The sequence below is a fragment of the Zalophus californianus genome, chromosome 17 (genome assembly GCF_009762305.2).
Source record: "Zalophus californianus isolate mZalCal1 chromosome 17, mZalCal1.pri.v2, whole genome shotgun sequence".
NCBI lineage: Eukaryota > Metazoa > Chordata > Mammalia > Carnivora > Otariidae > Zalophus > Zalophus californianus.
This window is the reverse complement of record NC_045611.1, coordinates 52,201,483-52,311,475: the sequence shown is the minus strand read 5'-3', so window position 1 is coordinate 52,311,475 and position 109,993 is coordinate 52,201,483. Positions and strand designations below refer to the sequence as shown.

At 52.5% G+C, this 109,993-nt stretch overlaps 6 protein-coding genes across 22 annotated transcripts; 3 read left to right on the top strand and 3 right to left on the bottom strand.

Moving 5' to 3' along the window:
- Positions 1-5,890: 5,890 nt before the first annotated feature.
- On the top strand, positions 5,891-13,653 carry KDELR1 (KDEL endoplasmic reticulum protein retention receptor 1). The gene is made up of 5 exons (XM_027619838.2): positions 5,891-6,173; positions 6,830-6,930; positions 7,285-7,443; positions 11,413-11,665; positions 12,877-13,653. Exons 1-5 carry the CDS (start codon positions 6,083-6,085, stop codon positions 12,909-12,911), a joined length of 639 nt encoding a protein of 212 aa, XP_027475639.1. The 5' UTR covers positions 5,891-6,082; the 3' UTR covers positions 12,912-13,653.
- A 2,668-nt stretch (positions 13,654-16,321) lies between these two features.
- Positions 16,322-25,664, bottom strand: SYNGR4 (synaptogyrin 4). 5 transcript variants are annotated; one of them, XM_027620229.1, is made up of 5 exons: positions 25,640-25,664; positions 23,439-23,634; positions 18,254-18,491; positions 16,927-17,066; positions 16,322-16,608 (listed from the first exon to the last, which is right to left on the bottom strand). In XM_027620229.1, exons 1-5 carry the CDS (start codon positions 25,651-25,653, stop codon positions 16,375-16,377), a joined length of 822 nt encoding a protein of 273 aa, XP_027476030.1. In that variant the 5' UTR covers positions 25,654-25,664; the 3' UTR covers positions 16,322-16,374. The 5 variants fall into 5 exon arrangements, with proteins under 5 accessions (XP_027476030.1, XP_027476031.1, XP_027476034.1 ...); XM_027620230.1 differs by lacking the exon at positions 25,640-25,664 and adding an exon at positions 24,576-24,708 and having other exon boundaries at positions 23,439-23,637; XM_027620233.1 differs by lacking the exon at positions 25,640-25,664 and adding an exon at positions 24,576-24,695.
- On the top strand, positions 24,975-45,963 carry TMEM143 (transmembrane protein 143). 2 transcript variants are annotated; one of them, XM_027620227.2, is made up of 8 exons: positions 25,078-25,100; positions 25,453-25,693; positions 27,203-27,307; positions 36,501-36,695; positions 37,543-37,673; positions 38,857-39,136; positions 44,005-44,194; positions 44,867-45,963. In XM_027620227.2, exons 1-8 carry the CDS (start codon positions 25,078-25,080, stop codon positions 45,079-45,081), a joined length of 1,380 nt encoding a protein of 459 aa, XP_027476028.1. In that variant the 3' UTR covers positions 45,082-45,963. The 2 variants fall into 2 exon arrangements, with proteins under 2 accessions (XP_027476029.1, XP_027476028.1); XM_027620228.2 differs by lacking the exon at positions 27,203-27,307 and having other exon boundaries at positions 24,975-25,100.
- A 924-nt stretch (positions 45,964-46,887) lies between these two features.
- On the bottom strand, positions 46,888-50,912 carry EMP3 (epithelial membrane protein 3). Of its 3 annotated transcripts, none has more exons than XM_027619013.1 (5): positions 50,786-50,912; positions 49,335-49,504; positions 49,030-49,132; positions 48,015-48,155; positions 46,888-47,163 (listed from the first exon to the last, which is right to left on the bottom strand). In XM_027619013.1, exons 2-5 carry the CDS (start codon positions 49,410-49,412, stop codon positions 46,994-46,996), a joined length of 492 nt encoding a protein of 163 aa, XP_027474814.1. In that variant the 5' UTR covers positions 49,413-49,504; positions 50,786-50,912; the 3' UTR covers positions 46,888-46,993. The 3 variants fall into 3 exon arrangements, with proteins under 3 accessions (XP_027474814.1, XP_027474812.1, XP_027474813.1); XM_027619011.1 differs by lacking the exon at positions 50,786-50,912 and adding an exon at positions 50,472-50,627 and having other exon boundaries at positions 49,335-49,534; XM_027619012.1 differs by lacking the exon at positions 50,786-50,912 and adding an exon at positions 50,472-50,613.
- Positions 50,913-53,617: 2,705 nt separating this feature from the next.
- On the top strand, positions 53,618-77,686 carry CCDC114 (coiled-coil domain containing 114). Of its 5 annotated transcripts, none has more exons than XM_027620184.2 (16): positions 53,618-53,652; positions 54,495-54,551; positions 54,893-54,985; positions 56,201-56,300; positions 56,474-56,663; positions 66,936-67,058; positions 67,417-67,530; positions 69,732-69,799; positions 72,202-72,389; positions 72,541-72,675; positions 73,426-73,508; positions 73,620-73,788; positions 75,672-75,835; positions 75,937-76,040; positions 76,321-76,399; positions 76,473-77,681. In XM_027620184.2, exons 3-16 carry the CDS (start codon positions 54,916-54,918, stop codon positions 77,001-77,003), a joined length of 2,118 nt encoding a protein of 705 aa, XP_027475985.2. In that variant the 5' UTR covers positions 53,618-53,652; positions 54,495-54,551; positions 54,893-54,915; the 3' UTR covers positions 77,004-77,681. The 5 variants fall into 5 exon arrangements, with proteins under 5 accessions (XP_027475985.2, XP_027475986.2, XP_027475984.2 ...); XM_027620185.2 differs by lacking the exon at positions 53,618-53,652 and adding an exon at positions 53,726-54,019; XM_027620183.2 differs by lacking the exon at positions 53,618-53,652 and adding an exon at positions 53,726-54,044.
- Positions 77,687-77,909: 223 nt separating this feature from the next.
- Positions 77,910-98,980, bottom strand: ZNF114 (zinc finger protein 114). 6 transcript variants are annotated; one of them, XM_027619166.2, is made up of 6 exons: positions 98,692-98,980; positions 97,960-98,046; positions 92,391-92,517; positions 89,949-90,191; positions 89,487-89,548; positions 77,910-78,281 (listed from the first exon to the last, which is right to left on the bottom strand). In XM_027619166.2, exons 2-6 carry the CDS (start codon positions 97,960-97,962, stop codon positions 78,240-78,242), a joined length of 477 nt encoding a protein of 158 aa, XP_027474967.2. In that variant the 5' UTR covers positions 97,963-98,046; positions 98,692-98,980; the 3' UTR covers positions 77,910-78,239. The 6 variants fall into 6 exon arrangements, with proteins under 6 accessions (XP_027474967.2, XP_027474966.2, XP_027474968.2 ...); XM_027619165.2 differs by having other exon boundaries at positions 89,487-90,191; XM_027619167.2 differs by lacking the exon at positions 89,487-89,548.
- Between the last annotated feature and the right edge of the window lie 11,013 nt (positions 98,981-109,993).

Below are 109,993 nucleotides of genomic sequence, written 5' to 3'. Positions count from 1 at the left end.
AAGAGATAGACAAGGCAGGAATGGGTAACAGACCCGCAGAGATGAGATCAGAACAGGAGCCCAGAGAGAAAGGGGGAGATGGCAAGAGAGATGAACACAGCCACAGAGAGATGGTCAGAGAGAGACAGGGACAGGAATAAGGAGAGAGATGGAAGGAGAAACAGAGGCGAGGATGGAGAGGCTCAGAGTGACAGAGACAGGGAGAGGAAGGAGGCAGAGAGAGAGAAGACCGAGTGACAGAAATAGGGAGGGAATGATAGGGAGGCAGGGAGAGATGAAGAGACAGAGAAAGACAAGGAAGGCGGGAGAGATAAGAGAGACGAGAAAGTTGGACAGAGATAGGAAGACGGAAAGAAGCCAGAAAGATGGAGACGGACCCCACGGCCACCAAGAGACATGGACACACAAGAGACGGAGAAACAGGCAGAACAGATTGAGGGAGGAGGCAGGCAGAGCAGACAGAAAACATAGGAAGACAGAAATAGCGAACCAAGGCAAAGATCAAGACCCCCACCAGGGAGGTGCCCGGCACAGACATGAAAGGGAGGCGGGTGGCAGGAGGGATCAAAAATAAAAGGAAGAAAAAGTGAGGGAAAAAAATGAGAAAGGGAAAAGGGGTCAGGTGTGTGGGGGGGAGAGAAAGAAGAGAGAAAAAGAAATGAGCGGGGCATCCCAAGGAGAGAAAACACCCCCAGGACCTTACCTCCCACCTGACCACAACCCCCAACCTGTTTTTGTCCCCTTACTCTGTCCCTACCCCTGCCCCCCCCTTCTCAATGAGAGCTAGAAAGAGAGTCATGGCCCAGGCTGGGTTGCAGGGTTGGGGGGCACAGCTGTGGAGAGCTGGGGGGCGGGGGTCCCTGGCTCTCAGCCCAGAGCAATTTAGTAAATTAGAGGAAATACAGCATCTCTTCCTGTGCCCCCTGTTGAATACTAGCTGCCTGGGGTGGTCGGGCTGGGAGCCCAGACTCCTGGCTCCCGGGTCTGAAGGAGGAGGGCACTGGGGGCCTGGACTCCTGGTTCCCAGAGAGAGATTAGAGCCTGCACTAGGGGCTTCCTAAAGGGGTGAAGGTCCAGATGGGGAAGACTTCTCTCTTGGCTGTCAATCAGGCTTCTGTCCGGTTGCCATGGTAGCGCAGGCCTCCTCTACCCCACAAATAGCCAGGGTGGGGGAAAGGCCCACACCCCTTCCCCTGCCTAGAGGCCTCGCTCCCCTCCCTGCAACACAACACCTGCCTTCCCAGGGATCCTGGGCCACTGTCTCCCCAGGGATGGGGGTGGGGACTCCTAGTGTGCCTGTCCCTCCCAAATCTTGGCTCCCCTGGCCCCTCCTCTCCTCTGCCCTTCCCCAAGCAGCTGGCTCAATCAGCGCTCAGAATAGCCCCCCCCACCCCAAAATAACCCACAGCTGTGGCCTGGCCCCTGCGGGGTTAACACTCACTCACTCCTCCCTTCCCGGTGGCTTCGCATCCCTCAGACCCTCCTCTGCCTCTCTCAGACCCACCCCTGCTTGGCCTCCGTCCTTGGGGACCCCAGGGTCCTACTCCCTGCTGAGGCCCAGGAGGGCAACTCCAGCCCCACCCTTCTTAGGAAGCTGGATGCCCAGTCCTCTCGTGGGAAGGGCGGTCTCCCACCCCTCCAGGGTCTGAGTAGTGGCATCCCCAGCCGCCGGGAGATTCTGGAGGCCCAATTCCCAGAACCTATGCCCTCAGGGATTACATTGCCCAGGCCCCCAATCTCCACCTCATAAGTCTCAGTCCCCAGATCCATTCCCATGGGGCCCAAGAGCTGGACCCCCCTCGTCCCCTGCCCTGTCAGAGACTCAGGAGACTGGGCCCCCAGCCCCTTCTTCCCTTAGACACAGAAGCTCTAACTTCTCCCATGAAGACTCAAGAATCTTGGCTCTCAGCACCCTTCTCCCCCCAGGACCCAGGAGTCCAGATGCTCAGTTCTGTTCTGTCTTTTCCCAGGACCCAGGGGTCTTGGCCCCCTCCGGCCCCCTAAACTGGGTGCCCAGCCTCCTCTATGCCCAGAAACCAGGAATCCAGGCCCATAGCCATTTCTTCCCTTAAGAACCCCCTTTTCACCTCAAACCCCATCAGTCCCAACATCCTGGGAGCCCCCCCATTCCCCGCCAGCTTCAGCCTCCTGTTCACCCCACTCAGGTCCTTTATACAGCACAGGCTGTCCCCCAGCTAAGAAGGAGGAGGATGCCAGAGATTCCTGGGGTGTCCCTGTCTCCATCACTCCCCCCCAATCCATCACAGAAGAGAGGAGAGGCCACTCTGATCAACAGTCCGCCCCCCCCCTCGCATCGTGCTGCAGACGGCATCCCGTTCTACCCACCCCCCAACACCGTTCTCTCCCCACCCTAATCCTGGTGCTCAGAACAGGCTGGAAGGGTATTCCAGAACCTTGAGGAAGGGGTGGTAGCTTGAGGCGAGGGGTGCTTGGGGCCTGGATGCCCTCAAGGTCCTTGGCAGGGGTATTAATAGCAGACTCATAGCTCTGAGAAGGGAGGGGAGAGTGAGAGGAGAGAGGGAGAGGAACGGCCAGCGAGGGGGGAGACCAATGCGGGCAGGGGGACGCAGAGGGAAGATGGGATGGAGAGATGGGGGATAGAGAGAGAGATGGGGTGTCAGGTATGCGGGGCTGGGGAGAGGGTGCAGAGTGTCAGAGAAATGGGGGTTAGGAGGTCTGAGGAGTAGAGACCCAGGAAAAAGGGGCTCAGAGAGGGAGAAAGAGAGGGGGTGGAGGAGAGTCTCCAGGAGACAAGGGAGCTGGCGAGGGGCAAAGACCCCCGCTCACCATGCAATCCCCCTCCTTCCCTGGGGCCCCTGGCCAACTTTCCCTGTCCTAGATCTGGGGGTCCACATTCCCACCCCCACCCCCGCATCCCCTACCCCGGCCTTACCTTTTCATGACCCTGTTCTGTGGGGGGTACTGCGGGGGGGCAGGACCGGAACCCAGAGTCCAGAGACCCGAAGATTCGGCGGAGGGCTCAGGGAACCGCTGGGGGGGCCAAGCCCCGGGGCGGCGGCGGGGGGGGGCCTCCTGCCAGTCCCCGGCTCCGGCTCTCCCTCCTCGTCTTCGGTCCGTCCTGCCTGCCCTGTCTGTCCCCCAAGGTTGCGGCCACCCCAACTAGGCGAGGGCGCTGCTACACATGTTGCGCTGGAAGTTGGGCCCCGGACATTGCGGAGGCTGTCGGGGTGTCCTCTCGCCGCCCCGACCCCGTGGGGATCCCCCCTCCGCCCACCTGGGGTGCCCCCCTCTGCCGCTTCAGCCCCGGCTCCTCCCCCCAGTCCATGTGTCCGGTCCCGCCTCTCCCTGGCTCATTCGCACCCCCACCCTTTGTGCCCTCAGCGGCCCCCCCCTCCAGCGTCTGTGTCTGTCTGTCTGTCTGGGTCACCTCTGAAGCCGGTGGCTGGTGTGTGTGTGTGTGTGTGTGTGTGTGTGTGTGTGTGTGTGTGAGAGAGAGAGGGGCGGGAGGCTGCCTGTCTGGGGAACTGCTTGCCCCTTCCTCGCTTGGCCACCTCCAGAACCCCCCCCAGCACCCCCACACTCAAACCCAGGCAGAAACACACACATACACACACGCACACACGCACGACCTCACTTCCCTGGGATTCCCCCTCAACACCCCCGGAGCTTGAGGAGGGAGCCACACACACACACACAGGGGGGTCCAATGGGGGCCGGGCTGCCACTGCCGTCCGCGGCTGTTCGGACAGACAGGAGGACACAGGCAGCTGGGGACGCCAGACGCCTGGCCGGACGCAGGCAGGAGGCACAGAGTCCAGGTACACACCATCCATCCGGGTTTGGGGGGCTGGGGCGGGGGGAGGAAACCGGGGGGGGGGACCCACGACACCCAGGCAGGAAGCTCAGAGTCGGTACAGACAGACAGACCCCTCCCTCCCTCCCTCCTTCCCTCCGCCGCCGCAGCCCTTACAGACACACCCCCCCTTCACCAGCCCAGCCTCAGACACCCTGACACACAGATCCTCACCGGGCAGATGGCAGACGCTCGAGAGACCCCTGGGGGCCGGGCGGACCCACCCGGGGCCGACACCCCCCAGCTGGGCACTGGTGGCCGAGGGCGGCTGTGGGTGGAGGGTGGCGGCGGCAGCCGCTGCTTGGAGGACCTGGAGCGGGAGGGACTCGCACACTCGCTCTGTTCTCGCACACACACACTCACTCGGGATGCGATTAACATTCAGTCCCCGTCCGCCCCTGCCGGGAGACCCACAGCCCCCCCTCCTGGCCTCCCTGGGGACCCCTCCTCCTGCCGGGGCTGGGGGAGGGGGGCGCCCCCCACCCCCAGCTCCCAGCCTCTGCCTCCCTCCTGGGACAAGAGAATGAGGGGTCCGCAAATAAAAAGGGAGGAAGTGTGTGTTGAGTGGTGGGGCGGGGGGGGGGGGGGGGGTTGGAGAGAGGCAGGGACTCAGAACCCAGCCTTGACATAGCAGCTTCCGCCCTGGACTCCAGGGCCTGGGGGCTGCTGACTTCTGCCCCCTCCCCACTTTGAGGCTTGAGAAGCAGGAGGCCATTCCTAGACTTCAGTCTCCGCCGCACTAGGACCCATCTTTTGGTTTCTCTTGCCCCAGAAGGCCAGGCATGCAAACTAGGTCTCCATCATGAAGCCAAGAGTCCAGGCTCCCAGCCCCCTCCTCTCTCAGATCCAGCAATTCAAGTCCCCAGCCCCCTCCTCCCTCAGATCCTAAAGTCCAGGCCCCAGTGCCTCCTGCCTCAGGTCCCCTCCTCCAGGCCCCGTCCCTCTTTGGGCACTCAGACAACCTGACCCCCCAGCACAAACCCCCCTCAGGGGCCCACGAGTCCGAGACTCATGGATATCACCCTCAGGCGCCCAGTCCATCCAGGCCTCTGAGAAAACCAATACCACTTCTGTTCCTGAGGCACCCTGGCCTCCGTCACCCATGGGTACTCAAACGTCCAAGAGGAAAGCAGCCGTCTGCTTCCTCCTAGACACAGCCTGACCCCGGAGGGGCCCTCAGGCCAGCTGCCCAGCCCGTGCCCCTCATGCCCCAGAGGCTGGGCCCAGCATTCTCTAAAGTGTGGGGGTGGGGTGGGGTGCAGGACACCTGGGCCCCTGCGGGCAGAGCCCAGGAGAGAGAGTGTGTGTGTGTGTGTGCGCGCGCGCGCGCGCCTGTGAGGAAGCAGGGCTGTGGGGGGCTGACTCCAGAGTCTGGGAAAGCAGGGGTGAAGACTCACATTCCCGAAAAAGAAGAGGCTGGGGACCTGAATCTGTGGGTTCCAGAGGGAGGAAGGGATTGTGCATCTAGGTTCCCGGGCCAGGATGCAGGAGACACAAGTTGGTGGAGGGGGGACCCTAAGTCTCAAGGAAGGGGGGGCACACTCTTGGGTCTGAGGGAAGAAGGGGGCTGAGTCCCCTTCCAGAATGGCTCAGACCCAGAAGGGCTCCTGGGTCCTCGGGGATGATGGTGCTGAGGCGCCAGACTCCTGGGCCTGAGGGAGGGGCTGGGGGCTGCTTTCTGGTCTTTTGGGTGGACTGGAGCTGGAGGCCCCTGAAAGGCCAGCGTCTGGGGCCCTGTCTAGGATTTTTTTAAAAAAGTTCGCAGCCCAGCCTCCCGAGTCCCTGACAACGGCAGAGCCTGGGAGGCTGAGCCGCCACCCTCGCAAAGGCACAGGCCGCCTGGAGGAGCAGGTGCCGGACTTGGACTTGGGAGTTTCAGATCCCATCGACCCCACAAACTCCTAGCAGGCAGCCTTGGGGTGCCTTTAGCGCCGATTCCCCGCAAGCCGGGAGGTGCGGGCATAGGGGGCGCCGGAGAGCCGGAACTCCGCCCTCGGGGGCGGAGCCTCCTGCCGGACTCCTCCCCCCTCCCGCCCTCCTCCCTCTTCCCAGCTCCTGCTCGGCCACCAGCTCCGGCTTCGGTTCCCCCTCCCAGAGCCCCTTCCCCGGAGCGGAGCCCACCCGAGGGCCCCTCTCCCGCCCCCCCCCCAGCCCAGCCACCCGGCCAGAACATCAGCCCCGGGGGGCAGACCCCCTCCAGCCTGCCTCCCGCCAGCCCAGCCCTGCCAGAGCCCCCCCCCACAAAGCATGAATCTCTTCCGATTCCTGGGAGACCTCTCCCACCTCCTAGCCATCATCTTGCTACTGCTCAAAATCTGGAAGTCCCGCTCTTGTGCCGGTGAGACGCCCAGCGGGGCGGGAGAAGGGGGGAGAGCGCAGGGGACATCGCAGGACTCGGGGAAGGGTTTGTAGGCACGAGGGGGACGGGTCTCCCCACCCAGTCCTCCGCTGCTTGCTGGGGATCCCCCTTCCAGTCCGGGGTCACCGGGGGGTCAGTTCCCTTCCCCAGACTAGGGGTGCATACAGTTTGGTGGGGGTGGCTCCAGGCACCCAATTCAGCTACCCCCGGACCCTTCTCTGGTGGCCCCGGGAACCGTGGCAGGCAGGGAGGTGGCCGGGAGTTGGTGACGTGGACCGTGGCGGCCAGGAAGGGAGCGGGAGAGCGGCGACCGGTTCCAGGGGGCTGAGGTCAAGTGGGGTCCTTCCGAGGCCCCACCTTGTGTCCGGACTGTGGAAGGACCCGGAGGGGGCCGGGAGTGGCCGTGAGGCCTAGCCTGGGACAGAGCCTCGGGCTGGAGTAGCTTCGGGGCCGGGCTGCCCCCTGGCTGCGGGCCGTGGGAAAGGGCCCTGCTCAGGCGGGGAGGGCTGGGGAGGCCTCCAGGGACAGCTGCACTCTGGAGCCGACTCTGGGCTGGTCCCAGGCGCTGGGCCTTGCTTTATTCCCCAGGCAGCCCACTCCCAGCCTACCCCCCACTCTCTCTCCTGGGACTGCAGGGATTTCAGGGAAGAGCCAGGTCCTGTTTGCTGTGGTGTTCACCGCCCGATACCTGGACCTCTTCACCAACTACATCTCACTGTACAACACCTGCATGAAGGTAAAGCCTCTACCCCACCTGCTGGCCCCTCCTGAGGGGGGAGCCAAGTGAGGGTCCTAGGGAGGAGGGAGTATGGAGCCCAGACCTCCTGGGCCCAGGGGAGGAAGGGGCCGGGGTTCCAAACTCCTCTGAGTCCAAGGGAGAGGGGGGCTGGAGGTGAGGACTCCTGGATGTAAGGGAGGAGGGACTGGGGGTAAGGACTCCTGGGTCTGAGGGAGGAGGCTGGGGTCCTGGACTCCTGGTTCTGAGGGAGGAAGTGGCCGGGGTTGCAGACTCCTCTAAGTTCCAATCTCTTGGAGGCTCAGGCCCTGCACTTCGAGCTGAAGTGCCCTCCTCGTCATATCCCCTTGGCAGGTGGTCTACATTGCCTGTTCCTTCACCACAGTCTGGATGATTTACAGCAAGTTCAAAGCCACTTACGATGGGAACCACGATACATTCCGGGTGGAGTTCCTTGTTGTTCCCACGGCCATCCTGGCGTTCCTGGTCAACCATGATTTTACCCCTCTAGAGGTAGGCTACCTGGCAGGGTCCTGGTAGTGGTGGGTGACAGAACAGCTATTGACAGTGGACCCTCTCAAGGGCTTCCTTGCTCAGGGTTTGCTTAGACTTCCTTATTTTATTTTATTTTTAAAGATTTTATTTATTTATTTGAGAGAGAGAGAGAGAGAGAGAGAGAGGGAGCATAAGCAGGGGGCGGGGCAGAGGGAGAAGCAGACTCCCCGCTGAGCAGGGAGCCCGATGCGGGACTCGATCCCAGGATCCTGGGATCATGACCTGAGCCTTAGGCCGACACTTAATGACTGAGCCCCCCAGGCACCCCCAGACTTCTTTATTTTAGGACATACAAGTTCAGCACACAGGTTTGGGAGTTGGATGGTATTAATGCAATAATAGCGGCACTCAGTGCGCTCCAGGTGCTGCTCTAAGCATTTCTTTGTACAGCAGCCCCATTTTACAGATGAGGCAACTGAGGCTTAGGGAGTCTAAATGACTTGTCCAAGGTCATTGGCTTAATGAGTAGCTCAGGAATTGGGAACAGGGGCTCTGGAGCCAGGCTACTTGGATTTGAATCCCACATCAGCTACTTTCTATTAGCGTGACCTTGGGCATGTGACTTGACCTCTCCGTGCCTCAGTTTCCCTATCTGTAAGGTCCCGATCAGGTCATTGTGAGGATTTACTGATTATGTGGCATGGTCTCATGGTTAAACACAGAGACTGTGGAACCAGAGAGCAGGGGTGATTCAAAAGCCAGCTTCTACTACTCAGCAGCTGTGGGACTTTGGGCAAGTCTCTTATTTTTCTGGGCCTCAGTCTCCTTGTCTGTGAAATGGGGATAATCAATTCCCTCTTCATAGGGTTCTCATGAGAGGTTCATAGTGGTAAATCACAGCGTCTGGCCCTAGGTAGCAAGTCCTGTGTCAGTGTTAGTTTAATGACTGAAGTTTAATACCGTGCTGATACTTCTCCTAAAAGTCGTGGTTTTTATTCCGTGGCATTTTGATAACGCCTGTACAAATTCCTGGGAAGAATTTTGAGAGGGCCTGTGCTAAGTTTGTGATCTCATACCTCTTGAGGCCCAGCGGGAATCAGAAAATCAGAGCGGCCTTCCCTCCCCAGGTCTTGCAGGAAGCTGGCCCTGAGTGGCCAGATGTGCTGATGTTTTCAACAGAGGCCCCAATTCAGGAGTTTTCCTGAAAGATCGAGCTTTACAAATTTGGCCACATATTCAAACTATATTTCTTTTTTTATTTTTAAGTTTCTTTTTTTTAGTAATCTCTACACGCAGTTTGAGGCTTGATCTCATGACCTGGAAATCAAGGGTCGCAGGCTCTTCGGACTGAGCCAGCCAGGCGCCCCTCAAAATATATTTCCAAAAGCACTGTGCAGGCCAGACAAATTTGACTAAGGGCGATGTCGGCTCACGGGTCCCAGGAATGTCAGAGGAAGGCTGCACCACGCCGTGGCGGGAACCCTGGACTTGGCTGTAGGCCCTGGTCTTTGCAAACATACTGTCCTCACCCCTTTCCTGGAGCACTTACCCATTTTGCAGATGAGGAAACAGAGGCAGGGGGAAAGTACTGGGGCTTGCTTTAGGTGGAGGTGGCCAGACCAGAACCCAGGACACTTGACTCCAGCTTTTGCAGTTCCCTCATTCAGAGGAGGGAGGTCACTTGTGCAAAGTATTGGCACCAACTGTGTGTCCAGCTCTGCGCTGGCTATTCTACATAGGTCATCATCCTGTCTGACCCTTGGCCACCCGGGACGCAGACATCCTCATCCCCATTTCTTGGAGCACTAAGGTGAGGCTCAGAGGGGAGAGCTCACAGCATTTGAACCCAGGTCCACCTGCTTGCAAAGCCCATGGTATTAACTGGTGCATGCTAAAAAAATTATTAGTATTTTTTTAAGATGTTATTTATTGGGGCGCCTGGGTGGCTCAGTCGTTAAGCGTCTGCCTTTGGCTCAGGTCATGATCCCAGGGTCCTGGGATCGAGCCCCGCATCGGGCTCCCTGCTCCGCGGGGAGCCTGCTTCTCCCTCTCCCACTCCCCGTGCCTGTCCTGGAATGCTCCATGCGGGGCTCGATCCCAGGACCCTGGGATCATGACCTGAGCCGAAGGCAGACGCTTAAAGACTGAGCCACCTAGGCGCCCCTTTTTTTGAATCATGGAAGAAAATTATTCTTTAAGAATTCAGACATCACAGGCGCCCGTTTCTCCCTCTCCCACTCCCCCTGCTTGTGTTCCCTCTCTCGCTGTCTCTCTGTCAAATAAATAAATAAAACCTTAAAAAAAAAAATTCAGACATCACGAATAGAGAAATGAACACAATGAAAATGTGACCTTCCGTCTCCTCTTCTGTCATAAGTCTCTTCTCCAAGGGTGACCCCAGGGGTAGCAGCTGGGTGTGCATCAATTTAATGGGTATGTTTTTTGAGAGCCTCAATACACCTGACTTGCTAAGAGCTGTGCTGGAGGATCCTGAGTGATTATGGGAGTGAGTGCTGGAGTCCAGTGCCTGGGTAGGAGTCTATTTCTACCCATATTGTGGCTGTGTGACCTTGGGCCTCAGTCTTCTTCTCTGTATAATGGGGATAACAACAGGCTTCCCCTCCTGGGATTAAGACATAAGCCAGTTAATACCCATAAGGTGGTAGAGCAGTGCCTTGGATATGGTAAATGCTATGTAAGCGTGAATTGTTACGAATGCACTCTTGATGTTCCCCCCTTTTCTCCCACAAAACCAAAACAACTGAGGAGGAGCCCCACCTGCCACCTGGCCTCGTTCTCTGAGGGGAGGTTTCGGTGCGTCTGCAGGCCAAAAGTCACCCCAGCTGGGACTTTCAGGTTGCTGAGGGCTGAGAAGGAGCTGACAGATGTCTGCAGTCTCTCCTTCCCCCTCCCACGATGCCCTGTCCTGCCCACAAGTGATGATTGTCACTGCTTTCTAAATGGTGGCCGGCAACAGACAAGCACACGGGGGGCTTGCTCCCATTCACTCACTCATTCATTCAGGCATCGAATATGTGCCTGGCTCCGTGGCCACAGAGTGAACAAGGTGTAGGATCCTGGGCCTCGTGGAGCTCGCTCTTGTTCTGCTGAGAGCTGCCAGGAAGGAGAACAGAGGGGATGATGTGACAGTCCTGGGGGTAGGACTGGTCAGGGGAGGCCTCTCTCAGAGGTGATGGATGAACGAGGCTGCAAGGAGGTGGAAGAGGCCAAATGTGACAGTCTGGGGGGAGAGCTGTGGGAACGGCGAGTGCAAAGGCCCTGGGGCAGGAAGGAGTGTGGCGTGTTGGGAGTACCGGCTAGGAGGCTGCATCCTGGAGCGCAAAGGAGGGAGTGAGGGACGAGGCTGGAATGGGCCTTGAAGGCCGCCATTAGGAATTTGGCATTTATTCTGGTTGTGATAAGAAGCAGTGACTGGAGGACTTCAAGCCGGGGAGTGACAGAGCCTGATTTATGTCTCTAAAGGTTACACACTGAATAGCGCCCCAGCAAGGGTGGAAAAATCAGCCCCATTTTAGAAATAAGGAGGTAGAGGCTCAGAGAATCTGGGTCTCTTGCCCAAGGTCTCAGAGAAGGGAAATCTCAGAGCCAAGATTCCAGCCTGGCCTGCCTCTTGGAGGGGCATGACTGCAGAGTGCTCATGAGCACTGCCTCCAGAGACCCTTGCTTCGTGTCCCAGCTGCGCTGCTTCCTAGCTACGTGCTCCTGGGCAAATCTCTGGGCCTCAGTTTCTTCATGCATAGAATGGGGATGCCAGTGACAGGCTCTCCCTGAAGGGGTGGTGGCGAGGACTAAGTGGGAGAGTCCGGGACGTGGGTGGAGCGGTGTCTGGTGTCACTGTTGGGCCCGCTCAGCATCTCGGTCCCCGTTCTCCCTCCACCATCCCTGCGCCGGTGACCGCGAGGCCGCCCGCCGCCTGCCCTCCCGCCTCACCCTGCTCTCTGCCCCTGCTTCTTCGGTTCCCCACAGATCCTCTGGACCTTCTCCATCTACCTGGAGTCAGTAGCCATCCTGCCCCAGCTGTTCATGGTGAGCAAGACGGGGGAGGCCGAGACGATCACCAGCCACTACTTGTTCGCGCTGGGCGTCTACCGCACGCTCTATCTCTTCAACTGGATCTGGCGCTACCACTTCGAGGGCTTCTTCGACCTCATCGCCATTGTGGCGGGTCTAGTCCAGACTGTCCTCTACTGCGATTTCTTCTACCTCTACATCACCAAAGGTAGCCAGCGTGGAGGGCCGGCTGCGGGGCATCCTGCCCCGACCCCGGCTCCCCGCCTCCCTGGGGCCCAGGCTCCGCCTCCCCAGCCCTGGAGCCCTCGAGGGAGGGCAGGCTTCCTCTCCCAGCTTCTGGGGTCCCAGGCTCACCGCCCGCCTAGGCATTCGGACCTCCAGCCCCTGCCTCCCTAAGAATCAAGGCATCATTCTCCTAGCCCCTGTGCCCCTGAGGAAAGAGCAGCGAGGCATCGGAGGTGTAGGGGGCGGGGCGGGGGGGGCGGTGCGCCTGCTGGCAGAGCGGCGTCCTCCCTTGACCCCACAAAGAGCGGGCATCCCTCTCCCCAGCCCCTGGGCCTTTGGAGGATGAAGAGACAGGACAAAGAGCGGGCAGGAGTGGCCTCTGACTTTTCCTCTCTCAGAATCTGTCCTAGGGCCCTCCTCCCACCCCGAGGTTCCAGGTCCCATAAAAGATCAGAATTCCTACCTCCCGAACCCCAGCAGCGCTCAGAGAAGGGAGAGGCTCCTCTCTGTTGCTTGGTCTCTGTCCTCACCCTCAGGGACTCAGGCCCGCCAAGATTCATTCATTCATTCATTCATTCATTCATTCAACCATCCAACAAGAGCACAGAGCACCCTCTGTGTCCCTGGCCGGGGCTAGGCTCTGGACGTGCAGCAGAAGGAAAAAAGGTGGCCCTCCCCTCCCCTGTGTCCTAGTCTGGGGGTGATGGTGAATGAACGAGAGAGAGATGGTGGCAAACAGCAAGAGAGAAAGAAGCCAGGGATGTGTCAGTGAGCAACCGGGGAGGCTGAGGAGGCTGCTTTATATGGGGGGGTGGTCTGAGGAGGTGGCGACGGGAGCAGGGAGCTGAGAAATGAGGAGGGAAAGAGGGGACAGTAAGGGCAGAGCGTGGAGGCAGCCCGCGGCCCCTCCGGATTGAGGCTGGGCGGGGAGGGGGGCGGGCAGGAGGGGGGCGGTGGCACCTGGCCAGCCCTACCAGGCCCTTGGACCCTGTCCTTTTGAGACCCCTAGGTGCCTCTTGCCTGCATCACTCAGCCCACCGCTGGGCAGTTCAGGCCTGTCCTCCCAGCTTATGATGCAGGGCCCTGCGGCTGACCCTCCCGGCCGCTCCACCGGCTGAGCATCCAAGCGGGCGTGGGAGGGTGTCCCCTCCGCAGGGCCCCCCGGTAATGCCTGCCCGCTCTGTCTCCTCACAGTCCTGAAGGGGAAGAAGCTGAGTTTGCCGGCATAGCCCTGGGCCCGGCCATCCCTCTCCTCGGCGGCCCGCGAGAGGTGGAGGAAGGCAGCAAACAACGAAGAGCCTTCCCGTCCAGGGGTGACTTTTTAAAGAACCAACCTCTCCGCACTCCCTGGCCCCCCTCCTGCCGGGTTTCAGGGGGGCGGTGGAGGACCCAAGTCTTGGGGAGCTCAGGACCTGGGGTGTTTGTAGTTTTTTGCCTTTTAGAGAAGAAAAAAAAAAAATCTTTCCACTATTTAGTTTTTGATTCTGATGACTCCTTTCTCTTCTACTCTCTGGCCCCTGATTTTTATAAACCGTTTTTGAGTGTCCTGTGGGGTGGGGCAGGGTCGGAGATCTTTTCCCTCCCCCAAAGCCCCTCGGCTCCCTTGCAGACCCTAACCCCCAGGCCTGCCCGTTGCCAAACACTAAACCTGCACACACCCACCTGTCTGACCTCCCATCGTGGCCAAGAACGCAGCCTCCCCACCAAACCCCCCAAAGTTCAGGATTGGGGAGAGGGAGGAGGGGAGGGACGGTCTCCCTGACTTTTCAACATAATTTTTTTCCAGAGTTTGGGGTTTTTTGGTCTTGTCCTCATTTTTTGACAATTTAGCGGGGGACGAGGGGGCCAGACGTGGCAAAGGGGGTTGGCCTGAGGGTCACTGTGGCTCAACAGCCACATTTTTGTACAGAATTGATGGTTGATTCTTTGTTCTCTTGAAATAAACCGAGGAAAATGATGCCTCTTTCGCTACTCCTTGCCCTCTCTCTGGTGTTTGTGGGGTCCCTCCCGGCCCCCCTCTCTGCTTCTCCTTTATCCCATTGACAGCCTGCAGGCGACCGAGGCCTGGGAGGAGCAGACAGGTGACAAACTGGGTTCCCCGAGTTTGCTCTGAGCAAACCTCTGAGCTGCACCCTCACTCCTCACAGCTGTGATGGGGACGAGGTTTCGGGGTGCAGGGTGGTGGGGAAGAAAAGAAAATCTTGAAGATTCTCTTTATCTTGCCACAGAACTTTCCTGGCAGTTCTCCCGAATCCCAGGGCTGCAGAGGACCTTCAAGAGCATGTGTTGTAGAGATCACCAGTGGGCAGCCCCTGTCCTGCCCTCATTTGGCATTTTGTTGAGCCACTCTGTTTCCTTTAAAAAGAAAAATAAATAAATAAATGGAATCTGTTGCCAGCCTTTAGAAATCAGATTTCCACATTGAAATCTGGATTTCTGGCTTCTCTTGAAAAAAAATCCATCAACCTGACAATGCTGGGTCCTCGCTTCCGGGTGGCAACAGATGGCTGGAGCTGAATGGAAGAGATGTGAGCCTTCCATCACCATCCCCAGGACTTGGCTGAGGGGTTGCTACCATTTATTATCGGGCTGACACGGGTGTTTTTTGTTTTTGTTTCATGGAGTTAAAAGAAAAGCCAACTATTTCCCACGTCTCCCTCCCAATCGGCTTCACACCTGGCCTATTATTTACTTCACTTGTGTTAGCTGCCTGGACCTTGTCAGGCTTTTGGAGTTTTGCCCCCTGGTTCAGGCTGACTCCCTAGATGTCCACCAAGACCTTCCCGAGCCATGTTCAGTTCTGTCGGATGGCTCTGGAAGCTTCGGCAGGTGGGTAGCTGAAGTTTCCCAAGCCTGAGTGCCTGGCAGTGTGCTTTGCACGGATGAAGCCGCTGGACCCCAACAGCACCCCTGACGGGGGGTACTTTGAGTAGGAGGAGGAAACCAGGGCATAGGGGCAAGGGGCAGAGCTGGCGTTTGTCCCTGAGCTTCCCGATGCCGCAGCCTGTGCATTTAGCCACCTCTGTGTAGTTTTTCAACGGTTTTTGCTTCTTTCTTGTAAGCCAAGTCACCTTCTGTTTACAGGAATTTTACCCAGAAGCCTGAGTGGGAAAACGGAGGGACAGGGCCGCTTGGGCTGATTCGGGGGGGGTGGGGGGGTGGCACCTCTCTGTGTGCAGTCTGAACACCATCAATCGAGATCTGGTCTGACTCTTTAGTTTTCCAGCCAAGACAGCTTGGCCCGGAGAAATGAAGGGCCACATCCCAGCTTATCCGGCTAGCGATAGAGCTGGGACTAGTGCTCAGAGACTTCCTGTTTTGAACCTCAGAACACTGCCTACTCCGCGGCCCAGCTGCTGTTTTCCCAAGATGCCCACAGGGACCACGTCCTACTTATTTTGGTACCTTAAGGAGCAAGCATGGGGACTGCCACACAGGAAACCTCAAAAAAAAAAGAAAAAGAAAAGGGACCATAGAACCCCCGTGTGACCCCTGCCCCCACGACTGGTATCCCTTTGTCCAGTTTGTAAATGAATGTCCTGCAGGCCACAGTGGCCCTCGTGTGCGCTGGTTTTGTTTGGCCTGCATAACGTTAACAGTTTTTCTTTCTATTCGTTGCCAACAAACTCCACATAAAAAGAAGTGGATTTCTGATTGTTCTAGAAAAAAACAGAAGGTTCTAGAACTTCGCTGTCCAATACAGTAGCCATTGGCTCCATGCAACCATTAGCACTTGAAATGTGATGGGTCCAGATCAAGATGGGCTGTCTGCGGATTTCAGAAATTTTGTAGGAAAGAATGTAAGAGACCGCCATTTTTATACTGAGGACGTGTTGAAATAAAATGAATGATAATATTTTGGATATATTGGGTTAAATAAAATATATGAAAGTTAATTTCACTTGTTTCATCCTACTTTCCTCAATGTGGCTACTAGACAGTTTAATATTCTGCCCCCCCCCACGGCCCCCTGGCTTGCATGACATATTAATCGGACAGTGCTGCCCTAGACACCCCAGGCGCGTGGTGCTGAATGGTGGATGCTGAGTGAAGGCTGCCACTCCGAGACACGGCCCCTGTCCCTGCTACTCCCTTAATGAGTGCTTCACTCACTGGGGTCACCTGCTCATCTTGTGCCCGAGTCCCCAGTTGCCTTCTGGGTTCTAGAATAAAATCCCTTCCTCTTTGCCAAGACTTGCAAATGTTTGCAGACAAGGCTCTGCCCTGATCTCATTCACGGACTCACCGTCCCCTGTTCCTTGGTTTTGAGTTGGGTCTCTTGTCACTGGGGTGAGTGGAAGGGCTGCCCCCAGTGTTGGCCCTGCTTCTTCCTAGTGCTCCCTCCATGGGCAGAAGCGTTTTCTCTCTGCACGTGAGCTTGCCCGACCTCGCATCAGGGTGCCTCGTGCCTCTTTCCTCTGGCCAGGGTGAGGATTGAAGGTGCCAAAAGGGATGTCCCCTTCCTGTCACCAGGGTGTGCTGCCATCCCAGTGGCACCCAGATGGAGAGTCTGGGAGGTGGTATGGGAAATTTGGCCCCGTGCTGAGACCCCTGAAGTGACCTCATAGGATTTCTCCCCACCTCTGGCCACTCAAAAGACCAGAGAGGAACAGACATGAGAAGGACAGAGGGCTGTTTTCAGAAACCCTTCGGGAGGGAGGATTATCTCTTTACTGATGTGGAGGAGGATATTCAGTTGTCGGGCATCATAGCGAGGCGGGGGGCCTTCGGAGTGGTCAGAGAGGGGGACAGGGCAGAACTGGCATAACTCAGGTTGTTGGGGCCAGTGGTGGGCGTGTTAACAGGGCTGGCGGCAGAAGGCAGGGAGAGGGTGGTCAGCACCATGCCACCCTCATCCAGGGAGCGCTTGTAAGGGACTGGAGTATCATTCCGGAGATCCTGGAGGGCCAGGTAGGCCTGGAACATCTGTGGGCAGGAAAGGGCATGCCAGAGGCTGGCTTGGGTTAGGCCGGGGAGGAGAGGGACCGGGTCTGGGGACTGGCCTGGGACGGAGACCAGGGTACGGTTGTCCTCACTGCTCACTGCACAAGGGCACACAGCACGATGCCTAATGTTGGCCTGCATCTGCACGGGGTAAGGTGAGGCCTCTTTCCAATTTGCCCAGTCACAGAAAAGACTAGCAGAGGCCCTGGGAGGAGCCCTCCCCCACTCCCAGGGGAGCTGAGTGAGCACGGGAATGTTCTAGCCCCCCAGCCCCACCCTCCAGAGGGGGCCCATCCTCACCCAGATGAGGATGGAGAAGAAAACGAAGGCGATGGCGGCCTTGGCGCTGCTGCTTCCCAGGAGGAACACTTTGGGTGGTGAATGCTGCCACTGATTGGCCAGGAAGCAGAAACCCACGAACCAGATGCCTGTCCACAGGACTGGGGGGTCGCAGGAGAGAAGAAGGGCAGGGGGAGCCTGGCTCAGGGAGGGTGGGGCTGGGGTCTGGCTGGGTGGCCTCTCCCCCCAAGCCCTCCATAAAGTGCACCGCCGCGCCGTCCGCTACCGGAGCCACTGGCCACGTGTGGCTGTCTGCATTTCAATTAAAATAGGATTTAAAAACACAGCTCTTCTGGTGCACTGGCCACACTTCAAGTGCTCAGTGGCCACATGTGGCCAGTGGCTCCCCTACTGGGGAATGCAGGTATGGGACAGTCCCATCTGCACAGAAAGTTCTCTTGGACGGCCCTGGATTCAGTAACCTTGAGGGCCCTCCCGGCCCTGAGACGCTGGGATCGGCCTGGTGCGGAGGGGGGAGGAGGAGGTGGGGAGGAGGTTGAGGCCGGATTGAGAGGAGGAAACCCCAGGGCCTGAGGGAAAGGAACTCATTTATTTGGCGCTTCCTGTGTGCCAGGCTCTATCAAGAGTACTCGGCAGTGGTTAGGAGGCAAGACTTTGCTTTGAGGCCTGGAACTGCCCCTCAGCTGCTGTGTGCCCAATTACATAATCTCCTCAAGCCTCAGTTTCCTCCTCTGCAAAATGGGGGTAGGAGCAGGACTTCCCTCCTCAGGTGGGTCTGAGGAGTCCATGAGACGAGGCACGTGGGGCCTCTGGCTCTGTGCCTGACATGTGGGAGGTGCCCAGAAAAGGTCAACATTACTCCGGGCCTCCTTTCTCTCCTTTCATGCTCCGAAAAAGCCCTGCATTGGGGGGGTTTTCATCCCTGCGTCTACTGAAGCTCAGAGAGGGGAAGAGAGCCGCTTGAACCCACAGGGCGCCCAGGCGCCCGAGTTGAGATTTCAAACTCAGGTCTGCCTGGCTCCGTGCTGGAACCCCACCTCCTGCCCCCGGGGGGCTTTTCAAGAAATGTTCTGTGAAGAAGGGAGGTGAATGCGAGGAAAAAGCAGGGCAGAAGGGAGGCTTCTAGAATTAGCCTGGGGGTCAGAAGAGGTGACCCTTACACTGAGTCTAAAGGATGAGTAATAATTCCCTGGGGGGAAACAGCAGGTGCGGAAGAGCTTCCAGAAGGGAGGGGTGAGGCCTCGGGTCACGTGTGAAGGACAGTGGACGGGCTGGGTGGGGAAGGGAGGTGTCCTGGGGGCCCTGGGAGCAGTCCCAGGGGGCTCACCAGCCAGGATGAAGTCTAGGAGCTGGAAGGCCGTCTTGAAGCGGGTGTTGCCGATGTGGCTCTCGTGGGCGTCCAGGGCCAGGAAGGTCAGGCAGCTGAGGAAGGCCAGGAGGCCGGCGCCCACAGCGAAGCTGCAGGCCACATTGTTGCTATTGAGGACGCAGTGGAGCTTCGAAGACTCGGTCTTGTTCTGGTAGCCGTCGGTCAGCAGGGAAGAGAAGACGATGAGGGAGAAGACCTGTGGGTGCAGGAGGGGGGTTCCCAGCGGGCCGAGCGGAGCTCAGCATTCACCAAAACCGTGCATCCTCCAGGGTCCCTGTCTGGGAATGGTGGGCCCCGCTCCTCTCCCTGTCACATCCTCAGGGCTTCCAAGACTATCCCTATTGCTCCTTACACCTCTTCTCTTCATCCGAGTTCGGGCCTCATCCTCTCCCCCCGTAGAACCTCACCCCAGCCTCCTTCCTGGCCCCCCTGCCTCCAGTCTCGGCCCCTCTGCCTGTCTCCCGCAAGCCCCCCCCCCCCCCAGAGGTCCTTCCACACCCTGCCTTCCTGCGTGGTCTGTACTGGTCTTGCTCTTCCAGTTTCATCTTTCTCTCCCCACTCCCTCGCCCTCTCCCCACCTCCCCCATGCTCCCTTCCTGCCACCCCAACCAGGTACGTGCCACCAAACCCGGGTGCCAATACAAAATGCGTAGCGCAGCGCCTGGGACACGTGAGGAGCTCCGGAAGCATTTTCTACCCGTGATTATCCTCTGCCTGCGGGCCCTGCCCTCAGCCAGCAACTTCTTCCTCCTCCCTCCCTGCTCACCTCGTTCCTCTTAATTTGTTAAAATAAATTTGTGAAGTACTCCAAACACACACACAAAAGTACAGGGAGAGATGTAACATTCAGTATCTAACAAACGTTACCATTTTTCTTTTTTTTATCTTTCCTTCCTTCCTTCCTTTTTTTTTTGCTTCAGGACTTTTTTAAAAAGCCAACATAGCTCCACTGATCCGGCGGCGTCTTGCCTGTAGTTACAACAGTCTGCATCTGCGCTTGTCTTCTGTGGCGTTTACGTATTAAATGCCACTGAAGTACCCCAGGAGCGCAAGCCCGAGCCTGAGCCAGCCTCAAGCCACCCTAAGGTGTGGGTACTACTAACAGCCCCATCGCTTTAGATAATGGAACCAAGGCACCGAGAGGCTGAGGAGTTGCCCAAAGCCAATTGGCCGGCAGGTGTCGGTGCCTCGGTTTGAATGGGAGCTGCCCAGCTCTGGAGCCTGCTTTAAGGCCCTGCTGTACTGCCTCAAGCTGAAATCAGCCATTTGGAGGGCGGGGTTCCTAGCAGTGTTAACTCAGTGAAAAGTTTAAGCTCCAGTGACTTGCCCCCAGATGTCACCATGCCATGGGGTAAGGTCCACGCCAGATGTGGAAGGAAGTGGTGTGTGTATGGTGGGTGGTAGGAGTTGCTCCAGGGAGGCTTTCTGGAGGAGGTGATGGCTGTATGGAGTGACGCAGGATGAGAAAAGTTGTCTGGAGGGCAATAAGGAGCCACAGCAGAGTGGTGAGCAGGGGAGGGCAGGGGCGGATCTGAGGCCTGGGTAGAGACAGACTGGAGGGGGTAAGACTGGAGATTGGGAGGCCAGAGAGCAGGCTGTGGCCTGGGTCAAGGTTTGAGCCAGTTCGGAAGCCGTGGGGTTGAATTTAGGAGGAAATAAGGTGAGGTCTGACTTGCACATTAAAGAATGAGATTTTCAGGCAGATGGGGAGGAAGGGCATTCCAGGGGGGCAAACTGTGTGTGCGAAAGCCAGATGCTGCAGAATGGGGCTCCTTCAGCGACTGGAGAGAAACCTCACTGGAGGGATGGAGGCTGAGATGGGGCTGAAAAGTGGGCTGGAGCCGGAGCCTCAGAGGCCTTGAATACCAGAGGAAGGGGCCCGGACTTGGGAGCCACGGAAAGTGAAATTTCTTACTTGGATTTAACTTCAGGCGTGGAAGGGTTCTGAGCACAGGGTGGCCGGGGTCAGACTTGGCCCTGGAGTCAGAGAAAAATCTCCAGGTTTGCGATGGATTGGAGGGGGCAAGATGAGAGAGAGGAGAGAGAGAGAGAGAGAGAGAGAGAGAGAGAGAGAGAGAGAGAGAGAGAGGCCGACAGACCATAAAGGGGATCGGTGGGAAGGCCCAGGCAGAAATGCTGAGGCCTGAGCTGAGGTCAGAGCTCTGGGGAGTCCAGGGATATTCAGGACGTAAAATTGGACTTGGTGATTGATTGGATGTGGCGGTGTTGGGAACGGGAGTGGGGGAGTAGGTGAGGGGAAGGAATTCACTAGAATTTGAACTCCTCCTGGATAGGGGACCCTTCTTTCTATCCCCACTACCAGCTTGGACCTCAGCCAATGTGTTTTGTGAAGGAGTCACTTTGGACCCTTCTTTGCTCCTGCCCTGCCCTTCAGATAGGGATGGAGGAGGCAAAGGATCGGCCCCTAAACTCCTCAGCTTCTGTCCATCCTCCTCTCTCCTTTCCCTTAATTGCCTTCTCTGAATAAAAATCATAATATAACAATGACAACCAGTCCCTCTTTTGTCTGGCACTTTAGCATTATCCAAGGCTGTTCACATCCATTCCCGGTTTTGGAGCTAGGAGTCAACAGAAGGGGAGCATCTCGCTCTGCTGCTTGGGGACAGAGCCAGGTCGAGGCCTGGAAGGCCCATCGATCACTCGAGCCCGTATCCAATTCACCTGCACTACCTCCCTCGCACCAGCCCCACGTGGTAGACGTCACTGAGTCATTTCTGTTTCACAGGTGATAAATCGAAGCCATTATGGTGGAGTGGAAAGAGCCAGACGCTTCCGGCTCTGCCAGCTGTGTGGCCTTGGGCAAATCATTCACCTCTCGGAGCCTCAGTTTCCCAGTGTGTCTCGGTGCTGTGAAGAGGGGGTGGGGGCCTAGGCCTGATGATGGTTCTCATGATTGGCCCAGAGACGGGAAGTGCCCTCTCAAGGTCAGTCAGCGAAGCAGAGGGTACTGGGATCCGGCTCTCCTGACTTCCGAGCCTGTGGGCTCTTCGTCCACTGACCCCGAAAACCTTGGGCTGCGATGTGAGCGCCGGGCACTGGAGACTCAGGGCGGGGGCTCAGCTGGGCAGGGCGGGGGGGACCCAACCCCCTGAAGCCAGAGTCCAATTTCCTTCCATGACCTCCTTGGCCTGTCCCCGGGGAAGGAGCAAAGATTCATCAGTTAAGGCACCAGCAGGCAGGTGGCAGTGAGAAGGACAAGAGCACCAGCTGCCCAGAGACTCCCTACCGAGGAGCCAGGCCAGGGGAGCAGGAGGAGAGGGCGGGAGGGAGGGAGGGAGGATGGAGGCGGCGGGCAAAGTCCGTGACCAAAACGTCTGGCATGGTCCGTGGCCTGCCCTCCCCCTTCCCCACGCCTGTCCACGCCAGCTGGGCCTCCTCCCTTGCCACCGGCTTTTCCTTCAGAAGCTTTGGAGGTGCGAGAATCCTTTGACTTGCTCGCCAGCTGGGTGATGACCTTGGGCAAGCCACTCAACCTCCGTGAGCCTCAGTTTCCCCTTGGGTTGAACAGGGGTAGTTAACGGCCATGTCATCGGGTCATGGTGAGGAGTGGAAGAGCTAATGCCCATGAGGGACTCGGAACTGGGACGCGGAATTCCTAATTCCCCTCTTCCCCTGGGGAGGAATGGCAATGTACACGAGTCCCTGTCACCCTCGGCCCCCCAAGCCCATCCCTCTCCTTGCTCACAGAAGTGACGTGTCAATAATAATCGCTATTTAAAGCATGATTAATACTTTCCAGGCCCATGCTTATCAGTTTAGGGACACAAACTGGTTTCACTTTCAGAACAGTCTTTCCTACGAGCAGGGTATCAGGGGCCTTTTCTTACACAGGAGGGTATGAGAGGTTCAGAGAAGTCAAGTCACTTTCTCAAGGTCACACAGACATAGGGTGACTGGATACATTATCCACCAAAACAGGGCACTTTTGGGAATGAAGGGTGACACTAGAGCTGATTCAACCAGGCGCGGCCCAGGCAAAGCAGGGAGTGTGCCACCTCACGTGGGCAGCATGTGGCCGAGCCAGGATTCTAAGCCAGGCCCTTTGGATCCTTCTCCAGGTTCCAGAAGGGGTAGGAAGGAGAAGCTCTGGGTTAGGACCCTGGATTTGATCCACCTGCTCCCATGACCCCAGTCAAGTCTCATCATCTCCCTGGGCCTCAGTTTCCAGCTCTGTCAAAGGAGAGCAGGGGAGCTGGCCAGGCGCAAAGCCCAGATCCACAGCTCTAACCCCCTCAGGGACTGAGGGACGGAGAGGGGCCGTGATTGGCTCCAGGTCACACAGCCGAGTCGAGGCTGAATGAAGATTTGAGCCCGGGTGCCTTGACTCTGGGAATGTGGTAATTCATGGTCAAACAAACACCTATAAGGCCCTCGCCTGGCACAGTGCCTGGCCCACAGTGACCCCCCCCAATGCCTGGTATCCTAGCTCTACATGACGTACTCTCGTCCCGCACTGCGTACCTCTTCCTTCCCAGAGGGCCTGGCCCCTGCTCCTGTCCTGGGCCCTTGTCTGAGAGGTGCAAAATGAATGGGCTCTGGCGTTTCACAGATCCCGGTTTGAATCCTGGCCCTGCCTCTTACTGTGTGCGCTTAGCCAACACTTGTCCAGTGGAACTTTCCTCCATGGCGGAAATGCTCTAGATCCACACTGTCCACGTGTGGCTGGTGGGCATCTGAAAGGTGGCCACTATGACCACCTTTCGAAATGAAATCTTTTATTTTAATTAGTTTAAATTGCAATAGCCACATGAGGCTTGTGGCGACCCCAATGGACAGTGCAGCCTTTAAACAACGATTTCTAAAAAATATAAAATAAACAGTGATTTAACTTTCTCTGATGCTCAATTTTCTTATCTCAAAAATGGGACGCACAGCACGTACTTGGAAGTGTTGTTTCTTCCTCTGAGAGTTAATAAGCGCTCAGAGTAGCACAGGGCCTGGAGGGAGGTGCTCCGTAAAAGGTGACTTCAATGATTAACTCCCTTTTGTTTTGTTCTCCCAATCTGGCCGCTTCCTCCCCCTACACCAACCCCCCCACACACTCCCTCTACACTGTGTCTGAGAGGTGAGAACTCCTGTTTCCTGTCACCCGTGGGGCAGTCGGGCCACAGGAGAGCCTCACCCCTGCAATGATCCGGGTGATCGTCTTTGGCCTCTTCAGAAACTGCACGGCTTCACTGTCAGCCAGGTCCTGGAGGCTTTCAGGGATGTGCATGGCAGCTGCTCTGCTTCTGCCGTCCCGGGGGGTGTGAGTAGGGATGCCAGGTGCTGCCTGCTGGGTGCTGCCGTCAGGGGCTGCAGGCCCGCCCTGGGCTCGGCTGCTGCAAGACAAGATGGATGGTGAGAGGTCAGAGTCAGAGGTGTGGGGTGAAGGGGCTGCCAGGGGTCCCAGGAATAGGGGCATGGGGTAGAGGGTTTTGGGAGGGGGTCCCAGGAATGGGGTTGTGTGGGGTGATGGGTCTACAAGGGCTTGAGGAGTTGGGGCTTGGGGGTGAAGGGGCTGCTGGGGGTCCCAGAGGTGGACGTGCAGGGCGAGAGGGTGGCTGGGGGTCCCATGAGTGGGGTGCAGGGTAAGGGAGCTCCTGAGAATTCCAGACATGGGGGTACAATGTGAAGGGGTTGCTGGGGGCCCCGGAATGGGGGTCCCAGGGGTCAGGAATGCAGGCCGAGGAGGCTGTCGGGTGAGGGGGCTGCCCGGGGTCCCAGAGGTGGAGGTGCAGGGTGAGGAGTGGGGAAGCGGGCCGGGAGACCGGGGTCACATTCCTGACCCAGGAGCCAGGGGGTTCATTCTAAGGACGGTGTTCTCTGGGTGAGAAGCGGCGGGTAGGATTTCCCAGGGACTAGGGGGTGCCAGAATGTAGATCAGAACCCCTGGGAGGTCTGAGCCAGAGGAATCCCTTTCAAGGTTTGGGGTGACAGCACCCATAACGGAGAATCCAGGCATCTCAGGGTGTATCTCAGGCCGGCCTCATGATTTGGGGTTATTTTCTTAGGATAAGGGCCTCCCCTTAGAATTGAAGTCCATCTTCCTAGGAGTGCATTTCCTCAAGTTGGGGGGGCCTGGACCTTAGATGTGTGGGGAACATGGGCTCAGAACTGAGCTCTCCCCTCAGAATTAGGAGGTCATGCCCCAGGCACCGGGCTACCTTCTTAGAATCGGAGTCTTCCCTTTAAGGACCTGGAATGGGGGTGGTGGGGCTTGGGCGTGATGCTGCCTGACAAAGGGCCACCCCTACTCTGGAGGCCCGGTCTTCGTCACCTGGAGGCCGGCTCTTCCTTCTGCCCACCCTCCCCTTCTGGTTTCTGGCGCCACCTCAGCCTTCTTTTGGTTCCGCTTTTTCCCGCCTTTTCGCTCCTCCACAGCTGATTGGCTGCGTTCAAGTCCCGCCCCCGCCCTCTTCCCGCCTACTCAGGAGCTGACACGAGCGGGGGCGTGGCCCCAGTGGACGTTGGGCCGCCCGCCGTTGGCTGGCAGCGCGCGGGAGCCCTGCCCCGCCCCAGTCCTCCCCGGAGTCTCGCGCCCGCTCCGCCCTCTTCCCTTTGAAGCGCGCAGACAAGGAGACACTTCCGCAGCGCATGCGCTGCACTCAAGGCGAGCGAGAAGAAAGGCGGGCAGATTGCGCACGCGCAATTGAAAAGGGGCGGCAGGGAAAGATGGACAGCTTTCCCGATGACCCAGGCTTTGCGCATGCGTCTTACTGCAGTCTGAAGCCGAACTTTGGGAACCCAGGACGCCTTCCTACACATGCGCAGGAGGCTCAATGACAGTCGAGCGTTGGCTAAGGTGAGGGAGAAGGCGGGGGATTGCATGGCCGGGGGAGGGCCGCCCTGCACCCCCTATGTAGCCTTTCCGAGCATCTCCCATGCTCCTAAGATCCACCTGCTGCCTAGACCCCGCAGAAATCCGTTGTGCCACTACAGGGTCTCTGGGCCCGAAAAACGCCCCGGACTCAAGACTTCTGACCCCTGCCTGGGGCGCGGGCCACATGAGCAGTGTGGGAGGGCACGGGCAAGACGCGCTTGCAAGACGGGCAGATGGGCTCTGCGCCCTGCCTGGGGTACGGACGGCCCCTGGAGGTGGGGAGGGTGCGTCTCCTCTAGTTGACCTTTGACCCCTGTCCATTTCCCTCTTTCAGGCTCCAGGGAAAGGGTCTGGCCATGCTGCATGTGACCCGGGGGGTCTGGGGATCCAGGGTCCGAGTATGGTCCCTGTTGCCCACGCTCCTCGGGCCCCCCCGGGCCCTGTCGTCGCTGGCGGCCAAGATGGGGGAGTACCGCAAGATGTGGAACCCCACGGAGCCCCGCGACTGGGCCCAGCAGTACCGCGAGCGGTTCATCCCGTTCTCCAAGGAGCAGCTGCTCCGCCTCCTGACACAGGTACCACCCGTCCCGGGTCCGAGAGCCTGGGGACTGCGACTCCCGGCAGGCATCGCGGCGGCCCAGCCCCACGTGCCATAGAGGGCTGTCCTGGCGCCTCCTGGGAGTTGTAGTTCCCGTCCCCTTTCTACTCCCAGGTGGGCGTGGCGTTGGAATGCAGGGACAGACCTGTGAGATGCTGATGTAGCAGCAATTCCGGACTCTAGCTTGTGCTGGGGGCTTGAATAAGCCCTCTCCGGGAAATGGTTTTCCCTCTGCAAAATGGGTATAATAATCATCCTCATCATTACTATTACTACTACCTAATAATACTTACTATACTAGCGAAGCTGTAATCCTAATCATTATCACACTGTTTGAGCTCTTTACTGTATGGCACAGTGCCAGGCATTTCCACGTCTTGTTGAATCATCAGAACAACCCAGTAAGAGAGAGACTACCATGGTCTCTCTTTTACAAATGAGGTGACTGAAACAGGAGAGGAGAGAAAGTGACCTAGTCAAGGCTATGTCAGTTGTGGCCCAGGTGAGAACCAAAGTGGTCTGACTCCAGAGCAGGGACTGTGGTCTCTCGTGAGGCATTAGGCACCTGCTCCACTGAGAGTCCAGCTCCAGAGAGGAGAGAAAGTGACTTAGTCAAGGCTATGTCGTTGTGGCCCAGGTTAGAACAAAAGTGGTCTGACTCCAGAGCAGGGACTGTGGCCTCTCGTAAGGCATTAGGCACCTGCTCCACAGAGAGTCCAGCTCCAGAGCTAAGCTCTGACCCCACTCTCATCATCCTACTTGTCATCCTACATGATAATGAGGATTATCATTCGTTCATTTAAAAATTATTTATTGAACACCTCTGTATGTACTAAGGCTTATGCTAGACTTTATCCACAAGCACACACGTAGATATCAACACACACAAATACACGTGTATGTGTGTGGACATAGAATTGCTTCACATTCTCACCATCACTCTCTGAGAAAGAGGGTATGATCCTCTGTTGCTGCTAAGGGAACAGGCTCAGAGAAGTGAAGACATTCACCTAGGGCACTGAGGTAGGAAGCATAAAGAAGCGGTTAAATATATGTGTTCTGGAGTCAGACAGGCCTGGATCGGAGTCTCAGCTTCTTTTTATACAAACACTGTGGCCCTCAGCAAGTGACTTCCCCTGAGCCTCAGTTTCCCCTTCTGAAAACTGGGGGTTATAATTCCATCTACTTCTGTACAGCCTTTGGAGGATGATAGACCAGTGAGCAGCAGCTGGTACACAATAAGCATTGTGTGAATGTCAGCGAGTGAGTGTCAAAGCGGGAACTTGACCTTCTAGCTCTTTCCACTGTCTGTTTTCCGCTACACCGGGCTGGCTCAGTTTCTTGGTCAGTAAGATTGGCTGCCCCCCACCCCAAGCAAAAGAAAATCTTAAAAAGCCCAGATTGTATGGACTGCCAGAGAAAGAAATCCTCCCTGTGAGGAAGGGGAAAGAAGCCTAAAGAGAAGTTTTGCTTCCTGAGGCAACAGGAATTCCACTCCAGCCCTGCGGAGAAGGCAGCTTTGGAGGAGTTTGCGGCCCACGTGGACTTCTGCACCTTGTTCCACTACCACCACATCCTGGCCCGGCTGCAGGTGAGGACCTGGCGCCTTCCTTGGTGTGCCTGTTTGCTTATCCATTCATTCAGTAAAAATCCTCTGAGCCCCTCCTTGGAACCCGGCTCTGCTCTAAGCATGGGGGATGAAGCAGTGAGCAGGACAAATGAAGCCGCGTCCTCATGGAGCTGACATTCTGGTTGGAGAGACCAGAATGAATGAATGAATGAATGAATGAATGAATGAATAAAAAATGGGATGACCCAGAACGGTAAGTGCTGTGAAGAACAATGAAGCAGAGTAGCAGGATAGAGAAGGATGTCATGAGGGCCTGTTTTAGATAGGGTGGTCAAGGAAGGCTTCTCTGAAGAGGTGACAGGTGAGTTAAGACCTGGGTGAAGACAGGGAGAGAACCTTATAGATGTCTGGTGGCAGGTGGGTGGGGGGACGGAGGGAAAAGCAAATGCAAAGGCCCTGGGGTACAGAGAGTTGGAAGAACAGGGAAGGGAGCACTATGCCTGGAGGGCAGTGAGTGAGGGAGAGCGGGCAGGAGATGAAGGCAGAGAGGGGTTGGGGGTAAACTGTTGCCTGGCCCTGTGGGCAATGGTAAGGCCTTTGCTTTGACTTTAGGTGAGCTGGGAGCCACAGGAGGGCTCTGAGCAGAGGAGGACATGTGCTGATTTAGGTGTTGATGGGCTCCTTCTGGAACAGACTGTCAGAGGCAGGGAGATCTATTCAGAGTCAATTATGTTTGTCCAGGTGAGGGATAATGGCAGCCCCAGCAAGAGTAATAGCGGTGGAAGTGGGGAAAAGTGGTCAGACGCTGGTAATGGTTGGAAGGCATCAGCATTTGGCTGTACGAGGCAGGCGAGCGGTGAGGGAAAGGAAGAAGTCAGGGGGTGCCTCTAGTGGTTTGGGCCTGCTCCTCTGGAAGAATGGAGCTGCCATTTACCGAGATGCGGAAGACAGGCTGGGGGCGGGAGGCAGATCTGTGGGGAAGACTAGAGCTCCATTTTACACTTAGGAATCTGAGATGCCTATTAGGCGGACGGAGAGATGGACCCGAATGTGGGCTCCGGAGGTCACGGGAGGGGTCTGGGCTGAGAAGCATCCCCTGGGAGCATTTAGATGGTACTAGACGAGAACATCAGGGGGATTAGCTGAGCCCTGGGATGTGCCAGCCTTGAGATCAGGAAGGGGAACTGGAATGGGTGAAGGGGGGACAGCCAAGGAGCAGCCAGAGAGAGAAGTAGAACCCCAAGGAAGGGTGATGTTGGCAAGCCACATTCTCCACGTCCTCCCTTTCCCCTCCCAGGATCCTGGCTGTGTCAGGGGTGGGTCCCTGAGACAGAGATAGGCCTCAGTGATTTTCTCTACGTGACTCACAGAGCTCAGAAAAGCTGTTATGCTCACAGTAATAGTTTATTAACAAAAGGATCGCAAACAAAATCAGCTAAGGAAAAAGGCCATGGGACGGGGTTCAGGAGAGCCCAGGCCATCTTCCTGTTGTCTCTCTCAGAGGAGTCTTGCAAGATGACATGTAGTTCTCCTGCCAACAAGGTGTGACAGCATGTATGGAGTATTGCCAACCAGGGAAATTCACCTGAGCCCTGGTGTCCAGGATTTTTTTTTTTAAGATTTTATTTATTTTTTTTAATTTTTATTTATTTATTTATCAGAGAGAGAGAGAGAGAGAGAGAAACGGCATGAGAGGGGAGAGGGTCAGAGGGAGAAGCAGGCTCCCTGATGAGCCGGGAGCCCGATGCAGGACTCGATCCCAGGACTCCGGGATCATGACCTGAGCTGAAGACAGTCGCTTAACCAACTGAGCCACTCAGGCGCCCAAGATTTTATTTTTAAGTAATCTCTGCACCCAATGTGAGGCTCGAACTCACAACCCCAAGGTCGAGAATCACATGCTCCACCAACTGAGCCAGTCAGGTGCCCCAACTGGTGTCCAGGATGGTTACTGAGAGTCAGCCAGCGCTTGGGTGGCTGACCTTAGCTACTCAGTCACCAGGCCCTCCAGGGGTCAGACTGCTACTTCGTGGCCCAAGGGACTGCCATACATCACATCGTTAGCATAGACTAGCTGCTGTGGCCAAAGGTCCCAGGGAAACCCAGACAACTCTTAGCAGGCAGAACATTTCCAAGGGCTTAGAAGTTATCCCAGGAACCAAGGCAAGGGCCGGTCCTTTGGAATGTGCAGGGTTTGGACAACCCAGGCCTGCTGAGTCGACCCTTTACTATACATTGCCACTGCCCTCCGGCATGTCCCCTCTTCGAATAGCAGCGACAACAGCCCCTTGCCACTGAGCAGGCACTCTGAGGGAAAAGCAAATGCAAAGGCCCTGGGGTACAGAGAGTTGGAAGAACAGGGAAGGGAGCACTATGCCCGGAGGGCAGTGAGTGAGGGAGAGCGGGCAGGAGATGAAGGCAGAGAGGGGTTGGGGGTAAACTGTTGCCTGGCCCTGTGGGCAATGGTAAGGCCTTTGCTTTGACTTTAGGTGAGCTGGGAGCCACGGGAGGGCTCTGAGCAGAGGACTCAGCATGACTCCTTTACTGTGGCATCGAGGGGGCGGCTGCCCTTAGCCCCATTTGCAGAGGGAGATGCTGAGGCTCTGGGAGGGCTGGCCGAGCCAGGATTTGCAGCCAAGTCCGACAGCCTCTGAGCCCGAGCCTGGGGTCCACGAGAGGTAGGGTTTTTAAGAAAAGTTATTTAGGGGGCGCCTGGGTGGCTCAGTCGTTAAGCGTCTGCCTTCAGCTCAGGTCATGGTCCCAGGGTCCTGGGATCGAGCCCCGCATCGGGCTCCCTGCTTGGCGGGAAGCCTGCTTCTCCCTCTCCCACTCCTCCTGCTTGTGTTCCCTCTCTCGCTGTGTCGCTCTCTGTCAAATAAATAAAATCTTTAAAAAAAAAGAAAAGAAAAGTTATTTAGAAAATCATTTTATTTTATAAACATTTAAATATATAGAAACACAGAAAACATATACAGTGAAGACACATATTCCCACCGAGCCAGGAGATTTTAAACTGAGACACTAGGAGGGGAAAGGAAGGGTGGAAGCAGAGGGAGGTGAGACACCGGGGGGGACGCTTTGCTGACGACCTAGGTCCCTAGAGGAAGCCGCCTGGAGCAGGTGAAGAGCTGGCTGTGTTGTTTACTAGCCACGCCAATGACCTTGACAGGTGACCTCTCTCTGCACCTCCTTTCCCTTACTCATCATTGAATTCATTCAGTGGGTGTGTATGTACGTATTTTATTTTACTTTTTATTTAATTTTTTGTAAAGATTTATTTATTTATTTTGAGAGAGTGAGAATGAGAGAGAGAGAGAGAGCACATGAGAAGGGGGAGGGTTAGAGGGAGAAGCAGGCTCCTCGCTGAGCAGGGAGCTCGATGCGGGACTCGATCCCGGGACTCCAGGATCATGACCTGAGCCGAAAGCAGTCGCTTAACCAACTGAGCCACCCAGGTACCCTGTATGTACGTATTTTAAAGATTTATTTATTTATTTATTTATTTATTTATTTATTTATTTATTTGAGAGCGAGAAAGCAAGCGGGGGAGGGGCAGAGGGAGAGGGAATCCCAAGCAGACTCTAAGCTCAGCGCAGAGCCCTGATGTGGAATTTGATCCCACTACCTGCGAGATCACGACCCGATAGGAAACCAAGAATCTGACGCACAACCGACTGAGCCACCCAGGCGCCCCTCAGTAGGTATTTATTGAGCACCTACTGTGTCCTCCAAGTGGTTCCAGGTCCTGGGACATAGTGGTGAGGCTGACAGATGTGTGTCTCTGCCTCGTGGGTTCACGTTCTAGTGGGGGAGACAGACTTTCAAGAAGGTAAAGAAGCAGGGGCGCCTGGCTGGCTCAGCCAGTAAAGCATGTAATTTTTGATCTCAGGGTCGTGAGTTCAAGCCCCACATCGGGGAGAGAGTTTACTTAAAAAAAAGAAGGTAAAGAAGTAAAATGTGTGAAGAGATGCTAAGTACGAAGGGTAAGGTTGCCAGAGAAAGTACAGGACACCCAGTTGATTCATTTCCGACTGCTGCCGTAACAAATTACCATAACCTGGGGGGGGGCTTACAACAACAGAAGTTTGTTCCTGCAGAGTTCAGGAGGCCTGAAGTCCAAAATCAAAGCGTGGGTAGGGTTGGTTTTTCTCGGAGGCTCTGTGGGGGGACCATCCCATGCCCCTCCCCTAGCCGATGGTGGCTGCTATCTTTGGCCTTCCTCGGCGTATAGACACAATAGTCCAATCTCTGTCTCCCGTCTTCAGGTCACTTTCTTCTCTGTGACTCTGCGTGTCCTTTTCTGTCTCTTAGAAAGGACACTCTGATTGGATTGAGGGCCCACCCTAATCCAGGATGATCTCATCCTGGGATTCTTACCTAATTAGACCTGCAAAGACCCTCTTTCCAAAAGAGGTCATATTCTGAGGTTCCAAGGAAACACGAATTTTTAGAGGATACTGTTCAACCCTCTACACCCAGTTAAATTTGAATTTCAGATAAGCTATGAATAACTTTTTTTTGTAGTATAATTATGTCCTATGTGATACGGTCCTCAAATATTGCCTGGGAGGTACTTAAGCCGAAAAATTGCTAGTTGTTGATCCAGAAATAAAATCTAACTTGGTGTACTGCATTTAATTTTTTTTTTTTTTTTGGCTAAATCTGGTAACCCTAATTAAGAAAAACAAGAAAGCAGGAATGTTTTGCAATTTTTAGGTAGAATAGTCAGGGAAGCCCTCACCGAGGGGGTGACATTTGAGCCACGACCTCAAGAGTGAGCCATGAAGAGATCTTCGGGAACAGTAAGTGCAAAGGCCCTGTGGCAGGAGTGTGCATGGTGTGTAGGAGGAACAGCAAAGAGGCTGAGTGAGCAATGGGAAGAGGGTTGGAAATGAGGGCAGAGATGGGGCTGGGGCCCAGATCCTGCAGAACCTCATGGGGACCCAGTGAGGACTTCGCTTTGACTCTGAGTAAGGTGGAGACCACCAGAGGACTCTGAGCAGAGGGATGGGAGCTGACTTCAATGACAACAGGTGCCCTCTGGCGGCTGCCTGGGGAACAGACTGGGTTGGGGCTGGAGGATGGGAGCAGGGAGACCAGTGCCCAGGCCACTGCAACAGTTCAGGGAGGTGAGGGTAGCTCAGACCTGGGGTGAGAAGGGGGCGGGCGGGGGTGGTGGTGATAAGTGGGCAGATTCTGGATCTATTTTGAATGTGGGGGCCATCAGGATTTGCCGATGGGTTCAATGTGTGAGAAATAGAGGAGCTGGGTGGACTTGGCCTCTTCTGAGCCAGGTAAGGTGGCAGGAGAAGCAGGGGAGGAGTCTCAGAACCCCAGTTTGGGAGGTAGTGGGTTTGAGAGGATGCCCATCAGGTGCCCGCCTGGAGGTGTCAACAGGCCCATTGGACATCTGCGGGCAGGCATTGAGTGGGCTCTTGGCGTGTAAGTCTGGAGCTCCGGAACATCAGCAGCAAATTCAAGCATGTACCTTGCCCTCAGGGAGCTGAAATTGGGTGGTGGGGACAGCTGTGAGTCAGACACGCTCCCCCGATGAGCAGATAAATTCAGACGGTGAACTAACCGGGCACAGTTCGTACCAGCAGATAACAAAGGTGACCTTGGTTTCTGTACCGAAGTCCGTGTGCAAATTGGTAAAACGTGCCCCTTTCCCTTGTCTGCTGCTGCGTGATATGGTAGCTGCTATCCACATGTGGCTGTTTAAATTTGAGATCATTGAGGGCGCCTGGGTGGCTCAGTTTGTTAAGCGACGGCCTTCAGCTCAGGTCATGATCCTGGAGTCCCAGGATCGAGTCCCGCATCGGGCTCCCTGCTCGGCCGGGAGTCTGCTTCTCCCTCTGACCCTCTTCCCTCTCGTGCTCTCTATCTCTCATTCTCTCTCTCTCAAATAAATAAATAAAATCTTTAAAAATAAATAAATTTGAGATCATTGAAATTAAATAAAATTTAGAAATTCCGTTCTTCCATTGTATTCACTCCATTTCAAGTGCTCAGTAGCCACCTGTGACCAGTGGTAAGCAATTGGATGGTGCAGATCTAGATGTTCCTGTCACTGTAGGCAGTTCTGTTGGATGGTGCTGCTCTACATTCTTTATTTCCAACTGAAAGGGTAACAGGAGAAATGTATATGTCTACAGCATCTAAAATGGTGTTTATTAGATCTGGCACATTTGTGCAGTATACAACCTGCCCAACCTCACAAGGCGGCTCTGCTCAGCCTAAGGAGCAGAGGAAGGCTTTTTGAGAGCAATAAGGGAGCTGGAATATTGTAGAAGAATAGGACTTCAGTAGGGGATAGGGAGGGGGCAGGGAAACTCTCTTAACAGCATGTGCAATGTCCCTGTGCCTGGAGGAGCGTAAATCGGTGTGGCTGGTCTGTGGAGCCACCAAGGGGGATTGTGGTGTTAGGTCCTCGGAGGCCTTGTAGGACACAGAACAGAGCATGATCCTATTTCCTGAGGGCAGTAGGAGCCTTGGAATGATTTTAGCAGGAGATCGACATGGTTAGATGTGTAATTCCTGATATACCACTTCCTGGCTGTGTGACCTTAGGCAGTTACTTAACCTCTCTGTGCCTCAGTTCCCACCTCTGTAAATGAGGATAACAATAGTACCATTGTCACATTGTGAGAACAACCTGCTTCAAAGAGTCCCTGCTGCATAGTAAGCACTATATAAATGTGCACTATCATTTATTACTGTTGTTGTTACGGTTTGATAGAATCTTGGCTGCTGTGTAGAAAGCAGATTGTTGGGGGTGGGGCGAGGGGATTTGGGGAGACCATTGCAAAGGCTGTTGGACTCATCCAGGCAGGAGGAGGAGATGGGGGTGTGGACGGAGGCAAAGTGGCGATCGGTTTGGGGGTAGAATCATCAGGGTTCATTGTGTGGGGGAAGGGAGCAGCAGGGGTCACCTGTGACATCCAGGGGTCACCTGTGACATCCAAGTTTCTGGCCTGGAGCCCTGGGTGGAGGTGGATGGGAGGGGCCCAGAAGAGAATTTGGCTCGCAGCAGATGCCTGATGAATGCAGATTTCTCTCTCCTCTGGCTCTGAGCTTCCCTCCCCCTCAAACTGCGGCTCAGTCCTGGCAGTGGAATTTCTCAAGGTCACTCTGTGAGTCTGAGAACTTGGCCTGTGGGACCTGAAGGGCTTCTGGCACAGGCCCCAGTGTTGGGCTGGAGTCCTGTCCTCGGGCAGCACGTCGCTAGCCCCGGGAGTTGGTTCAGAAGGGGATCTGCTGAGGCCCGGCTGTCCTGGCTGTCCTGGCTCCCTGCTCTGTGGTGTCCATGGCCCTGGGCCTTCCCACTTCCAAACTTCTGCCAAGGGTGTTCCTCCCACTTGCAGTACCTCTTTCCTTCCACTAATTCAAAATTGCACCTGGCCTAAACAAGTTGTTCCTTAGGGCCTCCTGTCTGAGAGACACGGAGGGTTGGGCTTGTTCATGGTGTATCTTCTGAACCATTGATCCCCCCATGAGGCTCGCTGTATAGTCTGGGACAAGTCACATGTCATCCTGAAACCAGCAAAGAGGCTAGGCACCCAGAAACTCCCTCCCTCATTCATTCATTGAGTCAACATTTGTGTGTGTGTGTGTGTGGGCAGGGGTGTGGGGGAGTGGTGGTTGCCTAAGATGAGCCAGGCAGGGCGCCTGGGTGGCTCAGATGGTTAAGCGTCTGCCTTCGGCTCAGGTCATGATCCCAGGGTCCTGGGATCGAGTCCCACATCGGGTTCCCTGCTCCTTGGGAGCCTGCTTCTCCCTCTGCCTCTCTCTCTCTGTCTCTCATGAATAAATAAATAAAATCTTTAAAAAAAAAAAAGATGAGCCAGGCAGAGCAGAGGCCAGTTTGTGGGGACCGTGGAGGTGGTGGACCACGTCTGGTACTTATGCCAGTTACAGCAGGGAGCCACCCCGGGGGTGGGGGTAGGGGGCAGAGGGTGCGGGATCTGTTTCTAGTCTAAATAAGCTCTTTGCGGCAGTTTCGTGGAGAGCGGTTTGGAAGTGGCGAGAGAAGAAGCAGGGAGAAGAGAAGCCCAATGCAATTGTTGAGGTCAGAGGGGAAGGTGGCCGTGGAGATGGGGGTGGGGGGGATGGATTCAAGGGCGACTCAAAGGTCTAGCAGTGAACTTGCTAAAGGATTGGAGGCGGGGTGCGAAGAGAGGGAAGTGATCCAGGATGCCTCGGAGATTTCTGATCAGAGCATCTGATGAATTAGGTGGTGCTGTTTCCTTTAGGGAGAAGGCTGGCTGAGGGGGAAGGAAGAAGAAATGAGGCATTGTCCTCGGGCCATGTTAGATGTGAGATGCCGTTTCCAATGGGAGGTGTCAAAGAGATCATTGAGTATGAGAGGTTGTGGGGGGAAGAGGTCTGGGAGGAGAAACACAAAATTTATTGGAAGATGGGGGCGGGAGGACATGACCTGTGGCTCGACTTGCTGCATTTGAGGTGACCGACATCCCAAGAGAAATGTCAACTGGAGAGTTTGTGTTTGTCAGTTAGTATAAAGGGTTAGCTGCTGTAACAAGCAGGCCTGACGACCTGTTGGTTTAAAGGAAGTGGAAGATTGTTTCTCTCCCACTTAACGGTCCAGTGGTTCCGTTATGGTTCCACGTGAGGTTATTCTAGGACCCGGGGTCCTTTCATCGTGTTGCTGTGGCATTCCTTAGAACACTGTCTCCATCTCTGTGTGGTCAAAACTAAGCCGGGGGCAAAGCTGTGTTTTCAGCTGGCAGAGGAAGGAAAAGAGTGGAGATGCAGGGGAGCAAGAAGCAAGGGGGAAGTCGGAGCTTCTGCAGCCTTTCTGCTCACGTTCTGTGGATGAAACGTGTCTTCTGGCCACACCTAGCCTCTAGAGAGGCTGGGAAACGTATTATCTCTGTGCGTCACCGTGTCCACCTTCCCCTCCGTTACTGGGGACAGATACCCTATGCCCCGGAACCGGGTGTCAGGTCTGGAACCTGGAGGAACGGGTCCGGGCTAGAGATGTGAAGTTGCCCAGAGATACACAGAGATTCACAGAGTGGTGTTGTTTAAAGGCATGGGAATAATGAGGTTACTTAAGGTGAGCTCGAAGAGAGAGAAGGAGAGAGGGCCCAACACAAGCCCTGGGGCACCCTGTCACCTAAAGGGTGGGCGGTTAACAATCCCTCACGCTGTGCCCTAAGCCCATTTTTCTTCTCTCTGACTCTCTCCTCAGGCCTTGTATGACCCCATCAACCCCGACAGGGAGACCCTCGACCAGCCTTCGCTTACGGACCCCCAGCGTCTGTCCAATGAGCAGGAGGTGCTTCGGGCTCTGGAGCCCCTGCTGGCCCAGGCCAACTTCTCCCCGCTCTCAGAGGACGCTCTGGCCTACGCTCTGGTGGTCCATCACCCTCAGGATGAGGTCCAGGTGCCTGTCTTCCAGGGGAGAACCGAAACTCCCAGGAGGCCTTGGGGCAAGGATGGAGCCTTTGGGAGGCAGAGGCTGCTGGGAGTTGTCCTGAACACAGGGCATGAGCCCACGTAGTGTTTTTGGTGAATTAGAATGAGGCACCTCTTTCCCAGTCCTTGCACTGCCATCTGTTGGAAAAGTATCATAATATACAGATCTTCCTAGGACTAGAGTCTTTATCACCATTTACCAGAAAACTGTAATAATAAATAATATAAAACGCTCATCCTTAAAGTCAACAAAATTAAAATAAAAATACTAAAATCTTCCAAAGTCCCCCATTTTATAGTGATTTTTAAGATATACTTTTTTTCCAAGTCATATTTTATTGTCTGAAATTGGGATATGACTTATAAGTGGTGGTGTGGCATAGTTTTAACTGACAATATAATTCTCTTTTAGCTGCTTCATAAAATAATGGAATATCCAATTGACAATCATATTATGGCATATAAATGTATCAAAGTAACATGTTGTGTACCTTAAGCTTACAGTGTGCTACATGTCATATTTATTCAATTAAAAAATAATAGAGTATCTTAAAATCAGTGACATCTTAGATTCTTGGAAATGTGGTAATAAAAATGACTATGAGGTAAATGGTGCCATCTTAGATAGTATGCCCTTGTGCAGTATACAACATGAGCAGCTGTACATGGCCATCCTGTCCAGACCCATCCTGGGTGATGATAAGCCTGGGAGAGGGGTGGAAATCATTGAGGGGAGGGGCGTCTAATTCTAGTAGCCTATGTTCTCACCCTAGCCCATGCTCAGCTGCCTCTGCTTCCTTTGTTCCCCTTGTCAGGTGACAATAAATTTGGATCAGTATATCTACATGCAGTTCTGGGCCCTGGGCCAGCGAGTCGGGCCGATGCCCCGTAAGTCCAGCGTGGGCTCCAAACGTGGCTTCTTCATCAAGTCGGCCCCTGCAGAGAGGTGAGGCGGCCCTTGTTCCCCAGCTGCAGCGAGAGGGAGCAAGGTTAGAGTCGAGAGGGGACTGACAGGTCAGTGTCTGGATTCGGGTGTCGGGACCTTGGGGGGAAGTCAAGAAAGGGGTGGGGAGATCATCCACATGCTGCCTTTTCTTCCCAAGGGAAAATAAGAACTACAGTGCCCAGGGGAAGAGGAAGGGTAGGGACCCCTCCCCATTTTCCAAACGAGGACGGCTGAGGCTCAGAAAGAGAAGACCACATTCTGAAAAAATGGCGCAGCCAGAATTCTGGTGAACATTATATTTTTAACAGAGGCTACTCTAATACAGAGCAGGGTCAGGAGAGCCAGCTCTCTTGGGCCTGTAAATTACCTAGTCTTTCTGGAAATCAGTTAATCAAATATGGTCATGAATCCAAAAAACCCAAACCAAAACAAAAAACCCAAAGGCAAAAAACAAAACAAAACAAAAAGCCCTCATATCCCCATATACCCCTCAGTAAGTCCACTTCCAGGAATCTATTCCAAGGAGATATTTATACTTGCAGACTGTGTGTTTAATTATCTGTCTCTCACGCTGGACTATAAGCTCCACAAAGGCACGACTGACTCATTTTGCTGCCTCTCCAGAGCTTAATAGCGCTCCCTGGCACCTCGCAGACACTCAAAATGAAAAGTAGAATTTGAGTTTGAAAAACAGCTCACGAAAAGATTGGTATTCCGCTCCCATTCAGCAAGTGCCTAAAGCCAGAAGCCATATCTATGTGCCCCATGACAGGGGATTGCGTTATTTAACTGACGCCCTGTTGCTGGACACTGGGCTTCTTTCTTCTTTCTTTCTTTCTCTCCCTTTTTTTTTTTAAGATTTTTATTTATTTATTGAGAGAGAGAGAGAATGATAGAGAGCATGAGAGGGAGGAGGGTCAGAGGGAGAAGCAGACTCCCCGCTGAGCAGGGAGCCCGATGCGGGACTCGATCCTGGGACTCCAGGATCATGACCTGAGCTGAAGGCAGTTGCTTAACCAACCTCAGGCGCCCCAGCTGGGCTTCTTTCTGAGTTTCCTCCCGCCCCTGTTAAGTAGCCTTTACAGTGAGTGTGTGACTCCGGAGCTAGAGAGAGAGTGTCCCCGGGGCCGGAGGGGGCTCCCCAGGGATGGTCCTCACTGCCCTGCCCCCCTCTGTCTGGCAGGAGGTACTTTAAGCGGGTGGTACTGGCAGCCCGAACCAAGCGGGGGCACCTGGTGCTGAAGAGCTTCAAGGACACGCCACTGGAGGGCCTGGAGCAGCTGCTACCCGAGCTGAAGGTGCGCACGTCCACCACGCAGCGCGCCCTGCTCAATCTCACGCTTTTCGTCTCGGGCGTGGTGTTCTTTGTCAACGTGGGCATGGTGGTGCTGTCAGACCTCAAGATGGCCACCTCCCTGCTGTTGCTCCTGTTTGCTATGTTCATGGGCCTCCGGGCCTCCAAGGTGAGTGGACTGCCCCCAGCGTGCTTCTTGGGTCCCTGCTTCTGGGTGTTCAGCCGGCAGCTCAGGCCACCCTGTATTTTTGCTTCTTCCGTGCATTGTTCCTGCCTTGTGCAGTCCTTCCCTCCTTTACCTTGTCATTCCCACTTTCCCTCCCTCCTCCCCTTCCTTCTCTACCTTATGACCTCAGTGCAACCTTGGGCAGCTTTCTTAATCTCTCGGCGCTTTGGTTTCCTCACCTGGAAAATGGAGACAGGAGCGGGACCTGCCTTGTAGGGCTGTCCTGAGGGTCGCAGGCGGGACGCCATGAAAAGCACTGGGCGCAGGGCCCGGTAGGCAGTAGGTGCTCCACGAGTGTTCACAGCCCGTCACTGAGTGCCTATTTTAGAGGCATTTTAGGGATGTGGGGAAGTTGTTTTAGAACTGGACCGCCTGGGTTTGAATCTAGCTCTTCCGTCCCCTCGCTGTGGGACCTTGAACAGGCTGCTTAACCTCTCTGTGCTTCTGTTCCCACATCTGGAGAGTGGGGATGACAAGAACCTGATCCATAGGGTTGTTGTGGGGATCAAATGCACGAACAGAGCCTGAAATATCGTACAAAATGTACCATATGAGAGTTAGCCATTACTGTTACTATTATTATTACTAAGGAGGCTGTTGTTCTCTGACTCTGGGCTTTCTCTTCCTGGCGGTCTGTCATTATCACCAGGGAAGCTGTTTTATAAATAAGGCCTCCTGAGCTCCAGCCCAAATGGACTGAATTGGAAACTCTGGGACTGGGGCCAAGGAAACTGTATTTTTAACACCCTCCCTTCCTGATTCTGCTACATGTGAGCACACAGCCGCCTCATACGGTTGCGCGGGTTGTTCACCATCCAAGGATTCGAGGCTGAGGGGACGGGTGGGGGCTGGAAACTAACTTGTGCCACGTGTGCTGAGTCAAGGTTGAGTCAGCCCAGAGGGGCTGCCTTTTACCGATTCGCCCCAGGGCTGACCCTGGCCCCAGGAGTGTGGACTGGTGTGTGATATCCGTTGTACTTGATCATTCACTCGCTGGTTCATTGGTTTTCAAGCTGTTTATAGCCATCGCAGCGGGGTCTTAGGAGGACTGGTAATAAATTGCACAGATAATAGCCAGGCTGGGCTGGCTGAGAGGGGGTGAAGGGCTGGGGGTGGGGATAGCCACTCCTGCGGAGCACTAGGGGTCAGGCGGGATTTAAGGGAAGCTTTGAAAGGGGAGGATTGAACCCGGTGGAGAAGGGGCTGAGCGAGCACAGCTTGGGGGATCTCACGGGGCTGGAGTCTGGGGTACAGGGTGGAGAAGCGAGGCCCCAGAGGGTGGTAGGGGACTTGAATGCCAGAATAGGGGCTTTATCCACAGGACAGCAGGCAGTTACCATGGCAGAGTGTCACATACAGGGAGTGCAGCCACCACCGAGGGGGGGCACTGTGAGACCAGCAGCAGGGAGGCTGGTGAGGGGTGTCCACTGGTCGGGGGGGGGCACCCAGAGTCCCAGCCCTCGGTGGACCATCCGTCCCACCTGCCTGAGGCCCCAGGGGGCTGTGGAGCCTCTTGGGCTCTGCAGGGGCCAGGTTAAAACCCAGGTCCCTAGTTAATTTAGCGCATCCCCATTAAATGTTTTTTCATGCTCCGGGCTAAGCGCCAATCCTTAAATGTGGGCCCTCTGAGCCTCCTCCAGCTGCCCCTCCCTGCACACTCTTGTCCCCTCCTGTGTGTCAGTCACTCCCAGATATCTGTCTCTGGTGCCGGCTCCTCTCCCAGAGTCCAAACCCCTGGCCCTGCCCGCTCCCTGGATGTGCCTAAGCCCTTCCCACACTTCTGCACCGCATCCCACGGAGCTCAAGATCCTTCTTCCCCAAACCCCCCTCTGAGGACTGCTCTCAGATCAGATACCTGGGAGCTGATTTTGCTGCAGTACGCACATTGCTCTTTCTTCCCCGCAAAAGAGCTCATCCATTTCTGTGGTTTCCACAGGCAGCTGTCTGTCATCTCATTGATGTGGTGCTCCATGCTCAGCCTGGAGCTGGCCAACTCCGGAACAGCCCCCTGGTGGGCCCGTTGCACTCCCCTCCAGCAGCAGCTCCCCATACCCGCTCCTCACTGTGGTTCTCCATCTGTAGAGGGCCCTGTCCCCCCCCCCGCCCCAATCACTGGCTAGACCCCTGGAGATGGCCCTTGCCCTGCCCCCCAGTCTGTCAGTCCCCAGACTGTCCTTCCTGCCCCGCTTCTGTGCCATCTCGTTCCCTCTGCACTGGCCCTAGCCCAGGTCTTCCCAGCCTCCCCAGGCAGTCTCATCCCAGCCCTCCAGCCCATCCCCAAGGGCCTCAGAGCTGGCCTTGCTCCTTGCTCACAGCCTGGCCCCAGAAACCCTGTTTCCCCAGCCTCAGCCAACACAATCTTACGCTTCAGCTCCACCAAAACATACTGCTGGCACCCCCTCCTGCTCCCCACTCTGCTGCTTCCCTTTACTCCTCTCCCCTTTGCAGCTGCTGTTCCCTCTGACCGAGATGTCCTTTCACCCCTGTTGGGCGGGCCGTCCCTGGCTCACCCGTCACCCTCAGCTCAGAGGCTCTAGGAAACCTTCCCAGCCTTCTCGGACCTGGATGGTGCCCCTCTGGCCTGCCGTCATACCCTGGCCCAGCACAGAGCAGGCCTGGGGTTGTTGAGAAGCAAGCATCCCGCGGATGCTTCAGGGCCGGTCCTGCCGTGCAGGGAGAGGTGTGGGGCACGTGGACAGACTGTCGCGTGCCTAACGGAGGTCGCAGTGGCCACTGCAGGAGCCTGATGACACAGTTGCTCATCTGTGGGACACTATGTCCACTCCAAACCTTGAGGATGAGGCAGTGAGTGTTTTCTAAGAACAGACCAGGGGTGACTTGGCTTGTTCTGAGGCCCAGAGGCCCAAGAGAGAGAGAGGGCAGCTCAGGGTAATGTTCAGGGTAAACCGGCTCATCAACACAGGCTGCATTCAGAGAGGGGGAGCAGGAGGTGAGCGGGAGAAGTCTTCAGGGGCCAAGCCATGCAGGGCCTTGGCGTCAGGCCAGGGAGCATGGACTCTCCGAGGGCACTGGGGAGCCATGGCAGGACTGTGAGCGAGGGAAGAGCAGGGTCAGCTCTGGGGCTGAGCGGGGACAGACCAGAAGGGGCAGGTGCAGGCGGGAGGAGGCTATGCATGGGGCAGGTTGCAGAGGAGGGGACGGCCCAGAGAGTCAGGGCAGGAGGACAGGGCTAGGGACCGACAGACTGCTGAGGAGGGAGCGAGGATGCTGCCAGGGGTCTGGCCTGGGACTGGGCACACGGCGAGGCCACCCCAGATCTGGAGCACAAGAGAGGGGGACCTGGTAGGCTGGGAGGTGGGGTGAGGGGCTGTAGTGAGTGTTAAAGGGAACACCCAGCTGTTGTGTCCTCTCCAGGGAGAGAGGTCTGGCCTCCTCCGCGCGCCACCAAGCATGACCAGCCCACTTAATGTCTGAGAATTCAGTGGCATAAGCTTGGCAGAAACAGACAGAAAACCCAAGGTGTGTTTCATCCCCGACGGTCCCTAACACATGCAGTTCCCACATCTCGCCTCCCACCGATGAGATGGCGACTGGTTCCAATGCAGGGACAGACACGGACCGTGCGGGGCCTGTAGTAAGGGAGAGCACAGTCGCACAAAACCGTGTCATCGGTCCTGGGCAGGTCATTTGAGCGATTTCCACGGCTCTGCTGACTTCAGAGGCGTTTCACCTCAGGCCCCGGTGTAAGTTGGGCAGACAGTACATGCCTTTTAAAGACAGCACCCAGCCTGAGGTTCAGTCAAATATTCCGTAGCAGCTAATGTTGAAATGCCTCTTATGGGCCTGGCACAGTGCCAAGTGTCTCAAAAACCTCCTGTTGATTTCCACACCCTTTCCTGTCATCTACCTCATTTCACTGATAGTGCCCCCGGAGGACTTAGGCCTTAGCCGAGGGCTCATAGTTGGTAGGGGACAGAGCTGGGACTGCCCCCAGGCCTGCCAGCTACAGGACCCAGCAGGCTTGAACTCATTTTGTGGATGAATGGAGCAATCGGAGTGGAGGTTTTTAGTGTGAGCCCCCAAGAGCACCGGTGGGCTCTCCTTTCCCTCCTTAGGGACACCAAGGATGGGAAAAGGGGTCCAGCCGAGGCGGGGGCAAAGGGTGGGGAAGGGGTCCGCCCATTAATAGACAGCTGGGCCCCAGACTTGCCCCTCCCCCCATTCTCCTTCCCTCAAAGAGGCTTGGAGTATTTGTTTTCTGTTAACACTTCTCTTGACAATTTAACCTTTGAAACCTTCTTTTTATTACGGCAAAGTTCAAGCAAATGCGGGAATAGAACAGCATGATGAGCTCCCTCGCCGCCAGCCTCCGGCGTCTATAATTATCCACAGTCAATCCGGGTTTCACCTAAAGACCCCCTGCTCTCCCACCGCTGGGTTATTTTGAAGCAAATCCTAAACATATCATCTGGAAATACTTTAGTAGGTGTCTAAAAGATAAGGACTTAAAAAAAAAAGATCATCGTCACAGAAAGTTCCAAGGCTAAAAAGGCAAACCAGTGAGGGGGTTGCTGAAAGCTGTCGGTGGCGTCGGAGTCGCTGGGGCGAGAGCGTGTGTGTGTGTGTGTGTGTGTGTGTGTGTGTGTGTGTGTGTGTGTGAAAGACAAATACCCGGGCTCCGGTCCTGGGCACCTGAACCCAGGAGGTCTGGGGAGAGCCCGGGAGCCCGTGGGAAGGACCATCCCAGGGTGGAGTGACTAGGGGCGGGGTGTATATGGGTGGGGACGTGGCCCCTCCCCCACCCCTTCCCCGTCGCCCGGCTGAGCCCGCGGGCGCTGTCCCACCTGCAGATGTTCGGACAGCGGCGCAGCGTGCAGGCTCTGGAGCTGGCGCACATGCTCTACTATCGCAGCACTTCCAACAACTCGGAGCTGCTCAGCGCCTTGGCCCTGCGCGCGCAGGACGAACACGCCAAGGAGGCTCTGCTGGCGCACAGCTTCCTGGCCCGGCTGCCCCCGGGTGCGCGTGGCCAGCGGGAAGGTAGGATTCGACCCCGCACCCGGTGGTGGGTGGCCCTGCCCTGAGGACCGCCCCTCGCCACGCCCCTCGCCACGCCCCCTCCCCTTTGAGGCTCTGTCCCCAGACCATCGCAGCCCAGTGGTGACGTGGCCCCACCTGGAACAGACTCCATCGAGACACACCCCCACACTGCAGGCCCAGCACTCCCAGCTCCCGCTGGTGAATCTGACCAATTTCCGGGGTGACCTTGGCCCTCAGCAGATGGGACCCCCACCCCCTCCCCTGAACCCAGCTTCCGATCTTGATGGACCTGGTCCCTCCCTGGGGTGACCTCCCTGTCCTGACCTTATCCTGAATAAGGGTCTTGGATCATCAGGCTCCTGGTGTGGCACGACCTCCTTTGCTCCCAACTTCCCTAGCGCTCCTTCCAAAAGAGACTCTTGTTCCCTCCCGATGTGAGCCTCAGGTTGTCTCCTTTCCAACAGGAACCTCCCTGACTTGTCCCTAGATGACAGCCCCAGAACTGGACCCTCCTCGGCCTTGTCCCACTTACTTGCTAGCCTCAACCGAACCCCTAGGCTTCTCCCAAACCCATACCCTTCATGTTCCTTGCCCTGTGCCCTCCCTGCTGTCCCTTCCCGGTCCTTCCAGGTCCCAGTCACCTCCTCACAACGCCTACTTCTCTCCCTGCAGAGACCTCCCAGTGGCTCCAGTCGGAGGTAGAGCACTGGCTCCTGGCCCAGTCAGGCTGTGACGTGGCCTTCAACGGAACTCGGGCCCTGACCCACCTGCAAGCCCTGACCCCCAGCATCGGGATGTTCCCACCCCCGCGCTTCCCCAAACTGGACCCGTTGCCCACAGTTATTTTCGAGACTCCCCAGCCCGCACCCAGCAGTAACAAGCCCTGAGCGAAACCTCAGCCCAGCCTCGCTCAGCCACCTGGGGAGGCACAAAGCCCCGCCTCCTGCACGATAAGCTGTCAATCAAAGCTAGGCTTCGCCCCGCCCTAACTTCCACTCACCCACAGGCAATCACTTCCGTTACACTGTAGTCTTAAACAAAGCTAGCAATTAAGGCAGCCTACAGTTGCTAGGCACCCCCCCCGAACAGCCAATCAAAGCTTTTTGGCTTCGCTTCCAGGCCATCCCTTAGTCCCACCCCCGCCGTAAACATCCAAACATGGCTTGGCTGAAGAGGAGTGTCAGCCAATCACGGCTGTTCAGTGTTACAAACCACTAGGCACAGTGGTTAAACTGTGCCCTCCCGAGGCCATAGATCACTGCCTTTTTAGCCCGCTCCGGGCAAAATGCCCAACACGTTCACCAAGGCGGAGCCCCCGTCCACAGCCAATGGGAGCCGGTTAGCCCAGCTCTCTGGCCAACTGCCAATGACAGCTGCTGGGCACTTACCAACCTTAGGCCGCCAGTTGTCGCCGCACAGAAGCAACCAATCAATTTCTAAAGGAAACCCGATCTTTCTATCAATTGCCGCTGCTCATCAGGCTGACTATCTGGTCAACCGCTGATCAGCTGGTTCAGGCTAAAGGGGTTGGGGGCCTTGTGTCAGGCAGAAAACCGTGGGTCAGGAGGAATCAGAGACCATCCTCACTCCAAGACTCATTTCCACTCAGGCCCCAACAACCTCAGGTACCTTCCCTGCCCAGGTCCCTCACCCTTTCTGCAGAAACTACCTCGGTCTGGATCTTTCTTCCACCAGTGGCCTGTGCAATATTTATTGGTCTATCAATTTCTCCCCTATCCCCTCTCCCAAAGGAATAAATCATGTTTATAAATCTGGATGCGTGCGATAGCTGCAGGAGTTGAAGAGAAGGAAAGCATCAGAGTCCTGGAAAGAAGAGACCGATCTCGGCGGGGATGGAGGGGGCGGGGGGGGGGGGGGGAATGCATTTGGGTGGGGCCTAGGCAGAGAAAGCTGTAGTCCTAGGGAGAGACTGGGTTCGCAGTTGGTGAAATAGACTGGCTGCGGGTAACAGAAGAGGATTTAGAGAAGACCTGGCTCCTGAGGCGAGGCCCTGGTTCCCCAAAGACTGGGTCTTATGAACAGGGAAGATAGGACAGCCATGTGCGGTCGTGCAAATTGTTCACTGCACAAACCCACACAGCCAAGGCACGGGCGGATGTAAAATCCAGCCATCCCCCGCCCCCCACGTGTCCTGGTGGGGCAGGGTAAGCCTGGAGGGGGGATGGAGGATGGCGTCTAATTTTTGCTAAGGTGTCGAATTGGGTGGAGGAGGGGAAAGAAGAGGGGTTGGGTCCTAATGACAGAGGTGTCTGAGTTCCAAGAGGGAAACAGAAAATCTGTCTTCCCAGAGGTGGGCGGGGGGGGGGGGGGTGGCGGCGGAGACCAACAATCTAGAACAACACACACCCTGCCTGGTTGAGAGAAAGACACCCTTGTACACGGAGGAAGAGGACAGGAAACCCACATGCCTGGTCCTTCCCCACAAGTGCCTAGAGGTCTAGACTCGGGAGGAATCCTGAGGCAGGAGGGCCCAGGGCCTCAGGTCTGTGAAAGGAGAAAGGCGGCTGGGACCCCGGCTTCCTGTGTCTTGGTTTAGAAGGGACTGGGGGCCTGGAGCTGGACATTCTGAAGGCTGCCGCTGGAGGGGCTGTCCCAGGTTCAGGAAAGGTCAGGCACGAGCAGCCTGGGCCCCTGGAGGAGGCAAGGAGGAAGGAAGGAGGCAAAAGCGGAGCAAGAGGTTAAACGGTTTTATTTTCTGGAGGAGGCCGGGGGCGGGGGCTTTGGGGCTGAGACGGAGGGGCCGGGCACCGGCAGAGGCGGCAGGGCGACGCGGGGCCCTCACTCCCGCTTCCGCAGGTGGATGTAGATGACGCCGCTGGCCAGGGCGAGGGGGAAGGCCACCCAAGCCAGGGCGAAGCAGTAACCGAAGCTGCCCCCGGGCAGCCGTTCCGCCAGGATCTCCTCCGCGTGAATGGCGTAGATCAGCGCCCCGGTAAACACCGCCACGCCTGCGGGGAGACGGGGACCAGGTGTCACGCAGTACCGGCAAGAAGACTGCATTTCCCAACAACCCACGGGGCAAAGAAGCCGCGGGAAAGCCAGGGCTCCGCACCGCTGCCTTCTGGGAGTTGTGGTTCGCTCCCTCAGGGCCCTGCAAGGAAGCTACCGCATACTGTCCTTGGGCAATTTAGTTGATCTAGCTGGGTGCCCTTTACGCATCCATAAACTGGGAGATACTATCCATCCATCCATTCATCCATCCATCCACTCAGCCCTTCAAGGGATATCTTTTAGTGCCTTTCTGTGAGCCAAGCACAAAAATAGTGAATTAAAATGAGAGGGACTTTATAGGAACCTAAGAAGAGACTATTCCAGAAACTGAGGACTATGATAACTTAGCTCTCTGCACCTGAAGTCAAAAAGTTTTAAGGTATATAAACTCCCTGAGGTGTCTGATACACAGTAGGTCCACCAGAAACAGAAGCTGGCTGCTATTATAAAATCACTACTATTATGATTCAGAGTTCTCTCCTGGAGTATTACTTAGCCAACTATCTCCACCCCCTCCCCTTCCCTGGGATCTAAATTATTTACTCACACCACCGTTCCCAGCCCCGGCTCCTTGAAGCTGTAAGTGTCAGCTTCGACATGACTCAGAGACGCACACCACAAACCACTGAATCAGTGAAAAGGACAACTCTCTGTAAGTCCCCAGGCAGAGAGGTAGCCTATGGAGGCACTTCAGGTGGTCCTTGGGCTGTTGATACTTGTTTTCTTTGACCCGATGTCCATTCTCGGGGCCCCTCACACCCGGACAGTCCCCCTCCCTTCCCTTCAATTCCCCGGGGCCCGTGCTCACTGGTGCAAAGCTGGCAGAGGCCAGTGGCATAGAAGAGCCCGCCTCGCCGCATGGTGTAGAGCTGGAACATGAACAGGATGAAGGACAGGCAGCAGAGGATGAGGGAAAGCACCATGAGGACCTGAACCGCCTTCAGCCAGCCTGCAATAAGGAGGAGATAGAGGTGGAAGTGACAGTAGGTCCAGAATTCACTGCCTCACCCCATTTAGAGCCATACAACTTTGGATGCTTAGGAGTATGACTTACATTTGACTTTGATTCCTATAACTTTGTTAAATTCCCTTATCAGTTCTAGAAGCTATTTTTAAGATGCCTTAGGATTTTCTACATGAACATGTCCACTGGGAATAGAGACATTTTTACTTTTTCCTCTGCCTTCTTTGTACCTTTTATTTCTTTTTCTTGCCCTGTTGCACTGGCTACCTCCAGTACAACACTGGAACAGAAGTGGTGAGAACAGAAGTTCTTGCTTTACTCTTAGGGGAAAAGCATTTAATCTTTCATTTTCTTTCACTTAGAAATTTAGAAGGATACAGCTCTTATCCTTTATAACTCAGATGCAACAGCACCGTAACCCCCCAACCTTGTTCAGGACCTTGGAAGGATTCAGCCCCACCCCTTCAGAACCTTAATGTGGTCCAGCTTCAATCCCTTGGAACTTGGACAAATTGGTCCCCGACATCCATTCCGAACACCAGTCCCATCTCCTTAGAACTTTGGAAAATATAATCCTACCTTCTCAGAATCTTGGGAGCTTTCTCCCCATTCCTTAAACCTATAGCATGTGGCCTCCACTCTTTCTGAATCATAAAGGAGGGGGGCTTTTAGTCCATCCTCTCTAGAACATGAGCATATTGCCCCCTACCATCCAGTTAAGAGGGTCATAATCAGCCCCACTCAGCACTGGGGCCCAGACCTGCCCACTCAAACTCTGAGGGGTTCCCTAGTTCTTGGTCCCGTGGAGAGACCTGGGGTGACCCCTCCCCTTGCAGACTGGTCCCCTATCCCCCCTCACCATTCTCGCTGACGTTACTGCAGGCCCACGTTTTGTTGTCATTGTTCCACGTGCAGTCATACCAGAGATTCAGGGACTCCTTCCCCAGGAGGGTCCACCAGGACTGGGGTGGACCGAGAAAGAAACAAGGGTAGGGTTAGGAAAGGAAAGTGGGCGGCGTCAGGGGAAAGGGCGGGGTAGAGACACGGGAGGCAGAACTCAGAAGGGTAGGTGTTAGGGAAAAGGGGTGGGGCCCGAGTGACGGTGGAAGAGGGGCGTGGCAGGGGTCTGCAGGACAAGATGCCCCGCGGCAGGAGTAGGCTTACCTTGTCCAAAGTGGCCACAAAAAGCAGGATGAGAATGAGGATGTGAAGGGCAGAGACCACCAGCAGGAGGAGAGACATGGCTGCAGTGGAAGCCGGGTCTGGGCGGGGTGGGGGTGTCCGGAAGTGGTTGTTTCAAGGGTTGGCACAGGGGCAGGTGAGATGCTCCAATCCTGGAGGAGAAGGGGGCTGGGTCCAGACTCCTGGGGGTGATGGAGAAGAGTGCTGGGGGCCGTGACTCCTGAGTCTGAGCGGGGAGGAGGCTGGGGGCCCGGACTCCTGAATTCTCCAGGAGAATACTCACACCGCCGTTCCCAGCCCTGGCTCCTTGAAGCTGTAAGTGTCAGCTTCGACATGACTTGCTCTTGGAGCAAGCCAGGGATGGACTCTCGGGTCCAGGGGGGAGCAGGACTAGCAGTGTGGCCTCCTGTCTCCTCAAAGTCCTGATCCTGGGCACATATGGGCCAGGATATGAAAATTCAAGCTGATACCCCTCCAGAGTCATCAGAAGCTGGGGGCTCCCCCAGAGACAGGCATCCTTGATTCACCCCCCTCCTCTCCTGGGGTGGGGAGGAGGGGGACCCAGTGAGTCACCCAGTGACTCATCCCATGCCCCTGCCTCCAAGAACCAGGGAAACCCCAGTCTCTGGCTCTGCCCACGAGGTCCTCACCCCACCCTGTTGCCAGACTGGTGCCTGCTGGACATCTTGTGGGAAAAATGGGCGAGATCCATGCTGGGGGTGGGAGGTTGGGGTTGGCAGGCGGAGGCTTGACAAGAAGGAGCCAGCCTCCCAGGACCCTTCAGTGTCCAGAAAGGGGGTGCCTGGAGTCCCCCAGACGTGGGGTGTTCTCTGGCAAAGCCCTGATCTCAGGGTCCTCAGGAGAGAGTGAAGAGCCATGGGGAAAAACTAAAGGAAGTTTACCAGTGGAGGGCTCTGCTGAGAACCCCAAATCCTTGCCGGCCCCACCCCTTCCCGAATCTCCACCCCAAGTGCTAAGAGATCACTTCTTAAATTACAATGGTTTCCATGGGGTCTGAGAGTGGGGGCATCTCTCCGGGCCTGGGGGTATCCTTCCCAAACTGCTGCACTCCCAAGTAAATAAAGAAATCCCAGTCCGAATAACGGGCTGGAAACTTACCGAGAGCGGCAGAAAAAGTCAGAGTTGGAGTCTCGTCCCTTGCTGGGGCCTCCGTGCCCCGCCCTTCTCCTCCCTCCTTTCACCCTCTCGAGGCCCCCCCGCCTCTCTCACCGCCTCCCTCCCTCCCTCCCTCCCTCGCTCTCCCCTCTGGCTCTCTCCCTCCTTCTCCCCTCCGATCGGGAACTCTCTCTCTCTCTCTCTCTCTCTCCCTCCTTTCTTCCCTCTCTCTCCAGTCCTCACTGCCTATACCTCCTTTTTTCTCTCTCTTCTCTCTCCCCTGGTTTTTCTCTCTGCTCCTCTCAATATATACTGACCCTTTTATACCCACTCCCACCGCACCCAGCTGAGATCTGCGCCAGAGGGAGGGACTAGGCACTTGGGTTCCTCTTTCTCTGGGCTCCCACCCACTGCCCCCAGACAGGCATCTTCTGGGGCTCCCTCCCAGCGTTGAGATGAGAAGTCCTTGAAGCCCAGGAAGTCAGGGTGGGGCAAGCATCGAGGAGAGGGAGGGCCCGATTCTCAGGCCTCCAGACTGGGTCTTGTCCCGGGGCTGGATGTCAGCTTTCCCTGACGGGGCTTAGAACTGGATCCTTTGAGGAACGGGGGTCTGGGGGAGCAGACCAGATTCCTGCTGCGTTGAGTGGGTTGAGAGCTGGGGTGGGGGGGGCGGAGATAGCCCCACAGTGGGGGGTCAGGGGATGGAAAATGGGAACACGTGAAATTCTGGAAAGGGGCAGGGGGTGGAAGTTGATGCCAGTGCCATTATTTCCTGCCTCTACTGATTATTTCAACTCTCTGAGCCTCGTTTTCCTCATCTGTGACATGGGTACAGTAATACTAATAATACTGACAATATACTAATAGTGGTAGTCCTAATTCAGATATTTAACTCTAAATGAATAAGGTAGGGTGCCTGGGTGGCTCAGTCGGCTAAGCATCTGCCTTCGGCTCAGGTCATGATCCCAGGGTCCTGGGATCGAGCCCCGCATCGGGCTCCCTGCTCAGCGGAGAGCCTGCTTCTCCCTCTCCCACTTCTGTTCCCCCTGCTTGTGTGCTCTTTCTCTCTGTCATATAAATAAATAAAATCTTTAAAAAAATGAATACGGTAATACCGGTACACTGACGCAGCCACACGTTCATTCCTTTCTTCATCAAACATTTATTGAACATCTATTATGAAACGGGAGGTCGTAATAAAGAAAACAGACGCCTGCTGTTATCATGGAGCTCACTTTCCTAGGAGGGGCAGACAGACCATAAAGAGAAAACCTACCAGTGAAGTTGATAAATTTCAGACGGGTCGCTAAGTGCTTTGCAGGAAATAAAATAGAGTGGAGGTGATAAAGACGTGTGAGAGGAAGCTACTTTAAACAAGGTGATCAGACAAGGGCTCTGTGGGGAGGTGACATCTGAGCTGAGCCCTGAGGACAGGAGTCATTTCAGTGCTGGAGGAAGAGGAAATGCGAGGCTGGAGGTTCACAAGAACAAGCTCAGGTTGTTTGGAAAGCACACAGAAGGACCAGTGTGGCTGGAATAGAGGGAGCTGGAGGGAGTGGTAGGAAGGGAAATCAAAGAGGGCCCTTGAAGACTACGGGAGGAGTTTGGATTTTATTCTACAGGCAGTGAGAAGCCACTGGAGGGTTTTAAACAGAAGTGCAGTACCAGGGACTTTATGTTCACTATCATTATTACTATTATTATTATTACTTATTGTACTTATTGTTGAGTTATTGAATCAGGGTGGAATGTGATTACTATATATGGGTCTCTTGGAAGGTTTGGGTGCTGGTAAAAAGTGAGGGACAGGGCGCCTGGGTGGCTCAGATGGTTAAGCGTCTGCCTTCGGCTCAGGTCATGATCCCAGGGTCCTGGGATGGAGTCCCACATCGGGCTCCCTGCTCCTTAGGAGGCTGCTTCTCTCTCTGTGTGTCTCTCATGAATAAATAAATAAAATCTTAAAAAAAAAAAAAGTGAGGGACAGGGGACCAGGTGTCTGGGGTCCTGATATGGAATTGAGAGTTGGAGGACTGAAATCCTAATCCTAGGCTCTTGCAAGGGAAGGAAACTGGAGGATGGGATGTCTGGTTATCTTGATGGGGCCAGAGCTAGGGGGAAGGAGAGTGTTGGTCATCTCAGCTCCCTGAAGGGGTGAGGGATAGGCAGTTCAGTGACTAGGCAGGTACTCAGGAGATCCAGAAATTGGGTACCGGTACAGCAGTCTACAGAGGCATATGGACTGGATTCAAATCCAAGCTGCTGTACTCATTCGCTGTGATTTTGGACAAGTTACTAATAACCTCTCTATGCCTCAGTTTATCTGTGAAATAAGGATAATAATAGTAAATACATCATAGGGTAGTGTCCAGTACATAGTATGTGCTTGTTATACCCACCACCGGGGCCCTGGATGGATTTAGTATGGGGGGACTCTAGTTCAAGGTCTCTAGGATTTGGGGAAGGGGAAAATTCTTGGGTCCACTGGGCCCCGAGGCTAGAGTTAGGAGTACAAAATTAGGGTCCCTGGGGACAGAGACTGGGGACATCTGAATTCAGAACCCCAAGGAAGTTAAAGTCTGGGTCACTGAAGGAAAAATTAGAGGCTGGAGGGTCATGTGCTTTTCATGGAGTGTAGGCAAAGCGGACCAGACCTGGCCCTGGAAGGAGTCTGGAAACCAGGGGCTAGGGAGATGGAAATGTGAGTGAGGGGAGATAGAAAACAGGAGGCTAGGACTCTAAATCAACTTCCCTGAGTGGAATCAGAGCCAAATTTGGGTACCCTGGGAATGTGGCGGGGGGGGGGGGGGGGGGGGGCGTGGTAGGAGTTCCCTCAAGCTAGGACCCTGCGGAAGGGGGCGAATCAGGGAGCCCGAGGGCGGTAACGGGATCTCCCCCTCCTGGGCCTCCAACGCTAAGAGCCGAGCTGAGCGCCCGCGGGCTGCTTCCTCCCACAGGAAACCACAGGCTTCAGGCACACCCAGCCTGCAGGGAGCTGCGCCCACTGCCCGCCCGCTCCGGGGAGGCCCACGTGGGCAGTAGTAGCCTGCAGCCGAGAAGGCGTGCCCTGCGGAGCGAGGGGGCGTGGCCAGCACGAAGAGCTCGCGGCCCCGCCCACTTCCGCCTCTCAGTACGCAGACCCAGCCGGCAAGAGGCTTCGCAGGAGGCCGTTGGCCGCGCATGCGTAGTGAGTCACTGCGGGGACCCGCCCCCCCCCCCCCCCCCCCGAGTTGGTGGTGAGCTCTCCTCCCTCTCACAACTCCCGGCATCGGCACGGTCTTCCTAATGAATCTTCAAAATAACGTGGTCTTAACTTAAGACACACGTCTCTCGGGCCTCGTCCCGAAGGACCTCGGCCTAGCTCCAAAGCCTTCCAGACGTGGAACTCTCTCCCAGTCCTGGCTCCATAGGGTCTTTCAGCTCCTGCCTCTCCCTCCCGAAAACATACAGCCCGCCCCTCCCAGCCCCTCGCTCCCCGTTAGCGTCTTCCAGACCTCCTTCCAGCGCCCTCCCACCAGGCCCCTCCAGTGGCCTTCTACCCACGCCCCTCGCAGGTCCGTGAAGCTCCGGTGTTTGCAGGTACCCGTGCCCCGCCCCTCGACAGCCCCCCCCCATTGCCCCACCCCTCGTAAGGCCCGCAGCCCCGCCCTTTACGGATACTGGTGCTGGGTCCCTCTCTAGTCCCCGCAGCCCCTCCTTCCACAGGTACCATGCTCCTTACAGGTCTCAGGGCCCTCTCAAGCGCTGAAGCCCCGCCCCTCAAGGCACACCCACTCCCTCTTCTCACAGGCCCCTCCCACCCCGTCCGTCGCGAGGCTCAGAGCTCCGCCCCCGCAAGCTCTCCCAGCCCCGCCCCTCGCAGGGCTCCCGGCCCCCCCAGTCCGTCTGTACCCAGCCCCCGAGGTTTCCTCTGGTCTTCGGACTGCCCCGGCCCCTCCTCCCCAGCCTCCCCTCCCGCAGCGCCTGCTGGAGGCCTCGGTCCCACCCCGGCCGCTGTCGTCAGGCCTCATTGGCCCTTTATCTCCCCAGTAACCAGGCCACAACAGTGAGTTTGGAGGACCAAGGACAGGTCAGGCGCTCCAGCAGGTAGGGACCGGGCCTCGCTCCCCACAGCCGGCCGGGGTTTTCCCCTCCTTCGTGTCTCCCTCCACAAACAGCCGCGCCTCAGAAATACTGAGAGTTTAGGGGGCCTGTCCCCCGCTCGCGAGTCAGAGTGGAAACACAAGACAGAAAATATGAGAGGAGGGGTGTGGAGAGAGGCCTGAGAGGTGTCCCCCTCCAACCCATTGGAGGAATTGAGACTCAGAGAGAGGCCAGAGCTGATTCGGGGGTCACCTTCCAATTCCTAGTCCCTCGCGGTTCATCCCCACCTTCCTTCCGGCCCTCTCCTGCTTGCTGTCTAAAGGGGTCCTGTGTCACCCCTACAGGAGCCCCTCCCGCTTTGGCCAAGATGCCGTTGGGACACTCTGCAGGGAGCACCCGCTCGGAGGATGGAAGTGAGGCCTTCCTGGAAGGAATGGGTAATTCATACAGTCTTGCTTTTTTCACTCATTCTTTTCCTCAGTTCCCCAGGTTCCAGGTACCGTGCTGCAGCACACCGAGGACAGGGAGACCTTCCAGGAGAGCCCTCTAGCGAGGAACGCACATGCGTGGGAATGGAGGTGGAGCAGGGCAAGAGGGATAGGCCAAGCCTGGGGAGTGGGGCAGTCAGGGAAGACTTCCTGCAGGAGGAGAAGTTTGAGTGGGGCTTGGAACTCCTCCCGGGAATTCCCAGTGGGAGCAGGCAGGCACAAGTGTTTCAGCAGAGAGAACAGCATGTGGCTAGAATTGGGTTTCTCAGCCTCCACACTGTTGGCACTTGGGATCAGATCATGTTTAGTCATGGGGGCTGTCCTGGGCATTGTAGGATGCTTAGCAGCATCCCTGACCTCTAGCCATTACATGCCATGAGCACCTTCCCCTGCCCCATCCCCACATCGTGACAATCAAAAATGTCTCCAGACATTGCCAGCTCTCTGTACGGGGCAGAGTCTCTGGTTGAGAGCCACTGGGCCGTGGGGGGGCGGGGAGCTAGTGGACCAGACTCAAGAGGTGGGTAGGGTCAGATCGTATGGGGCCTTGAACACCAGGCTGAGGAGCTGGGACATTGTCCTGGGGGCCCTGGAGCTCCAAGGGAGGCCTGTGAGCAGGGGAGGGGCAGGGTCAGCTCTGGGTGTAGAAAGACCCGCTGAGGCTGTGAGGGAAGGCCGAGAGGTTGGGGAGGAGGCTGGGGTGATGGTCCAGGCAGGACAGAAGGAAGCCTGAGACTAGAGGATGAGCTGAGGAAGGAGGAGGATGGGACCGAGGACTGCTGGGTGATGGGGGCTGAAGTAGGGGAGGGAGTTGGAATGCTGTCCCCAGTTCTTGGCACCTATCCTCACCTTTCCCAAGTTCCAGATCCTATGTGGCAGGTCCCTGGGGACCAGGAGGCCTGCCAGGAGCGCCCTCTAGTAGGAAAGTGTGTGCCCAAACCTGGGGCAGGAGTGATGGGAAAAATCCCGAGGTCAGCTTGGGGTACAGGAGTTGGAAGGCGTATAGGAGCCAAGATACAGAGCCAGAGGGCTGGCGGGGACTGCGTCTGCACTTCAGGTGCAATTTGTGGGACCCTGAGGGAGCCAGAATGCCTAGGTCCTGGAGAGGAAGGGTCTGGGGCCTACTGGGTTCCTCCTGAGCCCCTTGGCTGGTCCTGCCCTCAGTGGATTGGGAGCTGAGCAGACTACAGCGGCAATGCAAAGTGATGGAGGGGGAGAGGCGCGCTTACAGCAAGGAAGTCCACCAGCGCATCAACAAGCAACTGTGAGCCCACCACCTGGTCCCGGAGCTGGAGGGGGAGCTGGGGAGGGGGCTCTTCGGGGGCCTGGGGGTCCGGCTCCTGGCTCCAAGGGGGGAGGGCCAGCCCCGAGTCTGGCCTTTAGTGATTCTGAGCTCTGCCGCTTGCTGGCTTGCTCTCCCCCTCCCTGCCTGGGCAGCGAGGAGATCCAGCGCTTGGAGGGGTTGCGAGATAAACTTAAGGTGCAGATCAGCGTCGCCCAGAGCCAGATCAAGCGGCTACGGGATAATGAGAGGCTGGAGAACATGGGCCAGCTGCTCAAGTGCCGGCTCCAGGTACAGGCCGAGGTCAAGGAGCTACAGGAGCAGACCAGAGCCCTGGACAAGCAGGTGGGTTCTGAGATCAGACTCTGTGGATCCCACTTGGGGCAGGTATCAGAACTGCTTTGAGCCTTAGCTTCCTTGTCTGAAAAATGGGCTTATGGAAAGCATCCTCGGAGAGTTATGTTCAGGCTCTGGAGGGAATATGGGTGTTTCTTGCTTAGCACTGTCCCACACATCCCAAAAGGGGGCTGGTGTGGTTAAAGGGGAAAGGTTCACCTCCTGGAGTCAGCAAAGCCTGCATTAGAATCCTGGCCCCGCTGATCAGAGCTGTGTGACTGAGGGCAAGTCTTTACCTCTCTGGGCCCTAGTTTCTTCATCAGCAAAAAGAGGATGTTGGTCATGCAGTGGAGTCTACATAGGTTTCCAATCCCTTGACCTTGGCAACAATGTGACTTTTGTAGGTCAGTGTTCTTGCAGGTTTTTGTGACCATGACCTCCCCAGGCAGTTCATACACATGTGGATATAAACCTACACACACACATCTCAAAGAAAAGTTTCACCAGGTAATACTGATTTTTTCTAGGTGGGATTCATTCTGCGATTTTCTAGTCTAGTCTTAATTTTAAAAAGTTTCTTGCCTAGACCAAAGGATTTCTTGCACACTGTTGGATCACGAACAGGACTTTGAAGGTTACTTATCTTGGCGATCCGTATCACTTTCCTATTTTTGCTGTAACAAATTACCACAAACTTGGTGGCTTAAAATATAATACAAACTAGGGGCGCCTGGGTGGCTCAGTCGGTTAAGCAACCGACTTGATTTCGGCTCAGGTCACGATCTCAGGGTTGTAAGATCGAGGAGATGGAGCCGTGGGTCACGCTCTGCGCTCAGCATGGAGTCTGCTTGAGATCTTTTCTCTCTCTCTCTCTCTCTCCCTCTGCCTCTCCCCCCTCGCTCATGTGCGCATGCTCTCTCTCAAATAAATAAATAAAATCTTAAGAAAAATAATACAAATGAATTATCTTACAGTGGCGGAGGACGGGAGTCCAAAATTGGTTTCACTGGGCTAAAGTCAGGGTGTTAGCAGGGCTGCATTCCTTCTGAAGGCTTCCGAGGAGAATCTGTTTTCTGACTTCTCCAGCTTCTAGAAGTTGCCTGCATTTCTTGGTTCATGGCTCCTTTCCTTGTCTGCAAGGCCAGCAGTGGGCAGCTGGGTCTCCTGTGTATCCCTCCCACCTCTTCCTTCTCTGATTCAGACCCTCCTGCCCCCTTCTTTCACTCGTAAGGACCTTTGTGATTACACTGGGCCCACCCAGGTAATTCAGGAGAATCTCCCCATCTCAAAATCCTTAACTTCATCACATTCGCAAGGTCCTTTTTGCCATTCAGGTCGGATATTCACAAGTTTCAGGGATTAGGATGTGGACATAGCAGCGAGGGTTGGGGGGGTGGGCATTATTCTATCTACCACATAGTTGTTTTTTTTTTTTTTTAAGATTATTTTTTAGAGAGAGAGAGAACATCGGGGGGGGGTGCTGGCAGAGGGAGGGGGAGAGAGAAACTTAAGCAGACTCCGCACTGAGCAGGGAGCCTGACGCGGGGCTCCATCTCAGGACCCAGAGATCAGGCCCCCGAGATCAGGACCTGAACTGAAACCAAGAGTCAGTCGCTTAACCAACTGCGCCACCTAGGCGCCCCTATCACACAGTTTCCTTACATTTGATTTTCAATCAGTTTGTTCAGCTCTCAGTAGCCCCCGAGCTGCCTTTCGGAAGCTGAATTCCGATTGATACATGCCACACTTTTGGCTATTTCATGGTAGTGCGGTGGCTTCCTGGGTGTTGGCCGCTTGAATTGGTTTTCCTCAGTCTTTCACGGAAACTCATCAGTCAGGCCTAAACAGGATGATTTTATTATCTTGACTCTGTGGTTTGCTTTGCCCTAACAACCTTGATTATGGAGAACTGTAGATCCGATGGGGGATGGGCTCTCTAGAGTACAGCTCTGCGAAGTTCCCTGTAAGGTCAAGATAAGACGTAGTCATCTGGTGGCATTCATTCATCAAACAAATATTTATTGGAGTGCCCGCTGAATGCTGGGCCCTGTTCTGGGTGTTGAGGACGCGGCAGTGAGCCAAACAGACAAGGACCCTGCTGTAATGTAGTTTACATTCTACTGGAGAGACAGAAAATAAGCCAAATCAAAGCTGAAGAAAGAATTTATTCAGAATAAATCATCTAGAATCCACCACAGAGAGACAAAAAGATAGAAATACGGGAGGGTGGTTAAGAGACATTGCAGAGGGATGCCGGGGTGGCTCAGTCGGTTAAGCATCTGCCTTCAGCTCAGGTCATGATCTTGGGGTCCTGGGATCGAGCCCCGCATCAGGCTCCCTGCTCAGCAGCGAGCCTGCATCTCTCTCTGCCTGCCTCTCTCTCTCTCTCTCTGACAAATAAATAAATAAATAAAATCTTTAAAAAAAGAGAGAAACATTGCAGATACAGTGGAGTTAAATATATGTCTAATAAGAGTTTCAGAAGATGGGGCGCCTGACTGGCTCAGTTGGTGGAGTGTGTGACTTGATCTTGGGTTGTGGGTTCGAGCCCCACGTTGGGTGTGTAGAGATTGCTTAAAAAAATCAAATCTTTTTTTTTAAAGATTTTATTTATTTATTTGACAGAGAGAATGACAGCGAGAGAGGGAACACAGGCAGGGGCAAAGGGAAAGGGAGAAGCAGGCTTCCCGCTGAGCAGGGAACCTGATGGTGGGGCTCGATCCCAGGACCCTGGGATCATGACCTGAGCCGAAGGCAGACACTTAACGACTGAGCCACCCAGGCGCCCCATATATTTCTTTTTTTAATAAAAATTTTTTAAAAAGTTTCAGAAGAACAGGAAGAGAATGGGACAGAGATAATGTGTAATAAGATAATATCTGAGAATTTTCCAGAACCAGTGAAAGAACAAATCCACCGATTCAAAGATGCCTTAGAGTCCAAAACAGGATGAATAAAAAAAAAAAAAAATCCACTTATATAGAAGATAAGGAAATTTCAGAATATAAAAGTAGCCAGAAAATAAGATATTACTTCCAAAGGAGCCACAATTAAACTGACAGCTGATTTTTTAAAAGAAATACTGGAAATCAGAAGATAGATTATAACTTCACTGTTCTAGGAGGGAAAACTGTCAACTTAGAATCTTATACCCAGGGGCACCTGGGTGGCTCAGTCAGTAAAGCATCTACCTTCAGCTCGGGTCATGATCTCAGGGTCCTGAGGATGGAGCTCCATGTCAGGCTCCCTGCTCAGCAGGGAGTCTGATTTTCTCTCCCTCTGCCCCTTCCCCGCTTGTTCTTTCTCTTGCTCTCTCTCACTCTCAAATAAATAAATAAAATCTTTAAATTTATACCCAATGAAAATATCATCCATGAATGAGAGAGAATAGACATTTTCTGGCAAAAATAAAAGTAAACGATGTAGTTTTTCACAAACTATATGTGTTAATGGACCAACTTTTAAAAAATTTCCAATTTACTACTGACTGCTACTTTTATTTTTTATTTTTATTTATTTTTAATATATTATTTATTTATTTGACAGAGAGAGAGACACAGCGAGAGAGGGAACACAAGCAGGGGGGTTGTGGGAGAAGGAGAAGCAGGCTTCCCGCGGAGCGGGCTCGATCCCAGGACCCTGGGACCATGACCTGAGCCGAAGGCAGACGCTTAACGACTGAGCCACCCAGGCGCCCCCTGACTGCTACTTTTATAAGGCTTGTGCCTTATGTGACTTGACACATCCATTCAGCAGCACCCCAAAACACCATTTCTGATGCTTGCTTAAATGCTTACTCTCATTTTCTGAGCCTATCACATCAGAGACTGATGACAGATGATCCTTGGACTTGTACCTGTTTATAGCACCGGTCTATGTAGAAATAAAAAAAAGTATTTGATAACATTCAGCATCCATTCATGCTAAAAACTTTTAGGAAAACAGAAATAAAAGGAAATTTCCTGAATTTGGCAAAGGGCAACTGTAAGCCATCTACAGAAAATATCATATTTGATAACAAAACATGAGAAAGATTATCTTCGAGATCAGTAACAATATAAGGATGTCAGTTAGTACCACTTTGTATTTAACATTGTACTAGAGGTTCTATCTGGTGCCGTATGGTCAGCAAAAGGAAAAAAAAAATGTAAACATTGGAGAGGAAGAAATGAAATTGTCATTGTTTGTAGATGATGTATTTGTGTACATGGAAGATCCAGAAGAATCTAACATCAACTTATTGTACTTAATAGGTATTTTAACAATGTGGCTGGATACAGAATTAATATGCAAAGTTAATGATATTGCCCTGTATTAACAATAACTATTATAAAATAAAAAAAGAAAATACACATTTATAATAGCCAGAAAGAAGTACCTAGGAAGAAATCTAACAAAAGTGTGCAGGACCTCTATGGAGTAAATTGTAATATTTTATTGAGGGATAGTAAAGAAGAGCTTAATAAATGTAGAGATCTATCCATAGCTTGGAAGAGTTAGTGTCATAGAAAGTCAGATCTCCAGATTGATTTATAGATTCAATGTAATCCCAACCAAAGTACTGAAAGTTTTATTTATTTATTTATTTATTTATTTATTTTTATTTTTTAAGATTTTTATTTATTTATTGAGAGAAAGAGAGAGAATGGTAGAGAGAGAGCATGAGAGGGAGGAAGGTCAGAGGGAGAAGCAGACTCCCTACTGAGCAGGGAGCCCGATGTGGGACTCGATCCCGGGACTCCAGGATCATGACCTGAGCCGAAGGCAGTTGCTTAACCAACTGAGCCACCCAGGCGCCCGAAAGTTTTTTTTTTTTAAATGGATGGAATTGACAAGCAGATTCTAAGGTTTATATGGAAGTGCAATGGACAAGATGACTTAGACTGACTTAAAAGAAGAACAATGTGAAAGGACTTGCTTTATCATTTATCAAGATTTATTATAAAATTCTTGTAATTGATGCAGAGCTAATCAAATGTATCAATGGGACAGAAGAGAGAGCCCTGAAAGAGACCGGTGCACATGTGGACACTTGACGTATGACTTCAAGAAATGGAAAAAGAGGACTCTAATAGTGGTGCTGTGAAAATTGGATATTCATATTGTAAGATGAAACCAGACCCTTACCTCACCTTGTACCCCCAAAACTAATTCCAGACGGACCAGAGATCTAAATGTGTGAAGGTGGGGAAGGATTTCTTAAATAAGTTATAGAAATCTCTACTTCTAAAGGAAAAGATTGTCGCTTCCCCGGACTTTAAGGTTAATATTCTGTTAAAAGAGTGTGCAAAGTCCCGGAATGGAAAGTTATTTGCAACACATGTAGCTGACAAAAGACTAGTATCAAGAACATAGAAGGAACTCCTACAAATTATTGAAGAGTCAGCCCGATTGTATTTATTTACTTATTTTTTTTAAAAGATTTTATTTAGGGAGCCTGGGTGGCTCAGTTGGTTAAGCGACTGCCTTCAGCTCAGGTCATGATCCTGGAGTCCCGGGATCGAGTCCCGCATCAGGTTCCCTGCTCAGCAGGGAGTCTGCTTCTCCTTCTGACCCTCTTCCCTCTCGTGCTCTCTATCTCTCATTCTCTCCCTCTCAAATAAATAAATAAAATCTTAAAAAAAAAGATTTTATTTAAAAAATAAAAAATAAAATATTTTATTTATTTGAGAGAGAAAGAGAGAGAATGAGTGGGGGGAGGGGCAGAGGGAGAAGCAGATTCCCTGTGGAGCAGGGAGCCTGATGCGGGAGTCTACCCCAGGCCCCTGGGATCATGACCTGAGATGAAGGCAGACGCTTAACCGACTGAGCCACCCAGGTGCCTGAGTCAGCCCAATTTTAAAGAAATAGTCAAAGGATTTGAGCTGACACATCACAAAATAAGAAATTCAGATGTCCAATAAATGTCAGAATTACTCATCACTCACTAGTAATCAGAGAGGGGCAAATGAAAATCACAATGAGAGTCCATTAAACACTCACCAAATGTTCAAAAATTAGTGTCCCCAAATACCAAGTGTTGGGGAGAGAAGGAGCAAGTGGGAACTCCCAATGAACTACCATTGAGGGTATAAATTGTCACAGGTATTTGGAAAAGTTTTTTTCTTCCCATTATCAATTAAATTTACAGATAGACATACCCTGTGATTCGGGGTCACCCCCACTTGGCATGGTCATCAGAAGCAGTCTTGAGTTCCACCTGACATTCACGCTCACAGGATGCAATAGGCTATATAACTTGGTACCAGGTTCACTTTGTAGGATGATGGAGGGCAGGAAACAACAGCATCTTGGCATGACAGCATCAAACACACCTTCCCTGAGCATCCAGGGACTGCTGCTCAGCAAGCACCTCCAGTTGGGAGATACCGCACGAGCGGCTGCGTGTTGCCCACTCTGGAATAAGGAGGCTTCATATGCAAGAGGAGCCACTTCTCCAACAGCTCATGAGGATAGGGTCTAAGTCAAAGCCGCCACCAGGAGCATACTCAATTATAAGAAATACCCCACAGGGGTACCTGGGTGGCTCAGTCAGTTGAGCATCCGGCTGTTGATCTCAGGTCTTAATCTCAGGGTCGTGAGTTCAAGCCCCTCGTTGGGTGTGAAGACAACTTAAAAAAAGAATACCCCACAGAGAAACCAGGTTTCTGTTTAGTGCTGGTCATGCAGGCTCTAGAGATCCATGAGCCCGCTCTCAGTTCTTCTAGTCCAATGTAGCTCACCAATCAGGGGTCATTTTTATAATAAACACTGTTGGCCTGGGAACGGAGCTGGCATTCCATATTTACCTTAGCCCAGTATGTTTCCATGGAAACACCCTGTTGGAAGAGAGTAAGCCAAAGTCACCTTCTGATAGAAACCAGGTTTAGATCTGTTGTTAACTCTTCCTCCCACCCAGCAAGTGCACTTCTGAGCACATGCCCTGGAACCAGGATTCTTGTAAAGGAATGTTGAAAGAAGCATTAGTCACATTAGCCAGCTCCAAACTGGAAGAAACCCAAATGTCCATCAGTATTTGAATGAATAAATAAATTGTGGTGTATTTCTATCATGAAATAGTATACAGTGATGAAAAATGAATGAAACACAATTACAGCCACAAGGAGGGAAGCAAGACATAAAACATACAGTAGCATGATTTCATTTACATAAAACTCAAAATCGGTCCAAACTAAACTTTTGCTTAGGGGTACATACATGGGTGATAAAACTATTAAGTAAAAAAAATGAATTTCACTTGAAGTATGGGAGACAGAATGATGGTCCCCCCACCCCCACCAGGATGTCCACACTGTAATCTCGGGAACCCTTGAGTATGTTACTTTACAGGGCAAAAGAGACTCTGCAGATGCGGTTAAGGATTTGAAGATGGGGAGGTTACCCTGGATTGTCCTGGTGGGCCCAATATCATCACAAGGGTCCTTATAGGGGAGAGCTATGAGTGTCAGAATCAGAGAAGATGATGTGATGATGGAGAAGGAAGATGTGAGGAAGAGAAGCAGAGGTTGGAGTGGCCACGAGCTAAGGAATACATAAATCAAGGAATCCAGCTTCTAGAAATTGGAATTCATTCCAATGGAATGAATTCTCCCCTGGAGCTTCCAGAAGGAATGCAGTGAGAGTGTTCCCCCACCCCTGCCCCACCCCAACCTCCTTCCTGGGGACCACACTCAGCATGTCTAGCATCCAGCTGCTAGAGTTTTGCGCTGTCTGTGAACATCTGTGCTTTATCTCGGTTTATTTTGTGCATCTGTCAGCAAGGTGTGTCCTAAGGCATCAGAAAAGCCTAAGAGAGGTTATTTTTGGGCTAGGGGAATGCTATACATTTTTTCCATATGAATTAATGGTAATTCCTTCTTCACTTTATGCCTGTTTGGCTTATGACGGGTCTCATAGGAATGCTCTACTTTCAGATAATGGGGAAACCTATACTCTGGTCTTGGCTGTAGTAAACCTATCCCAAGGTGACCCCATGTACTACCCACCCCTTCAGTGGCGGCAGAACCTGTGACTTGCTTCTGGCCCACAAAATACAGCACATGTAAGGGGATGTTACTCCCTTCATTAGGTGTGCTCTGTTAGACTGGCCCTTAGTAGACTGAAGAGAGGTGCTCTCTGGCTGGCCGTGAAGATACAAGCTGCCATGCCACGGAAAGGGCCACCTGGCAGGGGACCACGCAATGAGTCCAAGATGAGACCGCAGCCCTGCAGCTCTGGGAGACCCCGCGCAAAGGATCCAGCTGAGCTGTGCTGGACTCCTGACCCATGGAAACTTCGAGATCATAGATAGGTATTGTTTTAAGCCACCAAGTTTGGGGTAATTTGTTTTGCAGAAAGAGAAAAACGAATACAGTGGTTAATTCCAAGCTACCAATAATTTAACTCAGATAATTCCTGAAAATGGAACAATCAGCTAGCTTTCAAGAGCTGTTCCGGGGTCCAGTCTTGTTCTGCCAACAGATCTACTTGAAATAAACCAGTGTTTTCATCCTAACAACCTAGAGACCATTTGGGGGGCGGGGAATATATATATATGTATATCAAATAGAAAAAAAAAAACTGTATTTCATTCTCCAAAACCACAATTACTTACCTGTGGGATGTTTGTGCCTTTCGGTCTTGGAGTCAGATTGGACTTACCACTCTGACTCCATGCTGATTTCTGTGCAGTACTTGCTTTTCTTTCTTTCCTCTTTTTTAATTGAAAATTTTACTGGATCATCATCATTGGGCACCCGGGTGGCTCAGTTGGTTGAGCGACTGCCTTCGGCTCAGGTCGTGATCCTGGAGTCCCGGGATCGAGTCCCACCTCGGGCTCCCAGCTCAGCGGGGAGTCTGCTTCTCCCTCTGACCCTCTTCCCTCTCGTGCTCTCTATCTCTCATTCTCTCTCTCTCAAATAAATAAATAAAATCTTTAAAAAAAATTTTACTGGGATAATTGTAGCTTCACATGCAATTGGAAAAAGTAATACAGAGAGATTCCTTGTACACTTTTGGATATTTGTTTTTTTATGACAGCAATGGCTAAAACCGCAGTTTCACAAAGATGTGACTCATTGAAAGGAACATGGTGCTGCCTTGTGTTGAACCTGTGACCTGCCTTGAGCTTGTAGCTCATGCAGTATCTGACCCACATCGGTGTTTCTCCCTCAAGACTTAATATCCCCGTGGTGCTCCCTTTGAGTTTGCAGTGGGGTGCCTGGGTGCATGTATTAGTTTTCTGGGGGATGCTGTAACTAAGTACCACAAACTCTGGGCGGCTGAAATGACAGGAATTTATTGTCCCACAGTTTTGGAGCCTGGGAGTCCAAGACAAAAGTGCTGGCAGGGTGGCGTTCTCCCTGTATGCCTACCTGTGTCCAAATCTCCCCTTTGCCCAAGGACACTGGTCATATTGGATCAGAGTCCACCCTAATGACCTCATCTTAACTTGATTATCTCTGTAAAGACCCTGTCTGCAAATAAGGCCACATTCTCAGGTACTGGGGTTAGCACTTAAACATAAGAATTTGCGGTGGCAGGGGTGTGGGGGGTGGACAGGACTCACGACCCTGAGACCGAGACCTGAGCTGAGATCAAGAGCAGGGCACTTAACCAGCTGAGCCACCCAGGCGCCCGGGAAACGCAGTCTTAAGCAATTCATGTAGTCATTTAATCTGCATGTTTTCTTGAGAACCTACTCTGTAGGTTTTGTCAAAAAAGACAAAAATCTGCCCTTGTGGAGCTTCCAGTTTATTTGGAGAGACGGCATGCCCCCAAATAAAGATGAACACAGAAATGAGGACAGGTTGGAAGTGGTTTCGCGCATAACAAGACCCAGGGATTCTAAAGCCCGAGCTCATTCTCACCATCCCTCAGTCTCGTCTCCACTTTGTCTACTGGCCCCATCCTCCCAGGAAGCCCGTGTGCTGGGGACTATGACAGCACAAGTCCCAGAGTCCCATCCGTCCAGCTCATGCATTTCCCCCAAAATACGGGGAAGGGATTCAGGCTGGCTCAGCTCGGGTCAGTCAACCGGTCCATCCCTAAGACAATCACCGTGATTGTTGGGACCTGGGTCATGTGGCTGGCAAGGTGCCTTGCTGTGTTTGGAAGCCAGAACCACATGGAAGGTTGGGCATCGTTAGCAGAAGAGGCAGAAGAAGAAGGGCATCATTAGAACAGATGGCTGGGGCCACAAGGATGGCAGATGGCAGCTACACTCAGCCACTCACCCTCTCTTGGTGCCTCAGTCTCTCCCACATTCAACCAACAAATAGGTTATCCACCTCTTTCATCCAGATCCAGGAGTGGGAGACCCGGATCTTTGCCCATAGTAAGGATGTCAGGGCCCCAGGACTCATCCTGGATCAGAAAGTCAAGATCCAGCAAAGGATCAAGATCCTAGAAGACCAGTTGGACAGGGTGAGAATCATCCTCTTGGCTCTTTCCAGACCTGATCTCTGGGCACTGGGGGGAAAACTGAGCACGGGGTCAAGTTCCAGAAACGATGGACCAGATTCCTGGAGGGAAGCAGGCGCTCTGAAACACTGCGCACCCAGAGAAGGATCAAGAGACCCAATCCTGGATGGATGGAGGGTTCCCAAGGAAAGGAGGGAGGCTGATGCCTGGGTCCTTAGGGTGGTTGGGGCAATGCTCTCAGGGTCCCCAAATTGGGAACGGGCTCCACCTCTGACAAGTGCCCACTCCTTGGCTGAGTGTGGAAGAGGGAGGCAGGCCAGGCCTCAGATGGACTTCTGTACACCCCTCACCCCCCCGCCAGGTCACGCGTCGCTTTAACATCCAGCTGGTGCGGAATGCGGTGCTGAGGGAGGAACTGGATCTCCTGCGCATTGAGAGGAGCCGCTACCTGAACGTGGACCGCAAGCTGCAGAAGGTCAGTGGCCCTAAAACCCAGGACCCCTTGGCCCAGCCGGGGTAGAGGAGAGGATTCAAGAGTTACCCTACCAGCCCCAACACTGTGGCCTCAAGTACGGAATCAGCCGGAGTCAGATGCCTCTAACAAAAGAAAGCAGCCTCGTTCAGCCTTGCAGAAGCCAGAGATGTCATTTTGAATATCATCAGCCAGGGCAATCAATGAGCCAGCAAAACCATGTATATTCTGTGGGTATCTCTGTAACCTTTGCTGTCCCACGAGAACCCTTCCCTGTCTCCTCCACCTTCCCTTCCCTGGAAGAATAGTACAAAGAACTCTGGCCTTCACCAAGATTGATCATTTGCCGTATTTGCACACACACACTCTCTAATTCTTATTTTTACTGAAAATAATTTATTGTTATGATTGCTGAACTATTTGAGAGCACACGGCAGCCATTATGCCCCTAAGAATTTCAGTGCGTATGTCCTAAGTGTAAGACCATTTTCTTGCAGAAACACAGGGCAGTTATCCAAGTCAGGAATTTCAATGTTATTACAATTCTAAATAGTCCCTGTCTAAAGTTCTCCGATGGTCCCAATGACGTCCTTTATAGCTAATTTGATTTTCCTGCTCCAGGCTCCCAGCCAGGGTCCCACACTGCATCTGGTTGTCCAAGGCTCTGTTTTTGGAACCATCCCTCAGCCCTGCTTTGTCGTCATGACTTTGGCATTTTGGAAGCCAGTCCAAAATGCCAGTCCAAAGCCAGCTCTGTTGTACCAAAGCCCCTCAACATGGGTCTGTCTGATTTTCTTCACGATGAGATTCGTGCTGCGCATTTTGGGCAGAATATCTCAGAGGTGATGTTGTGTCCTGGGTGCGCGTTATGTAGGAGGCACAGGATGGAAGTTGGTCCCTTAACTGGTGATGTCGATGTTGGTCCCTTGGTCAGCCATGCGTCTCCAGTGGAATTTTCCCTTTGTGAGGAGTAAGTGGAGCTCCTCGGAGACCACGTAAATATCCTGTTCCCTGGCCCATTTCCACTCGGTTGTTTGGGTGTCCATTAACGGTTCTTGCCCGGATGATGATTACCGTCATAACGGCTGCTGAATGGCAATCTTTTATCTACCTCTCTCGTCCCTCCTATGAGAGGAACGTTGTAAGAGGCGTTTTACTTAAGGAAAGCTTCTCATTCTTCCCCGTGTACTTGTGTGTTATCAATAAGCATTCATGGATTCTTACTTTGCTCCATGGCCATCATCATTCATTATGATGTTCACCTTGTTCCCAGAGAAGGGAGACAAGTTAGTGGGAGCTAGTAGGAGCCCTTCAAGCTGGCTTCTATGTGCTTTTGATGTGCCCTTGGTTGTTGGGTTTTTTTTTTAAGATTATTTATTGAGAGAGAGAGAGAGAGAGAGAGAGAGAGAGAGCACAAGTGGGGGGAGGGGCAGAGGCAGAGGGAGAAGCAGGCTCCCCGCTGAGCAGGGACCCCCCCCCCCCAACTCGGGGGCTCGATCCCGGGATCCCGGGATCATGACCTGAGCCAGAAGACAGACTCTTCACCGACTGAGCCACCCAGGCGTCCCCTGCATATGTAAACCTTAAAGAGGGGTTCCCAAACCAAAACTACTCCAAAAGGTATTCCAGAGAAACACCATTTCCTCTCCATCTCCTCCAGTTCGTTCCCTGTGTGTGTGTGTGTGCACACGTGTGTGTGTGTGTTCATATACAGATGTATATGAATGACTGTATGTGTAACACACTTTATATGTGTGCATATATGTATATATACAGGTTATATTTGTGTGTAAATACATATGTAATTTCCTCCCTTCTTTCTCCCGAAAAGAACCCTTTTTACCCATAATACTGCAAAGACATTTCTTTGGAACTAGAAAACAGGTTCGTGTGGTCACCATTACGAAATTCAGGCAAATTGCTGAACCAGACCACAAAGTTAGGTTGGTGCTCTTCAGAATGTTCTGGGCTGAGGGTTCCGCCGGGATAAGCCCTCTAAGCTGGCGTTCCAGCTCATCAGTTTGGCATTCCCTGTACTCGGTACCCCTTTAAGATCCCTTTCCCCCACGGCCACTAATGAGGGAAGTCCACACATCTGGATGGTGCAGGAGTCCCCCCCCCTTCTTGTAGGGGAGCTGTTGGGCCTAAGGGAAAGCCCTGCAGTGAGGAGCTGTAGGAAGGACATTGGTTTTGTTCTCTCGCAGGAAATCGAGCTTCTGCGACACATGGTCAGTTCCCTAATGGTCTCCTCGGCAGCCGCCTACACCGTCCGGTAAGGACCCTCCTGGGGACGCACTGAGCTCAGGCAGTACGCACCTTGCCCTAAGGCTTTGGCAGGAGGGGTCAGAACTCTAGAAATAGACTTTCATAACCTATTATTTTCTTTTTTATGAGGTGCCCCTTTCCCTCCACCACTGACTTCCCAGTTCCTCCGGCCAGGCCCCACTCGTTGAGTGTATGGATTAACCTCTTTGGCCCCAGTCTGTTAATAGCACATAGCACATGGGGTGTGGAGAGAATGAATCAAGATGGTGCATGCAGCCCCTCAGGTGGCAGGGGCCAGGGGCTGGGGAAGCATCGGGGCCTGAGGGTAATTAGATTGTTACTTATCAGTATTGGCTGAAAGGGACAGAGATCCTATTGGGCCACCTGCGGGCGGAGTCCTGTGTGTGGAATCCAGAAGCCCAGGCTGTTGTGCGTATTGGCCCCGGCTCTGTCCAGGGCTGGCAGGAGCTCCCTGCTCTCTCTCGCTCCAGCTCTGCTCCTTTCTGAGCTTCCGCCCTATTCTCTTGCTCCCAGCGGTTTCCTGTGGCCTAGCTGACCTGCTCAGTGTCTTCTTTCCACCTCCAGACTTCTGCTTACTCGTGGCGCATGATTCCTCAGGACATCTGTGATCGTCCAAATCTACCTGATGGTTGCTGTGATTTTTCTTTTCTTTTTCCTCTTCTTTCTTTGCTAAGACACACATAACAAAATTCACCCTGTTGAAATGTACAGTTCAGTGGCATTGAGGACACTCGCTTCTGGGTCCAAAATGCTCCCATCACCCCAAAAGGAAGCCGGTACCCAATAATGCAGTCACTCTGTCTTCCGCAGTTCCCTGGAAATCACTGGTTTCCTTCCTGTGTCTACCGACTTCCCTGTTCCCGGCATCTCATGGCAGCGAGTGACTTGGTGTCTGGCTTCCTTCGCTGAACGTAGCAGTTTTGGGGTTCACCCATGTTGTAGCCCAGATCAGTATTTCCTTCCTTCTTGGGGCTGACTCTGCAGTTTCTTGCCTTTGGTCCACCACGACCCCTTCAGAGCCCCTACTGCGTCTCACGGCTTCTGTTCGTGCATGGCTTCCAGGGAAATCGACCTTCGAACACGACCTTCTGTGGCTTCTCTCCACGCGTCCTTCTAGCTGCAGCTCCCTGCTCTTCCCTTCGTAGCCCTTCCCAATTCGGTTTCTGAGAGAGAGAATCCGAGTGGCCCGGCTCCTCTCTTCTGCCAAGTGCCACATGTGGTGGGGGCCTCCGCCGATGGCGGTGGGCGGTGCAGCTGGGTACAAGGACAGGGTGGTCTCAGCTAGAAGGCCCTGGGCAGCTAGCCCGCCAGCACTCCCGATCAGACCAGCCAGGGTCTCCAGCGCTTCCTTGTTAGATGACCAGGGGCGGGTCGCATCCCCTCTCAGCCTGTTTCCTCCACTGTGACATGACCGTAATAATGGCAGGGCCTGGCTCTCAGCAAGTCGGGGCCCCTCTTCCCTGCCTCTCGGTTGGCATGGAGCCCAAGGCACAGAAGGAGCTGTGCGTCCTAATCCCTGAAGGGCAGCCACCAGCACCTGGAGGTGTCACTGGGGCTGGGACTCGTGGGCACCAGAAGAGGCTTCCCGCTGAGGACTGATGTGCATAGGTCTTAAAGGAATCTGAACAGAGCAAGAAGCTGGTGCTCTGGGTGGAAGCAAAGGTGTGAAGGTGGGAACTAGAATGGTCCATGGGCAGGGACCTGAGGACACTGGCCTGCTAGTCTCCCCACATAATGACCCTCTGACCTTTGACCCTGTGACCTGGGAAGTAGTTTTGGGACCCTCGGAATTTACAGTGCACCGCGCTGTGTTCAAAAGCTTAAAAGCCACATTTCCCGACGGGCCCACCCGAAGGGGCTCAGGGATGGAGGCTTCTAGAGCGTCCCTGATACCTCAAAAGGGTGTGCGCGTCAGTGCTGGTGATGTCATCCATCTGTCCAACATGAGGCCCTGAAGGGTTCAAGCCTCTTATATTTCCAACCACACGACCCCCAAACTCCAGCACCGTTACCTTATCACCTGGGTCTAGCCCTTCAGGGCCTGAGTATAATCTCTGACTGTACCCTCTTCACCATCCCGCCTCCTGTTCCATTGCTCACGCGCTCATGCCAAGGCTTCCCGGATGCCCCTGTGAGTGCCCTGCAGCAATGCCCCATCAGTCCCTTCCATGGCCCAGCACACCCCCCAGGCGCCCGATTGAACCCCCCCCCCCCCCCCCCCCCCCCCCCGCAACCTGACTCACCTCTAGGAACCTGGAAAGTTTTCTGCCTTTTGTGACCTCGGGGAAACTGCAACCTGATTCTGCCCCACCCTGGGACCCCAGGCCGACCCCGATCCCCCAGGCTCCCTGACCCCTGGGCTCACTTCCCCATCCCCCCCCACCCCAGGGAGGAGGCAAAGAGCAAGATAGGCTTGCTGCGGGAGAGGGCGGAGAAGGAGGCGGCCCAGAACGACTCGGAGGTGCAGACCCTGGAGCGGCAGATCGCGCACCTGGAGCAGCTGCACCGCTTCCTCAAGCTCAAGAACAGCGATCGGCTGCCGGACCCCGTGGTGGTCGAGAAGCGCGAGAAACGCTGTGAGGCCGGGGCCGGGCCGCCCCACCCGCGGGGCTCGGGGTCTCCCGGGGCGGAGCGGCCGGGGCGCACGCGGTCTTCGCTCAGCCCACCCAGGTCCTGCTGCGCCCCTGGCAGCCGCGGGCGCCGACCTCAGTGCCCCTCCTCCCCCAGCCCGCGAGGTGGCCGAGGGCCTCCGGAAGACCTCCCAGGAGAAGCTGGTGATGCGCTGTGAGGACGCCATGAACAAACTGTCCCAGCTGACCGGGGAAAGCGACCCGGACCTACTGGTGGAGAAGTACCTGGAGAGTGAGTACGGGGCCGCGCCGGCGGGGCGGAGGGAGGAGGTCCAGGCGCGGGACCCCCACACCCCGCCCCCATCAGGCGCAGGCTGAGCTCCGTCCCAGTCACTGAGGGCCTCCTGGGGGGCCCTGGGGACTCCGGCACCTGGGCTGGAGACTCGGGGCGTCAGGCGCGCCCTCCTCGCCAACTCTTCGGCCGCCCAGCCTCTGCACCTCTCGCCCTGTCCCGTCTCTCTCCCTCCCCGTCTCAGGCCTTCTGAGCCCTTCCTTGTGTTGTGTGTGTGTCTCCCTCTGGCCTGCATCTCTCAGTCCCCTCCGTGTGTCTTTATGTCCGTTTGTTTCTGGGTGTGTCTGTGTCCCTGCCCCCCACCCCCCATTACGGGCCTCCCGGTCTCTCTCCAGATCTTCCCTCAAGCTCTGTGTCTTTGCCTCCGGGTACTTGTTGCTGTCCTCTCCCGGATCCTGGGCTCTCTCCCCACCTCTGCTGTTTTCTCGCCCTCTCGTCTCTCTTCCTCTGGGTCTCTGAGTCTCGCAGTATTTCTGGGTCTCTCTTGACTTTGCCGCCGTCTGTTTCTCTTACTCTGACTTGCTCCGATTTCCTCTGTGTCCCCCCTGGCTTTCTGTGCCTCTCCCTCTCCGTCTCTCTTTGCCTCTGCGGGCATGTGTCTGCGTTGTCTTTCTCGACATCTGTCCTTCCCTGTCCCGTGTGTCCGTCTGTCTCCGGCTCTCCGGACCCGCCTCTCCCGCCTCTCTCCAGTGGAGGAGCGCAACTTCGCGGAGTTCACCTTCATCAACGAGCAGAACTCGGAGCTGGAGCATCTGCAGGAGGAGATCAAGGAGGCGCGTGAGGCTCCCCTCCCCGCTCCGCTCCCCCCTGCCCCATCTCCTCTGCGCGCGGCCGCCCCACTCCCCGAGCTGCCCCCGGCAATGGGCGCCTTCCCCACCCCGCAGATGCAGGAGACCTTGGCGAGCACGCGCACCAGCGAGGATGACGTGCGCGCGCAGCAAGAGCAGCAGCGGAGGGACTTGCAGCAGCGCGCGGACGAGGTGCACGCCGAGGCCGTCCGGGTCGAGGCCAGCTTCCAGGACCTTCGGGGGCAGCTGGAGAAGCTCAAGGCAGGTGAGCGCCTGGCCCAGCTTTTTCATGTGGAAGGATGCGGTGAGCCACCCGGAGGGCCTAGCCCGGGGCCGGCAAGGGCAGACATTCCCCAGCGTCTTTGTGCGCTGGCTTGTCTGTCCGTCCTGTATCCATCCCGCCGTCCATCCCGCCGTCCTGCCCGCCGTCCTGCCCGCCGTCCATCCAGTGTAGAGTGCTCAAGAGTCAGGCTGCCCTGGGTTTGAAGCCAGCTCCATTATTTGGGAACCTTGGGGTGTGGTTTCCTGGGCCTGAGCCCCCCTGGCAACGGGATGGCAGTGTGTCCTTGGTGGGTTGTCGTGAGAATCGGATGGGCTCACCGACGGGAAGCTAAGAAGGTGGCCGTGGTGCTGGCGAGCAAGCCGAGGAGCCACCTCGTGTCACACACAGTAAGAGCTCAGGTCCAGGAAGATCCTCCTTTTCTGACCTGACCATGACCATGACCCCATGACCGTGACCGTGACCATGGCCGCTGCGCCATGCCTGGTGTTAAGTGAGGAGGGCCCCGAGAGCAGGGGTGGGAGAAGACCAGCAGGGACCCTGGGTACTCACAACCATCCCAGGGCCTAGCACGGAGGACCCTCAGGCACCGTGGGAGCCTCAACTCTGCCGGAATTGGCTGGGCCCGGTACAGAATGGGAAGGTAGGGCCCTTTGTTAAACAAGACGGGACTGCAGAGCACCAAGCCCGAGGCGGGGCCCTCCTGAGTGCTGGCGCCCTGAGCCCCTGCACCTGCCGCTTGCTGAAACTGGCAATGCTGAGTGGCTGCTGGCTTCCTGGAAGCGGTGATGCTTGAGGCTGATTTTGAAGGATGAATATTTAACTGAGAAGTTGGAGGTAGGGGGTACTCCTAGCAGGTGGGGTCAAGGCCTGGAGATACTTGTAGGAATGTAGGCTCTTTGTGTGGAGAAGGGGTGCAAGGGTGTGAGTGGGAGGGGGAGGGTGGCAGATTGTGAAGAGGTGCCAGGCTGGAGCACTGGGGAGCCATGGGAGGGCTGTGAGCAGGAGAGGCCATGGGCGGGAAGCGGGGGGGAGGAAGAGAAGGATGATGGAGAGGAAGGGACCGGACCCAGAGGGATCGGCCGGGGGGGGGGGGGCCGGGGGGGCGATTGGAGGGGGTCGCACAGGGTCTGGCCTGGCAGGGGTACTTGGGAGAAGAAGTGGGTTTGGGGATGACCCGGAGCCCGGTTGAGCCCTGTGGGGGGGTGTTCAGGGAGGGACCCCAGGAGGAAACCATATAGGAGTCGGGAGCTCAGGCGGAGGCAGCTCGGGGACAAGCGGTGGAGATGCAGTGCCTGGGCTGCAGATTTGTGTCAAGGTCACGGGTGCCTTCTAATGTCACTCACAATAGCCAGTTCCCCTGAAACAGTAACCAGATACAAGTGGGCCACCCACGGGCCAACTGTGAGAGCCGAGGGTGGGTCATGACAGTGGCGGGGGGGGCAGCCGAGGGCCACGGCTAATTCAGTCGGGTGCAAGTGGAGGCCAATATTAAAAAAAAACGAAGAGGGCAGCCTTAGTGGCACGTGGCTGTCCTCCGACCTCTCCCATGCAGCACCCGTGTGAGTGCTTCTCTGGGGGGGGCGCAGTGTGGGGTCGCTGGGTGGGATGGAAGTCGGGTGTTTCTGAAGGAGCTGCGTGAAGAAGGCCTTGAAAGTTGGCGATGCCTTTACCGGCTTTCCCATTGCCCTCCCTCGCCTTCTGCCTTCTGTGGTTCCGAGCCCCGTGGCCAGGCCCACAGCCACGCTTTCCTGCTGCCTGGCTCGCTGAGGGGGCAGCGAGCGGAGACTTGAGGGCAGGAGAGGGCGGGCCTCCCAGCGGGAGCTGAGTCTGTGACAGCCTGTCCCTCCCCCCCCCCCAAACCTCAGACATCCAGCAGCTCTTCACCAGGGCCCAGTGTGACAACACCATCGTCAAGGACCTCCTGGGGGTCAAGACCCACATGCGAGACCGGGACATTGGCCTCTTCCTGGGCCTCATCGAGAAGCGGCTGGTCGAGCTCCTGTCCGTGCAGGCCTACCTAGATTTTCAGGTGGAGATGCAGGGGGCTCTGGGGGGGCGGGGACAGGGAGCCCGAATCTTGGAAGCCGGAGCCTTGGGGATGAGCTGACCGCTGGTTTGTCCACCCTCTAGAACTACAGCTCCCCGAGCTGGGTTAACACCGCCCTCCTGGTTCTGGGCCAGAGCCCTGAGGATCTTCCAAAGAAGATGGCCCCACCTCAGCTCCCTGAGAACCAGTGAGGCACAGGGCAGGAAGGAGGAGCAGGGGAAGGCGATTCCATGCGGGCAGAGGGACAATGAATGGGGTGGAGGGTTTGGGGGCACTCGTGGGTGCTTTGGGGGAGACCAGGAGGAATCGGGGCTCCAGAGAACTGAACTGGCCCCAGGGAGACCAGAAAGGCAAAGGGCACCCAGGCTGGGCAGAGCTTGGCTAACGGTCTCTGGGTATAACAATGGGGGGCCATTGGCCTTTTGTGGCTACAAGTGTCCTCCCTTCCTGCCTTCCCCCCACTTTAGGGAGGATACTCCAGGCTTTGAGGCCAAAGATGACGCTCCAATGAGTGAGGAAGAGCTGCGGAGCCAAGTGACAAAGCTGGTGAGGATGGGAACCTGCCGGGTTCGGGGCAGGACCTCGCCCTACCCTGGGATCTAACTCGCCTTCCCCACAGCTGGAGGCTCGGGAGTTGGCTCGGGACTTGGCTCGGGAGCAGCAGCTGAAGGAACTGGCTGAGGCCATGAAGAAGGTCGATAACACCCCGCGAGTCCCCAGCCTCTCCAGCACCCAGAGGGTCGCCTCCGGCTCACCCTCGGTGGTCACCAAGAGCCCCAGTATCATCCCCGGGTCCATCCTGAGCCAGAGGACTAGCGGCATCCTGGTGTCCAGTGGAGGCCGTGCCACCGGTTCCAATGTCGGCCATGTCACCTTTGGTGATCCTGGCTCCAGCACAGGCCACGTGACCTTCGGTTCCAGCCGGGGCTCCACGGGGGGCTGTGTGACCTTCAGGACCCCCAGCTCTAGTAGCTACCTGGGGTCCACGGGCTACGTGGGGTCCAGCGGCGTCCACGAAACCCATGCAGGTGCGGAGAGCAGAGGCATGGGGTCAGAATCGAGTGGAGGCCTCGGGTCCAGCAGAGGCCAAGTCTCGAGCCCTGGCCCCATCTCCAGCACCGACAGGGGCTCCACCACCAGCAAAGACTAGGGCGCCCACCCTGCCCGTGTCTCCTTGCTAGCCTTCTCGGCGTTTCTGCCTCGAGCTTTCCCTGTGACTCTCCATGTCTCTCTTGCGCCACATGTGTCTGCAACCTGCCCTGCACCTGCCCTGCACCTTGTCCCCGTCTGTTTCCACCCACTCCTCGCCGTGTCCTCAGCTCTGTGGACTGGTCCCTTTCTGTTCCCAGGCCTCCTTTCCCTTCCTGTCTCCCAACTTCCTGTTCTCCCGGCTTCCCGTTCGGTGTGTCTCTGTACTGGGCTTGCAGCGCTCTCCCCAGCTCTGCCCTAACCCCTCTGGCTGTCCCCCACCCGACCACCTCCTGTTTCTGCTTCCTCACCTCTAATCCCCTCTCCTGCATCTGTCTTCCAGGCTCTCCTTGTACCTCGTGTCCCTGTCTCTGTAGCTCCTCCTTCCTCACCCTCCCCAGGAGCCCCCAGTACTGAGCAGCGGGGGAAGAATGGGAGCAATGATGTCAGGGTCAGCATGAGCTGTGACCAGAGGAAATAAAGGTCAGAGCCCGAGTTTGACCCCAGCCTAGTTACAAGTGTGTGTGTGCGAGCAAGCTTGAGATGTGGCTCTTTACCTCCAGCCCGGAAATGTATGACCTTGTCCCTATGCCCATTCATGCATGCATTCATGCATGCATTCATTTAAGATTCATTTATTTATTTTAGAGAGACAGAGAAAGAGAGAGCGAGTAGGGGGAGGGACAGAGAATCTTCAAGCAGACTCCCCGATGCACAGGGAGACCGATGCCGGGCTGGATCCCATGACCCATGAGCTCATGACCTGAGCCGAAACCAAGAGTCAGGCGCTCAACTGACTGAGCCACCCAGGGGCCCCTATTTCCTTTTTTTTTTTTTTTTTTTAAGACCGCCACATTTCAGGCTCTACTGAAAACTAGGATGTATCAGTCAGGATAGGCTGGGTTATGCTCCGGTAACAAACAAGCCCAGGATCTCAGTGGCCTCATGCAGCAGAGGTTTATTACTCGCCAGTGTTACTGGTCTTTTATGGGTCACCTCAGGGCTCTGCTCCACATCATCCTTGTGCCCCAGGCTGAGGGAACAGCATCTCTCCGGGGCATTGGCAATTCTTTGGCACTGGGAAGAGAGAGAAAGTGGTGGAGCTGCGGTGACTTTTACAGCTTCTGCCTGGATACGAAACACGTCACTTCCACTCGGCATCTGTTGGCCCAAGCAGGTCATTCGATGATGTGTAACTTCAAAGGGGAGGGATGGTGGGAAGGGCGGTCTGTCCATGTGCCTGGAAGGAGAGAGGGAAAAGAATATCTGAGGACCTCCCTAACGCCGGGGTCACAGAGATAAAGCAGACTGTCCCCTCCCCGCTGTGGGGTGGTTTGGGAGGGAGGGGGATTAGAACACCGTGGGTCACTCTTTCGGGTCCCGCTGAATGAATGCCCTGTCTAAATTTAATCTGACCTAATCCAGACAGATACTCCATCATCCACCTTCCCAGTCAAGGAAGGTAATACTCTGGGCCTCGTTCTCCTTAAAATAGGTGGATAATAGTGCACAACTCCAAGACTTTTTGTGCAAAGAAATGAATTGGTCCACGTGAAGCCTTAGAAACAGTACCTGGCACATAATATAGTGCTCAAAACTATCTGTGATCGTGTGTGCGATGGTCCATGAAGGTGCAATCGACATAGTGCTTCTCACTTGTTCAGATAACCCGGTCTTTCTCTCTCTTCACCTGGCCCTATCATCTGGGGAGGCCCCCCCCATTGCTACCTATTTAACAACTGGCTTTTCAGGAAAAAGAATGAAAACAAAAGCAAAAACCTTGACTTGTAGTGCCTGCCCAGTTCCAAACCTTTTTAAAATGGAAGTTGCCTTAAAATTTTTGACAGCAAATAGGCTCAGTTTCCAGTGAACAAAGCTAATGCCTCAACAATTTTAAAACTTTAACAACAAAAAGAAAAAAAAAAAGTCTCCTTGGTACCAGTACAAAATGCTGATCTAAAAAGAAGGCACTTTATATATATTTTTTAAGATTTTATTTTTATTTATTTGAGAGAAAGCAAGAAATATCACAGAGGGAGAGGGAGAAGCCGACTTACCGCTGAGCAGAGAGCCCAATGCAGGACCATGACCTGAGCCAAAGGCAGACGCTTAACCAACTGAGCCACCCAGGCGCCCTAAGAAGGCACTTTAAATAGTAGGGGGCTAGTCTCAAGATAAGCCAGGATGTACCCTTTTTGGTACCGTGGGCCCCAAATGGGCTGGCCGGTCTTACCTTCCGGGCCCCAACCCAAGGTGCATAAGCTAGTTGTGATCAAAGCCTTCTACAACTTTTTAGTGGGATATCATGACTTCTGACCTCTGGGAGGTCAGCCAGGCCCTCTTTTTTTTTTTTTTTTTTTTTTTTCCCAGCCAGGTCCTCTTAAATGGACAGCACTTGACCTCACTGAATTGACCCTAAACAAAACAAAACAAAACAAAACAAAAAACCCTGAAGTTGGGGATTAACATATGCTGATGCAAGAAAACTCCATTTTTTTGCTCCTTTGCTAGATCACAGAGGTTTTTTTTTTTTTTTTTAAGATTTTATTTATTTATTTGAGAGAGAGAGAGCACATGAGAGGGGGGAGGGTCAGAGGGAGAAGCAGACTCCCTGCCGAGCAGGGAGCCTGATGCGGGACTCGATCCAGGGACTCCAGGATCATGACCTGAGCCGAAGGCAGTTGCCCAACCAACTGAGCCACCCAGGCGCCCTAGATCACAGAGGTTTTAAGGAACTTTTTGCTGCAGAGGGTTATCTTGGACCTGGGTCCTGAGCTGGAAAAGAAGGTGTGGATTCCTGCTTTATATGGAAACTCTAAATGCCCTCCACATGGGCGGGGAGTCAGGGGGTAATGTTGGGGCGCATCAGAGTTTGGCTTTGGCTTCAGGAATTGTCCAGAATGTGTCGATCAATGTTGGCTTTGGCCTTGCCTCTGGAAGCATGAATTAACCGCCTGCGTATTTCAGTGTGATATCCCTGAACTTGTGGGTGCTCAGTGATGTTGCAATCACGTAGGTTACACACACACACCATCACAGGGTCAATTATAGGAGCAAAACACTTTAATTGAACTTCCTAACTTTTGCCCGTGCACTTTCCAATACGGATAATCTGGAACGACAAATTGGGTGTTCTCTACTGGTGAAGTTCTATCAGTCCACAGAAGTATAAATGCATATTTGCACCGCAAGACTAAGAGGCTGGTGGTACCAATCATTTTTTTTATTGTACAGGTGATGAATTCTTGGTACAGAATTTTAGGTACAAAATTTACTAAGAAATCCCTAACAACAGCACACACATTTGAACAGCAAGGGAGTACGTTTGCTAGATGACTCTAGGAAGGAACAAACGTTTTTTTTTGAGTCAACGAACGTTTATAAAAATTTAAAAGACTAGGAGGGGCGCCTGGTTGTCTCCTTCGGTGGAGCACAGCACTTTTTTTTTTTTTTTTTTAGATTATATTTCTTTATTTATTTGACAGAGAGAGAGACAGCGAGAGAGGGAACACAAGCAGGGGGAGTGGGAGAGGGAGAAGCAGGCTTCCCGCCGAGCAGGGAGCCCGATGCGGGGCTCGATCCCAGGACCCTGGGATCATGACCTGAGCCGAAGGCAGACGCTTAACGACTGAGCCACCCAGGCGCCCCGAGCACACTACTCTTAATCTCAGGGTCGTGAGTTCAAGTCCTACATTGGGCACGGCGCCTACTCTTAAAAAAAAAAAAAAAAGTAAATGAGAAAATTGGGATAACAGAAATTAAGTTCTCTCTTAATTCAAACCTTTGTAGAGTATTTTGGTGTACCCTTCAGACTAAAAGAAAATTCCTGGAGCGCCTGGGTGGCTCAGTCGTTAAGCGACAGCCTTCGGCTCGGGTCATGATCCTAGGGTCCTGGGATCGAGCCCCACATCGGGCTCCTTGCTCAGCAGGGAGTCTGCTTCTCCCTCTCTCTCGGCCTGCCGTTCCCCTTGCTTGTGCTCTCAATCTCTCTGTCAAATAAATAAAATCTCTCTCTCTCTCTATAAAAAAAATTCCTGTGTGGAATTAACAAGCTTCGGGGTGAGCAGCCAGCAGGGGTCGCCACCTTCCACGCTCAGGCATTCCCGACGTTCGGTCGTTACGTGGTCCGGGTACCATTTAATTCCACGTGGGCTCACTAGTTTCATTTGTAAGATAATCCATCAGAGTCACGGGATTTACTTTTCCATCATGCATATGAGAAAAGAGGAAAAGGCTATTGATCTTCTGATCTGATGTGAAAGCTTACTTGTATTTGTAGGGGCTACGTGCAGGAAGTCAGCAGGGCAGCAAATGATCAAGTAAGACAACACATCGGGGTCAAAACCTTCCAGAGGGAACAGTCACTGGACATGACCACAATTATTATAGTTTTTGGCCTCCCAGAAAACCCTGTAGAAGTTGCTTCTGAGTAATATTAATAAGGAACAGGGCAAGTTGGAAGGAGTTAGAAATTTCCAGTCTCTCTAGTGCACCAGACAAAATTAATATTCTTGTAAAAGTTTTCTTCTTCACACCTTATCAACTCAGATCCTCTGAAGTAACTTTATGATAAAGAATGCTTTCTTTTTTCCTTATAGTTGCAGGGGAGAGGGACCCTCTCTTTCCCCATTAGTTTGACAAATATTAAGTATGTACTATGTGCCATAATTGTAGTAGCTTCCGGGGATAGAACAGTGAATAAGAAGTGTAAAAACTGGCATCGCAGGAAGGAGATGGAAATAGCTCCCTTGGCTTCTGGACGTGCAGGTGCCATTCCCGTGCTCACATCTGGGACCCGGGGAGTCTCATCTTGGTGTGGAGCGGAGTCATGACCACCTGCCCTATCCATTGTCCACAATGACTTCCTCCTCTTTCTTTCTGAGAACAGGAAAGTGAGCACAGTGATCCCAGACCCTCAGCACCCCTTCCTGCAAAGCTCTCATGAACCACTCTAGCAGGAGGGATTCAGGCTGACCCCAACTCTCAACCCCCTCAAGGGTCCTAGACCTACACTGAGCAGACCCTTCTCTGCCTTCCCCCGGTCCAGGGCTGGGCTCGCCCTTTATAGATGTCACCGTGAGCCCAGAATACATCCGAGGCCACTGACAGGCCAGAAAATCAAACCGGGAATGCTCTTCGTTCCCAAGCAAGTTCCCAGCACTGCCTTCGATGTCACAGTCACATCCCCTTTGGCCCTGGGTGCGGAGAGGGATGGATGGAGAACGCAGGCTCACTGGACCAAGGCTGTAGCTAGGAGGCAAAACGAGTGGCTTCCCAATCCCTGCTTTTTGAGGTGGGGTGGGTGACTTTCCTGGTGGTGGCGGTGACATTGGCAATCATGGTGATGATGGGTGTCGTGGTGGTGGTAGTGGGTTGGGGGTAGTGGTGGTGAGAGGGAAGGTGGCGACGTGGTTGACAGCGGGGATGATGGTCATGGTGGTGGTGGAAGTGTTGTTGGCGTTGGAGATGCTAGAGGTTGTCGCCTCAGCCGAAGACCCTTTATTGCCATCTTAGATTCACTCTGTTCCATATGGAGACGCGCATTTCTAAGCGTGAACTCTGGAATGGCATTAATCTACATTACACAGAATAGAAAACCAGCCAGCCAGTGCACCTCCATCTTACTGGCAAAAACCGAGAAAGGACTGAATTGAACCGTACTTAATAGCAGTGAAATTCGGAGCATTTAGTGAAGTCTACGCTCTAGGAGTGAGGCAGAAACGAACACTGCAGCATACAACCTGTGTGGCCTTGGACAAGTGTCTTCACCTCTCTAAGCCCAGTTTATCTTGAAATCTGGGGGAATCCCTGGTGACAGCACAAGGTGGTGGAATAATACCGCTAGGGAGTCGTCGGAGTGCTAACCCTTTTTCCATCGTAACCTTTGTCAGCTGGAAAAACAAAAACAAACAAACAAACAAAAACCAAAAACACAAAAAAACCTGAAGATAATCTAGGACAGTGGCAAACACTTTCCTAGATTATCCGTGGAGACTTGTTAGAGAGTCAGTAAATCAATTTAAGGGGATCGGACCAGAATTTCAAAATAGGAACAGAGTAGAATTAAAAATATCTATGTATCATGTTGTACAGGGTGGCATTTCCTGAAGCTGTTAATGTGAAATGATTTCTTACTGTGCATGACGGTCAGAAAAGTCTGGAAGCCACTGGGAGACGGCCCCCAGCCTCGCACTGGTTTCCAGACCCCCCGCCGGGACCACTCCCGAGAGCACCTCCCTTTCAGACGCGATCCCACCTCGCCCAGAGCAAACCCTCCCGGTCTCCCGGCGGCGCTGTGTTGGCGGGACTCGGCCGCCAGGTGGCGCGCGTGCCCCGCCGCGAGGGGGTTCTCCTCGGTCTGACCGTCCAGGCCCGGGTTTCCTCCTGGTCCCGTGTCGCCCCGAGGATCCCGTTTGCTGGGGCCGGAGACCCTGGACACGAATACAGCTCCCCCAGCGGAGCGCGGAGGGAGGGCTCGGGCGGTCGGGAAGGGATGCGGCAGTCCTGAGCCCCACGCCTCCCTTGGTTCTGCAGTGATCATCCAGTACCTCCCTCTGTGCGCTGGACGGAGTCGCCCCTCCCAGAGCTCGCATCCCAGAGAGGGGGACAGACAAGAACCCCCAGTCACGACCCCGCCAGTACAGGGGCGCCTCCCTGCCCAGGGCTTAGGGACAAGTGTGGCGCGGGACAGCCGGGGGTGGAATCCCGTCCCGCCTCCAGATGGCTGTGTGACCTTGGGCAGCTTGCTTAGCCTCTCTGTGCCTCAGTGTTCTCTGCTGTAAAATGGGACAAGAGCGCCCACAGCACAGCATTGTCGTAAACACGAAACGAGTTGGTATTTGTAAAGCACTTAGAAGAGGACTGGTATGTTTGTTAGACCAGTTGTTACAAATTCCCATGTTGCACCTGTAGTGAGGCGTGGGGCTGCAGAAGGAATCCCGAAGCCGCATTCCTCCCTCCCCACCACTCCTTGGAGTCCAGGGATCCTGACTCCCAGGCAGGGTCCTTCTCCTCTGCATGGCGCTCCCTCGGCATGGGCTGGGCAGATGGGGAGGGCCGGAGGAATGCATCCAGATTCGTGGACAAAGCAGTGAGCCAAAAAGGCAGGTGGTGGTGGTGGGGAGGTTGCAGGGAAAGGGGGCCAGCCCTCTCATCCAGTGTGGGTCCCCTGCCCCCAGGCCCTCCCCGAACACCTAAAGCTGAACGTAGCAGAGCTTTTGGGCGCCACGCAGCTGTGGATACCCAAGACCTGTGATGTCTCTTACCCTCCTACCCTTTTTCTTGCCTTCACGGGGTTAATTCAGGCATAATCACTGTCTGTGAGTATCTAGCGACTTTTCGCAAACTTACAGAATTGCGCAATCATCATCACAGTCCAGTGTTAGATCATTTCCACCAACCCCAAAGGTTCCCTCTTGCCAGCTTGCAGTCAATTTCCTGTCCCACCTCCGACCCCAGGCAACCACTCATCTGCAGTCTTGTCTCTAGATTCGCTTTTTCTGGAAACTCCATATAAAGGATCATACAATATTGTCCTAAAATACTTAAAAAAAAAAAAAAAAAAAGGCTCCATGCCAAGCCTGGAGCCCAACTTGGAGCTTGAACTCACAATCCTGAGATCAAGCCCTGAGCTGAGATCAAGAGTCCCGCGCTCAACGGACTGAGCCACCCAGGCACCTCCTAAAACACTTATTTCTATTGAACATATGCAGATTGTACAACCTGCACTTCTCCTGCAAGAGTAACCCATCCAGAGACTTATCGAAATTGGTTTTAGCAACAGTGTTTATAATATTTACCGTGAGTTACATGAACAAAGGATTCTTCGATGAATTAAATTAAAATTTAATTAAAAAATAACCCACGGGGCAGCGAAAATAAAAGAACCCACCACCCGAGTTAATCTTTCTCTGAAAAAAGCAGGACACAAAGACATATTCGCTCTGATGCTGTCATATGTAGTATAAAAATAAGCAGAATCAGAAAATATATTTGGGGATTTATGCAAAGGCAGTAACATAAAGACGAGCAAGGGCATATATACTCATATGGACAGTAATAGTCTCCACTTGGGGTTTGCAGGTAACACCTGTAGGTACAGACATGTCTTGTAGGGCATTTAATAAACTTGTAATGGGCCTGGATGGTGAGTATGTGGCTCTTGAGACATTTAACTGTGTATGTACATTTTCATATACTTTTAGGGAGCCATATTTCCCGATTTTTTTTTAAATTGAGATGAAAAATAATCAGTATAGGAGAGCCATGCCTCTATGTATCTCTCATCCACAAGGGAACATGAGATAAAAGCTTGTTTTGTTCTTTCCTTTAGACCAGTGGCCAGCAAACTACAGCCTGTGGCCCAAATCAGGCCTGTAAAAGCTAAGAATGGTTTTCCATTTCTTAAATGGTTGGGGGGAAAAAAAGTCATCAAAAGAAAGAAGAGTATCTCATGATATGTGAAAATTATATGAAATTCAAATTTCAGTGTCCATAAATAATTTCACACCCATTTGTTTATGTGTTGTCGATGGCTTCTTTGTGCCCTAATGGATGATCTGGGCAGTGGAGACAGGGACAATGTGGCGTGCAAAGCCTAAAATATTTACTCCTTGGCTCTTTATGGAACATGTTTGCTGACCCAGGATAGACCCAAAGCTTTCCACAGTCCTCAGCCTAAAGGAGATGCTCAAGAAGATCTATCTGATTAAGGTCACAGATGGAATTAAAGTTGCTAATCAGCTGATCCTGAGATGGGAGATGATCCTGGGCTATCTGGGCGGGTCTGATATAGTCGCAAGGGTCCTTATAAATGGAAGAGGAAGGACTCTTACAGAAGCGTAAGAGGCAGAGGGATGTGATGTTAGAATTCAAGCACTGTTGCTGGTTCTGAAGGAGAAAGAGCCACGAGTCAAGGAATGGGGATGGCCTCTAAGAGCCGGAGAAGGCAAGAACATGAATTTTCCCTAGAGCTTCCAGAAAAGAAGAAAGCCCGTGGACACGTTGATTTTAGTCCAGTGAGACCCATTTTGGACTTCTGGCTGCCAGAAATGTGAGGTGATGAATTCGGGTTGTTTAAAGCCACTGAGCAACAGGAAATTAATACGGGTACTAAACCCTGAACTTGACAACGAAAACACCTACTGCTTTGAAACTCGAAAGAAGCTGTTTAACATCAGAAAGTTTCCTTACCTTTTGTGCTTCAGGTTCCTCAGTTATAAGAGGGAGATGATAAGCATTTATTCATGGAGCGGTGGTGATAAATGTGATGATATATGTAAAGTCTTGCTCACAGTGAGGGGCACATAAACTTTCATCCTTATTATATGAATGAACAAAAAAAATTGTTAGTAAAAAAGGTGGTTAAAACCTAAGACTTAACCGAGTGGCTCAGTTGGTTAATCGTCTGCCTTTGGCTCAGGTCGTGAACCCAGGGTCCTGCATGGGGTTCCCTGCTCCGCGGGGAGCCTGCTTCTCCCTCTGTCCCGCCTTCCACTTGTTCTTTCAATCTGTCTCTCACACATAAAAGATTTCATTTATTTATTTTTTTTAAAGATTTTATTTATTTATTTGAGAGAGAGAGAATGAGAGAGAGAGAGCACGAGAGGGAAGACGGTCAGAGGGAGAAGCAGACTCCCTGCCGAGCAGGGAGCCCGATGCGGGACTCGATCCCGGGACTCCAGGATCATGACCCGAGCCGAAGGCAGTCGCTTAACCGACTGAGCCACCCAGGCGCCCCACAAATAAAAAATTAAAAAAAAAATGATTGAGGGGCGCCTGGGTGGCTCAGTTGGTTAAGCGACCGCCTTCGGCTCAGCATGATCCCAGGGTCCTGGGATCAAGCCCCGCATCGGGCTCCCTGCTCAGCGGGAAGCCTGCTTCTCCCTCTCCCACTCCCCCTGCTTGTGTTCCCTCTCTCGCTGTCTCTCTCTCTGTCAAATAAATAAAATCTTTAAAAAAAATAAAAAGAAAAAAATGATTGAACAGAAAACTCACTTGTAAAAAAGAAAATGACCAAACTCCTATGCATCTAATAACATTAGTCTACAAATACATTAAGCTAGAATTGACAAAGCGGTTAAGACTTTGATAATCCACTTCTCTAGTGAGATATCGTATTACAAGCTTGCTCAGTAAAAGACAGATCAAGAGTCAAAAATTTTGTTTGTAAGAGAATGTAAAACACTCAAGAAGCTTGCCCATTCAGATATGTCCTGGACCCTGATCCCAGCCAACACCAAAGAAATTCAGTGTTTTAAAACACACAAGAAGCAACTAAAAAGACACTGGCCCCACACTAGTTTTATCCTTTAGCATTGAACTCTTGAGTTATAAAAAATCTCCCCTAAAACGCTTCTTACTCAAACTAGGGGTCCACTTCATGCAATAAGTTTAGAAATGTAGTCTGTTGCAGCCACGGACACCCAAAAACATGCTACAAGGGAGTGAGGACTCTTTTGTGTTTTGAGGGTTGTGTTATTGAGGCCATGACCTTCATTCCAATGATCCTAAGGTTGCTGTGCTAATTCAGGGAATTTCGTCCAATTTCCAGAGAGGAACTGGAAAGAGACTTAGTTAAGAGAACAAGAATGACACTCTCTCTCCTCTTTCCAACAGCTTTCTAGGAATCCAAGCCAGTGAATTTTGTCAAGGATGTAAGCTCTACCCACCATTAGTTGTGAGAAAACGTAGAAAATGCATTTTAAAACCTTGACAGCGCTAACTCTGGAAAGACAAGTCTATGTACCCTTAGTACAGATGATGAGAAAAATAAATATGGTCAGGCAATTGACAGAATCAGCCCCATGAGACTGAAAAGAACGTCAGAACATGTGTCCCATGTTAGCATCATAAAGACCACAAATCCTGACCATAATGCAGTCAAATCAAGACCAGTAACCACTGACAAAAAATGTTATCCCAGAGCACACTAAACCCCACTCTGAATTAAATGGGGCTCAAGTAGGGCTTCACGTTGGTGAGCCCATCTGTATGTAAATTCTATCGAAGCCACTACATATTGAAATTCACAGGGCAGAGCTGCCAAGGGCATATAGAGGGATTTTCATCATCTTATAGGATTATTAGAGAGGAAAAACTGGAGGATCATGAATTTTGGTCCCAGTTCAAGGATGAGACAATATAACAGCAGCAATCGTTAACATTTACTGTGTTTCTCTCCAACTATGTACTCATCTTATGGAAGGCTTTCTTCTATTACAATCACAGTATCTCTCCAGCATGTGGTCTCTTGTGTAACTTAAGGGGTGAGTGTTTAAAGAGGTCTTTCCCACATCCCTTACTCCCATGAGGAGTCTCCGCAGCGTGAGTTCTTACAGGGATTCCACTGAGACAACATTGAAGGCTTTTCCATATTCCTTAGATTCATGGGGTTTCTCTCCAATGCGAGAATAAATGTCCACTGAAGACGAAAGAAGGGGGTTCCTGGATGGCTCAGTGCATCAAGCGTGGGACTCCCGACCTCAGCTCAGGGCTTGATCTCAGGGTTGTGAGCTCAAGTCCCATGCTGGGCTCCACGCTGAGCACGGAGCCTACTTAAAAAAATTTGTAATTAACAAAAAAAATAGAAAATCGTAAAACTGAGAGATGAAAAGCTTTCCACAGACATTACCTTCACAAGACGTGAATATGTAAACGTGTGAATTCTCACATTTCCGGCCTTCAGGGAGGATCGCGTTCCTTTCTAGTACGTCCTTATGTGCTTGGTATTTTGAGAAAATTACTGAGACTTTTCTCAACATTGCTTTCATTCACAGGACCACTCTCAACTGTGAATTTTTATTTTTATTTATTTATTTTTTAAGATTGTTTTATTTATGGGCGCCTGGGTGGCTCAGTTGGTTAAGTGACTGCCTTCGGCTCGGGTCATGATCCTGGAGTCCCGGGATCGAGTCCCGCATCGGGCTCCCTGCTCAGCAGGGAGTCTGCTTCTCCCTCTGACCCTCTTCCCTCTCGTGCTTTCTATCTCTCGTTCTCTCTCTCTCTCAAATAAATAATAAAAAAAAAGATTGTTTTATTTATTTAAGCAATCTCTACACCCGACGTGACACTCAGACTCACAACCCTGAGATCAAGAGTTGCACGCTCCTCCAACTGAGGTGGCCAGGCGTCCTTCAACTGTGAGTTTTTAGATGGTTTTTAAATCTGGAAGACTTGGTGAAGGCTTTCCCACATTCCTCACATTTATAGGGCTTCTTCATAATGTGCTTTTTTAAATGTTTATGAAGGTGTAAGGAATATCTAAAGGCTTTCCCACAGGTCTTGCATTCATAGGGTTTCTCTCCGGTGTGAATTTCCATATGTCTCATAAGGAATGACAGATACACGTAACTTTTCCTACAGTCTTGACATTTATATTTCCCCCCTCTCGTCTTAGTCTTCCTGTGTGAGTCAGAATTTGCCATGTGGGCAAAGGTTTTCTCACCTTGATTCTTCTCATGATTTGCCTCTGCCGTACAGGATTGCCTCTGCACGTCATGGGTCGAGCTATTTTGGAAGGTGATGGCACACGGATTAGACGCGGAAGTCTTCTCTTTAATGGGAGGCTTGTACACCCTAAGGGAAATGTCTTCAGCAAAGGCTTTTCCAAATGGATCCCATTCGTGAATGTGCACCCCCATGCAGATACGATTATGCGTGTGAAGCCCACTGTTCTGATGGTCAGTCCCTATTTTGGACTCTGGCTCTGCCTCACTTCCTACGAATGGGGTCAGCTTGGTGCTCTGCCATAAGACTCTATCATTTTTGTTGTTTCTATAGATCTTTTGATGACTGGTTAGGACAGGCTTTTGTTTCACAGTATTTGAGCCACATTTTTGGATACAGTTTCTTGTGGAATCTCTCCGTGAGCTAGGTGGAGAGTTGTCCCTCGTTTCGTGATACTCACAGATTATAACCGGAGACTCGTCCTTCTTGGGCACAGCGGCAACTCGCTTCAACTTCTGCTCCCTTTGCTTGGGTGGCTCATCTGTTTTGTGGCATTTTTTCCAGTCTTCTCCCCATGGGGAGGGCCGGGAACTGTGGCTCACGGCACACACTCTGTTTGCTTCATCAGACACATCAGGTGTCTTTTTGGCAAGAGTGTCCTGCTGAGGGGTTGAGTTTCTGGTTTTATGCTGAGTCAGCAAATCTGAAATAAAGGGACACAGAAGTTGAGAGTTTGTTGAGAGTTTAAGGTGGGTTGGGGATGCTAACGTAGGCAAATGCCCATGTGGGTTTCTTTTCAAATGCTCACTCAGCATACGTGAGGGAGACGTGGAAGGGAAGGAGGGGCAAGCAAGCGAGCAGAAAGACATCAGGGATTTGGGCCATGTGGTGAGGATGGGCTCTGTGGGGATCGCGGGTGTAATCAGGAACGCCACAGTCCGTCGTGGGCTGAGTTTGGGTCCCCCACAAATCCCTATGTCGCAGCCCTAACTACCCCTGCAAATGGTATTTGCAGGCGGGGCCTCTGGGAGGTAACTGGGTTCAGATGAGACAGGATGACAGCGGGGCCCCCATGATGGGACTAGCCTCCTTACAAGAGCAGGAGAACGGAGCTCACGGTCCCTCCACCATGTGAGGACACAGCGAGAAGGTGGCCATCTGCAAACCGGGCAGAGAGACCTCGATGGCAACGAACCCGCTGGCCCCGTGACCAGGAACTTCCCAGCCTCCAGAATGTGAGAGAGTAATGGCCGTGTTTAAGTCACCCAGACCGTGGTGTTCTGTCACAGCAGCCCGAACAGACTAAGATTAAAGATGAAGGGGCGGGGCGCCTGGGTGGCTCTGGCCATTAAACGCCTGCTTTCGGCTCAGGTCACGATCCTGGGGTCCTGGGATTGAGCCCCGCACCCGCCTCCTTGCTCAGCAGGGAGTCTGCTTCGCCCTCTCCCTCTGCCTCTGCCCCTCTCCCCCTGCTTGTACTTGCTCTCTCTCCCCCAAATAAATAAAGTCCTTAAAAAATTTTTAAAAATTGCAATGCAATTCACTTAACATAAAAGTAACCATTTTAAAGGGTACCTTTCAGTGGCATCAAGGACAATGGGCATGTGACGCAACCAGCACCTCTACTCAGTTCCAGGACATCTCCATCACCCCGGAAGGAAGGAAGAACTTCTAGACCATGGCTCGGCCACTCCCTGTTCTTCCCTCCAGCCTTTGGCAACCACTAATCTGCATTCTGTTTCTGTAGATTTACCTATGCCAGACATTTCATATAAATGAAATCAGACAGTAAGTAGTCTTTCGTGTCTGCCTTCTCTCACTTAACATTAATGCTTTCGAGGTTTATCCATATTGCAACCTGTTTTGGTTTTTTTTTTTTTTAAGATTTTATTTATTTGACAGAGAGAGGGAACACGAGCAGGGGGCGTGGGAGAGGGAGAAACAGGCTTCCCCGCGGAGCAGGGAGCCCGATGCGGGGCTCGATCCCAGGACCCTGGGATCACGACCTGAGCCGAAGGCAGACGCTTAACCGACTGAGCCAGCCAGGCGTCCCCACACTGCAACCTGTCATCAGTGCTTCACTCCTTTTTACGGCTGAGTAATATTCCACTGTGTGGACAGACTATATTTTGTTTGTCCATTCACCTGTTGATGGGCAACTAGTTTGTTTCCACTGCTGCTATGAACACACCTCCACGTGCATGTGTTGGAACATCTGTTTTCAACTCCTGCGGGTAGATACTAAGGAGTGGAATTGCTGGGTCATGTGCTAATTCTATGTTTAACTCTTTGAGGAGCTGCAGCTGTTTTGCACACGCACGAAATGGATTCTTCAACATTTCCACACTGTGAAATCCTTCCTCGTAAGGACTCACGTCTGCCGGGTAGGCAGGTGCACAAGGTAAATTTCCCCTGCACCATTCCCGGACCCGCTTCTTGCTCCAAATGAGAGACCAGACTAGGTTTGCCCAGTTGAGATCCCGGTCACCGGGGAATGGCACAGTGCATGGCCCAAGGGAGTGGTGGTGCCAGCATTTTCCATGGAACAGGGTCGCACGCTTTGGTCTGCAGGGGTTCCAGAGCTAAGCAAGTGTGAGTATGGAGCAACGAAGTGGTCCCTCCGTTTTCCTCATGAATGCACTGAAACTCCATGTTCCGTGTTCACCCACCTAAGATCTCCCGAGGGCTGTTAATCATGAAGAGAATAAAAATGTAATGCTACGGACAGATTTCCTGTTTCATGGGGTGAACCCTATGTCCACCCCTTGGGGACACTGGCCCCAACGTGGTTATTCAGCAGTACCCCCCGTCCCATTTCTCAGCACAGCTCTGGGAACCCAGGAGGGGGTCTGACTCCCATCGGTCCCGGCCACGGATGTGTGCGGGAGGGAAGGGCACTCACCCACCGAGGCCAGGTTCCTGCAGTTTTCCAACATCACGTCTCTGTAGAGAATTCTCTGCGCAGAGTCCAGCAGGGTCCACTCCTCCCTGGTGAAATTCACGGCCACGTCTGTGAAGGTCACGGAGTCCTGAAACGACACACGCATTTGGGGCACTGTTAGGGGTTGAATTGCATCCCCTCCCGAAGCTACGCCGACGTCCTAACCCCCAGGACCTCCGAACGGGACCCAGTTTGGAAACAAGGCATTTGAAGATACAGACGAGGTACCATGAGGGGGCCACTCAGGTCATGATCCCGGGGTCCTGGGATCGAGCTCCGCATCGGGGTCTTTGCTCAGTGGGGAGCCTGCTTCTCCCTCTACCTGTTGTTCCCCCTGCTTCTGCTCTCTGTCTCTCTCTCAAATAAAAAAAAAATCTTAAAAAAAAAAAAGTATAGAAATCTGCATACAGCCCGTGGAAGGACGCATTGTCACAGGATGGCAGACGTAGAGACTGGGGTAAACTGTCTGTAAGTCAAGGAGTATCAAGGTGAGCCTTCCGAAGTCTTACATAGAACTGTCCCACCTCCAATCTGAAGTGAATCAGACACAATTTACCAAAACTGTGTTGGCATTCACCCCTTGACCCAGCATTTGTCTTTGTGGGTGACTCCAAGACTACCCTGGCCCCAAAGCCAAACGATAATGTGCACATAATTATTTATTGAAGGTTATTTCTAACGGCAAACGATTGGAGACCACCCCCAGATATTCAATAATGAGGCTTGCTTAAAGTATGATGCAGGGGCGCCTGGGTGGCTCAGTCGTTAAGCGTCTGCCTTCGGCTCAGGTCGTGGTCCCAGGGTCCTGGGATCGAGCCCCGCATCGGGCTCCCTGCTCCGCGGGAAGCCTGCTTCTCCCTCTCCCGCTCCCCCTGCTTGTGTTCCCTCTCTCGCTGTGTCTCTCTCTGTCAAATAAATAAATAAATAAAATCTTAAAAAAAAAAAAAATCCCCCAAATAGGGAAGCTCAACTAAATGACGCCAAGGGTATATCTAACTGCAGGTTAACCACTTGGAGTGAACAATTCATCTGAGACACACTACAACCTTAGCATTAATAGTCTATTGTACAAAAGAACGGAAATCAGACCCTGACGTTGCTGCTAAATGAATACGAGTCAATGTGGACACTGCTTCTCAGGGGTGTTTTATATGCACTGTAGGATCAGGCAAAGGGATTATGTTAAGAAGGAAGCAAGGCTTTTAGTCTGAGAAGAAAGATTCAAATCTAAAACTAAAAGAGTTGGGGTGCCTGGCTGTCTCAGTCAGAAGAGCCTGTGATTTTTTTTTTAAGTTTTTTTTTTTTTTTTTTTTGACTGAGAGAAAGAGAGAGAGAGAGAGCGTGTGCGCGCGCATGCGAGAACAGGAACACAAGCAGGGGCAGAGGGAGAGGGAGAAGCAGACTCCCCGCTGAGCAGGGAGCCCGATGTGGGACTCGATCCCAGGACTCCAGGATCATGACCTGAGCCGAAGGCAGTCGCTTCACCAATTGAGCCGCCCAGGCGCCCTGTATAGTCCCTCTTGATGACGGAAAACCCTACAGAGTTCCAGCTAAAAACTTGGAAGCAATGATTGCATTAAAGAGCTGCCATTTTGCACCCGAATGAAATAACTGATTCAGGAGACAAGCACGGATGCTCAGACACCGAGGTGAAAATGTGAAGAGGACGTGTTTCTTTGCAGGGTGTGAAAATGCCTCATTTTGCTCACTACTTGCCCACTACTTTGGGAAGTGGGAACAAAGCTCTCTTGGCACCTGAAGCCGCTGATGGATTTCAGCCTCGGCCACAAGAGGGCAGCAGGCACTCCATTTACACGGAGGTGATGGAGAGAGAGACCCGCCACCTGAGATGTGTGCAAAAATGTCCACGGGCATCTAATCACACCTTCGGTGTCCCTTTTGGCCACACGAGGCAACGTGCGATTCTAGATCTTGGGGTGGTGAGTTCAAGCCCCATGTTGGTTGTAGAGATGACTTAAATAAATAAAGCTTAAAAAATAAAAAAGAGGAGCGCCTGGGTGGCTCCGCTGAGCGCCCAACTCTTGATTTCGGCTCAGGTCATGATCTCAGGGTCTTGAGTCCGAGCCCTGCGTTGGGCACCAAGCTGAGCCTGGAGTCAGCTTGAGGTTCTCTCCCCCTCCCTCTTTCGCTGCCCCCTCCCCCGTTCACGCTCTTTCTCTAAAATAAATAAATAAAATCTTCATTTAAAAAAAAAGAAATCTAACTCTGAAAGATATTTTTGGTAGAAACTGCTGGAATTCAAACTCTGGACAGGTGTTAGAGATATTGTTATTTTATTTTCTCTTTCTCTTTTTTGTAAAGCACCATACCTGTATCCTGGAAGCCCTGATTTCTAGTGACTTTTAATATTTAGGTGATTTTTAAAATTGTGTTTTTTACATTTTGTATTTTGAAACATTTTTTCCAGAATCTGAAACATTTTGGCATAGAAACTCAAAATATATAGAGAGTAAATAGACATATAAACAAAGTCAGATGATATCAAGGATTGGTATGTGTTTTTATGTATTAAATATATCTTCAGGGCACCTGGGGAGCTCGGTCCAGGGGAGTGTGCGACTCTTGACCTCGGGGTTGTGGGTTTGAGCCCCACATTGGGTGTAGAGATTACTTAAAATCTTTAAATAGAGAAAAAAAAGCTTAGCAGTACAAAATAACTTTCTAACCATTTGCGTTGAATCACGGAAAGTGTGAACATGCATAATACAGGGAAAATGAAATGCAGGCAAGCCCTCACCCACCATCCACCTGTTTCCATGCCACTTCTTCCCATCCCCCTTCACTGCCCTTCTCCTATTGCACTGAACTCCAGCCATCACAGCATCGCATCCTTAATACGTCCATTACAATCTCTAAAGCGCGAGGAATCTTCTAAACTGTGGCCACAACATTATCACGCTGAGAAACACTAGCAGTAACTTTTTTTTTTAAAAGATTTTATGTATTTATTTGACAGAAAGAGACACAGCAAGAGCAGGAACACAAGCAGGGGGAGTGGGAGAGGGAGAAGCAGGCTTCCCGTGGAGCAGGGAGCCTGATGCGGGACTCGATCCCAGGACTCTGGGATCATGAGCTGAGCCGAAGGCAGACGCTTAACTGACTGAGCCACCCAGATATCCCTAGCAGTAACGTTTTTATAGAATCAAATACCCTCTATCTGTCTCCGAAGACCCGAATACTGCATTCGGTCACTTGCGTCTTTTTAAATCTGTAACATTAGCTGCCGAAGAGTGCACAAAGAGCTCATTTTCTCATGTTCATGAATTGAAGGAAAAATAAGGAACCCTGAGAAGATTTGCAAGCATCTACAAATGTGATTGCTTCTGGGTGACCAGGAGTCTCGGACAGAGCAAACCAGGGCAGATGGAGGAAGCCTTCAAGGTCTACCCTAACCAACCTGCAATTTTTTTAAACACGCTGATCTGTTGCATATTCCAGAAATACGTTATTAAGCGAAATACAGTCTACAATTAAATAGTTTACGACGCAACTGATGAGGTTCGCTTTTTTTTTTTTTTTTTTTTACCTTGAAGTCATTTTTTCCAGCCAAAGTAAGAATTCCTTCTACTGGAGAGATTTAATTAATGGCTTTCACATTTCAAAATTCTCTAGGGGTGCAAACAACGTGCCAGATGTCAGAGTGTTCTTCTAGTCGGAACTGGAATACCCACATCTTCTTAAATATACTGATTCTGGGATGCCTGGGGGGCTCAGTCAGTTAAGCATCTGCCTTGGGCTCAGGTCCTGATCCCAGGACCGGAGCCTGCTTCTCCCTCTGCCTGCCACTCTCCCTGCTTGTGCTCGCTCACTCTCTCAATCTCTCTCACAAATAAAGAAATAAAATCTTTAAAAAATATATATATACTGACTCCATTTCTTAAGAAACAGGCATCCAGGGGCGCCTGGGTGGCTCAGTCGTTAAGCATCTGCCTTCAGCTCAGGTCATGATCTCAGGGTCCTGGGATCGAGCGCCGCATCGGGCTCCCTGCTCAGCGGGAAGCCTGCTTCTCCCTCTCCCACTCCCCCTGCTTGTGTTCCCTCTCGCTATGTCTCTCTCTGACAAATAAATAAATAAAATCTTAAAAAAAAAAAAGAAACAGGCATCCATACTACTTCGGTTTCAAGAATTTCAACATTTATGTGGTGTCCCCAAAATCCCCTTGCATTCACTACTCCGGGGTTCACGTGAACTCAGGTTTTCATCAACAGAAATGTGACACTCGGTATGATAAAGTTACTAAGTGCTGGGGCAAACTGGGGATTATAGGCAGCCCTGTCATCGTGAACGCAAGGATGCAAACCCGCCCAGCCATCACAGAAAGAGATCAGACCCCAAGGAAACCAGCAGCGAAGTCAAAAGGACTCCTTTCCCACCCCCCTTAACTGTTTTCTAACTCACTGATAAACTTTGTTCCCTAAAAATCATAACCCTCAACAATGCGGCTGTGACATCCTATCAGTAGGAAAAGAACATCCCATTGTTGCCTGGGGGATCTTGAGTCACATGGACTGAGAGGCAGCCTCAACTTGCAACTCCGGGCAGAGCTTCAGATAAGGGGTTTGGGACACCACATTCCACCTCTATCTGACCTTGTAGTTTCCAAGGGACCATCCGAACCAGATGATTCCTTTGCACGCGGTTCAGCTTGAGCCAATCTAAGCTGGGATGCACTTACATTTACCGTGAATTCACCCTCTCCCCTCCCCCACCTCCCAGAATCCTATAAGGAATGACTCCATCCCTTCATTTGCAAGGTTCCTCTCTGGTGCAATCGCTGTCCCTCCTTGCAACAAGCCAATACAACTGGGGCTCCCGGTGAGCCCCTGGTGATCTCAGACACATTAGTTACAGTGGGGAAAGCAAAAAACAAAAAGAGAATGCATCATTCTGGGCGGGCTCAGGTAAGCAGGTAGAAGGAAAACACGCACATCTGGCAGATGAAACACATCCCCACTGGTGTCCTGAGCTTCCCCTGAACCAGACCTTCCTGGAGTCGATGAACGACAAACAGGCAACTTGTTCAGACCACAGGGTTTAATCCTGACAACTCCCCTGGAACTTTCAACTTGGCCTTTTATAAATGCCCTCTACCGAGATCTCAGTTCCCAAAAAAGGCGGAAGGTGCCCATCGGACCCAACTCAAACCCAGCAACCCTTTCTCCAGAAGAGAACCCCAATGGCCATCCCCTCGATCTGACCAGTGCCCAGAATTTTTCAGCTCGCCCTCATCACAACGGACTCCAATGCTAGCATGGATCCAAACAGCACCCCCTCCGGCCCCGCCGCCGCCGCACGCGGGTGTCCCCCGGCCCAGGCCAGGGAATGCTCCCTGGGGCAAGGTGAAGGGCGCATTTAGGGCTCACCACGTGGGCCACTCTCGGCGTCCCCACCCCTCCAGGGCGGAGAGAATCAGGCTTCCGCGGACCGACGGACAGCTGCTCCCGACTCCCCGGAACCCGACCGGGTCCCGCCCGCAGCGTGGACTCTGCGATAACCCGGCACACTCACCATCTCCGCAGCACCGGCTTTTGGACGCGTCTGTGGGTGGCGCAGCCCAAAGGGCTCGTTCCCTGTACTACACAGAGGGTTGCAGAGCTGTGGACAAGAGGGATGGCACCGTGAAAATAGTAACTAAAGAAACAAAACAACGAGCCCCCAGGAAGGATCGACGACAGAGACTCGTCTGGCCGGGGCCCTTTGTACCTGCTTCCGGACCCCCTCCTCAAAATGGATGGTTTAAGGGATTGGGTGGGGGCGGGGGGAGGAGGAGCCAGCAGGAAGGGAATCCCGGGACCCCCACCCTCACCTCCTGCACCCAGGGTCCCGCATAACTTTCTCCCCAGCCACTTCTTTTTTTTTTTAAGATTTTATTTATTTATTTATTTGAGAGAGAGAGAGAGAGAGAGAGAGAGAGAGAGCATGAGAGGGGGCAGGGTCAGAGGGAGAGGCAGACTCCCTGCTGAGCAGGGAGCCCGATGTGGGACTCGATCCCGGGACTCCAGGATCATGACCTGAGCCGAAGACAGTCGCTTAACCAACTGAGCCACCCAGGCGCCCTCTCCCCAGCCACTTCTGCTGCCTGGGGGAGCCAGGAGGCGAGACCCACTTCCCAGCGAAAGGAAGACTTCTCTGCGCTGGAAAAGGACACAATCGGGTGGAGGGGTCCCCAGTTTCCCTCTTAGGCCCCCCCTTTTTCTTTTGCATCCTTCCCCACCCCGTGAGCGCTGACTGGAGGATAACCTGCAAGGTTTGCACGAACGGTCCTCAGAAAATACTCCTCTGATCGTTACTGGGATTGAACCAGCGACCCTCCGGCGAGGAACAGGAACGACCTCCAATCCCAAATTCCAGTGAAAGATAACAGCGACCTAAACTTCAGCCGGGGGAGGCCACCGACCCAGCTCCCTCCGCCGCTGTCAAAACACCAAGATCTGGAGAGTCACTTGATCTTCAGGTGCCTGCGAAGCGCTTCCGCGGAATAAAGCCTTTAACCTCAATTGGAGAATTTCCTACGGTTGGCCCCCGGCAGGACCTGATTTACATCCCCCCTCAACTTCGCCACCAATCCCCCCACCCGGGTCCCCATGCCGGTGCTCCCCGCCCCCACCCCGTCCCGCCCTCCGCCCCTCCCCCAAAGGTTGAGGCCCGCCCAGCCAGTTCCTTTGACTCGAGGCAAGAAGGGCGGAGAACCGCCAAAAGTCAATTAAATCAATTATATTTGTATGAAATGTCTCATTTCTAGTCATGCCATTCTACCCTAAAGCTTTCATTGTCTAATATTAATATATACCTAAATTCATTTTTAAATAGTCTCTACGCCCAAGGTGGGGCTCGAATTCACAAACCCCCGAGATCAAGAGAGGATCAAGAGTCCCTATGTGTTCCACTGACTGAGCCAGCTGGGTACCCCATAAACTTGTTTTTTTTTTAAAAAAAAACAACTTTATTATTATTATTTTTAAAGCAGTGTTAGGTTTACAATAAAACTGAGGCGGAACAGAGATTTCCCATATCTCCCCCGCCCCTAAGATGCATAGTCTCCTTCCTTATCAACATTACTCACCAGAATGCTTTTTTTCCAAAGATTTATTTATTTATTTATTTGAGAGAGAGAATGAAATAGAGAGAACACGAGAGGGGTGAGGGTCAGAGGGGGAAGCGGGCTCCCCGATGCTGAGACTCGATCCCGGGACTCCAGGATCATGACCTGAGCCGAAGGCAGTCGCTTAACCAACCGAGCCACCCAGGCGCCCTGCTTGTTTTTTGTTTGTTTGTTTTTAAACCAGAGATGAACCTACATAGAGTAATCAGCCAAAGTCCATAGTTTACCTTTGGGTTCACTCTCAGTGGTGTATATCCTATGGATTTGGACGAATGTATAATGACATATATCCATCACTGTAAAATCATACAGAGTATTTTCGCTGCCCTAAAAATCCTCTGCGCTCTGTCTCTTCACCTCTCTCCCCCCACCTATACTACAAGCAATTTTTGTTGTGATAAAATATGCATAACAGACATGAAAACTTGCACCATTTTTAAGGGTCTAGTTCAGTGGCATTAAGCACATTGACACGGGTGTGCAACCATCCCCACCGTCTGTCTCCAGAACGTTTTCATCTTTCCAAACTAAAATTCTGTATCCATTAAACACTAAACCCTGCCAACTGCAAGAAAACCGACCTTTCTTCACCATAGCCTGGGAAAGAATCTTTCCGATTGCTCTGAAGAACTGCTGCAAAGATTGTTAGCTGCAGGGGATTATATAGAAGGGAGAGGGGTATCTGCTTGCAAGCATTTCTTTAAATACTTGAGCATCACAAGGTATAATTTGTTTCATTTGTAAAAATTAAGGTTTACTGATTTCCACGGAGACAAGAGAAAGACCCTCAGGTCATCTCAATACATTACGTTTTTTTTTTTTTTTTTAATCATATCTGATCGTTTAAAAATATTGCTTGCCTGCCTCTGCTTAACTGTTTTTTGGTTTTTTTCTGGTTTTGATTCTTCCTTGAGGTCACTTGAGAGGGTCACAGAAGGCTGACTTCAGTCACTTAGTGCAATTTTATTTTTTATTTTTTTTAAAGATTTTATTTGCTTATATGCCAGAGAGAGAGAGGGAGGGAGACAGAGAGAGAGAGCACACAAGCAGGGAGAACAGCAGAGGCAGAGGGAGAAGCAAGCTCCCTGCTGAGCAGGGAGCCCGATGCAGAACTCCATCCCAGGACCCTGGGATCATGACCTGAGCCGAAGGCAGACACTTAACCGACTGAGCCACCCAGGCACCCCAACTTAGCGCAATTTTGGTGCATGCCCCCCATTTCCATTTCCTTTCCCCTTCAGCCCCTAATAACCTAATAACCTCTAATCCAATTCTAAGTACCTCATAGACTTGGAATCATATAATACTTGTCCTTTTATGTCTGGCTTTTTTATTTAACATAATGTTTTCAAGATTCATCCATGTTGTGGCATGTGTCCGTGGTTCGTTTCTTTTTCATGGGTGAATAATATTCCACCATAGGGATACATCACATTGGTTTATCCCTTCATCCATTTATGGACAAGTGGGTTGTTTCCACCTTTTGGCTATTGTGAGTTACGCTGCTATAAACATGGGTATATAGGGGTGTCTGGCTGGCTCAGCTGGTGGAGCATGGGACTCTTGATCTCAAGGCTGTGAGTTGGAGCCCCAGGTTGGGTATAGAGATTGCTTTAAAAAAATCTTAAGAGCAGTGCCTGGGGGGCTCAGATGGTTAAGCGTGTGCCTTCAGCTCCGGTCATGATCTCCAGGTCCTGGAATGAGCCCCAGGTTGGGCTCCCAGCTCAGCAGGGAGTCTGCTTCTCCCTTTCCCTCTGTCTCTCCCCCTGCTTGTGCTCTCTCTCGAATAAATAAAACTTAAAAAAAAAATCTTAAGGAAAAAAAATGGGTGTACAAATACACCAGTTTGGGTTTTTTTTGAAGTTAGTGTTTTATGTTATAATTTATTTTAAGGCTTCTGCTTCTCGCTCTTTGGTATCATTATATTTAAAGCACATTTCTATAATCTCTATGGTCACTAGAACTGAATTTTTATTTTTATTTTTTTAATAACTGAATTTTAAAAATCCCGTCTGAAAAACTTTGTCTTTGGAGTCAATCCATTTATATTTAATTACTGATATAATTGAATTTAAATCTGCCATCTTACAATTTAATTTATATTTTCTCCTTATTGTCCAGTGTTCCTTTTTCTACTTTCTTGAAAAATCTTGGAATATTTTATAATCCCTCTCTAAATTATTCAAACTTACAAAATTTTTTTCAGTTACCCTAGAGATCTCAAAATATATTCTTCTTTTTAGGATTTTATTTTATTTTATTTTTTTAAAGATTTTATTTATTTATTTGACAGAGAGAGACACAGCGAGAGAAGGAACACAAGCAGGGGGAGCGGGAGAGGGAGAAGCAGGCTTCCCGTGGAGCAGGGAGCCTGATGCGGGGCTCGATCCCAGGACCCCGGGATCATGACCTGAGCCGAAGGCAGACGCCCAACGACTGAGCCACCCAGGTGCCCCTAGGATTTTATTTTTAAGTAGTCTCTACAACCAACGCTCAAGGCTCGAACACACAACCCCAAGACCAAGAGTCACATGCCCCACTGACTGAGCCAGCCGGGTGCCCCTGAAAATACATTCTTTTTTTCTTTTTTAAAGATTTTATTTATTTATTTGACAGACACACAGCGAGAGAGGGAACACAAGCAGGGGGAGTGGGAGAGGGAGAAGCAGGCTTCCCGCGGAGCAGGGAGCCCGATGCGGGGCTCGATCCCAGGACCCTGGGATCATGACCTGAGCCGAAGGCAGACGCTTAACGACTGAGCCACCAGGCGCCCCACCGTATGCCTTTTAAATCTCATATGATGCTATCCTTGCTGTTTTATACAGCCAACATTAACTTAAATTTCCCTCGATATTTATTCTTTGTATCTTTGGTCCTCTCTGCATCTCTGCTTCCGTCTGCATTATGTTTTTTTTTTTTTTCCTTAATGTAGGGCAACTGGTGATAAATTCTCTCAAATTCTTGCCTCAAAATGGTCCATTTCATTTTTATTTTTAGGGATATTTTTACTGGGTATAGAATTCTGGATTGGTACTTTCTCCTTTGCACTTTGAAGACATCATTCCATACTTTCTCTGTAGCCCGATCTTTTTATTGGGAATTCAGCTGTCATTATAATTTTTATTCTTTTCAAGCTAATAGGCACTCCTTACCCACCTCCCCAACACTGCTGAGTTTTTTTTAAAGATTTTATTTTTAAGTAATCTCTGTACATTCAGCATGGGACTCAAACTCACAACCCCAAGATCAAGAGTCAGATGCTCCACTGACTGAGCCAGCCAGGGGCCTCCCTTTTCTTGTTTTTTTGTTTTGTTTTGTTTTTGTTTCTGTTTTTATATTCCCTTCTCTTATACTCCACACATCATTTTGGATTTTTCTTCCCCTACCAACCTTCTAGTTCTTTGCTATTTACTTCAGCTGTGTGTAATCTGAGATTATTCATAAAAGCAAATAAAAAATTAGTTCTAAAGATGCTTTTCATCTCATGCTTCACCCCAGACTTTCTCTGCTGTTGCAGGGAGCAATCCTAGGGGAGCCCACGTGGCCATTAACACTGGTGTGTGTGCAAACCTGAATGTGGGAAGGTATCAAACTCTCTCAGCAGCCTCTGGTTGAGGGGTGATGGGGGGGCGCTCTTTAAAGATTTTTTTTTAAATTTATTTATTCATGAGAGACAGAGAGAGAGAGAGAGAGAGAGGCAGAGGGAGAAGCAGCCTCCCAAGGAGCAGGGAGCCCGATGCGGGACTCGATCCCAGGACCCTGGGATCATGACCTGAGCCGGAGGCAGACGCCCAACCATCTGAGCCACCCAGGCGGGGGACGCTCTTTAGTATAGCACAAGCACTCCCCCTTCTGGATTCCTGACTCCATTTTAGTGACGTTTCCCTTTATGCATTTTCACAAAATGATGGGGACTTCAAAAATACTCTATTCCTAGAGGGGTACCTGGGTGGCTCCTAGAGTCAAGCATCTGACTTAATCTCAGCTCAGGTCTTGATCTCGGGGTCATGAATTCAAGCCCCCACTTTGTGCTTCAAATACTCTACTTAAAAAAGCAAAACAAAAACAACTCTACTCCTGGAGTACCCGGCTGGCTCAGTTGGTGAAGCATGTGACTCTGGATCTCCAGGTTGTGAGTTCCAGCCCCACACTAGTTGGAGAGTTTACTTAGACAGAGAGAAAAAAATACTTTTCCTTTATGCTTAAAAAATAACTGTACTTCATGAAATTGTACATTTTCCAGCCAATGCTGTTATGTTAAAAATATCGCTTGCATGCCTCTGCTTAACTGGTTTTCCAGTGCTTGCTGTTCCAGATTCCTCCTTGAGGTCACTTGAGATGTCACAGAAGACTGACGTCAGTCACCTACACAGTTTTAGTGCACAAGGATCAGAATATGCCACCCCATAATCATTTTGTAATAAATGTGTCTATCAAATTTTAGGGGCCCAGGGCAGGCCACCTCAAAATGTGCCACTTTGGTATATCGATTATTTTATTTATTTATTTTTAAAGTTTTTTTTTTTTTTTTTTTTAGATTTTATCTATCTATTTGACATAGAGAGAGAGAACATAACCGGGGGGGCGGGGGGGGGAGGCCGCAGAGGGAGAAGCAGACTCCCTGCTGAGCAGGGAGCCCCCACATGGGGTCTTGATCCCTGGATCCCAGGATCATGACCTGAGCCCAAGGCAGACGCTTCATCGCTTCATCGACTGACCCACCCAGGAGCCCCTATTTTTTTAGGTTTATTTATTCATTTTTTCAAGTGGTCTCTACACCCATCGTGGGGCTTGAGAATTCACAACCCCAAGATCTCAAGAGTCACACGCTCTATGGATTGAGCCAGCTAGGCGGCCAGGTCTGTTGGTTATTTTAGAATAAAAGTTACTGGGGCGCCTGGGTGGCTCAGATGGTTAAGCGTCTGCCTTCGGCTCAGGTCATGATCTCAGGGTCCTGGGATCGAGCCCCTCATCGGGCTCCCTGCTCAGCGGGGAGCCTGCTTCTCCCTCTCCCATCTCCCCCTGCTTGTGTGCTCTCTCTCTCTGTCAAGTAAGTAAAATCTTTTTTTTTTTAAAGATTTTATTTATTTATTTGAGAGAGAGAGAATGAGAGATAGAGAGCATGAGAGGGAAGAGGGTCAGAGGGAGAAGCAGACTCCCCGCTGAGCAGGGAGTCCGATGCGGGACTCGATCCCGGGACTCCAGGATCATGACCTGAGCCGAAGGCAGTCGCTTAACCGACTGAGCCACCCAGGCGCCCCAAATAAGTAAAATCTTTAAAAAACAAAAACAAGAGCCGAGCTGAGATCCATCGAGGCGGCGTGTTCTCTCTGCCGTGAGCTTCCTTGCTAGCTGAATTCAACTGGGTGAACTATGAGTGGCCGAGTCAGATCCAGATCCACATCCAAACAAAGAAAAGATGATCCAGGGTCTAACCAGCATGTGGGTGAGCAGCAAGCCAGTGATGAGCAACCGAAACAAAAGGAGGCACCACCTGAGAGTCAAGATATTCTACCTGATCAAGGGAAGGAAGTTGAAGGAGGACCTGTGGCTCAAGGACAGGACCTGGAAGCTGATCTCCAGGAGCTGCCTCGGGCAAAGGCTGGGGGTATAACTGAAGATGACCCTGATGTCAAGGGGCCAAGTCTACCCTTTTTAGAGCCCATTAAAATGCCGGAAGCGGGTGAAGGACTACTCCAGATTTAAACAAGGACAAGCTGAAACATGCAAACTACTCTTATGTGGGGTATTTCACTGTTGAATTTCTCTCAATAAAGTTCCACGAAGAAACAAAAACAAACAAACAGACAAAAAACCCCAACCCCCCCAAACCAAATTTGTTCCAAATCAAAACTCCCAAACACCTATTTTCCTTATCCTATAAATTCCTCACAAATGTACAGTCTCTTTGCCAAAAAAAGTATAAAAACCGCCTGCCTTGGTCATCTCTCTCCGTCTCCGTTTCATTAAGGAGCTTCTGTGCGCCCACGATGCAACTTTGTTGTTTTCTTGTTCATCTGTCTCGTGTAAATTTAGCTGGAAGACCCTGAAGGATGGAGGAAGAATTTTTCCTTCCTTACAAAATCATGATGTCGAGGAGAATGAAGGCAGGAGAAATGCAGATAAAATTAAATCCCACTGATAAGTACCTGAGCCAGGTTAAGTAGGACAGTCGTCAGGGAACTCACGGCCGCCTTAATGTCAATGCTTTGCTAGAGACTAAAAGCAACCTTACTGGGCGCCTGGGCGGCTCAGTTGCTTAAGCGACTGCCTTCGGCTCAGGTCATGATCCTGGAGTCCCGGGATCGAGTCCCGCGTCGGGCTCCCTGCTCAGCGGGGAGTCTGCTTCTCCCTCTGACCCTCCCCCCTCTTGTGCTCTCTCTTTCTCTCTCTCTCAAATAAATAAATAAAATCTTAAAAATAAAATAAAATAAAATAAAAGCAACCTTACCTTGACAACAGCCAGGCTTCCAGGACCCTCTAAGTCTTCTTTAACTTACAGAAATCCCTTTAGAGACTTGAACTCCACCTACCCACCCCCAACTTAAGAATATATGATCATTCCCACCTCACCACCCCAGTGCTGTTTGTGCCCACGGGTCCTGTCCCCGTGCTATAATAAAAGCACCGTTTTGCCCCATAAAATGTGTCAAAAATTCTTTCTCTTTCTCTCTACCCCCAACGTGGGTCTCAAACTCACAACCCTAAGCTCAAGAGTCCCACACTCCACCGATCGAGCCAGAATTCTTTCTTGACTGTTGAGCTCAACCACCCAGCATCAATTACATGGTACACCTTAAACTTACCTATATTATATGTCAATAGTATCTCCAAAAAAGTTGGGGGAGAAGAAGAATATGCCACTCCAAAATACGTCACTTTGGCATAAGGATTATTCTGAGCAGGAGGCGATTGAGAATTGGGAGATGCAACAAGAGCTCTCTGTCCTTCCCTTGAATGCCTGAAAGCAAACCATAAATTTCTCTTTGAGGAAGGTACCTGTACTCCCTGCCCCCCAGCTCTGTACGGGGAAAGACAAAGGACTCTTACTGTGGAAGGTGGGGAGTCAACACAAAGACGAATTTGCATAAACCGACCTTACTAAAGAGCCCATATCTTCCATTAGCCCCCACTATTATTTCCTAGTCCCCTCCCTCGCTAGGTCTTGTCCCTTAATGCCCCAACCCTCTTTCCTACGGCTTGAGTTTCACGTCTTTCCTGTGAAACTATTAATAAAAACCGTGTGCCTTTTCTCCTATGCATCTGTCTTCTGTTAGTTTAATTTGCAGGCCCCCAGGTGCTTAGCATGATGTGGGAAAGAAAGGCAAAGGAAAAATTAAACTTCCCTACTGCCTATAACCTACTGACAAGTCCTTGAAACAGGCAGGGTGACATTCCTCTAGAAACTCAGCTACCTCCATGTTAATACTTTGCTAAGGGCAAAAGGCAACCTTAGCCCGACCCCCAGAATTCTGTAAGTCTACTTTAACATATAAAAATTCCTTTGGAAACTTCCTTTATCTCTACCCCCAAGATACATGTTGGCACTCATCCCCCAACCATATGACCCCCTGATACACATCTGAAGGGTCTCACGACTAAAGTTTTATTAGATGGTAATAAATGACATTTTATTTTCCCAACAATAGCTAGCCCCCTCAAGGTCCTGGAAACCTTGCCTCCGAAATTCCTTAGAAACTTACGCTATCCCCACCCCCCTCCCAACGTGAAAGTATATAATGGGCCACTCCTCAGGACCCCCGTGTGGCTCTTTCCGCCCACGGGTCCTGTCCCCGGGCCTTAATAAAGTCAGCTTTTTGCACCAAAGGTGTCTCAAGAATTCTTTCTTGGCCGTCGGCTTCAAACCCTAACGTCTTTCCTACACCAAACCTAAGAGGGAAGAGTTTTTCCTCCTCGATGTGGGAAAACGGTGCAAGAAATCATAAACACCATAGATCCTGTAACTCTGTTTCTTAATAACATTTTAGAAAGGAAAAATGACTGGGCGCCTGGGTGGCTCAGTCGGTTAAGCGACTGCCTTTGGCTCAGGTCATGATCCTGGAGTCCCGGGATCGAGTCCCGCATCGGGCTCCCTGCTCAGCAGTGAGTCTGCTTCTCCCTCGGACCCTCACCTCTCTCTCTCAAATAAATAAATAAAATCTTTTTAAAAAAAAGAAATGGAAAATGACTTTGTGTCATCCTATGGCCCTACTGCTTGATTTGAAAGTGACCCACTTTGAAAATAAAATGCAAAATAAAAGAAGCAAGAATTTCCCCAAGGCAGTTAATGATTTTCTCCTCTATCCTGACATTCGAAAGCATGGTTTTTTCATATCTATATTAATTGATCTTGCTTTACGCACGAGGGCTAAGATTTGGGGTGGGGGGGCACCTGGGTGGCTCAGTCAGTTAGGCATCTGCCTCTAGCTCGGGTCATGATCTCGGGGTGGTGGGATCAAGTCCCATATTGGGCTCTCTGCTCAGCGGGGAGTCTGCTTCTCCCTCTCACTCTCCCTTTGTGCTCTCTCTTTCTCAGAAATTAATAAAAAATCTGTAAAAAAAATACACATGTGGCCTTTGTTTTGTTTTAGGAGGCAAACTAATGCTTAGAGATTGAGTATGTCTTTGCCAGCAATTTTTTAAACACAGGTTCACTGAGGGAATCATAATAAACTCACAAGCCAACAGGATATAGGCTAACGTCTCCAGTAAGCCCATAAAGAAATAACAGAGTCCAAACCAATGGCAGATCAATCACACTGTTGCTCCAGGTAAGAGGAGATGAAAGGGAATAAAGTCATTTAGTTGAGGTGTATTTTTGTACCTGTTGGTACTCCGGTGAGCTGACGCCCAGCTGCCAGGATGAAAGCGATGTCCCCTGATGTTGCTTAGAGTGTGGCACCTGCGCGGACAGCCTTTGGGGGCCGATGTTCCGTTTTCCACCTGTTGGGAAGAGTTGCCTTGACCTTGGCAGGAGCTAATGGCCCCAAGGTCCTCGGAGAGCTACTTAGAGCAGAGTCCCCTTGCTCAGATGCAACAGTTTCCACAGATTCTCCATATCTATGGTCTAAATGTCCCCTGGTCACCAGTTGCTTTTATGTTTTTATTGATAAGCCCCCGTTGGGGTTCCTCGGAAGCTGAGGTACAGAGAGCTTCCCAGTGACACGGATGACATGACGACATTCTGTCCTTCACTCTTACAGCAAAATGATTTTACTCTTTAAAAAAAAATTTTTTTTTTAAAGATTTTATTTATTTGACAGAGAGAGATACAGCGAGAGAGGGAACACAACCAGGGGGAGAGGGAGAAGCAGGCTTCCCGCGGAGCAGGGAGCCCAATGCGGGGCTCGATCCCAGGACCCTGGGATCATGACCTGAGCCGAAGGCAGACGCTTAACGACTGAGCCACCCAGGTGCCCCCCCAAAATTTTTATTTATTTATTTATTTGACACACAGAGAGAGGGTACAAGCAGGGAGAGGGGCAGAAGGAGAGGGAGAAGCAGGCTCCCCGCTGAGCAAGGAGCCTGATGAGGGACTCAATCCCAGGACCCGGGATCACGTCCTGAACCCCAAGGCAGAAGCTTAACCGACTGAGCCACCCAGGGGCCCCAAAAGGATTTTACTCTTAAAGAACAATTTCATTTTGGGGGCCCCTGACTGGCTCAGTTGGTACAGCACATGACTCTTGGTCTCAGGGACATGAGTTCAAGCCCCACCTTGGGCGCGGAGCTTACCAAAAGAAAAGGGACAATTTCATTTTTGTTAGAAACAAGTGGGATTTGAAATCATATCAAATGAATCTACAAGAGTCTTCCACTGTGTGTGGCACAGAGCTTCTAAATATCTTTAGAATTCCTGTGATGAGAGTGATAAAGGCGTTTTTGTTATGTTAATGCGTGACTATTGGAAAGCACCGAAGGATGGGGTTGGTTGCCAGGGGAACCAGCCATGTGTGGAGAGGGTTGGAACTTTCACCCGCCCCCCTGCACCCCCACCTCTGGGGAGGAGAGAGGGGCTGGAGATGGTATCCATCATCAATGGCCAATGATTTACTTAATCAAGGCTTTGTAAGGGAGCCTCCATAAAACCTGCAAAGGAAAGGGTTCAGAGAGCTTCCGAGTTGATGAGCGCCTGGAGATTGGGAAGGGAGTTGGTCTGGAGAGGGCATGGTAAGTCTCTGCTTCCTTTCCCCAAGCCTGGTCCAATGCATCTCTTCCATCTGCTCTTCCTGAGTTCGGTCTTTTTATAACAAGCTGGCAATCTAGCAAGTAAAATGTTTCTGAGTTCTGTGAGCCGCTCTAGCAAATTAATCAAACCCAAGGAGGGGGTCTTAGGAACCTCTGACTTGTGACCAGTTGGTCTGCAGCACAGGTGACCACCCGGGCTGGTGGCTGGCGTCTGGAGGGGTGGGGACAGTCTTGTAGGACGGAGCCCTACCC

Bases quoted from the DNA above. Each gene is read 5' to 3' on its own strand.
- KDELR1 (XM_027619838.2), top strand. From the start codon at position 6,083: ATGAATCTCTTCCGATTCCTGGGAGACCTCTCCCACCTCCTAGCCATC. The intron at 6,174-6,829 runs GTGAGACGCCCA...CTGGGACTGCAG, and splicing joins GAAGTCCCGCTCTTGTGCCG to GGATTTCAGGGAAGAGCCAG. The intron at 11,666-12,876 runs GTAGCCAGCGTG...GTCTCCTCACAG, and splicing joins CTACCTCTACATCACCAAAG to TCCTGAAGGGGAAGAAGCTG.
- TMEM143 (XM_027620227.2), top strand. From the start codon at position 25,078: ATGACAGTCGAGCGTTGGCTAAG. The intron at 25,694-27,202 runs GTACCACCCGTC...CTGAGGCAACAG, and splicing joins TGCTCCGCCTCCTGACACAG to GAATTCCACTCCAGCCCTGC. The intron at 37,674-38,856 runs GTGAGGCGGCCC...TCTGTCTGGCAG, and splicing joins AAGTCGGCCCCTGCAGAGAG to GAGGTACTTTAAGCGGGTGG.
- SYNGR4 (XM_027620229.1), bottom strand. The intron at 17,067-18,253 runs GTGAGCCCCCTG...GCGACCCCCCAG, and splicing joins CCTAGACTTCATCCTGGCTG to TCCTGTGGACAGGCATCTGG. The intron at 16,609-16,926 runs GTGAGGATGGGC...TCCTGCCCACAG, and splicing joins TCTTCTCCATCCTCATCTGG to ATGTTCCAGGCCTACCTGGC.
- EMP3 (XM_027619013.1), bottom strand. From the start codon at position 49,412: ATGTCTCTCCTCCTGCTGGTGGTCTCTGCCCTTCACATCCTCATTCTC. The intron at 48,156-49,029 runs GTGAGGGGGGAT...TCCTTATTGCAG, and splicing joins CAGTAACGTCAGCGAGAATG to GCTGGCTGAAGGCGGTTCAG. The intron at 47,164-48,014 runs GTGAGCACGGGC...GTCTCCCCGCAG, and splicing joins CCTCTGCCAGCTTTGCACCA to GCGTGGCGGTGTTTACCGGG.
- CCDC114 (XM_027620184.2), top strand. From the start codon at position 54,916: ATGCCGTTGGGACACTCTGCAGGGAGCACCCGCTCGGAGGATGGAAGT. The intron at 54,986-56,200 runs GTAATTCATACA...TCCTGCCCTCAG, and splicing joins GGCCTTCCTGGAAGGAATGG to TGGATTGGGAGCTGAGCAGA. The intron at 67,059-67,416 runs GTGAGAATCATC...CCCCCCCGCCAG, and splicing joins TAGAAGACCAGTTGGACAGG to GTCACGCGTCGCTTTAACAT.
- ZNF114 (XM_027619162.2), bottom strand. The intron at 90,192-92,390 runs GTGAGTGCCCTT...CCTTTATTTCAG, and splicing joins CAGGAACCTGGCCTCGGTGG to ATTTGCTGACTCAGCATAAA.